Source organism: Hordeum vulgare, chromosome 7H (genome assembly GCF_904849725.1).
Source record: "Hordeum vulgare subsp. vulgare chromosome 7H, MorexV3_pseudomolecules_assembly, whole genome shotgun sequence".
In the NCBI taxonomy this organism is placed as follows: Eukaryota; Viridiplantae; Streptophyta; class Magnoliopsida; order Poales; family Poaceae; genus Hordeum; species Hordeum vulgare.
Genome location: NC_058524.1, coordinates 348915609 through 349059787, shown reverse-complemented (window position 1 = coordinate 349059787; position 144179 = coordinate 348915609). Strand labels below are relative to the sequence as shown.

Here is a 144179-nt window from a genome sequence, read left to right as displayed (position 1 = left end):
TTGATGATTGCCTCAGCAACCTTGATCGAGTCTTGCAGAGATGTAAAGACACAAATCTTGTCTTGAATTGGGAGAAGAAGTGCCACTTTATGGTTAATGAAGGCATCATATTAGGACATAAAATTTTTGAAGGAGGTATTGAAGTCAATAAGGCTAAGGTTGATGCGATCGAGAAAATGCCATACCCCACAGATATCAAAGGTATAAGAAGTTTCCTTGGTCATGCTGGTTTCTATAGAAGGTTCATTAAAGACTTCTCTAAGATTTCTAGGCCTCTTACCACTCTCTTGCAAAAGGATATTCCTTTTGTTTTTGACGATGATTGTGAGGAAGCTTTCGAAATACTTAAGAAGGCTTTGATAACTGCACCTATTGTTCAACCATCTGATTGGAACTTACCTTTTGAAATCATGTGTGATGCTAGTGATTATGCTGTTGGTGCTGTCCTAGGGCAAAGAGTTGATAATAAGTTGAATGTTATTTACTATGCTAGTAAAACTCTAGACAGTTCCCAAAAAAACTATGCTACTACGGAAAAGGAATTTTTAGGAGTCGTGTTTGCATGTGAAAAGTTCATGTCTTATATAGTTGATTCCAAAGTCACTATTCACACTGATCACGCTGCTATTAAGTACCTCATGGAGAAGAAAGACGCTAAACCTAGACTTATCAGATGGGTTCTCTTGCTACAAGAATTTGATTTGCACGTTATTGACAGGAAGGGTGCTGATAACCCCGTAGGAGATAACTTGTCTAGGTTGGAGAACGTTCTTGATGACCCACAACCTATTGACGATAGCTTTCCTGATGAGCAATTGAATGTCATCAATACTTCATGTAGTGCACCATGGTATGCTGATTATGCAAACTATATCGTTGCCAAATATATACCACCTAGTTTCACATACCAGCAAAAGAAGAAATTCTTCTTTGATTTGAGACATTACTTCTGGGATGATCCTCAACTTTATAAGGAAGGAGTAGATGGTGTTATTAAATGTTGTGTACCTGAACATGAACAGGGACAGTGTCACTCTGAGGCCTACGAAGGACACCATGCGGGAGATAGAACTGCACACAAGGTATTGCAATCAGATTTCTATTGGGCCACTCTCTTCAAGGATGCCCATACGTTTGTCTTATCTTGTGACGAATGTCAAAGAGTAGGTAATATCGGTAAACGTCAGGAAATGCCTATGAACTATTCACTTGTCATTGAACCATTTGATGTTTGGGGCTTTGATTATATGGGACCTTTTCCAAAATCCAAGAGGTATACTCATATCCAAGTTGTTGTTGATTACGTCACTAAGTGGGTAGAAGCTATCCCCACTAGTAGTGCTGATCACAACACTTCTACCAGGATGCTTAAAGAAGTTATTTTCCCTAGATTTGGAGTCCCTCGATATCTGATGACCGACGGTGGTTCACATTTCATTCATGGTGCTTTTCGTAAAACGCTTGCTAAGTACGATGTCAACCATAGAATTGCGTCCCCCTATCACCCTCAGTCCAGTGGTCAAGTAGAGCTAAGCAATAGAGAGATTAAACTAATTCTGCAAAAGACTGTCAACAGGCCTAGAAAGAATTGGTCTAAGAAGCTCGATGATTCACTGTGGGCTTATAGAACTGCCTATAAGAATCCCATGGGCATGTCTCCGTACAAAATGGTGTACGACAAAGCATGTCATTTACCTCTTGAGCTAGAGCATAAAGCTTATTGTGCAATCAAAGAGCTCAACTTTGATTCCAAACTTGCTGGTGAGAAGAGGTTATTTGACATTAGCTCGCTTGATGAATGGAGAACTCACGCATATGAGAATGCCAAGTTGTTTAAAGAAAAGGTTAAGAGGTGGCATGATAAGAGGATACAAAAGCGTGAGTTCAATGTAGGTGATTATGTCTTGCTATATAATTCTCGTATAAGATTTTTTGCAGGCAAGCTGTAATGACTAAGATGCGGTCCTTTCCGATTTGGGGATCGAGGCCCCGAATTGGAAAGAAACGCATCTAAGTGTTTCGCAAACATGGTAACATAGCACATACATAATATCAACAGAATGACAATAAGGGATTCAATTGCCATCTCATAAATATATCAGAGTTACATCACATATCCAAACAACGTAGTTCTGCTACGAACTACAAAACAAGGGAAATGACTATGCTACCCTCCATGCTTGCCCATGATCACGACCACGCCTCAGTCTTCTGGATAGTTCACGTACAGGCGGTCGTTCTCCTCATCGTACTGCCACACCAGCTGCGTACCGTCAGGATCACCTGTCTCGGGGGTACCTGAACCTGTTGGTGTTGTGAAGGAATCTGTGAGCCATGGGGACTCAGCAATCTGTGACCTCTGTGCCAGAACTAGTCAAGTTATTAGGTTGGAAAGGTGGAGTATTTAGGTTGGAGCATCCTAAGCTTTATATGGTGGCTAACTTACGTAGAACATGAATTGAAGGTGGTCTATTCTAGCGGTCGATGATATATGACCACTAAGTGATCCTGATCACCTACCTACATCAATCATAACCCCACCGTGTTCCCGATCGAAGAGAGATCTTCGAAGGGGACAGTCACGGTTACGCACACAGTTGGCAATTTTATTAGCTTATGTTTAAGTTATCTATTACCGGATGTTAACAAATATTCAAGTTGCCACATAACCGCGGGCACGGCTTTCCGAAAGATTAAACCCTGCAGGGGTGCTCCAACTAGTCCATCACAAACATACACGGGCCGCAAAGTAATCCTCTATCATGAATCTCGTGATCTCGTCGGATTCCTTAGAGGAGAACCTCAACTCTAGGGAGAACCAAAGCTTCACCGGGATTCCTATACGCAAGATATATCGCTAAGGTAAGACAAGACTAGCAGGACCACCCGACATGTCGACGACCGTGATAAGAGTCGCGTATCTCAACCTCAGGACACGCCGGATGAGCGATGGTTACCACGCCAAAACACCGAGTTGCCCCGGGGAGCGTAATAGCTGCTCTCGGTTGGACCAACACTCATGAGGAGCACTGTCCCGGGTTGTAGATTAAATTCCTCGGGGTAGCTATTCCCTCTGCAGTTTATTATTAAGTGATTAGCAAATTAACACCAATGTTGGGTCCTGCCGGACAAGTCTTAACACTACGCGATTTATCAAGGGCCTCCCCATAACAACCCCGAACGTGTTAGGAGCGATCAATATGGAATCAAACACCGGTAGCCGGTAACTATGTCGGCAATAACGGAACAAAACACTCGGCAAAAGGCTAGGCCTTCCGTTATTTACCAAGTATATATGTGCATTAATTGAATAACAGATTAAGATAGTGATATCAAGCTCATGTTATCACATGAGACAAAGAACCTGCAACTAGCATCGCTAACATTAGAAGCTTAGCAAAGCCTACTTAGCCATTCAAGATTTGCTAGGAAAGGATAAGTGTTTGGGTTTCATGGCAATTCAGGAGGCAATTATTTCGGTGGTAGGCAGCGAGCATATGATGGAAGAAATGTAATCTAGCATAACAAGTCTAGAGATGGAATCAAGGTCATACCATCTTACCTGTGATATCCTCAGCTTGGAACTGTTCTTGATTGACCTGCACGTACTCTCCCGAAACCACGTACTCGTTCTCCGATCCCGGTGCTACCCAATATAAGAATAACATCCAATGAACAACAACACCTCAAGATGCAACAAACACATGATGCATGAGATGAATATGAGCATGCATCCCTATTCTACTCACTAGCACAAGCATGAGAAGGAAATACATGTTCCTGGTCAGAAATGCACTCTAATCTATCTTGACAAGCATGAGAATGTCATGATTAGATGCGTCACGTGAAAACGATGCAAACCATATAAAGAACATTACAAACGGAGCTACGGATCAACGGGAAACAACGAAACAAGATATGAAGCCCTACGTGTCAAATTCATCACCACACACTCCAATGGCTCAAGTCTGGTATTTCCAGGTAGCCAAGACATAAAACAAACCAACATGGATGGGGTGGTGCAAATAATATCACCACACCATCAACTATGCACTCACAAATATCAAAATACCAAAACTACACAATCAGCCATAAACAACATCATAGCACTTTGCGAGCTACATGCAAAGCTCCTACAGCCACCTAACATGCCAAATAAGATATGTGGCAGTAGCTATCCAAGAGTACTACAAGCACAAGCAAAAATATCACACAAAGGGGTTAAACACAGAAAGTTACACAGCTGCAAACTTGCCCAAAAATAACAGATTTCAGGGACTTGGTGAAAATTTCAGTTTCTCACTATCTATTTATGCCCTGAAGCATTTTGACAGCAGCCAAAACAATATCTACATGACTCCAAATATAGTGAAAATTTACAGGGATCTAGACAAACACATAATCTTAAACTTTCCAGTTGAAAGCTAAGGCTGAATCACAACACATTGACCAGCACAAGCTCATCAACAGGAGAAGAAAATATAAACAGATTCTCAGACTTCGTGAAAATCTCAGATTTTCACTAATCTGGAATTTCAGCCACATGCCTACTTTGATTGGGCACAACTTGCACATATGCATTCCTAAACATGAAACAAAAGCAACAAGTGGTAGAGGGGGTCATACTTAACTACCACAACCAAGAATCAAACCCTTGTGCTCACCACATCACATGGAACCAAGCACTAAACATAGAACAAATCTGAAATATGTCATTTCCCGAAAGTGTTCCAATGGAAAAACTGATTTCATCAATGGATTCTTGGGATGATTCTGCCCCAAAAGCATATAAAATACCTATGCACTTGCTCGGAACAAATGGGCACAAGCTAGGAAGGAAAAACTACATAGAACCACATAGAGATGAATAGGCATCATCACATGTGATTCCACTAGCTCATCACCTACACCATGAATATACACACACTCACAAGGAAGTATACACACTCACACATATGGACATGTGTCTGTGCACCTTGCATTAGTAGGTGGGGTGAACCCACATACAGCCACACAACTACACACTCACACACACACTCACATGCATCACAACTAACATGCTCATAATCACCTACACTTGCTAGAATCCCCACCACTAGATAGACACACATCATGACAAGAGCTCCAACATATCACAAGGTAGGTGAGGGAGAAAACCCACACACACACTCACATCACATATTGCACAAGAGGTGCACAAGCATAACATCCTTGGTGCTTGCACCACACTCATGCACATGAACTCTTGTTCATGTGTGTGAGATGCATACACACACACTCACAATGCACCACTTGTATGTCTGCCATCACACACACACACCATCTACACATGCACACTTATCCACTAGAACACATATACACAAGTTAAACTCCTATACATAGGCAACTACTCACTTACACACACTACACAAATCTACACCATCACATACATCACAACTAGCTACAACACTAGGCAACACAAGCTGTACTTGAGAGGAGAAAAAATAAATACCACATGCTGTTGAAATACCATAGCACCACATCTAGCAAACACAAGAAGAAAACAGCAAGAAAGCAACAAAAATAAAAAAGCGTGTTGAGGGGGAATCAAACCCTGGATCCCACGGTACTACCTACACACCCAAACCACTCTGCTAGAGGCCTAGTGCTTGACAGTACAGGGGAAATAATTCAGATGAAACTGTTCTGCTGTGCTACTACTGCCCGAAAATGAAATGCAAAGGGGGGAGGGTGTGCAACCCCTGGGACTCTAACCCTGAACCTCACGAGAACACACACACAGATACATACCAATGCGCTACCCTACGGTGTCTGACAGAGGGGAGGTAACCCTCTAGGTAACCTACTGCAAGCCCCTGCTCTGCCTACAGAGAAACGCCGACGACAGGGAGGCTGCCGGGCATGCTCTGCTGCTGCTGCTGCGCCGCGCCACGGAGACGAGCACCTATTGTTACTACTACACTACCCTACGTGCACCAACACCAGCACTCCAACTAAATAGAGCACACTCATGCACAAGACACGCACACAGCCTGCTTCTGCTCGGGACAGGAACACACACACAACGTCACGTCGGATCCATCGAGGGAGAAGGGAGGAGGAGGTGAACGTGCTCACCTAGGGAAGAAGGAGAAACCCGATCTGCTTGGAGGAGACGCTGGAGGGGAAGAAGACGCGCCGAAGGGGTTCTGCTGCAGGCCGATGTAGAACCGAGGAAGAAGAAGGAGAGTAGCGGGGCCGAGGCGTTGACGACGAGCTGGCCGTCGGTGAGGTCACTCCCCGGCCTCGCCGAGGACGGGAATGGGGCGCGGGCACCTCTCCCGTGCCCCTGGACATGGTGGCTGCGCCGGACGACGGCGGATGCAGGGGTTGACGCCGGCGGTGCTTCTCTCCGCTCTCTGATTCGAGCTGCAGAGACACACCTTTGGGGGAGAAGGGAGATGGGGAATGGAGTGGAGGCGGTAGATGGAAGAGGAGGAACCCTAGGAAGGGGGAGGCACGGATGCCCATGTTATATGGGGGGTCCTCAACGTCTGTGCCTCACGGCGGCAACACGCTCTCTCTGCTGGCCTGACGGAAAGGAGGCAGGGGTGGAAACATCGTCTGAAGGAGAAGGAGGTCGTGGGAGCTGGGCTCTAGCGCGAAGGAGGGAAGAGATGGGTCGGCCTATGGGAGTAAGCCCACTGGGTGGCGCAACATAGAAGGAAATAAACCCTGGGGGTTTATTCTATTAACAGGAAAAACCAGAGAAGGAAATAAAGCACAACTAAATCTATTGGGGTTAAAAACAAAGCAAAAATACCCCTGGTCATGATAAATCATGGCCTATTTGAATAAAATGGAAAAGAAATATTAGGGGCAAATAAATATTTACAAAACAGCATTTGTTGATCTGTTTTGTAGTTATTTGCACCTTTAAAACATGTTTTCCAAAATAGCAATTCACATCTCCAATTCACCACAAAACAAAGCTAGCACTTGGGCATTTTTAAATCAGGGTAGGCTCAAGTGAATCTTGAGCTTGGAATAAAAGGGAGAGGGAAGGGTTTTTAAAACCTAAGCAAATCACAAGGTTGCTCCTACTAACACATGCAATCTCCACTCAAGCTACACATCTCACACCACCACATAAAATCACAAGCATCACATGACCTCATAATAACACAATGCAACAACACAAGGACATGGACAAGATATAATATGGCATGCATGCATGCAAGGAAGAATAACAAGATGACATACATGAAATCATAACACAGATAGCTCTCATGTCCATGAAAAGTTGGACCCACATGAAGAAGGTTCCAAAAAGGGAAGGTTATACACTTGGGGCATTACACAAGCTTCTCTCTAAATGGGAAGGTCCCTATATTGTTGAGGAAGTATATCGTTCCGGTGCTATCAAGATCAACAACACGGAAGGTTATTGTCCGAGAGTCTTAAATGGGCACAGAATCAAGCATTATATCCGAGGTACTCCCATAAATGTTGAAAGCAATATCATCAATACCATAACTCCAGAAGAATACCTAAGGGATATTTATCAGCCCGTTTCACACTCCGAAAACGAAGAGGTATAAAACAGATTCCAAAACTTTTCCAGTAGGAATTTTTCTCCGTTTTGGAATTTTTGAAAAAATAGAAAAATTGGAAGTAGTCCGGAAAGCGCGCGAGGAGGCGACAAGCCTGCCAGGCGTGGGCCCACCCCTTGGCTGCGCCTGTGGGGCTTGTGGCCACCTCGTGTGCCTCCCGGACTTTGTTTCCGTGCGGAGTACTCCTTCTGGTCTGGAAAAAATCATTATATATTCTCCCATAAGGTCTGACCCGCGTATCACACGAAATTCCTTTGTTTTCGTTTCGAGCCTGTTTCTGCTGCAGATCTAGATTGCTATGACGTCCCCAAAAGCTCCGAAGGACAAGATCTTCGAGAAGGTCATCAATCCCTACCTCACGGGAGTGCTTCAACACCCTCAATCTATCAAGATGCGTGAGGGGATGTTGCACATCCGTGATGTTGAGGGGCCCAAGAAGATCAGAAGCGTGGAGGCGAGGCTCGAAGCAATGGAGCAACAAGTCTTCAAGTGCCAAGGGATGGTGGTGCATGGACTCAACTAAGACACTCTTTGATTATGGGAAGTGATGGCTTCACATATAAAAAGAATGTTGATTGAAACTTGTTGAGGGTAGACAAACGAAGACCTTTGTCATTGTTGCAATTAATAGGAAGTGATAAAGAAGGAGAGGTTCACATATAAATACATCATCTTTGACACCATCTACGATTGTGAACACTCACTAAACTATTGCATGCTTAGAAGTAGACGTTGGACAAGGAAGACAACATAATGAATTGTGTTTGCTTGGTTCCGAACAATGTTATATGATTAGAGATCCCTTAGCATGTGACGATTGCTTCCACCTCATATTAGCCAAAACTCCTGCACCAAGTAGAGATACTACTTGTGCATCCATAAACCTTCAACCTAGTTTTGCCATGAGAGTCCATCATACCTACCTATGGATTTAATAAGATCCCTCAAGTAAGTTGTCATCGGTGCAAGCAATAAAAATTGCTCCCTGATATGTATGGTCTATTAGTGTGTGGAAAATAAGCTTTGTATGAACCTGTGATGAGGAAGACATAAAAGCTACAGACTGCATAATAAAGTTCTTTATCACATGAGGCAATATAAAGTGACGTTCCTCCGCACTAAGAGGACACACATCCAAACCTCAAAAGCGCATGACAACCTCTGCTTCCCTCTGCGAAGGGCCTATCTTGTACCTTTACTTGTTGCCCTTGAAAGAGTCATGGTGATCTTCACCAATTCCTTGTTTCACCTTTATGTTGGCTCACGTCATATGCTAGGGAAAGATCTATATTCATATGTCAACTTGGAGGTAAGCATTCATGAATTATTATTGTTGACATTACCCTTGAGGTAAGCAGTTGGGAGGCAAAACTAGAAGCCCCTATCTTTTTGTGTGTTCAGCTGAAACTTTGATCTCATGAGTACCACGTGAGTTGTAGCAATTGTAGAGAACGAAAAGATGATTGAATATGTGGATTTGCTTTACAAGCTCTTATTTGACACTTTCTGATGTTGTGATAAATTGCAATTGCTTCAATGACTAAAGGCTATCGGTTGCTAATTCTCGGCAAGGTTCTTGATCCATACTTTACTTTGTGAACGAATTTTCACTTTAGCATGAGAGATTATATGTTGGTATTGTTGTTCTAATCATGATCATGATGCATGTATGTTCGTGTCTTGTTTTGTCGACACCTCTCTCCCTAAACATGCGGGCATATTTTTTGAGCTCGGCTTTCGCTTCAGGACAAGCGAGGTCTAAGCTGGGGGGAGTTGATACGTCCATTTTGCATCATGCTTTCATGTTGATATTTATTGATTTTTGGGCTGTTATTTCACTTCATTGTACAATACTTATGCCTTTTCTCTCTTATTTTGCAAGGTTTACATGAAGAGGGAGAATGTCGGCAACTGGAATTCTGGCCTGAAAAAGGAGCAAGTTTGAGATGCCTATTGTGCGCAACTCCAAAAGCCGTGAAAATCAACGTGGATTTTTTTGGGAATATATAAAAAATACTGGGCCGAAGAAGTGCGAGAGGGGCGCCAACAGGTGGCCACAAGCCTGCTAGGCGCAGCCACCCCCCTGGTCGCGCCTAGGGGGCTTGTGGGCTCCCTGCTGGCCCACTGGCTCCCCTGTTCTGCTATATGAAGGGTTTCGTTCCGAAAAAATTCAGGAGGAGGCTTTTCGGAGGATTCGCTGCTGCCACGAGGCAGAACTTGAGCATAACCAATCTAGAGCTCCGGCAGGACGATCCTGCTGGGGAAACTTCCCTCCCAGAGGGGGAAATCATCGCCATCGTCATCACCAACACTCCTCTCATCATAGGGGACTCATCACCATCAACATCTTCATCAACACCATCTCATCTCCAAACCCTAGTTCATCACTTGTAACCAAGCTCCGTCTCGCGACTCTGATTGGTACTTGTAAGGTTGCTAGTAGTGTTAATTACTCTTTGTAGTTGATGCTAGTTGGATTATTTGGTGGAAGAGTTTATGCTCAGATCCTTGATGCTACTCATTACCTCTCTCGTCATGAATATTATTATGCTTTGTGATTAGATACTTTTGTTCCTCGGGACATGGGATAAGTCATGCTAATAGTAGTCATGTGAATTTGGTATTCGTTCGATATTTTGATGTGTTGTATGTTGTTTTTCCTCTAGTGGTGTTATGTGAACGTCGACTACATAACACTTCACCATTATTTGGGCCTAGAGGAAGGTATTGGGAAGTAGTAAGTAGATGATGGGTTGCTAGAGTGACAGAAGCTTAAACCCTAGTTTATGCGTTGCTTAGTAAGGGGCTGATTTGGATCCACTAGTTTAATGATATGGTTAGACTTTGTCTTAATTCTTCTTTCGTAGTTGTGGATGCTTGCGAGAGGGGTTAATCATAAGTGGGATGCTTGTCCAAGTAAGGGCAATACCCAAGCACCGGTCCACCCACATATCAAATTATCAAAGTAACGAACGTGAATCATATGAACATGATGAAAACTAGCATGACAGAAATTCCCGTGTGCCCTCGGGAGCGTTTTTCCTCCTATAAGACTTTGTCCAGGCTTGTCCCTTGCTACAAAAGGGATTGGGTCACTTTGCTGCACCGTTGTTACTTTTGTTACTTGTTGCTTGCTACGAATCATCTCACCACACAACTACTTGTTACCGATAATTTCAGTGCTTGCAGATATTACCTTGCTGAAAACCACTTGTCAGATCCTTCTGCTGCTTGTTGGGTTCGACACTCTTACTTATCGAAAGGACTACGATAGATCCCCTATACTTGTGGGTGATCACTCGACCATGTATCCCAGCATGGGTCTGGACAAGCCCGAAACCTACCTTTGTAACTGCCCAGTCATGCAGTAGCGTTTGGTCGGCCCAAGGCAAGACTGTCACCATCGTGAGTAAATGCGCTAGCTCAGGTCTTAGGACATAGAACGTATGTTTTTCTAGAGACTCATTGATGACCTATCACTGTGTCTCATAGTTGGGTCTGTCCAACTCATAACTTATCTAGACTCAGATCCGACTACGTCGAATCTGACCAGATCTTTTTTGAGTCCATATTATCTGGCTAGCATCCAATGCTACATGGTTAGTGAGACTGAACCATCTATGGTGTCATATGCTAATCTGAATGGTTGCACATACACACAAGACTTTCGATTAAGTACCATTTAGGACAGTCATCATACAATGCATAGTCTCACAAACAAGTCACGTACTTGTTGATACACATCATTGACAATGTACAAGGACAATCTTTATTCATAAACACATAGGAAATATCATCATACATAGCGGCAGTTGGAAGGGGGCAGGAACCAGGCTAATCCTGACTAAAGGTGGTCTTCGCGTGAGAAAGAAGTCTCTTTGACGCGGTCGTCGGCTCGGCGATGACCTTTGCCCTGGCACACCTATCCATCCTAATCTTCTATCACCAAAATGATTAGCTTTACTGGCTTGCTTTTGGGGGGAAGGGGGGAAGCTAGCGTTGCACCTTAATAACCAAAGAGGAAATCCTCTCTGTTTGTGCCGGCTGGCACAACATCCGTCCTCTCCATACACACTGGCGCATCACCCATGTGATAGGCAAGAGGCCCCATGGCTGGCAACGCGTGCCAAGTATCATGAGGCGGCCCTATGGGAAGGGCCTCGCATGGCGGCCTGGCACACAACAGCTCCGGCAAAATTTGGACCAATAGCTAGGGGCCTCATGAGACATACCCCTCACGAGGCAGCTTCCTCCTAAGCGGCCAAGATAGGGTCGTCTTCCCTGGGTTGGCCAGCGCGTCATCCTCCCGGCCATCGGCACATAGGCCGTGTACCCTAGTTCCCACTGGGCAACAACCATGTCGGTTTGTGGGGGCAAAGTTGTGCTAAATTCCAGTCCAATTCCTTTTGATTCGTGCAACTCCTCCCAAAACTTTGATGTGAATTGTTTTCCTCTATATAATAGAATATATCATGGAACTTCGTGTTGTCTTACTATCTCTGTCATACAAATCTTGGCCAATTTGGGACTGGAGTTTGAAGTCTGCCACTTTGGTGTACTAGTCCACCAGTATGTGTGAGGGCCGGTTTTCTGGGACAGAATATCCCAGAAAATAATCCTTGTTTCATCACCAGCCCCAAGATCTTTATTCGCTCATGGAAACATCCTTGATATAGCTTAGTGCAAACTTGATTTCTAACAACGGATGGCGGAAGCGACTCGAGGATCTATGATGACTCACAAGTGTATGGATCTATCATAGTCCTTTTGATAAGTAACAATGTTGAACCCAACAAGCAGCAGAAGGAAATGACAAACTGTTTTCAGTAAGGTATTCTCTACAAGCACTGAAATTATCGGTGACATTTAGTTTTGTGATAAGGTAATTTCTAACGGGTAACAAGTAACAATTGTAACTAAGGTGCAACAAGCTGGCCCAATCCTTTTTGTAGCAAAGGACAAGCCTGGACAAACTCTTATATAAAGAAAAGCGCTCCTGAGGACACATGGGAATTTATGTCAAGCTAGTTTTCATCATGCTCATATGATTCACGTTTGTTACTTTGATAATTGATATGTGAGTGGACCGACACGTGGATGCTGCCCTTACTTGGTCAAACCTCCCACTTATGATTAACATCTCTCGTAAGCATGTGCAACTACGAAATAGGAATTAAGATAGACCTAACCATAGCATTAAACATAGGTATCCAAATCAGCCCCTTACGAAGCAACGCATAAACTAGGGTTTAAGATTCTGTCACTCTAACAACGCATCATCTAATTATTACTTCCCAATACCTTCCTCTAGGCACAAATAATGCTGAAATTTCATGTAGTCAACATTCACATGACACCACTAGAGGAGAGACAACATATAACTTATCAAAATGTCGAACGAATACCAAATTCACATGATTACTTATAACAAGACTTATCCCATGTCCTCGGGAACAAACGTAACTACTCATAAAGCATATTCATATTCATGATCAGAGGAGTGTTAATAATCATTAAGGATCTGAACATATGATCATCCACCAAATAAACGAACTAGCATTAACTACAAGGAGTAATTAACACTACTAGCAATGGAGATGGTGATGATGAACATGTTGATGGAGATTGATCCCCTCTCGATGAGAGGATCGTTGGTGATGATGTTGGCTTCGGTTTCCCCCTCCGGGAGGGAAGTTTCCCCGGCGGAATAGCTCCGCCGGAGCTCTAGAATGGTTCTGTCGAAGTTCCGCCTCAAGATGGTGGCGTCGCGTCCCGAAAGGTCTGATATGATTTTTTCCAGGTCAAAACCCTTCACATAGGAGAAGATGGGCACTGGAGGCCTACTAGGGGGCCCACAAGCCTGCAGGGCACGGCCAGGGGGGTAGGCCGCGTCCGCTCGCTTGTGGCCACCAGGTGGGACCCCTCCGGTATTTCTTTCACCCATTTTTTTATACATTCCAAAACAATTCTCCGTAACTTTTCAGGACTTTTGGAGCTGTGTAGAATAGGTCTCTCAGATTTGCTCCTTTTCTAGTCCAGAATTCTAGCTACCGGCATTCTCCCTCTTCATGTAAATCTTGTAAAATAAGAGAGAAAAGGCATAAGTGTTGTACCATAATGTGTAATAACATCCCATAATGCAATAAATATTGATATAAAAGCATGATGCAAAATGGACATATCAACTCCCCCAAGCCTATACCTCGCTTGTCCTCCAGCGAAAGCCGAGATCATTAAATATGCCGACATGTTTAGAGATAGAGGTGTCGATAAAATAAAATATGGACATGAAGGCATCATGATTATCTTTAGAACAATAATACATATTGAGAGAAATATCTTATACTGAAGTAACAATTCATTCATGACGTAAAGTATGAATCAAGAACTCTATTGAGAACTAACAAACTATGATTTCAGTCACTGAAGCAATTCCAATTTATCGCAAAGTAGGAAAGAATCAATATAAGATCTTGTAAAGAAAATCCACATACTCAATCATCTTATAGTATTTCATAATTGCTAACACTCACGCGGTACCTATGAGGTCAAAGCTTCAATCGGACACATAGAAAGATAGGGGCTTTTGGTTTTGCCTCCCAACCATTTACCTCAAGGGTAATATCAAAATATAGGGGCTTTTAGTTTTTCCTCCCAACTATTTACCTCAAGGGTAATATGAACAATAATAACTCATGATCACCCACATCCGAGTGGATATATTTATCTAGATCATTCCCCAACACATGACACTTGCCAAAAGATAAAGGCGAAATAAAGGAAATGGTGAAAATCACCACGACTCTTGCATTAAGGTAAGTACTAAAAAGTAAAAGTAATAGATAATCCCTTCGCAGAGGGAAGCAGAGGTTGCCATGTGCTTTTTTAGTTGGATGCACAATCTCTTAATGCAAAAAATGTCACTTTATATTGCCCCTTGTGTTAAAGAACTTTATTATGTAGTGCGTTGCTTTTATTTCTTCTATATCACAAGTTCGTATAAAGATTATTTTGCTCGCACTAATAAACCACACATATTTAAAGAGCAATTTTTATTGCTTGCACCGATGAAAACTTACTTGAAGGATCTTACTCAATCCATAGGTAGGTATGGTGGACTCTCAAGGCAAAACTGGGTTAAAGGGTTTTGGATGCACAAGTAGTATCTCTACTTGGTGCATGAGTTTCTTTTGGCCAATATGAGTTGGAAGCACGCGATTCATTTTGAAGGATCTACAACAATATAACTTCTATTTGGAAATAAGCAAGCATAACTAATTATGTTTTCTTCCTTGTCGAACATCAACCTTTTAGCATATAATATTTTAATGAGTGCTCACAATCATAAAAGATGTCTAAGATAATATATTATGTGAACCTCTATTTATTTATTACTTCCTTTTAATCGCAACAATGACCAATAGCTATGTTTTTCAGCTCACAAGAAATTTCAATCAACATACTTTTTATATGTGAAGTCATCACTCCCCATAAGAGCATTATGTATGCTCTATTGCTTTTATTCTATACTTCTTTCTATTTATTTTTTCTTTAGATCATACCAAGCAAGCAAAGCCCTCAATTGAAAACTACTCTTTTTTATATAACTCTTGGACTTGCTTACATAGGGGGAACAAACATAAAAACTTAAAACTAGGTCACACTAAAACTTTATTCTACTAGATCAAGATATAACCGAAAAATCGAACGAAGAAATAAAAACAAAAAAAGGTAAAAAGGTGTGATGGTGATACGATACAGGGGCACCTCCCCCAAGCTTGGCACAAGCCAAGGGGAGTGCCCATACCCATGTGTTCAGTTGTCTTCCATAGGAGGTGGTGATGCTGGAGTTGTTGGTGAGGTAGAAGGTTTGTCCTCCATCTTCCAAGGCATGGGTGCACCATCATAAAAAGATGAACTACTCTCCGGGATCCTCAAGCCTGCAGCCAAACTCATTTTCTTAAATCTATATTCGTACTCACAGTTTTGGTTTTGCAGGTCATAGATCTGGGCTTGGAGGTGCTTGATTTTCTCGTAAATCTTGAAGATGTGATCCCAGAGGTCCTTGGTGTCTAGATTGTGCTTATGGGTAAACTCCGTGATCATCAGGTGATTAGCATTAAGTCCTCGTTCCACCATCCCTTGGCACTTGAAGACTTTTTGCTCCAGTGCTTCGAGCCTTGTCTCCATGCTTCCGGTCTTCTTTGGCCCCTTAACATCACGGATGTGCAGCACCCCCTCCTCCATCTCACTGGTTGGAGGGTGTTGGAGCATCTCCGGAAGGTAGGGATTGATGACCCTCTCAAAGAACTTGTCCATCAAAGAACTTGAAGACGTCATGTTGGTCTAAATCTGTTACAAAAACAGCTCGAAATGAAAACATGAGATATTGCCGAGATACAGAGGTCAAAACCTTTGGCAGATTATATAATGAATTTTGGCTAACCCAGAGGAGTCTTCCACAAGAAAATGGAGTCCGGAGGGTGCACCGGGTGGCCACAAGCCTACAGGGCGCGTCTAGGGGGTAGGTCGCGCCCCCCGGGCGTGTCGCCTCCTCGTGAATGCTTCAGACTGCTTCAAATTTTCCTGGTTTTTTAAATATTCTAAAAATGGTAAAAATTGCCATTGAAAATGTTTTGGAGTCGGTTTGCTTACCGTAGCACGTACCTATTCCTTTTCGGAGTCCGAGACGTTCTCATAGGTCTCCCTAATGTACTCTTCCAGAGTTATGGTATTGATAATATTAGTTTCAACATTTATGGGAGTACCTGAGATATAATGTTTGATTCTTTGCCCATTTGCCACCTTCGAATTTGTTCCTTCGTTGTTGTTGATCTTGATGGCACCGGAACGATGTACTTCCTTAATAATGTAAGGACCTCCCCCTTTAGAGAGAAGTTTTCCTTCAAAAAAGCTTAAACGAGAGTTGCATAGCACGACATGATCACCTACATTGAGTTCACGCTTTTGTATCCTTCTATCATGCATCTCTTAACCTTTTCTTTATACAACTTGGCATTTTCGTAGGGTTGGGTTCTCCATTCATCAAGTGAGATAATGTCAAATAACCTATTCTCACTAGCAAGTTTGAAATCATAGTTAAGCTCTTTAATTGCCCAATAAGCTTTATGTTCTAGCTCTAAAGGTAAGTGGCATGCTTTAACATAAACCATTTTATATGGAGACATACCGATAGGGTTTTTGTAAGTGGTTCTATAAGCCCATAATGCATCATCAAGTTTCTTAGACCAATTCTTTCTAGATATACTAACTGTCTTTTGCAAGATCAATTTTATTTCTCTATTGCTCAATTCTACTTGCCCACTAGACTGAGGATGATAAGGAGATGCAACTCTATGATTAACATCATACCTAGCAAGCAATTTACTAAAAGCACCATGAATAAAGGGTGAACCACCATGAGTCATTAAATATCTAGGGACTCCAAATCTAGGGAAAATAACTTCTTTCAACATTTTAATAGAAGTGTTATGACCAGCTCTACTAGTTGGAATAGCTTCTACCCACTTAGTAAAAAAATCAAGAGCAACTAGAATCAAAACATCAAATGGTTCTATAACAAGAGAGTAATTCATAGGCATTTCCTGACGTCTACTAATATTACCTATTCTTTGACATTCATCACAAGAGAAGACAAACTTACGGGCATCCTTGAAGAGAGTAGGCTAATAAAAACCATATTGTAATACCTTGTGTGCAGTTCTACCTCTAGCGTGGTGTCCTCCGTAGGCCTCGGAGTGACACTTGTGTTGGATCTATCCCTGTTCATGCTCAGGTACACAATGTCTAATAATACCATCTACTCCTTTATAAAGGTGTGGATCATCCCAAAAGTAATGTCTTAAATCATAGAACTTTTTCTTTTGTTGGTATTTGAAACTAGGCCGTATAAATTTAGCAACAATATAATTAGCATAATCAGCATACCAAGGAGCATTGTGTGAAGCATTTATAACAGCTAGTTGTTCATCAGGAAAGCTATCATCAATTGGTAGTGGGTCATAAAGAACAGTTTCTAATCTAGACAAGTTATCTGTTGTGGGGTTATCAACGCCCTTTCTATCAGTAATATACAGATAAAATTCTTGTAGGAGAAGGACCCGTCTAATAAGTCTAGGCTTAGCATCTTTATTTTCCATAAGGTACTTAATAGCAGCGGATCAGTGTGAACAGTTACTTCGGAATCAACAATATAAGGTCTAAACTTATCGCAAGCAGACACAACTGCTAAAAATTCCTTTTCAGTGGTAGCGTAGTTTCTTCAAGCACTGTCTAGAGTGTTACTAGCATAAGGGATAACATTTAATTTCTTATCAACTCTTTGTCCTAGAATAGCACCAACAACATAATCACTGGCATAATACATAATTTCAAAGGGTAGGTTGCAATTAGGTGGTTGAACAATGGGTGCAGTTATCAAGGCATTCTTAAGAACTTCAAATGCTTCTACACAATCATCATCGAAAACGAATGGAATATCCTTTTGCAAAAGATTAGTGAGAGGCTTAGAAATCTTAGAGAAGTCTTTAATAAATCTCGTATATAAACCAACATGACCAAGGAAACTTCTTATACCTTTCATATCTGTTGGACAAGGCATTTTTTCAATAACATCAAATTTAGCTTTATCAACTTCAATATCTCTTTCGGGGATTTTGTGTCCCAAGACGATGCCTTCATTAACCATAAAGTGGAACTTCTCCCAATTCAAGACAACATTAGATTCTTCACATCTCTGCAAAACTCGATCAAGGTAGCTCAAGCAATCATCAAAAGATGTTCCATAAATGTAAAAATCATCCATGAAAACCACAACAATCTTTTCACAAAATTCAGAGAATATAGCCATCATACATCTTTGAAAGGTAGCAAGTGCATTTCATAAACCAAAAGACATACGTCTATATCAAAGGTACCGAAAGGGCAAGTAAAAGTGGTCTTCTCTTTATCCTCTTTTGATAAAGGTATTTAAGAGAAGCCAGAATAACCATCTAGAAATAAAAAAATGTGTATGTTTGGATAGACTTTCTAACATTTGATCAATAGAAGGTAGCGGATAATGATCTTTCCTAGTAGCTTTATTTAATTTCCAGAAATCATTTACCATTCTATATCCTATAACAATTCTTTGTGGGATCAATTCATCTTTATCATTAGGAACTACGGTAATACGTCCCTTTTTATGGAAACAATGAACGGGACTAATCCATCTACTATCAACAATAGGATAAATTATCCTGCATCCAGAAGCTTTAGTGTTTTATTTCTTACCACTTCCTTCATTTTAGGATTTAATCGTCGTTGGTGATCAACAAATGGTTTAGCATCTGCTTCCATATTCATATTGTGCTGACATAGAGTGGGACTAATGCCTTTAAGATCATCAAGAGTATATCCAATAGCAGCACGGTGCTTCCTCAGAGTTTTCAATAATCTATTTTCTTCATGCTCTCAAAGGTTAACACTAATAATAAGAGGATATATCTCTTATTCGTCAAGATAAGCATACTTCAGAGTATCATGTAATTGTTTAAGCTCAAACACGGGATCACCCTTGGGTGGAGGAGGATCCCCAAGTATTTCAACATGTAGGTTGTGTTTCAAAATAGGCTGCTAATCAAAGAAAATCCTATCTATTTCATTCCTTTCATTAATATGCATATAATTTTCATGGTCTAGCAAATATTGTTCTAATGGATCGATAGGAGACATAACGATGGAACCGAGACCAATAACTTCATCTTTACTAGGCAATTCTGTGTGGGGTTGTCTATGAAAATTAGAGAAATTGAACTCATGAGATGCATCCCCAAAACTTACAGTAATTGTTTCTTTTTCAAAATCAATATTAGCATTAATAGTATTAAAGAAGGGTCTACCGAATATAATGGGACAAAACTCATCTTGTGGGGAACCAAGAACAAGAAAATCAGTAGGATATTTTATTTTCCCACACAAGACTTCAACATCTCTAACAATCCCAATTGCTGAATTAGTATCTCTATTAGCAAGTTTGATGGTAACATCAATTTCCTCTAATTTGGCTCGTGCAATATCATTCATAATTTCTTGGTATAAGCTAAAGGGAATTTCACTCACACTATCACCCACATCACATAAGCCATGATAACAATTATCTCCTATCTTAACAGAAACAACAGGCACGCCAACAATAGGTCTATGTTTACCCTTAGTATGAGGTCTAGCAATTCTAGCGGCTTCATCACAAAAGTGAATGACATGCCCATCAATATTATCAACCAAGAGATATTTAACCATAGCAATATTAGGTTCTACTTTAATTTTCTCAGAAGGTATAGGTGTTCTAGCGCAACTCTTACAAACCACAGTTGAAGCTAACAGGGAAGGGTGGTTTCTCAATACAAGTAGTAGGAATAAGAGGATCAACATTATAAATAATAGTTTCTTCAACTTTAATAGGTTCTACCACTTTAACTTCAATGGGAGTATGATATTTAAACCACTTCTCCTTGGGGATATCAACATGAGTAGAAAATATTCACAAAATGAAGCTACTACCTCAAAGTCAAGTCCATATTTAGTGCTAAAATCACGAAAAGCATCGGTGTCTAAAAATGATTTAACACAATCAAACTGAAGGCTTATACCTGACTCATTACCTTCTTCAAATTCCCAATCTTCAGAGTAGCATTTAATTCTTTCCAATAAGTCCCATTTGAATTCAATACCTTTCTTCATAAAGGAACCAGCACAAGAAGTGTCGAGCATGGACTGATCATTACAAGAGGGCCGAGCATAAAAAATCTGAATAATAATTTTCCTCAGGAGCTCAAGATTGGGGCATGAATATAACATTGAATTAAGCCTCCCCCAAGCTTGAGAGATTCTTTCTCCTTCACGAGGCCAAAAATTATAGACATAATTCCGATCACGATGAATGAGTTGCATAGGATAAAACTTCTGATGAAATTCCAATTTCAATCGGTTGTAGTTCCATGATCCAATATCATCACATTACCTATACCATGGCAACGCCTTTTCCTTCAAAGATAAAGGAAAGACCTTCTTCATGACATCATCCTCGGGCAGACCTGCAAGCTTAAATAATCCACAAACTTCATCCACATAGATTAGGTGCAAATCGGGATGTAGTGTTCCATCTCCTGCATAAGGATTAGCTAGCAGTTTTTCTATCATACCCGAAGGATATTCATAGTAAATATTTTCAGTAGGTGCAGAAGGTTGATGAGCAGCTCTTTGTGCTTCCGGTCAGGGTGAAGATACCCCGAACAAGCTCCTCAAAGGATTATTTTCCATAGTGACAAGTGACAGCAACATAGTATATAAATTTTTCCTTACCAAGTTCCACTTACCAAAGGCTCTTCACTCCCCGGCAACGGTGCCAGAAAAGAGTCTTGATGACCCACAAGTGTAGGGGATCTATCATAGTCCTTTCGATAAGTAAGAGTGTCAAACCCAACGAGGAGCAGAAGGAAATGACAAGCGGTTTTCGGTAAGGTATTCTCTGCAAGCACTGAAATTATCGGTGACAAATAGTTTTGTGATAAGGTAATTTGTAACGGGTAACAAGTAACAATTGTAACTGAGGTGCAGAAAGGTGGCCCAATCCTTTTTGCAGCAAAGGACAAGCCTGGACAAACTCTTATATCAAGAAAAGCGCTCACGTGGACACATGGGAATTTATGAAAAGCTAGTTTTCATCATGCTCATATGATTCACGTTCGTTACTTTGATAATTTCATATGTGGGTGGACCTGCGCTTGGGTGCTTCCCTTAATTGGAAAAACCTCCCACTTATGACTAACCTGTGTCACAAGCATCCTCAACTACGAAATATGAATTAAGATAAACCTAACCATAGCATTAAACATAGGGATCCAAATCAGCCCCTTACGAAGCAACGCATAAACTAGGGTTTAAGCTTCTGTCACTCTAGCAACCCATAATCTACTTATTACTTCCCAATGCCTTCCTCTAGGCCCAAATAATGGTGAAGTGTTATGTAGTCGACGTTCACATGACACCAGTAGAGGAGAGACAACGTATAACTTATCAAAATATCGAACGAATACCAAATTCACATGATTACTTATAACAAGACTTATCACATGTCCTCAGGACCAAATGTAAGTACTCACCAAGCATATTCATATTCATGATCAAAGGAGTGTTAATAATCATTAAGGATCTGAACATATGCTCTTCCACCATATAAACGAACTAGCATCAACTTCATGGAGTAATTAATACTACTAGCAACCCACAGGTCCGAATCTGAGGTTTCGAGACAAAGACCGGATACAAGAGATGAAGTAGGGTTTGGAGAGGAGATGGTGCTGATGAAAATGTTGATGTAGATTGACCCCCTCTCGATGAGAGGATCGTTGGTGATGACGATGGCCTTGATTTCCCCCCTCCAGGAGGGAGGTTTCCCCCGCTGTCGTGGTTTTGTCACGGCAGATGTCCTCGCGAAAGGACTTAGTACTGGAGCCATCGCGCCTTGGTGGCGACTCAAAGGGGTTAAGCGGGAAAGACACGGCCATTTACCCAGGTTCGGCCCCTCGTGAGGAGGTAAAAGCCTACGTCCTGCTTTAGTTTGTATTGATGTGGTGTCGATTACAAGGAGGGCGTAACTCGCCAATCCTAGTACTCGATGATTTCTAACCTGCCCTCTCCTCCCCTGGGACTCGCCTTTATATACAGGTCGAACCCCTAGGGTTTACAAGGGTACTTTCCTTCCTACAAATCGTGACCCGTGTGGTCTGTAAGTCGCCGTCTTCCAAAGCTTGGAGACCTTCCAGAAATCATAAACCGTCATACGACCTTGATCCGGCCAGGACAAGGCCCAAATAATTGTTTGGGTGAATCGCCTGATTGGTAACCCGGCCCAACTAGGGCGGGTCATTAACAGGTAATATTCCCAACATTAGGCCCCAGATTGACTTGAACTTCTTTTTCACGCCAATACTTCCGCTTAGTTGAAGGCGATTCATTCCTCATTTTTCTTCATACGTCACAAATTGTAACCCGCCATCTGGCACCGAAAAATCTTTAAGTCGCCAAACCATTTCTTGTTGGCCTCTTCTTATCCCTCGATTTTTGGGAAGATTGACATAATCCCAACGGATCTTAGTGCATCGTTATCCCAAAATCTTTGGATCGCCTTTATAGCGAATATTTTTATTCCCCGGCGGTTCCCGCTCACGGCGCATCGATTCCAGCGCCCGCCCTGATAAATAGACGGGGGGGGGGACAGGACTGGTGCTTCCCACCTACCAGTCTCGTCAATCTCCTCCCCATTATCACAACGAGGACATCTCATTGCCTTCCGAGGGCTCCGCCGTCGACCGTACTTTCCGTCTTCGCTCGAGAAGCTTCGGCGCCGCCCATAGGCCTTCGCCGTCGTCAAGCTTCGCAGTGCGGCCAATCCGTCCGCCGCCATTGACCACCGCATCGTCGTCGACCATCTCGCCGTTCGCCACGAACTCCACCGCCGTCGAAGATCTCTTCGCTCGACGGGACCTCCGTGCTTCTCCAACAACCTCCGTCACCGTCGGCCTCTTTCGACCGAAAGCATCAGGTTAGGCCTCCGCCCATTTAGGAACAGATCCAATCTCCGCTCGAAGCTCCAGTCACTATCATGTTCTTGATGTTCTTCGCGAGCATGTGTTGCTTACCCTAAACTGATTAGCATAAATGTCGACGAGATAGCCAATGCTTTGAATACCTTCATTTTTCCGCTCTTACTTGTGAACTGAGAATAATGTTTCATCAAACGAAGGGCGTCACCTTGCCCTGGTAATAAATTGCTGCATCCAGCCATTTTTCTCACGTTTTTTCATCTGCCTAGTAGATCCATCATTTACCTACTGTTTGCAGAAAGTTGTTTGTAGTCTTCACACTTTGATGTTTTGAACGAACATTTCCATCATCTTTAGAACGCAGCTCTCGTGAATAGCCAAACTTCGTAAGTCGCCATAGCAACCCAACTCGGCTCTTTGATATGGCGGGTCAAGCCTTTCCCTCAGTCCATGGACAAATTACTTGGCGAGTTAAATGAACTTATTTCACCCCTTACAGTAGATGTTCGAGGCATGTAAATTCATACTTTACTTCTTTGTAGCATGGGCACCGTCTTCAAAAGTGACTGGCTTCCTACCAAAGTCAATGACACCATACTAGCAGACTATGCAAAAACGGGCAACTTGGACCCTCGGAATGTTATCGGCTGGCGTATCGGGTTCGGAGAAGATCTTCCCAACCCCAAAGAAGGAGAGATAGTTGTTTTCGTTGAGCACCTGGAGCGAGGTTTTAAGCCGCCCGGATCGAAGTTTCTTAGAGAAGCCATGGCTTTCATGAACGTCCGCCTCCAGGATCTGGGACCTAACTCCATAAGTAACTTATGCCAATTCCAAGTGTTCTGTGAGGCGTATCTACGGATTGAACCCTCTGTCCCCTTATTCTGGCACTTTTTCCATCTCAATCGCCAAACGGAATTTCACAATGGCCCTAGCCTGGAACTCGGCGGTGTCAATGTCCAGCGCCGGAGGGATAGCCCGTTTCCCTCACTCGCCATGCCCAGCCATCCCAAAGGTTGGGGCGAGTCTTGGTTCTACTGTCAATAGACCTCTCCTGCAGGCGAAAACAAGCTTCTGGGCTATAGGAAAGATCGCCTTCCAACAAACTTTAAGCTTCCAGACAAGCTCGCCGAGGAGGAGGAATCAGAATTCATCCCAGTATTGTCCGAGTTAAGATCCTTGACAAACAACGGCCTTACTGGGGTTGACCTAATCCGTTGCTGGGTCGAATGGCGCATCCTCCCTCTGAGTCGCCGGGACGGGCTAATGTGCGAATTTGACGGCACCCTAGAACATCCTCAATGTTATTTCCATACGGCTTTAACAGAAAAGGATATTGTCACCATCATCAAGAAACTGACTGGTGAGCCTGCAGGAAAATGCGGCCAAATCGGCCTCAAACCTTTCTGCAAAATTAATCCAGCGCCCAAGGTGAGAAAATCTAACCCGCCCTTGGTCTTTACTTCTTATGTTTCACTTGTATTGTGGTTTTTGTAACATATGCTATTTCAGAAAGGCGAAATTTTTTGGTCCAGGAAACCCAAAAGGCCAGCCATGAAAAATGTTAAGCCGCCCTCAAAGAAAACCAAGGGCAAGGGCAAAGCTGTTGCGGCTGAGCCATCCGAAGTCGATGAATCTCAAGTCGGCGATGCACTTTTGGAGGTAAAAATCCATCTGTCTTTTCACTCGCCATCTACTACTGTTAATCTTTGTATTTATATCTCTACCTCTTCTTGAAATAGAATGAAGACAACGAAAGCCAGGAGGACTCTGTTGAGGTAATTTCTGTTTCCTCCAATTCATCTCCCTCTCCACCTAAGCCGGCCAGGCGAATTTGTGGGAAAGTTACCTTCTCACACCCAAATGCTTGTTTGGACCCAAATTTCCTACTCAAGAAAGCACAACATACTTCAAATCGGAAGACCCGAAGTCATTTCGGTGATCTGGTGTCCGGCTTACCAGCAACGAACAAGAGGAAACCAAATGAGGTATTTATGAATAAAAATTCTTCATGTTTCTTTGGATCACGTCTGTAACCCGCCTATACTGTTGACGTATAATTCTTGCAGAACTCTCCTCCTACATCCGGCGACTCAGTGATGTCGACACTTCCACCAATGATTCGAGTTCCAGGGTAAGTCTTTTGATAATCTTACTTTGATTCCTCAGGGTAATAAACTTCTAGTTCCTTAATGCGCTTCTCCCTTCTTTTAGGGCACAGGCCAAGAAAAGGAAAACCAGCGGATCAACTCCTGTCACAACTTCAGAATCCATCAAAGAATTAGTGCCGACCCAGGACAACCCGGACCAAGGCGAGCCTGAAAATCAAATGGATCTTCCTGACTCGCCCAAGGAAACAATGGATGCCCCTAAGCCGCCAAGTCCATTGACGACAGCAGAAGACCCGGATGCTGTAGTTATTACTGGTACCGGCTTCTCTAAGCCGGCGGCAACGGTTTTGTCAAGGCATGTGGCATCCTCCTCTCAAGCCATTCTTGAATCTGGACTCTCCAAGGCTAAGCTTTCTGAGTATGAAAATCTGGAGTTCAAGGAACTCTGCTCTGGTTTTGCAAGTCGCCTGGAGGCGAGCTATGAGATGGAGAAAAGCCTGCTGCGGATGTTAAAAAACAAACATGAGGTAAGTTTTGTTATATTGTATTACTCCCATTAACCCCCAAGGGCCGGGTCATCAGTAAAAAGATGAGCCGGGTCTTGATAAATTTAGAAAAAACTTTGCGACCAGTAACCCCCAAGGGCTGGGTCATCAGTAAAAAGATGAGCCGGGTCTTGATAAATTTACAAAAAACTTTGCGACGAGTAACCCCCAAGGGCCGGGTCATCAGTAAAAACATGAGCCGGGTCTTGATATTGTATAATTTCATCTGAAAAGAAAAAATTATACAGTAGCCCCCAAGTGTCAGGGATATTGCTTGCAATAGTTCTGAGACTTGCCCCTTTTTTGTACTTTCAACGGGAAACTCTTGCTCGGACTGAATCGGCGCTTGGCGATTTAAAGAAAAACTTATCTGGTCAGCAAGATGCCCGAGCTAAGTCGGAGGAGAAATATCAATTGGCTTTGGCTGAGCTGGAAAAACTCAAAGTCGATTTGAAAAGAGCTCAAGCTGACCAAGATGCTGCCATAAAAAGAGCAGAGAAGGCTGAAGCCAGGCTGGCCACTGTGCAACAAGAATTGTCCGGCTTAAAGCGTCATATCTCAAACATGACGCAAGCCGTCTTTGGTAAACTTACTCAAACTTTTGGTCTTTTCTCCCCCCTTTTTTCTTTTTGAATAACTCTTATCGTAAGTCGCTGATTATCATGACCCCTTATTCAGGTCCGAGAGCCGCCAACCTTCAGGAAGATTGTGTGCTGATGCTAAAGGCGATTTACACGCTGATAGAGCAACTGTACACCGGCAGTGTATTAACTGTTAAAGCTGTGATGGGTGCCAAAGAGCCCATAACTTCCATAAAGAAGGTGCTTGGCTGCCTATCCACACTTCCCCCTCAGATTGGCGAGCTAACTTGGTCAGTCGCCTGAAAGGGTGTTCTGACTGCCTTGAGTCGCTGTTTGGCGTATGCTCCACATATCAACCCGGAAGAGGTAGCGGCAGGCTTCCCTCAACTCAAAGACGACGGGTCAGAATTCGTTGAAGAGGACTATCAACGTGTTGTCAAGGACTCCCGACTGGCAGCAACCCAACTCGCAGCAAGTCTTGATTTATCAAAGTATCAGGCGGCTTATGACAGCAAAAACAAGAAGGTCAATCCGCCAACCTTCGTGACGACCAGCTTAACTCCTCGGCGACCTAAGAACCCTTTTGACTTGGAAGCAGACCTGGCATCAATCCTGACTGATGAAGATGACTTCGCAGCTCTGGCTAAGTGCAACTGGGTACTGGGCGATTTGCAAATTGAGGTCGGCCAAAGCTCGCAGCAAAATGATCCTAAGGCGCCAACAGAATAAACCTCATCGATTTGGCCTGAGAGCCATGTAATAGGTCTTTTTCATAAGTCGATACTATTTTTGTGATACTCTTCTAAAGAATCTTTATATCGCCCTTAAGGCGATTTGAAATATTTGACCTGCCATTTGAGAATCCTTTATGACGCTTAATCCGCCATGGACGAAGTAATTCTGATCATCATCCTGACTTAAGCTTTGAAAACATCATATGTGAAACCAAATAAATGATAACAAATATTTTCAAGAGGAATCAGAAAGAAAGGTTTAAAACTCTCAAGGCTATGCCACAAATAAAAACAGCAATTTCGTCGGCTCATAAGGTCGCGACAGGATGGGGCGAGTCAGAAAGCTCGAGCACACACCCAAAATGATGGTTTCGTCGGCTCATAAGGTCGCGACAGGATGGGGCGAGTCAGAAAGCTCGAGCACACACCCTAAATGATGGTTTCGTCGGCATATAAGGTCGCGACGGGATGGGGCGAGTCAGAAAGCTCGAGCACACACCCTAAAATGCAGGTTTCGTTGGCTCATAAGGTCGCGACAGGATGGGGCAAGTCAGAAAGCTCGAGCACACACCCTAAAATGCAGGTTTCGTCGGCTCATAAGGTCGCGACAGGATGGGGCGAGTCAGAAAGCTCGAGCACACACCCTAAAATGCAGGTTTCGTCGGCTCATAAGGTCGCGACAGGATGAGGCGAGTCAGAAAGCTCGAGCACACACCCCAGAATGCAGGTTTCGTCGGCTCATAAGGTCGCGACGGGATGAGGCGAGACAGAAAGCTCGAGCACACACCCCAAAATGCAGGTTTCGTCGGCTCATAAGGTCGCGACAGGATGAGGCGAGTCAGAAAGCTCGAGCACACACCCCAGATTGCAGGTTTCGTCGGCTCATAAGGTCGCGACAGGATGAGGCGAGTCAGAAAGCTCGAGCACACACCCCAAAATGATGATGATTTCGTCGGCTCATAAGGTCGTGACAGGATGGGGCGAGTCAGAAAGCTCAAGCGCCACCCTAAAATGCTGATGATTTCGTCGGCTCATAAGGTCGCGACAGGATGAGGCGAGTCAGAAAACTCAAGCGCCACCCTAAGATGATGACTCTGTCGGCTCATAAGGTCGCAACAGGATGACAAAAATTGTTCTTTTAATGAAGAAGCCCCCAAGTCAGAGAGTATATTCAACTTTATTGCTTTATAATGAAACTGAAAAACTTACAAAATGTAGAGCTTAAGAGCTCAAGTGTAATAAGGCCGCAGGTGGGCAGTATTCCAGGGGCGAATTGACTCAGCCTCCGTGGTTGGCCGGTTAGGCTGGAGATCCACCAAATAATAAGAGCCATTGCGGAGATTTTTACTGACGACGAACGGTCCTTCCCAAGGTGGTGACAACTTATGCATGCCTGCACGATCTTGTATCAACCAAAGAACCAAGTCGCCTTCCTGAAAGGTCCGACTTTTAACCAGGCGGTTGTGATAACGCCGTAGATCCTGTTGACAGATAGCTGGACGGGCCGCAGCCAGGTCACGTGCCTCCTCTAAGGCGTCCAAAGAGTCTTGACGCACCAGCTCATTGTCTTGTTCCACATATGCGGCGACTCTAGGTGAATCATGCCTTATATCAGTAGGAAGAACAACCTCTACTCCGTAGACCAGAAAGAAAGGGGTGAAACCCGTGGACCGGTTCGGGGTGGTCCGGATACTCCACAATACTGAAGGCAATTCTTCAACCCAACACCCTGGGTTTTTTCCAGGGGAACCATGAGTCGGGGCTTAATCCCTCGCAAAACCTCCTGATTCGTCCGTTCTGCCTGCCCGTTATATTGCGGGTGAGCGACTGCAGAAACATCAAGCCGGATATGTTCTCGATGACAAAACTCCTGCATCGCCCCTTGGGACAAGTTATTACCATTATCAGTAATGATACTGTGCGGGTATCCAAACCGGAAAATCAACTTTTTCAAGAATTTGACCGTTGTTTCCACATCGCAAGCTCCAATAGGTTCCGCCTCAACCCACTTGGTGAACTTATCAACCGCCACCAGCAGATGGGTCTTCTTGTTAGAGGACATTTTAAAGGGGCCGACCATGTCCAGCCCCCAGACTGCAAAAGGCCAAGTGATGGGGTTCATTCTTAATTCTTGAGCCGGCACATGAGCCTGCCGCCCATAACGTTGGCATCCTTCGCACCGACGAATTATATCTTCCGCATCTGCATGAGCCGTCAGCCAAAAGAAACCATGACGGAAAGCCTTTGATACCAAAGAGCGTGACCCGACATGATGCCCACAATCTCCACAATGAATGTCATTTAAGATTATGCATCCCTCTTCGGAGGAAACGCATCACTGAAAAACTCCAGAGGCGCTCCGCTTATATAACTCGCCATTGATGATGACCATGGATTTGCTGCGCCGAACGATTTGGCGAGCCAAAACTTCGTCTGCTGGTAACTCGCCCCGAGCGAGATAAGCCAGATAAGGAAGAACCCAATCCGGAGTGACATGGAGAGCCGCCATGAGCTGAGACTCAGGATCTGGTATTGCCAATTCCTCCTCTGATGGTAGAATCACGGATGGTTTATGCAAGATATCCAGAAAAACATTAGGAGGAACCGGCTTTCTTTGGGAGCCAAGTCGTGAGAGGGCGTCAGCTGCCTCGTTGAGGCGCCGATCAATATGGTCCACCTGATAACCATGAAAATGACCCGCCACATCAGACACATCTCGTCTGTAAGCCGCCATCATGGGGTCCCGAGAATCCCAGGTACCTAAAACTTGTTGTGACACCAAATCAGAGTCGCCAAAGCATCTGACTCGTGTTAGATTCATCTCCTTGGCGAGTCGCAAGCCGTGAAGCAAAGCTTCGTATTCCGCCGCATTGTTAGTGCACGGAAACATGAGTCGGAGAACGTAATAGAATTTATCTCCTTGAGGGGATACCAACACCACACCAGCCCCCGAGCCTTCCAGCTGCCTAGATCCATCAAAATAAATAGTCCAGTAAGTGAGATCAGGCCGGTCTTCCGGAGCCTGTAACTCCGTCCAGTCGTTGACGAAATCAACTAAGGCCTGGGACTTGATGGCTGTGCGGGGGGTATACTGTATGTGATGGGGCCCAAGTTCTATCGCCCACTTGGCGATCCGCCCTGTTGCCTCCCGATTCTGGATGATGTCACCAAGGGGGGCAGAGCTAACCACTGTGATAGGGTGTTCTTGGAAATAATGCTTAAGTTTTCGACTCTCCATAAACACCCCATATACCAACTTCTGCCAGTGTGGGTACCGCTGCTTGGAAAGAGTTAGCACCTCGCTGATAAAATATACCGGGCGTTGCACTAGGTATTCCTTCCCTTCCTCCTTTCTCTCAACGACCACTACCACACTTACTGCTTTGGAATTTGCCGCGATATACAGAAGCATGGGCTCTTTTTCAGTCGGGGCGGCCAGGATAGGCGGGTTAACCAATTGGCGTTTCAGGGCTTCGAGCGCCTCGTCGGCCTCATTCGTCCGAACAAACCGATCGTATTTTCTCAATAACTGATAAAGAGGGATCGCCTTCTCCCCCAGGAGAATCACAAAACGACTTAGAGCCGCAATGCGACCCGCCAGTCGTTGAACTTGATTAACGTTCGCCGACTTTCCAAGGGATGTAACTGCTTCGATCTTGTCCGGGTTTGCTTCAATGCCGTGCTCCGATACCAGAAAACCCAGCAATTTCCCTGCTGGCACACCAAAAACACACTTGGTGGGATTTAGCTTCATCTGATATACCCGTAGATTATCGAACGTTTCTTTGAGATCCTCTAGTAGAGTCTCCCCCTGGCGGGTTTTGATCACAATATCGTCGACATAGGCATGGACGTTGCGACCGATTTGGTTGCGGAGGCAATTCTGGATGCAGCTTTGATAAGTCGCCCCCGCACTCTTGAGTCCAAAGGGCATGGACACATAACAAAAAGCCCCGAAGGGAGTTATAAAGGATGTTTTCTCTTGATCCTCCACGGCCATCTTGATTTGGTGATATCCTGAGTAGGCGTCCAAAAAACACAATCGTTCGCATCCCGCCACCGAGTCAATGATCTGGTCGATGCGGGGAAGAGCGAAGGGATCTTTTGGACAAGCTCCGTTGAGGTCTGTGTAGTCAATGCACATACGAAAAGTACCATTCTTCTTGAGTACCAAAACCGGGTTAGCCAGCCATTTGGGGTGAAAAACTTCCACGATGAACCCGGCGGCTAAAAGACGGACAACCTCTTCCCCAATCGCTTTGCATCGCTCCTCGTTAAATCTGCGAAGGTACTGCTGGATGGGTTTGCACTTTGGGTCAACATTAAGATGGTGCTCGGCGAATTCTCTCGGCACACCAGGCATGTCAGAAGGTTTCCATGCGAAGATGTCCCGATTCTCACGGATGAATTCGATGAGCGCGCTTTCCTATTTGGGGTCCAGACCCGTCCCGATGGTGAACTGCTTGGATGAATCGCCAGGCACGAAATCAATTGTCTTAGTGTCGTCCGTTGGCTTGAACTTGAGGGGCGACTCAGAATCTGTAGTCGGCTTCTTTAGGGGTGACATGTCCGCCGGGTCAACATTGGCCCGATGGTGTTTGAGCTCTTCCGCAGCACAGGCGACTTCCGCATAAGCCGCGTCCCCTTCTTCACATTCCTTTGCAATCCTTCTATCTCCATCAACCGTGATGGGTCCTTTGGGACCAGGCATTTTGAGCTTGAGGTAGACATAGCACGGGCGAGCCATGAAGCGGGCGTAAGCCGGCCGCCCAAACAGCGCATGGTAGGGGCTTTTCAATTTGACCACCTCGAAGATCAGTGACTCTGACCTATAATTCTGTGCAGTTCCAAATGCCACTGTGAGTCTGACCCGGCCTATGGGATAAGCCGACTTGCCTGGGACGATTCCGTGGAAAACCGTGGTTGAAGGCATCAGGTCTTTTTCCAATAGGTTCATCCTTTGGAAAGTGTCAAAGTATAGGATATTGATGCTGCTGCCACCATCCATTAGCACTTTTGATAGGGTGTAACCCCCAACTTGGGGAGCCACGACCAACGCCAGATCGCCCGGGTTATCAACTCTCGGCGGGTGATCCTCCCTGCTCCACGTTATGGTTTGCTCAGACCAATGGAGGTATCTGGGAAGCGCCGGTTCAGATACACTATACGCCCGGTGACTCACATTCTTATCACGCCTGCAAGCATTAGTGGTGAAAACATGATACTGCCCATTACGTAACTGTTTGGGGTTGCTGCAGAAGCCCCCATTATCGTCCTGGCCCTGCGGAGCCCCCTGTGGGGGTGGCTGCTGGAAGGCTCCTGGCGGGTTATACCGCCGCTGGTGGTGCACCGGGTATTGGCCGCCGCCTGGCTGTGGGCCTCCCTGAGCCCCCTGTTCGGGAAAACCGCCGAAAGGGTTCTGTCTTTGGTTGGGTGCGGCGAATTGCTCCTGGCGCTGGTCCGGGTCATCGTTTTGACTCTTCTTGATCGCCTCCGCCCGAAACTCTCGCATCACGAAGCAGTTTTTCCAAGAGTGAGTCGCCGGACCGTCTGCCGTGGCGTGGTGCGGGCAAGGGCCTTTGAGTAGCTCTTCATAGTTACGCGGCCTCTTCCCTCTAAACCCCCTGTTTTTCTTCTTGTCGTTGTTGGCGTTGGTATTGGCGACTAAGTCCGAGGGGTCTTCTTGCGGTCTTCGCTTGCCGTTAGTCCCTTGATTGTGGCAGTTACGTCCCTGGAACCGGGTATGATTCTTGGATGACTCGCCCTTCTTGGGCGAATTAGCCTTACCATCTTCACCAAGATCTTTGGTGTCATCAGCCTCAGCGTACCTAGTGAGGGTGTCCATCAGCTCTCCCATGTCTTGGACCTTTCGCTTGAGTCGCCCCAATTTTTGCACCAAGGGTTTGTAATGGCAATTTTGCTCGAGAATTAGCACAGCCTGAGCCGCCGTAATACCATCTGACGAATGGATAATTTCTGCAACCCGTCGTGACCAATGGTGAGCCGACTCATCCGGGCGCTGAACACACTGTTGTAGATCGACGATCATCATTGGACGTTTGCAAGTTCCTCGGAAGTTTTTGATGAAACGCTCTTTTAACTCGGCCCAGGTCTGGATGGAGTTGGGAGGTATGTTTTTCAACCAAGTACGTGGTGACCCCTCGAGCATCATCGTGAAGTATCTGGCGCAAACCGTCTCGTTCACATCGAGCATGTCCATGGCGATTTCATAACTCTCGATCCATGATGCCGGCTCAAGGTCCGGGGTGTAATTAGGCACATTTCTTGGCCCCTTAAAGTCTTTGGGCATCCTTTTGTTACGAAGGGCGAGGGCCAAGCATGGTACTCCTACTCGCCCTCCGCCTCTGACGAGGGGGGCTGGGGCGTTTTGGACGTTTGGGAGATCCCAGCCCGGCGGGTTCGGTTCAGGCGGGTTTTTCTCTGGGACGTGTCGCGGCCCGCTGTTTACGGCGGGCTGGTCCTCTGGCCGACTCCTGGTGTAACTTGCTTGGGGGGTGGAATGCAACCTCTCGAGGCTATGTGAGAACTGGGCGTTTTGAACCACCGCTGTCTTCAACATCTCGATGGCGTTCCTTGCTTCTATCTCGGCAGGGGTGTTGCCGTGAATCGGAAGAGACTCCAGATGGCGAGTTGCGGCAAGCATGTTATCCACCGGGTTGGAAAAGTGGCCTTGAGGCATCCGGAATCGGGGAATGTGATCCTCAACTGGCTGAGCCGGCGGGTTAGGCGGGCGGCCCGGTCCTCCCCCCGGGGCGGCTCCCGCCCCAGGGGTTCGTGGAGTGTCGAACAGGCGGGTCGGGTTGAGATCATGGGGCAGGCGACCCTAGTGTCTCCGCTGATGGACGGCGTCGGATGTGCGCTGCTGTCTCTCGAGCCGCCAGTTGTCAGTGTTTAAACGCATCCTTTCGGCCGTAATTTGAGCTTGCCGAGTTTCGATCCTGGCGGACTCTATCTCGGCATCTCGATGAGCCTTTGCCACTGCCTCTCTGAGTTTCGCCAGTTCCGTGTTTATCTCCTCCTGGTTTTCTGGTGTGAGGGGAGTCGCCATTAGCCTTGTGATCTCCGCCGCTAAATCCACCAGGACTGCGGCCGGGCTCCTGGACGTCTCGCCGGTTCCATCGCCTCCAGTAGGGTTTTGTGTGGGTTAAGTCGCCCCTGCCGTGTAGATGGCGATCTGGCGGCGGGTTCGGTCAAGGACTTCAGGATCCATGGCCAGCGACAAGCCCCCAAGACAATCCCCATGCAGAGACCGGATTGAATCTGAGTCGCCCATGGATGATTCGTCATCAGAGTTGACCGGTGTAGTTTCCTGAGTCACCGAGCGCTCTGGCTCCTCGGATCCCTGCGTGAACCCCACAAAGACCGGGCGAGTCAGATTTGGCATTATTACTGGGCGGACGTACCTTGCCGGCTCGACGATGTCGGTGGAGATGTCCGGCTCAGGCGCGGATGATCCAATCATGCCGATGAAGACGTTGATCTTGCCGAAGGGGATCCTGTAACCAGATTCAATCGAATCCGCTTCAGGTCCCCATCGCTGGTTGTCGATGTAGATTATCCCGCGGCGGCTCCGAGTCATGAGCCCCATCGCGTAACTCCCAAACCCTGGTAGGGCTCCCTTTGAGAACTCTACTCCACCGTGCGTAGGCCCCACGGTGGGCGCCAACTGTCGTGGTTTTGTCACAGCAGATGTCCTCGGAAAGGACTTAGTACTAGAGCCATCGCACCTTGGTGGCGACTCAAAGGGGTTAAGCGGGAAAGACACGGCGATTTACCCAGGTTCGGCCCCTCGTGAGGAGGTAAAAGCCTACGTCCTGCTTTGGTTTGTATTGATGTGGTGTCGATTACAAGGAGGGCGTAACTCGCCAAGCCTAGTACTCAATGATTTCTAACCTGCCCTCTCCTTCCCTGGGACTCGCCTTTATATACAGGTCGAACCCCTAGGGTTTACAATGGTACTTTCCTTCCTACAAATCGTGACCCCTGTGGTCTCTAAGTCGCCGTCTTCCAAAGCTTGGAGACCTTCCAAAAATCATAAACCGTCATACGACCTTGATCCGGCCAGGACAAGGCCCAAATAATTGTTTGGGTGAATCGCCTGATTGGTAACCCGGCCCAACTAGGGCGGGTCATTAACAGGTAATATCCCCAACACCCGCGGAATATCCCCACCAGAGCTCTAGATTAGTTTTGTCGAAGTTCCGCCTCGAGATGACGGCGTCGCGTCCCGAAAGGTCTGATATGATTTTTTTCAGCTCAAAACCCTTCATATAGGAGAAGATGGGCACCGGAGGCCTGCCAGGGGCCCCACAAGCCTCCATGGCACGACTGGGGGGGTAGGCCGCGCCCCCTGGCTTGTGGCCACCTGGTGGGTCCCCTATGATACTTCTTTTCCCATTATTTTTTATATATTCCAAAAAATTCTCCGTAACTTTTCAGGACTTTTGGAGCTGTGCAGAATAGGGTTCTCAGATTTGCTCCTTTTCCAGTCCAGAATTCCAGCTGCCGGCATTCTCCCTCTTCATGTAAATCTTGTAAAATAAGAGAGAAAAGACATAAGTATTGCACCATAATGTGTAATAACAGCCTATAATGCAATAAATATTGATATAAAAGCATGATGCAAAATGGACATATCGATCTCCAACGACGATGGGGATCCATTCCCACATGAATTCCTACCCGGATAATTCCTAACTCACGTGTCTATTATCTCCAATTCCGATGATGTAGGGACGTCTTTGTAGTAGTCTCCTCCGAATTATGATCTCACCAGGATAAAACCAGGGACAAGCTGGTGAATACGTTGAATGTACTCGCAACATCATGAATAGAAAGTATAATAAAGCATGTATGATGCTTGCAATTAAACTTTGAAAATATTCGACAAAATTATGATGTGACAAGAACTAAATTCGAGGAATGTGATCCTCCAAAATACTATATTAACATCGGATTTAAATATTAGCCAGCCCATATTTATGAGATATGATTACATCATATTATAAAGTAAAAAATTAAAGTCGGGTTTTGTAGGAGGTAGAACCATCCCGTGAATCCCATAAGAAAATATGTGACACAATTGGGGTGTCTAAAGTGATGCCTCATAAAGCTATTTTACGAAAGGAATGTAGAACATACAGGGGTTACTCCATAACAACATTTGTGATGATAATCCTCCATCATAACTCAATATCTGATTTAGTTATTTCCTGTGAAGGTCGACACTCAGAACGACACTTGACCCTTCCTAGACTGTAGCCCTTACCTACGAACATGGCTATTCTAATAGGTTTCATACTCTACGGAGGTTATACTCTTTACCCACAAGTAAATGATTTATTTAGTTAACCCCAAGACGTTGACTAACTCTGATCACGGTCTTTGGGTTGAAAACTCACTTGACCAACACACACCCGTTTTAAGTTTCCATATACTCAGAATGACCCAAAGCACTATTCAATAAAAGCTCTGAGATGGAGAGGCTACAACTTGAATAGCATGGGATCATAATATTTATAAAACATGCAAAAATAAGGGGTGATCCCCTCTCGGCCTCACTCGGATACACCCATGCCCCTGACACAATGACTGACATTACTCCAGGGCTCTAGAACCGTCATCACGGCCTATGTGTATGGTGTGTGTAGGAAAGGGGTTAACAATTCAGTGAACCATACCCTACCCATGGTAGGGACAAGTGAAAGCATGAAGCAAGTTTGGGGGTTACTGGTGACAAGACTCGCTCTACGGTCGACTCAGGAGGTTTATGTTTCCTGCACTGGTTAACATGATACATTTCGTTAGTGATACCTAACAGGGTCACCACCTGGCATGTCCCAGCATGCCATCAATGATCACTCTCGTCACAATGAGATTTCTGTCTCATGGTCACCTTTACTAGTGACAAGTTAGTCATAACATGCAGAGACATGTGTGCCATGAGATAATAACCACGTCCTCATATGTTTCATGTTTAAGTGGATACGAAATATTGGCTAGAGACCATACATACATAATCATCAATATGCAAATTTATTTGATGTAAAATAATCATATTTCAAAACTCTAGCATGCATTCAACCAAACATTCATCATATCAAGTATTCAAGATGCTTGCCTTGGGTATGTAGAGGTGTTGAGTAAAACCCTAAAGCTTTGAAAAAATCATTTCCCTCCATTTTCATAATTTCAAAAATATAAAAATTATATAATTTCAAAACATTACAATTTTTTTTGTAAATATTTGAAATAAATATGAAAATAAACTAGATGAAAAATGTGGAAAGACGAAAAGAATCAATTCATTTTGAGTTATATGGTTTAAAAATTAGAGGTAGTCAAAGTTGTGGCCAAATCTGGTTCTTAATTTAAAATCTAAAAAGTAAACGATTCAGATGGAATATGCTTTATGCATAAGAAAACATACTTATTTGGAATACGCCTTCTCTTAAAACCGTGTAGTGTGATGTGAGGGTCACTGGCGGTGGGTCCCACCAGGCCCACCAGTCAAGTTTGACCAGTCCATTCGGCGCCCTTCTCTTCGGCACAAAAGTGTGAGGCCACCTGAGCTGCTCATCAGCAAACGACGGTGAATCTTGGAGGTACGAGCACGTGATCGAGATGAGGATGTCCTAGCGGTGCTTCAAGTGCTTAGTACAATCGAACAGGTGGACTGAGCTACCAGCGACATGGTCCCCCTTGGCGCTCCGGCGAGTCCAATTGGGACCGTCACCTACGGGCACCCCTTGATAGAATTGATGACCGAGGTAAGCTTGCGATGGTCAGGATAGGCTAATGGGAAGGTGTTACTAGGGATGGGGCCATGGGAGGGGGTAATTAATTGGGTAGAGAAGTGGTAGCGGCCATTGCTATTCCAAATGAAGAAGACGGCCATCTTTGGTTCAGTTGGCTACCACTGGTGATCCATGGAGGACGGCGGAGTGGGCCTGAGGACAGAGGGGAGCTTGGGTCACCTATTTATAACATGGTGGAGTCAGTTCAGTGGCTTCCCGAAGGCGGTACACGCCGGCAACCACTGATGGTGGTGGCTGAGGCCGATAAGGGGGCGGTGGAGTTCGTTGAGGACGACGATGACACGCGGTTAAGGGAAGGCATGCTGGGTGAATTGAAATCGAGCTACGCATTTGAGCTGTGGCGTTCCCGAGATGGTGGCATGCTGGACGGTGGCAGTCGGTGCCTAGTTGATGCTAGGAGAGGGGATGGTCTCGATGAGCTGTAGAGGGTCGGTCTAGTGGCTCGGGCGTGCTAGGAAAAGACGATAAATAGAGAGAGTGGAATTTCAACACGTGGGGGCACCCTCTATGAACACTAACATCAAAATAAATTGAAAAAAAATCAAAAAAATTGAAACTTTGCAGGATCAAAGACCATCAAACTTTCTATGTGCTTACAAGTTTTCATGCCAAAAAACATTTGAGAAGCTCTACAAAGGAAAAACATTTTAGTACTTCAAATTTTAAACACTATTAGCGCTGAAATCTGAAACTTGTTTGTACATATTTATCTACATGATATTTTGGCATGAAAACTTGTAAGAACCTATAAAGATGGACCATATTATATGTTGCAAAGTTTCAGATTTTTTTAAACATTTTTCTATTTTTATTTATTTTACTATTCATAGCGGGTCCCTAGGCATCCGGGTGCTTTTACACCTTTCTAATTCTACGTGCACCACCAGATTCCAGAGTAATGGGCGAGGAAATTCATCCTTATAAGGGGGTGTCGACCATAATATAGAGGTGCACTTGGTCAGCCAACCTATCTTCACTAACTGCTCCATGTCATGTTTGGTGACCGGAGACATTCTCTAGTCGCTAGCCCACTCTGGCGGGTTGGCGATGGACGACAAAGGTGGGCTTGCTACTTCTCAAACAACAGTGCCAGAATTTGACACGTTGACGGAGACTTGCTTGCGTTGGTTTTTCCCTTGAAGGGGAAAGGGTGATGCAGCACAGGAGCAGTAAGTATTTCCCTCAGTTGAGAACCAAGGTATCAATCCAGTAGGAGAATCTCGTCAAGTCCAGAGTACCTGCACAAACACAAAAGAGCTTGCACCCAACGCTATAAAGGGGTTGTCAATCCCTTCAAGATTGATTGCAAAGTGAGATCTGAAGGCGGGAAGTGCAACGAAGAAAAAGAGTAAGGCTGAAAATATAGTGTGGAGTAGACCCGGGGGCCATAGTGTTCACTAGAGGCTTCTCTCAAAATAGCAAATATTACGGTGGGTGAACAAATTAATGTCGAGCAATTGATAGAACCGCGCAAATTCATGACGATGTCTAAGGCAATGATCGTACATATAGGCATAACGTCCGAGACAAGTAGACTGATACTTTCTGCATCTACTACTATTACTCCACACATCCACCGCTATCCAGCATGCATCTAGTGTATTGAGTTCATGACGAACAGAGTAACGCCTTAAGCAAGATGACATGATGTAGAGGGATAATCTCAAACAAATGATGAAAACACCATCTTTTTACACTTGATGGCAACAACACGATACGTGCCTCGCTACCCCTTCTGTCACTGGGTGAGGTCACTGCACGGTATGAACCCAAAACCAAGCACTTCTCCCATTGCAAGAATCATAGATCAAGCTGGAAAAACAAAACCCACAACTAAAAGAGAATTACAAGGATATGAAATCATGCATAAGAGAGATCAGAAGAAACTCAAATAAGATTCATAGATAATCTGATCATAAATCCACAATTCATCGGATCTCGACAAACACACCGCAAAAGAAGATTACATCGGATAGATCTCCATGAAGATCATGGAGAACTTTGTATTGAAGATCCAAGAGAGAGAAGAAGCCATCTAGCTACTAGCTATGGACCCGTAGGTCTACGGTAAACTACTCACGCATCATCGGAGAGGTCATGGTGTTGATGAAGAAGCCCTCCGTATCCGAATCCCCCCTCCGATAGGGCACCAGACCGTTCCCCGGATGGGATCTTGCGGAGACAGAAGCTTGCAGCAGCGGAAATGTATTTTCGATGATCTCCTGATTTTTTCTGGGATTTTAGGGAATATATAGGCGGATGACCTAGGGCAGGGGGGCCACGGGGAGCTCACAAGCCTGCTAGTCCCCCCCTAGGCCGGGCCTGGTGGGCTTGTGACCTCCTCCGAGGTCTCCTGCCTTGGTTCTCAAGTCTCTCGCGTGTCTTCTGTTATGGAAAAAATCATTCCGCGGATTTTATTCCGTTTGGACTCCGTTTAAAATTCTCCTCTGAATAGGGTCCAAAACACGGAAAAAACAGGAACTGGCACTTGGCACTGAGTTAATAAGTTAGTCCCAAAAAAGATATAAAAGGCATACAAAACGTCCAAAGTTTGACAAGATAATAGCATGAAACCATCAAAAATTATAGATACGTTGGAGACGTATCAGGGCTCGTAGAGCATTCCCATGACTAGATTCTGTCCAAATACATCGAGGAAGAAACCATCAATATATCTGTTTCAATAGGCACTCTGAGTCTAATGTTGTCGCGGGGAAATTGTCTGGAGTAAGAAGAACATGTGGTTTAAGCAGCACTCCCCTTCCCGGATTTATAGCGGAGGAGCTCCCAAATCTTGTCAATAATGCCAATAGGCACATTCTAACGCCCAAGATGTGGTCCTATCCTTATTTTGGCATGAGAGCCTCGACGGGGATAGAAACACATCTCGTCATTTCGCAAGAATGGATAACGTTACAAGTACATGTACTGAAAAGATGAGTATAAGGAGTTGGCTTACACTCGCCACAAGCTACATCAGAGTCACATCAATACAACAATATATAGTCATCATGAAGAAGAGCAGGGTTCGACTACGGACGAAAACAAACGATAAAATAACGATGTCCATCCTTGCTATCCCAGGCTGCAGGCCTGGAAATCATCCTAGATCAAAGAAGAAGAAAAAGAACAAGAAGAATAAGAAACTCCAAATAGCATAGTCAGCGCGCTCAGGTCAAAGTAACACTTTACCTGTACCTGCAACTGGTGTTGTAGTAATATGTGAACCACATGGACTCAACAATCTCATTTCCAAAGGTATCAAGACTAGCAAAGCTTAATTGGTGAGGTATGGTTATGTGGTGAGGCTGGAGCAAGCGGCTAAGCATTTATTTGAGGTGGATAACTTACGAGTACAAAAATAAGAGGGGGTGATCTAGGCATAAGCGGACATGAACTAATAATGATCAAATGAATGATCCTGAACACCTACTTACGTCATACATAACCCCACCATGTCCTCGATCGGAGCAGGAGCTCACGAAAGAGACAGTCACGGTTAATCACTCAGTTGGCAAATTTTATATTAAGTTTACTTCAAGTTATCCAAAACCGGATGTTAAACAAAGTTTTCCACGTTGCCACATAACCGCGGGCACGGCTTTCCGAAAGAGTTAACCCTGTAGGGGGTGCTCCAACCAGTCCATCACAAACTACCACACGCTGCGACGGAATGACCTCGATTAGGGAAACCTGTGATCTCCTCAGGTTCCTATTGGAAAACATCAACCTCGAGATAACCCAAAGCATCCTCAGAATACCTCGCACAAGACGTTTGAGAAAGATAAAACAAGTTCAGCAAGGCCGCCCATCATGTCGACGATCCCGATAGGAGCCGCGTATCACGTTCTCAAGACACGAAGGATTGTCCAAACTTCCGGTAGGCCAATCGCAGAGTTTCCCCTGGTAGCCACCGGCGGTTGACAGGTTGGACCAACACTCATGCGGAGCACTGTCCCGGGGGGTTGATTAATTATCCACGGGGTGATCAAACCCTATGCATATTTTAGTTTGTTATTAAGAAAATAGTACCAATGTTGGGCCTTGCCAGACGAGCTTTATCCAAAAATTGAAGTCAAGGGGGTCCGCATAAGAACCCTAAGCATGTTAGGAGCGCTAATTTATGGAACATAACACCGATAGCCGAAACTAAGGCGACAAACGTGGAACAAAACACCAAGCTAGAAAGGTCGAGCCTTCCACCCTTTTACCAAGTATATAGGTGCATTAAATTAATTAGCATTTAGTATGGTGATATAACAAGGAACCCATGTTATCACATGGAAGCAACTGCACCTGCAACTAGCAACGCTATCCAATGGTTAAGCAAACGGTAACATAGCCAATCAATGGTTTGCTAGGTTTTGAACAGGTTAAGGGTTTTCATGGCAATGTGAGAGGCTGATACTTAACAGGTGGTAGGCAGCGAGACATAACGATAGAAACGAAACGACTAGCATGGCAATGATAGTAATGGTATCTAGGGAAATGATCATCTTGCCTGTGACCCTGCTTGGAAGAAGAACGACTCCGTGAAGTAGACGAACCGACGTAGTCGAACGGATCCTCACATTCCGACACACTTGCGGAACTCTATCGAGACGAAGGTAATCGGAAACAAGAATCAACACACAATATTCACCATAGCACATGCACGACATGATGCAATTCACATATGATACATTATCAGTTTCAAATATGCAAGGCATGGCATGGCAATTCACACAGTCAAACGCTACACATTAAGTGAAGCTCAATATGTAACGAGTTGCATATTGACGAAACTCCACATTCAATTATTTAGTTCACTCTCGTTTAGGTACACGGCATTATTAAATGTTTTTAAGCATGGCAAGACGTGAAGCACAAATAATCTACCTATCTAGGCATTTTAAACGAGGCCGGAAACGACATATAACATCTCCAACTGACCCCACGCGTTAACTTTGAAATCTGTCCGGATTTGTCCTAACCACATTTTATGTTTTTCAAATGGGAAAACAAAGTAGTTCAAGTGATTCTACTCGTCATTCTAGTCCACTTAAATATATGGCTCATCTCCAACGTAGCTACAGTAAATTAACTACGACCTAAACCGTTTTTATCACATCGACACGCAAACCGAAGCAAACAACATGCCTAACAGCTTGAAACATGCATGATAGCTGGAAAATATTAATCTACATCAAATTCTACACGTTTTACATATATAACTTATTTCGATCCGACGCATAGTTGAAAAGGTACGTACGTTTTAAAAAATACACCTAATGTGTAATTTTGAAACTCGAGCCTAATTAGACAAATTCGCACGCGGGAAAAAATAGAACCGGGCCAAGTTGCACCATAGTGCAGAAGCCGAGGAGTGGATTGGAACCAAGTTTCTATGTGCAGCACTGGAAATAAAACAAAGGCAGAAAATGAAATGAGACTCGAATGGGATTTGATCCCAGGACCTCTCAGGTGGAGTTGCAAGGCATGTGCCAATGCGCTGTTGCACAACTTATGGTGGAACAAGGAACGGGTTACTATTGATGAATGACCATACGACAGGGTGCAACTAAACGAAAATGAGGCAAAATATATTAGCATAGGTGGGATTTGAACCCCAGATCCCTTGGATGAGCATCTCCCTTCATTGCCAGTTGGACTACAAGGCAAGTTCTAGCCTAATTCAGCTTCGACCGAAACAAATATATGGCGTGGGGCAGAGGCTCACCTCGGGCCATATATGCCGGTTGGTGGAGCTATGAAGGCAGGCCTGTGGTCAACGACCAAGGGCACGACGGGGACAGGCCCTGTCGACGAGGTCCGGACGGGAATGGGCAGATTGGGAAGATGGCTACCGGATCTGGGGATTCCCGACACCAGAGGGCGACGATGACAGCTATTGGCGGCAGGTAGAGCTCCTAGACAGCCATGGTTGTCCCTTGCAGCTCCTCCATGAGAGGAAAAGGTCATGAGAGAGAGAGCAACAAGGAGGGAGGAGAAGGTAGGGCGAGGCACTGGCCTGGGTCGCGTTGGTCCGTTGAGGCAGGTTGGATGAGCTCCGACGATCACTAGCATGCGGAGCTGCGAGCACGGGACGAGCGGGGCTCTAGATCAGGGCTCCTCCACGATCTGGAGCTCATATGTGACGCGACAGCATACGGGCCAGAGGGGCCTCGTCCGGGTTCCGCGGGCCGTGGTGGACTGGAGGCATGTGCGTGGTAGGATCTGGATCCAATGATCCAGATCGCAGCGGCAGTGCAGCGACGCAGGTGGTGGCTGGAACGGTTGGGGGGAGGACAAGTGGCGGCCGGACAGTGGGGAAGAATGTCTATGGCTAGGGTTTTCGAAAATGAAGGGGTAGGGCGTCCATAAATATTAGGGGGGTTTGGGGCGTTTTCGGACCATTTGATCTCAATCAGACGGTTCCGGTTGCGCCCTAGGACTAGGTAGGCTAGTGGGCGGTGGAGAGGTGGTTGGGTCAAGAAGAGAGGGAGGTTTTGCGGCCCGGCAACGTGATTTTTGAACACCGAAAAACGTTTGAGGATAAACCGATGACGGTGCCGCTATGGTCGACCGTACGGGTATCAAACGGACTCCAATTGCGACCAAATTTGGCACGGGGCCTACCTACACTAAAATAAGACCGCACGCCAATTTTCAACCTAATACGAGAAAGTTTTACACACACTTTTAAAAATAATATTTTAACGTTGTCGCGGGCGCTTGCATGTGTGGTCGGGCTCAAAACGATCAACGACGAACACGGGGAGAACCAGCAACAAATAACGGATGCAAGTTTTTTGAAAACTGGTCGCAACGGAGTGTCGATGCAATGCGGATGATGCGCATGATGCGATGATAAATGCGACAGACAAATAATTAACCCGGCGACAACGGAATAAAAGGGGAATCTTCTGGAGCATCGGTCTCGGGCTGTCACACACATGGAGTAACTGCAATGGGTCGAGCGATGGCGGCATTTGGCCTCCCGAACCGGAGAACGTGGCCTAGGCGAGGCCCATAGATGTTCGCAACTAGGCAATGAAGTGGGTTTGAAAGGGGAACAAAAGCACTGCATGCCAGGTCCGAGGAGGCCAGATGGATTGAAGCGAGGAAGGCTTAAGAAACAAGAAAGGCCACGCCTACTAGTTGAAGAACCCGGTGAAGGTCCAAAATCTTAAGCACCCTCGACCTCGGCCGCGGGCTACTGTTGGGAGCATGACCTGGGGGTATCACACCAAGCCGGATCAAGCCCTGGAGAGCATCATGGCCTGGGGGTGGTGGCCTGGGCCATGAGGTATCCCACCACCATGAATAACAAGAAGTAGGATGTAGGGTATTACTCCTTGGAGGACCCAATCTAGATAACTTACATGCGGGCTCCATCCTGGTACTTCCGACCATGCCGGGAACCCTGCCGAGGTATCTGACGGTATTTTACACCATCATCTCTCACTACCCATCGAGCGCGCCTACTTAGCATTGGGCCCTTTTATTGAGACACAACTGGCTAGGGGTCTCCAATTACCTATGGCGCACCCATGCTTAAGCAACACTAATGGGTCATATACGAAGAGGCTTTAATGTCCATCGCACTCGCATAACTGACACACACACACTTCGCTACTCATTCATAGGGGGTCTCCAACTTGCAATGGGTTCTCCAACTACTAACTCGTCTCCAAGAACCTATCATGCACAATTGCCCATGCTTGCGACATCAGCAAGCTCTTCTATTTAGAGGTTGCAATGTTTGGTGGCACTCACATATATGGGGTCATCACGAACACTTCTCCAACTAGCTACTCATGCATTTATGGGTATCAACCTATGCTCGTGCACGATTGCAACGGGTTCTCCAACTACTACTCGCACATACTCAGTCTCCAACTCTTGTATGCGCATAGGGGGTCTCAATGTTTTGCGCATCTATGCCAAGTATGCAACATCAAGCTAGAATCTCATATCAATTGGTACCGATCCAGATATGTACATGCGAGAGTCTCCCACAATTGCGCATGAACAAACTGTTGGAATTATGCCCTAGAGGCAATAATAAATATAGTTATTATTATAATTCCTGTATCAAGAAAATCGTTTATTATCCATGCTATAATTGTATTGAATGAAGACTCATTTACATGTGTGGATACATAGAGAAAACACTGTCCCTAGCAAGCCTCTAGTTGGCTAGCCAGTTGATCAAAGATAGTCAGTGTCTTCTGATTATGAACAAGGTGTTGTTGCTTGATAAATGGATCACGTCATTAGGAGAATCACGTGATGGACTAGACCCAAACTAATAGACGTAGCATGTTGATCGTGTCATTTTGTTGCTACTGTTTTCTGTGTGTCAAGTATTTGTTCCTATGACCATGAGATCATATAACTCACTGACACCGGAGGAATACTTTGTGTGTATCAAACGTCGCAACGTAACTGGGTGACTATAAAGATGCTCTACAGGTATCTCCGAAGGTGTTAGTTGACTTAGTATGGATCAAGACTGGGATTTGTCACTCCGTGTGACGGAGAGGTATCTCGGGGCCCACTCGGTAATACAACATCACACACAAGCCTTGCAAGCAATGTGACTTAGTGTAAGTTGCGGGATCTTGTATTACGGAACGAGTAAAGAGACTTGCTGGTAAACGAGATTGAAATAGGTATGCGGATACTGACGATCGAATCTCGGGCAAGTAACATACCGAAGGACAAAGGGAATGACATACGGGATTATATGAATCCTTGACACTGAGGTTCAAACGATAAGTTCTTTGTACAATATGTAGGATCCAATATGGGCATCCAGGTCCCGCTACTGGATATTGACCGAGGAGTCTCTCGAGTCATGTCTACATAGTTCTCGAACCCGCAGGGTCTGCACACTTAAGGTTCGACGTTGTTTTATGCGTATTTGAGTTATATGGTTGGTTACCGAATGTTGTTCGGAGTCCCGGATGAGATCACGGACGTCACGAGGGTTTCCGGAATGGTCCGGAAATGAAGATTGATATATAGGATGACCTCATTTGATTACCGGAAGGTTTTCGGAGTTACCGGGAATGTACCGGGAATGACGAATGGGTTCCGGGAGTTCACCGGGGGGAAACCCACCCCGGGGAAGCCCATAGGCCTTGAGGGTGGCGCACCAGCCCTTAGTGGGCTGGTGGGACAGCCCAAAAGGGGCCCTATGCGCATTGGAAGAAAAATCAAAGAGAAAGAAAAAAAAGGGAGGTGGGAAGGGAAGGAAGGACTCCCACCCACCAAACCAAGTCCAACTCGGTTTGGGGGGAGTACTTCCCCCTTGGCTCGGCCGACCCCCTTGGGGCTCCTTGAGCCCCAAGGCAAGGCCCCCCTCTCCCACCTATATATACGGAGGTTTTAGGGCTGATTTGAGACGACTTTTCCACGGCAGCCCGACCACATACCTCCACGGTTTTTCCTCTAGATCGCGTTTCTGCGGAGCTCGGGCGGAGCCCTGCTGAGACGAGATCATCACCAACCTGCGGAGCGCCGTCACGCTACCGGAGAACTCTTCTACCTCTCCGTCTCTCTTGCTGTATCAAGAAGGCCGAGATCATCGTCGAGCTGTACGTGTGCTGAACGCGGAGGTGCCGTCCGTTCGGTACTAGATCGTGGGACTGATCGCGGGATTGTTCGCAGGGCGGATCGAGGGACGTGAGGACGTTCCACTACATCAACCGCGTTCACTAACGCTTCTGCTGTATGGTCTACAAGGGTACGTAGATCACTCATCCCCTCTCGTAGATGGACATCACCATAATAGGTCTTCGTGCGCGTAGGAAAATTTTTGTTTCCCATGCGACGTTACCCAACAGTGGCATCATGAGCTAGGTTCATGCGTAGATGTCTTCTCGAGTAGAACACAAAAGTTTTTGTGGGCGGTGATGTGCGTTTTGCTGCCCTCCTTAGTCTTTTCTTGATTCCGCGGTATTGTTGGATTGAAGCGGCTTGGACCGACATTACTCGTACGCTTACGAGAGACTGGTTTCATCGCTACGAGTAACCCCGTTGCTCAAAGATGACTGGCAAGTGTCGGTTTCTCCAACTTTAGTTGAATCGGATTTGACCGAGGAGGTCCTTGGATGAGGTTAAATAGCAACTCATATATCTCCGTTGTGGTGTTTGCGTAAGTAAGATGCGATCCTACTAGATACCCGTGATCACCACGTAAAACATGCAACAACAAAATTAGAGGACGTCTAACTTGTTTTTGCAGGGTATGCTTGTGATGTGATATGGCCAACGATGTGATGTGATATATTGGATGTATGAGATGATCATGTTGTAATAGATAATATCGACTTGCACGTCGATGGTACGGGTGTGATAGACTCAACGTTCACATACAACGGGTGCAAAACAGTTGCGCACGCGGAACACTCGGGTTAAGCTTGACGAGCCTAGCATGTGCAGACATGGCCTCGGAACACATGAGACCGAAAGGTCGATCATGAATCATATAAATGATATGATTAGCATAGGGATGCTTACCACTGAAACTATACTCAACTCACGTGATGATCGGACTTGAGCTAGTATAAGTGGATCATGAACCACTCAAATGACTAGAGAGATGTTCTTTTTGAGTGGGAGTTTAGCGAGTAATTTGATTAAGTTAAACTCTAATTATCTTGAACATAGTCTAAGTCCACTTTGAATATATTTGTGTTGTAGATCATGGCTCACGCGACAGTCACCCTGAATTTTAATACGTTCCTAGAGAAAGCTAAGTTGAAAGATGATGGAAGCAACTTTGTAGACTGGGCTCGTAATCTTAAGCTAATCTTACAAGCTGGGAAGAAGGATTATGTCCTTAATGCTGCGCTAGGAGATGAACCACCCGCTACGGCTGATCAGGATGTTAAGAACGCTTGGTTAGCACGTAAGGAGGACTACTCAGTAGTTCAATGTGCAGTCTTGTATGGCTTAGAACCGGGACTTCAACGTCGCTTTGAGCGTCATGGAGCATTTGAGATGTTCCAGGAGTTGAAGTTTATCTTTCAGAAGAACGCCCGGATCGAGAGGTATGAGACCTCCGATAAATTCTATGCTTGCAAGATGGAGGAGAACTCGTCTGTCAGTGAACATGTGCTCAAAATGTCTGGGTACTCAAACCGTCTAGCTGAGCTGGGGATTGAACTCCCGCAAGAAGCTATCACTGACAGAATCCTTCAATCACTGCCGCCAAGCTATAAAGGCTTTGTGTTGAACTACAACATGCAAGGGATGAACAAGTCTCCCGGCGAGTTGTTTGCGATGCTGAAAGTCGCAGAGTCTAAACTTCGTAAAGAGCATCAAGTGTTGATGGTGAATAAGACCACTAGTTTCAAGAGAAACGGCAAAGGCAAGAAGGGTAATTCAAAGAAGAGCGGCAAGCCTGTTTCCAATCCGACGAAGAAACCCAAAGCTGGACCTAAGCCTGAAACAGAGTGTTACTATTGCAAGGGTATGGGTCACTGGAAGCGCAATTGCCCCAAGTATCTGGCTGATAAGAAGGCGGCCAAAGAAAAATTAGGTATATTTGATATACATGTTATTGATGTGTACTTAACCGGCTCTCGTAGTAGTGCGTGGGTATTCGATACCGGTTCTGTTGCTCATATTTGCAACTCGAAACAGGAACTGAGGAATAGACAAAGGCTGGCGAAAGATGAAGTGACGATGCGCATAGGAAATGGTTCCAAGGTTGATGCAATCGCCGTCGGCACAGTTTCACTTCAGTTACCATCAGGATTAGTTATGAACTTAAATCATTGTTATTTAGTGCCTGCGTTGAGCATGAACATTATATCTGGATCTTGTTTATTGCGAGACGGTTACTCTTTTAAGTTAGAGAATAATGGTTGTTCTATTTCTATGAGTAACATCTTTTATGGTCATGCACCTAATGTGAGAGGATTGTTCATATTGAATCTTGATAGTGATACACACATACATAACACTGAGACCAAAAGAGTTAGAGTTAACAATGATAGCGCCATATTTTTGTGGCACTGCCGCTTAGGTCATATTGGTGTAAAGCGCATGAAGAAACTCCATACCGATGGACTTTTGGAGTCACGTGACTTTCATTCACTTGACACGTGCGAACCATGCCTCATGGGCAAGATGACTAAAACTCCGTTCTCCGGAACAATGGAGCATGCAAGTGACTTGTTGGAAATCATACATACCGATGTGTGTGGTCCGATGAGCGTGGAGGCACGCGGCGGATATCGTTATTTTCTCACCTTCACCGACGATTTGAGTAGATATGGTTATGTCTACTTAATGAAGCACAAGTCTGAAACATTTGAAAAGTTCAAACAATTTCAGAGTGAAGTTAAAAATCATCGTAACAAGAAGATCAAGTTCCTACGGTCTGATCGTGGGGGTGAATATCTGAGTTTCGAGTTTGGTGCTCACTTAAGACATTGTGGAATTGTTTCACAGTTGACACCGCCTGGAACACCACAGCGTAATGGTGTGTCCGAACGTCGTAATCGTACTTTATTAGAGATGGTGCGATCTATGATGTCTCTTACCGATTTGCCATTATCATTTTGGGGTTATGCATTAGAAACAGCTGCATTCACTTTAAATAGGGCACCATCAAAATCCGTTGAGACGACACCATACGAACTGTGGTATGGCAAAAGGCCAAAGTTGTCGTTTCTTAAAGTTTGGGGATGTGATGCTTATGTCAAAAAGCTTCAGCCTGAAAAGCTGGAACCCAAAGCGGAAAAGTGTGTCTTCATAGGTTACCCAAAAGAGACAGTTGGGTACACCTTCTATCTCAAATCCGAGGGCAAAGTGTTTGTTGCTAAAAACGGAGCTTTTCTCGAGAAGGAGTTTCTCTCAAGAGAATTGAGTGGGAGGAAGATAGAACTTGACGAGTTTGTCGAACCTCTCATCCCTCTGGATGGTGGCGCAGGGCAAGGGGAAACCTCTATCGTTGCGACGCCGGTTGAGGAGGAAGTTAATGATGATGATCATGAAACTCCGGTTCAAGTTTCTGTCGAACCACGCAGGTCGACGAGACCACGTGCTGCTCCAGAGTGGTACGGTAATCCCGTCTTGTCAATCATGTTGTTGGACAACAATGAACCTGCAAATCATGAAGCAATGGTGGGCCCGGATTCCAACAAATGGCTGGAAGCCATGAAGTCCGAGATAGGATCCATGTATGAGAACAAAGTGTGGACTTTGGAGGTACTGCCTGAGGGCCGCAAGGCTATTCAGAACAAATGGATCTTTAAGAGGAAGACGGACACTGACGGCAATGTGACCGTTTATAAAGCTCGACTTGTGGCAAAGGGTTTTTCGCAAGTTCAAGGAGTTGACTACGATGAGACATTCTCACCCGTAGCGATGCTTAAGTGCGTCAGAATCATGTTAGCAATAGCTGCATTTTTCGATTATGAAATCTGGCAGATGGATGTCAAAACGGCGTTCCTTAATGGTTTCCTTAAGGAAGAATTGTATATGATGCAACCCGAAGGTTTTGTCGATCCTAAGAATGCTAACAAAGTGTGCAAGCTCCAGCGATCCATTTATGGACTGGTGCAAGCATCTCGGAGTTGGAACAAACGCTTTTATGAGGTGATCAAAGCATTTGGGTTTATACAAGTGGTTGGAGAATCTTGTATTTACAAGAAAGTGAGTGGGAGCTCTGTGGCATTTCTAATATTATATGTGGATGACATATTGCTGATTGGAAACAACGTAGAGTTTTTGGAGAGCATAAAGGATTACTTGAATAAAAGTTTCTCTATGAAGGACCTAGGAGAAGCTGCTTACATTCTAGGCATTAAGATCTATAGGGATAGATCAAAACGCCTGATAGGACTTTCACAAAGCACATACCTTGATAAAGCTTTGAAGAGGTTCAAAATGGAACAGTCCAAGAAAGGGTTCTTGCCAGTTTACAAGGTACGAGATTGAGTAAGACTCAGTGCCCAGCAACTGATGAAGATAGAGAGCATATGCGCTCCGTCCCCTATGCTTCAGCCATAGGTTCTATCATGTATGCAATGCTATGCACTAGACCGGATGTTAGCCTGGCCATAAGTATGGCAGGTACGTTCCAGAGTAATCCAGGAGTGGATCACTGGACAGCGGTCAAGAATATCCTGAAGCACCTGAAAAGGACTAAGGAGATGTTTCTCGTGTATGGAGGTGACAAAGAGCTCGCCGTAAAAGGTTACGTTGATGCAAGCTTTGACACAGATCCGGACGACTCTAAGTCGCAAACCAGATATGTATTTATTCTTAATGGGGGTGCGGTAAGCTGGTGCGGTTCCAAGCAAAGCGTCGTAGCAGATTCTACATGTGAAGCGGAGTACATGGCTGCCTCGGAAGCGGCTAAGGAGGGTGTCTGGATGAAGCAGTTCATGACGGATCTTGGAGTGGTGCCAAGCGCACTGAATCCAATAACCTTGTTCTGTGACAACACGGGTGCCATTGCCTTAGCAAAGGAACCACGGTTTCACAAGAAGTCCAGACACATCAAACTACGCTTCAACCTCATCCGCGACTACGTCGAAGGAGAGGACGTAAATATATGCAAAGTGCACACGGATCTGAATGTAGCAGACCCGCTGACTAAACCTCTTCCACGGCCAAAGCATGATCAACACCAGAACTGTATGGGTGTTAGATTTATTACAATGTAATTCGCATGATGATGTGAGGGCTAGATTATTGACTCTAGTGCAAGTGGGAGACTGTTGGAATTATGCCCTAGAGGCAATAATAAATATAGTTATTATTATAATTCTTGTATCAAGATAATCGTTTATTATCCGTGCTATAATTGTATTGAATGAAGACTCATTTACATGTGTGGATACATAGACAAAACACTGTCCCTAGCAAGCCTCTAGTTGGCTAGCCAGTTGATCAAAGATAGTCAGTGTCTTCTGATTATGAACAAGGTGTTGTTGCTTGATAACTGGATCACGTCATTAGGAGAATCACGTGATGGACTAGACCCAAACTAATAGACGTAGCATGTTGATCGTGTCATTTTGTTGCTACTGTTTTCTGTGTGTCAAGTATTTGTTCCTATGACCATGAGATCATATAACTCACTGACACCGGAGGAATACTTTGTGTGTATCAAACGTCGCAACATAACTGGGTGACTATAAAGATGCTCTACAGGTATCTCCGAAGGTGTTAGTTGAGTTAGTATGGATCAAGACTGAGATTTGTCACTCCGTGTGACGGAGAGGTATCTCGGGGCCCACTCGGTAATACAACATCACACACAAGCCTTGCAAGCAATGTGACTTAGTGTAAGTTGCGGGATCTTGTATTACGGAACGAGTAAAGAGACTTGCTGGTAAACGAGATTGAAATAGGTATGCGGATACTGACGATCGAATCTCGGGCAAGTAACATACCGAAGGACAAAGGGAATGACATACGGGATTATATGAATCCTTGACACTGAGGTTCAAACGGTAAGTTATTTGTAGAATATATAGGATCCAATATGGTCATCCAGGTCCCTCTATTGGATATTGACCGAGGAGTCTCTCGGGTCATGTCTACATAGTTCTCGAACCCGCAGGGTCTGCACACTTAAGGTTCGACGTTGTTTTATGCGTATTTGAGTTATATGGTTGGTTACCGAATGTTGTTCGGAGTCCCGGACGAGATCACAGACGTCACGAGGGTTTCTGGAATGGTCCGGAAACAAAGATTGATATATAGGATGACCTCATTTGATTACCGGAAGGTTTTCGGAGTTACCGGGAATGTACCGGGAATGACGAATGGGTTTCGGGAGTTCACCGGGGGGGCAACCCACCCCAGGGAAGCCCATAGGCCTTGAGGGTGGCGCACCAGCCCTTAGTGGGCTGGCGGGACATTCCAAAAGGGGCCCTATGCGCATTGGAAGAAAAATCATAGAGAAAGAAGAAAAAGGGAGGTGGGAAGGGAAGGAAGGACTCCCACCCACCAAACCAAGTCCAACTCGGTTTGGGGGGGGAGACCTTTCCCCTTGGCTCGGCCGACCCCCTTGGGGCTCCTTGATCCCCAAGGCAAGGCCCCCCCCTCTCCCACCTATATATACGGAGGTTTTAGGGCTGATTTGAGATGACTTTTCCACGGCAGCCTGACCACATACCTCCACGGTTTTTCCTCTAGATCGCGTTTCTGCGGAGCTCGGGCGGAGCCCTGTTGAGACGAGATCATCACCAACCTCCGGAGCGCCGTCACACTGCCGGAGAACTCTTCTACCTCTCCGTCTCTCTTGCTGGATCAAGAAGGCCGAGATCATCGTCGAGCTGTACGTGTGCTGAACGCGGAGGTGTCGTCCGTTCGGTACTAGATCGTGGGACTGATCGCGGGATCGTTCGCGGGGCGGATCGAGGGACGTGAGGACGTTCCACTACATCAACCGCGTTCACTAACGCTTCTGCTGTACGGTCTACAAGGGTACGTAGATCACTCATCCCCTCTCGTAGATGGACATCACCATGATAGGTCTTCGTGCGCGTAGGAAATTTTTTGTTTCCCATGCGACGTTCCCCAAGACAAACATCATCACACAACTACCCATCATCCGACTTTGCTATGAGAGGCCGAATTTATATTCTCCCCGATTTTGTCATGGATTCAAAGACATATCCCTAACAATACGTATTTCCCCCATTTTTTGTCATGGAAATGTACGTACCATGAAAGAAGTTCATTCTGTTTTAGCCAAAATGTCATGGATATGTTTTTTTCTTGTAGTGTGTGCAACACTTACCAATATGACAACTATGCACCTATGAGGTTTCCCATGCCATAGTGACCAAGGTACGACTTTTCCCATAGTAACATTCACAACCATAATAGTGATGTAGTTTAATGGTAGGCTGTAGTAAAATCTAGATTTTTAATGGACTACCTACTCACAATCCACATGATATTATGGATAACATATGAACAACGTGAGTAACTCTTATAGTATCAAATGGTACCGACCTCAAAATATTGAAATATTTTCTCATCTCATATAACTAATGTGTAAACTTGTTTTAACTACAAAAAAGTGAATAAAATGTACCAACATGGGATCTAGTTTCAAAAATATCATCACGACGGGTTAGTGATAAAAGAGAACTATGAATCGCACAATGATCTACAAACGTTTTGAAGTTGTAAAATAATAAGTGCATGAGTATGGCCTAAGATATGACCTCCATCGTAGTAAAATTGGTTATACTCCCTTCATTCCTAAATTTATGTTTTTAAGGATTCCAGTAGAACTACATACGAGGCATAATGAGTGAATATACCGTTCAAAGTAAATCTATATACATCAATATGTAGTTTCTAGTGGAATTTCCAAAAAGACTTATATTTAGGATTAGAGCTAGTATATCACATCACCTAATAGTTTGCATCAAGTTTCCTGCATTCACTTGGGGGGGGAAATTAGTTTTGTCTGAAGCCTCAGTTTTACAACACAATTGTCACTATCACCCTCGAATTACTAAACAATTTACAATAGCAACCTCATTTAGTACGGACCATATTAAGTTCAGAATTCAGATCAAAGAAGTGGCATGTCTACATTCTATCGTTTTTGTACAAATTCTATGTCCACAGCTTCATATATTTTTATGACTTTGCACAAGGATGATCATGATTGAGCTTGTAATTAATAGAGCTTCTAGGATAGAAGCTGAAAACTGCTCTTCGCAGGTCAAGCTAGGCAAGCGCACAAAATCGTTGGTTCTCATTAGCGATCTACACCGCTAATGATCACTGATGGGTAAGGCACTCTCTTGATATCAACGAATGTAGAATATTCACTACTTAGTGGTTGCTTCCATGGCTCCCCATCCATTTGCATGTATGCATCCCTCCATTGGCCACCTTTGATCTCTAACCGGATTGCTGCTGCCTGAAACATTTGGAACAGTTTATAACTTGATGTGGACACTACAATGTTGACATTGACCATGTATGTTTCTTGCTTCAGTTTTATATAACGTTTATTTAATCCTTAATTTCCTTTTTTTTTATTTTCCTCATTTTCTTACAGGGGTAGCACACCAGTGCGATCTCATATTTTTCACTTAATGGACTTGGAATTGAATTGTACTTCAAAGTTAACCATTTTATATTATCTTCTGCTTTGAGGTGAGTCCCAAGGCAGTTCGATGTTTATATTTGTCAAACTTGTTAAAGTTTGACCAAGTCTTCAAATATATACATTGACAAAGTTCATAAGAAAATATTTCAACAACATATTTTTCTTGAGTTAGTCAAACTTCTTTGACTCATGAAAAACCTCAAACTTAAATTAATTTGGACTTGAGAGAATATGAGAAGTCGGTGCTCAAGTTTTATAGTCATGTTCCATGCATTAACCTGTCACCAATACACCTAAAGGTTGTTTTTCCTCAAATGTCCCACTAAGTAATATGCATGCCATAAAACTATATTCTTCTATGGCGATTACAGAAAAGGCAGTAGATAGCCACTACAACAGATGTTTTTCATTTCATATGACTACCCAACCTAATTATTGTGTACAGAATTACCTGTGCTATGTGTTTGGCAGATATAAGTTCAACCATCACAAGGGATGCATGCCACCCTTGCTTCAACCCAAATATTTCAAGAAGTCCATCATCTGACTGGGCTTCGACAAATCCTTTCTAGACATAAAGAAATATATATATATATATATAATCATTATATTATTCTCAATAAATAGATAGTGCTCCATCTTCCTTGGGGGGGTTGTAAACATGACAAACAATAAATAATCACATCAATGTATTCATAGAACCTTTTCCAAGTATTCAGGCTTCAAATTTCCCCATGGGTTCCTTCCACTCGCATAGTTGTGAAGGTTTAACGCAACAATAGCCCTTACGCTGCATCACAACATTTTTTGTTTAGTAATTACATGATGTATATTTGTGTGATATCTAGCTACCCTTGCACTGCATTATTTTGTATGTGTCTATAGTAGTCTCAAATACCCCCACATCAATTAATGACACAATCATGTTTGAAAATAAAAGGATAAGAAGGATTTATGTTATCTTTTGATGTGATGGACCCAATGCTTCCAATAACTACATGCTATGTCAATTTCAAATCTGCAAAGCAGAACTATTCCACCAATACTAGGAAATTGCCAACTTGCCTTGATGGTACAGGGATATGCTCCCACTCAGAACTATCCATCTTCTTTATTGATAAACGGATAATGTTTTTTAGTCCCCTGTTATAACAAAGAACAGACAGAATAAGAGGCTTCCTGCATCAGGTATTTCTCTAGACTATAAATAATTATCTGGACCCCTATTTACTTCCATACTCGAGCTTAGAAAATTTCATAGTTAAGAATGAGTGACATAGACATATCAAGCTCAATAACAATACACAAAATCAAAGAAATGGGAACTGATAAACCTATGATTCTAGGCATCTAAACTCTTCAACTCAATCGATCAGTTATTGCTAGTTTTAGCACGATATCAACGCCTCGACCTTCGGGCTTGCCCTATTCCAAGCCTCCACCTTTAGAAAACTTTGCCTAGTGCTGGTTTTGTTCTAACCGTTGGCTTAGCTATTGTGATGTGGCTGAGATCCATCTACATCCTTGTCAGGTCCCTAAGCATCGATGCGCGGTCTGCACTATGGCCCAGGGGCTTGAGAATGGAACCTGGATTGACAAATTCCTCACTGGCTTTTCAAATTGCGTCCTTTGCCAAGACATGTTCAAATCCGCTCATATCCGGGCGAAAACCTTCTGGAGTAAAAGACTGTACGGTTGTTGCTCTACAATAAATAGTAAATAAGATATGTGACAACTTGATTAAAGAGCCTCTTGTTTACACCCGCTTTTTGCATGATAAATCTGAAAAGATGCAACTTGGAAGACAGTTGTTGACCCCAAAATTCTTCAAGATCAAGTGTTTGCAAGGTCAAGGATGTTAAGTTTGATGCACTAGTCAATGCAACCAAAAGTCTGAACTAATGGAAAGGGCTAGGAATCCACATATAAATTTTAACATCACATAAATTGTGAAAGCCAGGACTTGAACTCAAGACCCTAGGATTTTGTACCATGTTAAGCTTCATGCACTATGCAACGCAACCATAACTCCGAACTGATGGAAAGGGTTAGTCAATCCATGTATACACTTCAACAAATCATATCTTTTATACTCCATTTGAACTGATCTAAAATGTCTTATATTTGTTTAAACAGGTGTCGATGAACTAAAGACCAGGGTGCCTAGTGCCCCAAACTTGTGCACGGGCGCGAAGAGCCCCTGCCGGCAGAGCCCAGTCAAGATGCAACCCCCAAGATTATCAAGGCCTCGGCAAGCCTGCCTTGCTGGGAAGATGTCCAAGGCCGCGCCAAGTTGTTGGGCGTGATGAACTCACCAAGAACAAGACCCCAGCAAGCTCCCTTGCCGGGATGACGACGGAGCTTGCCGGGTCGAAGATTCAAGGCTCCGGCAAGCTCTTTGCCGGGATGAAGGGCCTGGCCACTGGTGGGCAGTCGCCCTTGCCACAGTGCCACTGCCCCCAAGTGCCAGCACATTCCGCATGCGCCAGCGCAGTGTCCAGGTGTCGAAACACCTGGATACATGTCTTCACCAGCACATCGCTGAGAAGGACAAGACGTGCATTAAATGCACCTAACAACGGTAGATAGATAATCACCGCCCTAGGTTTACCATAACTCCTCATGAACCTACCACCAAACACTGTAGGTGACCCCTTTGCCTATAAAAGGAGGCCCTTAGCTCACTTCGAAGAGGTTAGACTCTTTGGACATTGACCCATAAGACGGTCATGAACGGTCACTGTAACAATCGACAACAAAACGCTTAATACAACCACACAAGCAGGACCTAGGATTTTATGCGTAAGCGGCCCGAACCTGGGTAAAAAGGCTTGTCGGGTGCTAATTGTTAGCTCTGCTCTTTACGTCACCTCTCCCCGCCCTACGATCACAAGGGTTTCTCGTTGATTCCCATAGATGTCGACCTCGCACCGCCGACATCTTTGGCGCGCCAGGTAGGGGGTGTGCAGTTTTGCGTGAATCTGAGCAAACTCAGCACCAGATTCTTGGAAGTTTGGGCGCTGCACCGCGGTTCCCCCGGAAACGGGGTACCGCGGCGGACGCTCTATTTTGATACGGCTTCCCAAGGGCTGCATGAGCGCGAGGCAGGGAGGCGGAGGCTCCAAAGGCGGCGCCGTCAGGCCGATCCGTCGCTCGGGGCCATCACGCAGTTGTCGATTGCGTACCTAGGAGCTTCACAGAGGCCTCGATGCATACTACAATGGACGCACCTGTGCGGAGTGATGGATAGTCGTTGAGGATGCGCCAAAGGGTCCCGAAGCACCGGGGTGCACTCTAGCGTAAGTGTTGTGCCCCTGAGAGCGTGGTATCGTCGCCCAAGATGCGCTCGGGGGCTCCGCAAGCATAGCCTAGCAAGATAAAAGTAAAGGGGTTACACCTTGGCCAACCTTTTCTCCAAACGAAGGTCACGGACTGTCGGCAAGAAGTCTTTGCCAGAGAAAAAGTTGTCGGGAGCAGTAATCTCCTTCTTGCCGGGGGGCCCGACGCCCCGGCAAAATATTCAAGCGCCATGCAACCACGGCGTGAGCAGATAAGTTCTAAGTTTAAGATTCAGATTTGAAGTAGATAGATTCTATGTTTTCCCTTTAAAAGTTTCCAATCTTTGTGTGTGGAGTCTGCGCATATTGGGACCTTTCCAATGATCATTGCACCTTGTCTTTGTTTCGAACTCGTTCAAACGACCTGAACGGCCACAAAGCGCCTTCAAACTGTTTTGAACATGATCAATAGAGCAAGCGGCTACGTAGCTCGTGATTTCTTCTCAAGCTGCGCTTGGCGATTTCTATGGTTGCACTAAACGCAGTAAGGGGCCTTGCTGGTAGTTACCGGCAAGCTCCCAGGAAATGCAAAGACGAATCATACAAAGAATGGAATCGGAGAAAGGGAATATAGTCTTTTCATTCATTTGTTTCGGATACTCTCAAATATATTACATGGATGATATGATCTACTCTAACCTAGAACTTTTGTGTTTGGCTAGGAACTACACTTGTTGAAGTGAAGTTCATGAAGACAAGGCGCGGCAAGGCCCGCGGTACATCCATGTTGGCTCCCCCGGGACCAGCGCTATACCGACGGAAGCGGGTTCGGCCTCGTCAAGCCGAGGAAAGGGAGGCATGGGGAAGCTCTAGCCAAGGGAGGCGACGGCTGCGGCGTTTGGGATTGGAGAAGGACTGGGAGCAGTGGGCTAGGACAGCTCGTGTTTCCCCCTCTTATGGAGACGCGGGCCGACCCTTTGCCTACTCAACCAACAATTCTCCACGCTCGCGGCCACCTAGGCCACTGCACGCACGACTCCCCACTCCGCACATTCAAGGCGCGACGTGGAGAAAAGCAACTGCCAGCAGATCCAGCCACGAAAGCCCATGCACCTCTTTGGGCCTGGCCCAAGAACGCTTCGCATGCGTGTGTGGCCCAGGCCCGGGGGCTCATGACGGTGCACTAAAGACCAGGGTCCCTAGTGCCCCAGACATGTGCACGAGCATGAAGAGCCCCTGCCGACAGAGCATGGCAAGACCCAGTCAATGTGCTACCCCCAAGATTATCAAGGCATCGGCAAGCCTGCCTTGTCGAGAAGATGTCCAAGGCCGCGCCCAGTTGGTGGACGTGATGAACTCACCAAGTACAAGACACCCGGCAAGCTCCCTTGATGACGACTGAAGCCCCCGGCAAGCTCCCTTGCCAGGACGAAGACTCAAGGCACCGGCAAGCTCCTTGACGGGATGACGGGCCTGTCCACTGGTGGGCAACCGCCCTTGACACAGGGCCACCATCCCCAAATGCCAGCGCATTCCGCATGCGCCAGCGCAGCGTCCAGGTGTCGAAACACCTGGATACGTGTCTTCACCAGCACACCGCTGACAAGGACAAGATGTGCATTAAATGCACCTGACAGCGGTAGATGGATAAGCACCGCCCTAGGTTCATTGTAACTCCTCATGAACCTACCACCGAACACTATAGGTGACCCCTTTGCCTATAAAAGGAGGCCCTTAGCTCATTTCGAAGAGGTTAAACTCTTTGGACATTGACCCATAAGACGGTCATCAATGGTCACTGTAACAATCGACAACAAAACGCTTAATACAAAAAGACAAGTAGGACGTAGTGTTTTATGCGTAAGCGGCCCGAACCTGGGTAAAAAGGCTTGCTTGGTGCTGATTGTTAGTTGTGCTCTTTACGTCACCTCTCCCCGCCCTACGATCACAAGGGTTTCACGTTGATTCCCATAGGTGTCGACCTCGCACCGCCGACAACAGGGAGTAGCTTTTAGTGATCCAATATCACATTGACTCCATAGGCATGTTGATACTATCGATAGCCAGGACTTGAACTCAAGGCCTTGAACTTTGGTACCATGTTAAGATTCATGCACTAGCCAACACAACCAGAAGTGTGAACTAATGGAAAGAGTTAGGCAATCCATGTATTCACTTCAATAAAGGACATCTATTATACTCCATGTGTACTGATCTAAAACGTCTTATATTTTTTTACACAGGAGTAGCTTTTAGTGATCCAAGATGACATTGACTCCATAGGTATGTTGATACTACCGAAAGGGGATCACGTTTGTGTGGTGATACTTTTTCTTGGTAAGTTCTTGGAGATCAAACTCCAGAACCAGTGAAACACCTCAACTACTTACCTAATATATCTCACAATTTCACATTGTTCGGAGCCACAAAGTCATATCCAATCGAAGCCTCCAACTCCTTCCACAAAGATAACCATTGTAACCAAGTGCCCTCTAGAGCCTCCAACACATTGTTGTTTTCAACCTTTAACTGCTGGGAGGACCTATGGACCCCGCTTGGTCGGATATTCCTAACGATATCTAGAAGTGAGTGCGCCAGTACGAGTGTTGATTGGAGCCTCCTGGTGAATTCAGGTCAAACCTTCTGAGCTATTCAAAAGAAACCAATTCGTAGTTCACTCGGTTCGTCTAAGTTGATCATTCACTGGGTCAGCCCCTATATACCACCACCAACCTTGCCATACCAATCCACCTCATTGGTCTTGTACTGAGTTCAAAGGGCATTCCTCAAACATTCATGACATACCTTTGATATCTTCTCCCCTCAGGTGATTTCTAGTCTATCATTCAAACACTTGACCTCTCCAAATCTGAAGATCCGTCCTACGAGAGTTTAAGTGTGGAGGATATTATCTTTTTCAATCACAAACAAATGTATTCATCACCAAGACACCTTATCTTGTTACTTTGGAGGGTGTATTTGCAAGGACAGAACCAAGAATTTAATATGGGGGGCAAGCTCCACACATAAGCTCTTGCTGCAGTTTAGGACTAGTCGAGCCAAAATAAAATAAAATCATAGCATGCTAAGAAGGCCAGATTCGAACTTGTGTTTTCGCATGTATAATTAAAGACTAGCAAATTTTTGTGTTTGACGTGACAAATTTGGTTCCAAACTAGTTTTATTATGTAACAAAGGATTAATACATCAATGTATTGCAAACTGACTCCAATCCAACTTACATGTCGACCAAATAATTCAATTAGACAAAAAATTTAGAGATTTGATTAACTCGATGTTAATTACAGGAATGGGCGTACCATAGACAGAACTTCGTGCATAGTCAGCTCCTTGGTCGCTCATGGCGGTGGTGATATTTCCCCTTACTCTTTTTATGATGGTTGGTGGCAGGAATCAATTTGTGATTCAAGACAAACCATGCACTGATGCAGGCATAATGGATATTAATTAGTCTACTCCTGATCTTGACGTAGAGCCTAAAGAAAATTTCCTCAAGCGGCAGTAGACGGAGGCTCGCACGATGTAGGGAGAACGCATGATGCGTTTAGCAGCAATAAAATCGCGTTGAACGCAATAGCCGGGAAGGGAGCATCTACATGTGTGGCAGCATGGTTGTGCGGACTAATTCTATTTGGACCCTTTCTGGGGGGTGGGTTGCTTCTTTTCTTCTCTTTTGGTTCATTATCTGTTGTAGATTGGTTGGGCCCTGCGCCCTGGGAGTGCCTCACACACGGGGTGGCCTCACTTGATAGAGAGGGGGACAAAACACGTCGACTTAAACGACTAACCACACATATACCTAATACCTACCAGGGACAATGGAATCGTCATAGGGGTCTCGCCCTCTCTCGCCCCCCCCCCTACATTCGTCCCTATGTGTATGCCTCCTAGATCATCTAGGTGTGCTTGTAATCCTTCAAGGTGCCGACGATCCAACAAGTTTGTGAGGCCTTGGAGATCACTTGCCTCGTGAAGATCTATCCCAACTGAGGCTTGACCTTCTGGCTTGGTAAAACCACCTAAGGAATGAATGGATTCAAGTAAGAGAAGAGAGTTGTCACCGTAGAGGTCCTTATTCTCATGGCTAAAATTTCGATAGTTGGAAGAATAATAGGCGGACGCATTTTTTTGGTCATAATGTCGTCGTTTTGGCTGATATTTTTGTTGGCATACAAGGTGGATTCTTTCAAGATGCTCAAAAGAAACTAGAAAGAGCTCAAACATGTCGAAGAATTGAAGTTGATCCCATGCAATTCTAAACCATGTGATATATTATTGAACTCCTTGTGTCCGGAAGAATTCAACAAGATTAGCTCCTTGGGGAACCCACGGAAATATGGGATACCCTTGTGGAAATTCACGAAGGCACGACATCGTGAAAGAGTCAAAAGTTGATGTCCATGGTTAGCTTTGGTAGAGTTATATTTATTATGGCATTTGGCCTTTTGCATTGTGGCCTTTGGCCTCCCTCCGTACATGTATATATGATGTCTTTAGCCTCCTCATAATACAAGTTGCATATTTCCCTAACAACCTTGACTAGTTTCGCACGAAATAGGGATAAGGTGTGACCTAGATGTTCTCATGACTCTACTTATTGCCAATGAAATTGCTAGACTTGGAAGTGAATAGATGAATGATAGATTCAATATCAAGAAGTTGTTAAGATCTTTACATGGAAAGCATGACACCGGTTACACTAGCTTGCAAATGAGGCCTAACTAGAAAGATCTTGACCCAATCGAGGTCATTGGAAGGATTATGTCTCATGAGAGGAGTATTAAGGGTAAGAAAGATCTTCATTCCTAATATTCAACTCACAAGAGTAGTGGAGCTTGTAAAGCCACTAATGATGCTCCCAAGAACCCAAGTGGGGGCAAAACCATAGAGGTCTCCAATGTAGAACTTGGTCTCATGGTTCGTAACTTCAACAAAATGTATTCTAAGAACAAGTTCAAGAGCAAGTATTGCAAATAGTCAAGATCAAGATACTAAGGCCCCATTCGGAACTCCTATGGCTTCCCCAAATCCTCGATTCCATCTTCTCATAGGCAGTGCTAGCTTCTCTCACGGCGCTAGGTGTGTTCCTCCACAAAAAATGCTTCTTTGAATCGTGGAAGTGAAGATGACCCACATGTGGTAGGCTTAAGGCCAAAATCTTCAAAAAAGGTAGAAGCCCATGGCGTGGTTTGGCTGGGAGAACATGGGGCGAGGTATCATTTGACCTGTCTTTCTAATTGAGCAAACTGATATTAACTTGGCAGTGGCAATCCTAAGGTAATTTTGTCAAACTCCTACTTCGTTGTTTCTCAGAGCTGCCCTTTTGTTGCTCCGTGATTTTACACTCGAGATGGCTTGTCTCCGTGGAGCTGGATTCCTTAAGCTGCAGTGTTCTGGCTGGCTCCTCGCGTGTAGACCGAGAAGCACGGAGACGAAGAGGATCCAAATGTGGCCTAAGATTTAATATCAAGCCAAGGAGAAAAATATTTATAGAGTTCTAGTCAATCCAGTCACTTCATTGCCAATTGTTCCCAACCCAATAAATAGAAGAATCTCAAAGAAGGGATAAAATAGAAAAGGGCAACAAGGATGATCGGATAGAAACAAGATAACACAGAGACAAGTATGCTGATAGCAAAGGAAAGTGCCCCCAGAGATACTCGAAGAGTGGATCACATAGCAATGCTACAGCAAATCTGAGGCCAACTCAACACAAGCTACTACAACTACTCTTGAAGTGACGATGAAGGTGTCACCAGAACTATACTCGTATCCACCAAGCCTAAGTCTTTATTTGGCTCACCAAATGAAGGAAGTTGATCATATACTTCGAGGCCAATGGCCTTAAGGTTACTCAACCCGATTCCGATTATTTCAATAGCAACGAAGATAACTTGATTTTTTATGATGAGGAGGATAGACCGAGTTATGGCGCACATGCTAACATGTGAGAGGAGAAAGAAAAGTTGCTTATCAATTCGATGAGAAAAAATTGAAAGCTTGACTAATGAGCTTGGAAAACCAAAGTTAAAGCATCGAACTCACATCGATAATCATAGAGAGATTTTGAATGAATGTGAGATGCTTAGCTCAAGATGCTTAATTTAAAGCAAAATCATGAATGCATGAAGGCCCACAATGCAGAGGCATGCCGAGGATTTGAACAGTGTGTATTCAAAGATTAAATGATAATATTATTCTTACAACCTCAAGTTTTAGAGTACTAATTTTTGTAAGTAATGTTCAGTGGTACAAATTCATAATTCACAAATATTCTTGCATTGCAAATTAGAATCGCAAAATGCAAATAATATTAATGTATTAGACTACTTAATAACTTCAAAAATATATCGAATTCTCTCGTTTAAACAATACATGAATCATTGCAAAGCGCAGACAAAGCTGAAATTTCAATATGCTGAAATTGGAAGCCAACTGAGATAACATAACTTACTTACTATTGTTATTGTGTGTACGTGTGTGGGATGTGAACACTGCCTAGCAAGCGGAATGTGGTCCACCGTTGACGAAAATTGACGGTTGCCTCTATCTTAGGTAAGCAATTCATGATGCATGCCCCCATACCGGATGTGAGACGTTGTCACCATCTACAGGCCCATGGGCATTACCGTAGCAGATCATACCATTGTGCGCACGTGCCCTAGCTGGCTGCAACGTTGCACGATGTCTTGTGGGAGGACTTGGGGAGGCAACGCGCCCGCTCGTTTAATTCATCGAGTTCAGTATGGTGCAATCAGGCACACTATAACTATTTTTAAATGGACTGGGAACGTAATAGCAGTTATTACCTTATTGGGTTATTGGGCTATGTCGGGTGGGAGGGGAGGGAATCAGGACACCAGAACATGGGCCGAAGGCTTGGTAGCCTCTCATATTCTCTCAGTTTCCTTTTTTCTACACATGTACGTCTTGCTATATATAGAGGAATCAGTTTTCAAACTAATTAATGAAGTATAAAATGAAAAGCAAAATATTTGAAAGGTGGCAATTATTTGTAAGCACAAAATGCATTAGCGGGCAAGGTGCCGAGGCAACTAGGTGTCCCATTATGTATGTGTGTTTGTGTGTGTGTGTGTGTATCTGTGTGTGTGTGTGTGTGTGTTTGTGTTTATGCACGTGTGTAACTCAATACACTCCTTGTGGTTCAAACTATGCATCTCCATCATTATCCATTGTGGTTGTGATTGCACCTATTGCTACACCATCTCATGTCACATCCTCAAATGTGCATGTTTCCATTGATTGTCCTAACTCTCCTCTTAGCCAACTTACAATTGAGCAAGAATATGCTTTACTAAAGTGAATCTTGGAAAATATTTTTTTAAAAGCATCCCAGAAGGAAGATGTTCAATGGGATATGGAGTAAGAAAGGGAAAAATTGCCAAAATGAAGGTGTTAGATTTGTATGACGATACAATTCCAATGAAACCCATTAGGAACTAGAGCAATACCCAGAGACATATTTCATTTCTCAAAAGGTAGTTGGTTACGAGCTATGTATATTTTAACAACAGGGGTGACTTGGTTATGGTGTTTATTTTAGGAATTTGGTGTTTCGGTTACAACACTCCCATTTTCTCATACTATGCATGTGCTATTTATTAAAGTGTATATGTGGATTGCTTGGACCTTTCCACCGGTTTGGACTTTTGTTTGCATTGGCTAGTTCATGAAGCTTAACATGGTATCAGAGCCTAAGGTCTTGAGTTCACGTTCTGGATTTCGCAATTTATCTAAAAATTGTTGTTGTCCCCCTATGTGTCCATGTACAGGCATCTTGAGCCAGACCTATGAGTCTATTTACGTGTTTACATCCTGCATCACACATCAGAGGGTGTGTTGTGTATATCTGGATTGCCTAGCCCTTCCATCAGTTCAGATTTTTGCGTGTGTTGGCTAGTGCATGAAGCTTAGCACTATTAGTATTGTGTGTGACCCTATGAAGCATTAGATCACCAATCATATTAGTGTTGATGCTTCTTTCGTGTGCTTAGGTGGAGTGTCAAGTTGTTGCTCTTCAGTATGTGCCTTCTGAGTTACGGTTGGCAGATTTCTTGATGAACGCCCACACTAGAGCGCAACATGCATTTTATCTCTCCAAACTCAGTGTTGTGGATCCATGCTGAGTTTGAGAGGGGTGTTAAAGTTATTTTATGTTTCTATGTAGCCTGTATAGTTTCCTTGTAGTATAAGGGACTTTCTCCATATTTACAACATGTGCAATACATACATACTAGTCCTTCACACCTAGAAAATACAAGTTGCATATTTCTTAGCAGTCGTCAACAAGCTTGTAACAGGCTCGGGATGAGCCTCTCTCGGCTCGTATCCACCCCTAAGTTGTAACCAAGTGTCATCGGAGCCTCTAGCACATTTAGAGTGGAAGCCACCAAACCTTTTGTGCAAGACTCTGACTATAGGTCAAAACCTTTGAACTCCCCTTGGTCAGATATTTTGAACGGTATCCGAAAGTGAGTCTCATAGTGAAAATGTTGATCGAAGCCTCCACATGAATTCGAGTCAAACTATTTGAGCTATTCAAAAGCGGCCACTTTGCAGTTTAGCAGGTGCCACTCAAATGATCATTTGATGCTCCCGAGGTGTACGCATAAGTGCGCAACACTCACATTTAGGGTCCAACCTATATATGCCTCCACCCATCCCACCATTCTACTCAAACATACATAGTTTTGTGATGAGTTCAAAGGTGATTGTTCACCAACATTCATGCCATATCTATGATTCAACCTTTCCTCCATTGATTTCAAGCCGATCATTCAAACACCTAATCTCCCCCAATACAAAGATCAGCCCTATCACAGTTTGACTGTAGAGGAGGTTATCTAATCTTGTTACTTTCTGAGGGTGTGTGTCTCCTGTCATTCATGATATGAAGGATCCAAGATGTTTGTGAGAGCTTGAATATCTAACCTAAGTGAGGCTTGTCCTTTCCCGTCGATAAGCCATCGTGCACTGGTTGGTATGCATTATGTGGGCAATTTGTGGGTGATCTTGTTGTCAAATTTGTGGCCTCAAATCTTTCTAGTTCAAACCTCCACCAATGAGTAGGATACAATTGTTTTTTATATGTGGATTGACTAGCCCTTTCCACCAGTTCGGAATTTTTGTTGCGTTGGCTAGTGCATGAAGTTTAACATGCTACGAGAGTCTGAGTCTTCAGTTCAAGTCGTGGCTTTTGCAATTGATCAAAAAATTGTTGTTGTTCCCTCTTTATCCACGTATAGGCTTACTGAACGAATACATCTAAGTTTATTCATGTGTTGACTTCCTAGGTCACAAGTCAAAGGGGGTGTTGAAGTGTATATGTGGATTGCTAGTTGTTTCCATCAGTTTAACCTTTTTGTTGCGTTGGCTAGTGCACGAAGCTTAACATGGTACCGAAGCTAAGGTCTTGACTCTTAAGTTCAAGCCCTGACTTTGGTAATTTCTCCAAAAAATGTTGTTGCCCCTTTGTGTCCACGTATAGGCCTCATGAGCCAGAGCTCTGAGTCTGTCCACCTATTGACTTCCCTTTCTTAGGATGTATTCATATTGGTCTAGGAGTCCTTATTAGTCTATGATTACTATCCTTGCACCTCGAGTCTTGTGTAATATATATATATATATGCCCCATGGGCCTTCAATAGAGAGAAGTTGCTTTCCTAACATGATATTAGAGCATGAGTAACTTTTTTTGCACGTGCAAATCGTGTTGATCCCATCTTGCGTGGTCGTTGATTTCTCCTTGGCACGACATTGTCCCTCTTGCACGGCCGACCTTATCCTATGGTCGGCTTGCTACTGCCCTCCCACACCACCAACATTTCCCATCATGTATGTCGCATGATATGGTGTCAATCCAAGTGATCTGCTTGTCGATTCGACCGCGAGTCGAGTCCTCCTGCCAGCGAGGCGCCCTCCCGATCGAAGTGTTCTCGATGGAGTCCGCTCGTTTGTGCCACCCCTTCTACTCGAATCGCGCAGCTGTGTGCCCTCTCCTCATATCGCCCACTCGCAACGCCCAACTAGATCAAGCGCTTTTACTCAACGCTTGCCTTGATGGCTACTCGTACGTACCCATGACGTGTGGACCTGCCCACATGCCCAGCTAATCTCTTGTGCACTCGTGACACTTGTGTGTGGCGCTGCCGAACTCTCTTGTGCATCTGTGATGAAATTGTGCCACCTACACTATCAACCCTCTCGTGATGCCTTATACCAGTCTCTGCCCCCCCCCCTTCAATATTTGAGATACGGGCCTGTCTTCGTCGGTACTATTAGCCCTCTAGTGATGCCTTATACCAGTTTATGCTCCGCCAGGAGCATGCTCTTCAACAGGATGACTCCACTATTCATGATTTCAATACACATCGTTGTGCTATCTCGCATTAGCTTGATTCTCTCCGCACTACTGGTTGTCTTACCTGCCAGTGTTGCCACGCTCTGCGGGCTGATTTGGACTTGCATCGTGTCTACGAGTTTTTGTCTCCGCTCCATAATGTGTTCGAGCCCCGGTGCACTCAGTTGTTATCTCATGGTCTTATTTCTCTCATGGAGGCGCTTTCCAAGATTCGTGCTCACGAGACTCGCTTACGTGGTGCCGGTTTACTTGAGGTTCCCTCTGTACTCGTTGCTTGAGCTTCTGCTACACCGCCACTTTCATGCTCCACTACTCTGTCGTTCCTACCCACTACTCCTCGTGGTGAGGGCCGCTCTCACTCTCATTGCGGCTACTGCAACAAGGATGGTCATCTTGAGTTCGACTGCTTTGTGAAGAAGCAGCACATGCACCAGGGGCGCACATCTTGTTCATGGACCTGTGCTTCTATCCCGATCCCTTTAGTGGCATCTCTGACTGAGCAGGATATGGTGCGACTTAAGCATCTACTTGTAGCATCGGGTTCTTCTTCACTAGGTTATGTCGATCTTGTTGTTGACTCTTCTAGCTCAGAGCGACCACTCTCTTCATGACGAGGACCACAACACTAGAGCTTTACTTGGTCTTGGCCATCGGTGCCATGATTTTTCTTCCGCTGCCATCGTACCTAGTTCATGTGTACTTTTTAGCTTCCTAGTTTTCTATAATTTTCGTTGCGTCTACCGAATCCATTGATAATTTTTGTTTTCTCTTATCATGTGATTCCACCAAACTTATGTACGTCGGCCTTTTTCTTGTCATTGTCGTCTCAATAGGATTTATGTGGCCCCTCTTTGCATTGTTGATCTAATCCCATTCTCTTTTGGTCGACCTTCTTTCGCCATCGCTTTTCATGGGCCATGATTCTTTAAGCAATGCTTCATTCCCTTGATGTGCCATCTTCCTTTCACACCCCATCTTTACTTGATACTTATATTGTATCTTCTATTGATGTGGTGTCTTCCTCTTATGTGCTATCTCCTTGTTATTCCCTTCGGCGACTCGACACATTTTTTGGACTCTTCATGATACAGCGACACTCTCAAGACGTGGATTTGGTTTATCATTTTTCTAGTATTACATTTCTTCAAATGCAGTGGTATTGCATAAGCTTTGCATTTGAGGGGGTGTTAGGAAGTACTAGTATTGGTCTAGGAGTCCTTATTAGTCTACGTTTACTTTCTTTGCACCTCAAGTCTTGTGTAATATATATATATGCCCCTTGGGTCTTCAGTAGAGATAAGTTCCTTTCCTAACACCCGCATCACACGTCAAAGGGGGTGTTGAAGTGATATGTGGATTTCCTAGCCCTTTCCATCAGTTCGGACTTTTGGTCGCGGTGGCTAGTGCATAAAGCTTAACAAGAACTACTCAAACCTCGGGAAAAATCAGCATTTGTGGTCCCTCTGCCAAACTCTTTACTTTAATTTTTCTTTCTTCCAAGCTTTACACTTTTGTGGACTTGCACATGTACTCTAGCTAAGCAGCCAGCTCTTTACTAGCAAGCATGGTGCCTAGCTCGCAGAGAGCTGCCACATAATCCCTCCTGCATGTTTAGTGGCCAAACCTCGGAGAACATGCAACACCTTGTTCATTGCCCATTTACCACAGAGATTGGGCATGACGTGCTTTTTTGGATACTTGCACTTCATGTAAACTATCACAATATTTTCGAAGCCATGATCCCAAATCACATATGTAACTATTTTAACATGTTGCTCATTGTGCAAACAACTCATTATCTAACTTTCCAAAAGAACGGAAGTATGAAAATAATCACTTAATCAACGGTTACGCTAGATTTGTAGATTTTGTTTTTCCTAACGACCTCCTGAACGGATCCCATTATCAATCAAATAACGAAATAACAAAGTACCAAATGTTTGCAGAAATGTGAAAATAACTATGGTGCGAGTTCGGCCGCAAAATGGTAGCCTTAGAGCTAAACGAATTATACAACCATTCCAATAGGATCAAAAGGATCTACAAACGGTATTTAGGACGAAACAAGTGTAAATACCCCCACCCCTTAAACTTTCATGTTTCAACTACATCACCCCCTCAATTCTAAAAATAGATGCAACACCCCCTCAACCTTTCAAAATGAGGCAAAACAACACCTACACTGATTTGGAAGGTTGTTTGAGCCATGTGGCATGTTGGCCATGTTGAGTGCTTGACTTATACCGGCAGCTCTTCCTGGGACCCATATGTCGGTATAAACAACTATTTACTCTCACAACCATCTCTCCCTCACTTTTGTCGACCTCGTATGAGTAGCAACACTCAGTCGTCGTTCGACTGTAGGAATGTCTTGCTTGTAGACGAGATATTGGGCATGCGTGTAGGTCATCCACGGCGAGTGTCGTCGTTCCGCAGATCAGCAGCCGGAAGAATTACTCCTCATGGCACACCATCACAACTTGCGACATCACCTATATTAGAGCATATTTCTCGAGATGTGGTTTTGGTAATTGACGAGAATCCCTATGGACTAATGGTTGCGTTAAGTTATATTCGAAGGATTTGTCCATAGGCACTTCTTGAAGTCCATCTGTTGGTTTCAAGGAGTTTATATGATGACCGAGGTGGTATTCAAGGTATTATCCAAAGAATGGTCATAAAAAAACAAGGTTGATCAAGACTAAGTCAAAGAGTAAATCAAGTTGATCAACACATAAAGCGTACAAGATGTACCGTGAGCGGTCAAGTGATCCCATGGTATGGTAAGCATTGTCCATCACGCTTTTGTGTACTAACCCATGGTCTTCATGGGAGGTCTATGCGGGGTTAGGTTTGTTTACATGGGCTTGCGTCAAGAGGAAGATCTCGTTCAACCCATGGGATGACATCAAGTGGTGATCATCATCAAGATTGCGGTGTGCAAGTTGAAGTGGAGCATCACAAAGATATCATGCTTGAAGCTTGCCGTCCGTTGTGGTGGCAATGGACTTGTGAGGATGTGTTGAATAGTGGATCAACCATAGTGAGTATAGCGGAGAAATCAACTAGTCTTCATCAAGACTACGCAATCAAGAAAGGTGGTCCATCTTGAGGAAGTCAAGATCGTCATCATCTAGCTCAAGTGGACTATGTGCAAGGTATAGGTTTGCCCTTTATAGGTTTTTATATTTTAGGATAGATTGTCGTACTGTCAAGGGGGCTCTCAAGTGAGTAGCTTGATCACATCGCTCGTTGAGATCTCAAATCATTTGCATCCTTGCATCATATTTCTTGGTTCTTGTTTGGTGTTTCTCTTGGTGGGTTTTAGAGCTTATGGTCATCTTTATGACATGCTCGAGTTCATCGAAAATGGAGTTCATGTGCATCTTATATGATGTTTTCGATGTTGGAGTTTTTGTTGGTTCTTCATTCATAGAGGTTTCACATATTTGTATCATTGGCATTTTCATAATTGTATCTCTGTTTGGATAGTACTTGTCATTTGCTATTCAACAAGCTTGAGTTTGCTTAATTCAAAGCTCGTATGCCAAAATTATGGTAGTTCTCGGCAGGTTTTCTCTCTCAAGCGGAAGTATCGCTCGGGTAGAGCGGTAGTACCGCTCTGGCGGTATTGCCGTCCTCCCCTGTCGGCCTCTCTTCCGCTTATCTTTTCTCTCTGGCATCGTGGGGGCGTTTTCTATTTTTGGGCGGAAGTACCGCCTAGGGGACGCGGTAGTACCGCTCGAGCTGTACTATCGCCCACCTCTGCTGCTCCCACTACCGCTTAGTAAATTCTTCTCGTATCTTGCCTCCCCTTGACTAGGCTAAGCGGAAGTACCGCTCTCTACACGACGGTAGTACCGCTCAAGCTGTAGTACCGCCCAGGTGCACGGTACTACCGCTTAGCTGAGTCTTTGGGCATAATAACGGCCATATTTACTCCCACTATTTAAGGTTGTCTTCTTCCCGAATGGTCTTTTATCCATTGAGCTCATATTTTCCCCCACATTGTTGACCTTCTTTGAGCTTACTAACTCTCAATCCCTCCAATGATTCTTGCTAGTTCTTGACGGAAACGAGGAGATGTAGATCCAGGTTTCGACCAATCACTTTCTCCTCTATGTGAAGGGAACCCCTTGTGTAAGGGCATTCTCCAGCTTAAGTGTTTTGGTGATGATGACAACTCACTATGTTATCTAACCGGGTATCAAGTATGTAGGTATCATATGTAAAGCACAAGACGGTTAGGTATTCCCTCCAAATGGAAAAGATCGAAGATGTGTTCCCTACGTGTTTATTCTCTTTGGTCGTAGGGACCCCGTACTAATAAGACGAAATCCACATTGGAAGTCTATGGGTGAATCAATTCTTCTCACAGAGTTTTGCACCCATCTTGTTCCATCACATCATTGAGAGAGAGGTCCCTGTTTTCTAACTGGCCGGTTGTACCGCTGCCATGGGCGGTTGTACTGCTCAACACATGGGCGGTTGTACCGGCCCGGCACCGGTCCACAACCGGTCATGGATCTATTTCACTACGGTTGTGTGCCGTGGTGGACCGATTGTGCCGCTATATAAGGAGGGGTTTCTTCCTCCTCCCTCTTATCTCTTACCTCTCTCTCTCCACCATTGATGCACTCAAGCTTTCTTGCCCGATCTCTCTCCCTAGCCACCCAAACTTCTTGTCTTGCTAGGGATTGAAGGAGAAGACCTAGATCTACATTTCCACCAGAGGAAAATTGATCCCCCAAGTTCTTGTGTGGATTTTGTTACTCTTGGGTGTTTAAGCACCCTAGACGGAAGAGGTCATCTCGGAGGCACATTCCATTGTGGTGAAGCTCTGTGGTTTTGTTGGGAGCCTCCAATTGAGTTGTGCAGAGAGCCCCGACTTGGTTGTAAAAGTATGGTTGCCACCTTTGAGGGCACCACTTAGTGGAATCACGACACTTCGCATTGTTTGAGGATGTGAGGATAATATTGTGGCTTTAGTGGCATCCTTGGGAGCATTGTGCCTCCACACCGCTCCAATGGAGACGTACTTCCCCTCAAAGGGAAGGAACTTCGAGAACACATCCTCGTCTTCATTGGTTCCACTTCAGGTTATTTCTTACCTTTACTTATTTCTTATTATTATTGTTGTTAGCATCATATAGGTTGCTCGTGTAGTTTCATATCTAGACAACATATTTGTTGCTAAACCTAATTTGTTTAAAGAAAAGTTTAAAATTTGTTAGTTGCCTATTCACCCGCCCTCTAGTCAACCATATCGATCCTTTCAATTGATATCATAGCCTCGTCTCTTTATTAAGGGTTTCACCACCCAAAAAGTATGATTAACAATGGGCGAGGAACCTTCTGCAAACACGGTCACCCGAGAGGAACTAAATGAGGTCATGTCCACATTTAAATCCTTAGTGGCTATCAAAGTCAAAAACATGCTTAAGGATTTCCTTGATACTTACAAACCGCCTACCCACCCATTGTTGGTGGCTAACCCCACAACTTTGGATTCGGGGGGCAATTATGAGAAGGAAAATGCTAGTAGTGAAAAGGATAAAACGCCTCAAGGAACAAGTGGGGCAAATGCCTTTGTCTATGTTCCTCCTCCCTTGGTCTATGGAGGACCGGTCCACCCACCGCATATTATTAATCTAGGTCCTCCACCAAAGCTTGTTAAGAATGATTTTGCTAACTAGGTTTTTTGCATCAAGTCTCATTTGAACCACAACTCAAGATAACTCTGGAGAATCATTGAGCAGGGGTACAACCCACATGATCCAAGAAACCTCACACCAAGGGAAGAGGCCGACAATCAGCTCAATCACTCTGCCTTGTTCATTCTTCAAGCAGCACTACTTGTTGAAGACCTTCCTCACTTGCGTCCCTCCACTCGTGCCAAATATTGATGGGAGCACATCATCTCCATGTACAAGGGAAGCTCTAGCATTCAACAGTCCAACTATGAAGTGGTTCTTGACGAGGCTAATGAATTTTCCAGGATCGAGGATGAGGACCCTCGTGAACTATATCGAAGAGTTACAGCTCTTGTTGTTGCTCTTCATGATCATGGAAGCAAAGATGTGGATCACACTTGGATTAGGCTTAAGTTTCTCATGGACATCATGCCTTTCAACAAGTGCATGTCCTCTGTCATCCGTCAAAGGCCTGACTTTCATTCCTTGTCCTCAAGGGATGTGTTGGATGAGTTTATTGCCATAAACATTTTGAACGGGACCGTTGACAATGCTCTTGAACGAGTTCAATGGTCAAGAAAAGACTCCCCCAACCTTGGTTTGAAGGCCAAGGCTGCTTTGGAGGAAGATGAGGAAGATGAACAAGAAACTTGTCCTGAAGACACCAACTATGCTTACCACGAGGACATGGCTCTTGCATCAACGCAGTTTTGGGGCAACAAGAAAAACTCAAGGCCCAACTTCTCCAAGAACAACTCAAATGGGTCCAAGGGAAAGCAACGCGTGAGAACTTCCTACAACTGTGGCAATGTGAGTCACTTTGTGGCAGATTTTCCCTATGAGCAGAGGGAAGACAACGGTGGCAAGCTCATTCGCAAAGACAAGACGAAGTCTTTCCCAAACAAGAACAACTTCCCCAAGAAGATGCCCCCTAAGGTGTTGGTGTCTCAAGAAGAGTACCTCTCCAATGAGGATGATGACGATGAGACAAGTGGTGAAGCAATGGGAATGGCCACGGTGTCCATTGCATCCTCTTCTCCAAGCAAGGTGTCTCTCTTCAAGGCCCCCAACGAGAGTCGCATCGCCAAGTGCCTGATGGCCAAGGCATCCAACAAGGTAACATATAATGTTCAAAATACCAACATCAAAGCTACCATTTCCGCTACCATGTATAGCGGGGATGAAAAGGAAGATGTAGAGGAGGAGGAAAACTCCTTTGGTAAATTCATGAGAAAACTCAATGGTAAATCCAAGAAGCATTTTGTTGCTCTCTTGGAACAACTCGGTGAGGCTAATGACGTCATTGAATCTCATGAACAAACTATCTCAACATTACAAGGTCATAGTCATGACTATGCACACGAGATTGCAGATCTTTCTATTGCTCTTGAAAAATAGCAAGGACTTTGTTTGATTCTTGAGGAGTCACCTAACGATGACCTTGTTAAATTAAAGAAAGATCTTTCTTAGGCTCTTGTTCTTACCTGTGTGCTTCAATCTGAAAAGAGTGCACTTGGGATTGATCACGTTAGACTCAAGAAAGAGCTTGCAACACTTGACAAGGCTCACAAGGCCTTTAATAGTGCTCATGACTCTTTAAAAGGTCTCATGCTCAACTCCAAGTAAAACTCACTAAGTAAATAGCCACTTGCTCTCCATTAATTTTAATTGATAATTTCCATGCTACTAACCCCTGTTCTGAGCATGCAGATCTTGTGGAGGAGAACTCCAAATTAAAAGAGCAGCTTGAGAAAGGCCTTGTGCCATACATCCAAGGTGAAAAGAATCTTAATGACCTTTTTAGTAGTCAAAAGGAAGTGGTTGCAAAGGAAGGAGTTGGGTTTGCACCCAAGTCCAAGAAGAACAAGAAGAAGATGACCAAGCAACCTCCCCAACTTATGGAAACCTTTGTTAAATCTGGGAAGGGTACTCATGAGAATAAAAAGGACCGAGCTAACGGTGAAATGCCATGGAGGGCAATACCCCTCTACCCAATACAGTCGGTGACTTTAACACCTCTTATGTTTTGTGTCGACCTAGTGATGGGAATGTTTTTCTAAGTTTGTTGGTTCTTACGATGAGTACAGTGAATGGTATATTTGGGTTCCTAAGACCCTTGTTACTCACACGAGAGGAGCCATTAAAGAATGGGTACCTAAATCCAAGCATTGATCTTATGCAGGAGTTTGCTTTCGGTGGGGTGTCATGGTTGCTTGATAGTGTAGCAACAAATCATATGATCGGAAGCAAGGACTTGGTGGTGGACGTTCATCCCAACCCATCAATTTCCACCCAAGTCTCCTTTGGTGATGATGCGAGTTCAAAGGTATTGGGTCTCGGCAAGGTGGTAATTTCTCCAGAACTTACCATTGAAAAGGTTATGCTTCTTGAGACCCTCGCATACAATTTACTTCCCGTTAATCAACTTGCACTTATGGGCTTTAGTACTTTATTTGGCATTGACTATGTGGCCCTTTTGTGGATCAAGACTCTTAAAGTAGCCTTTGTTGGGCATGTCGAGAATGGTCTCTATGTGGTTAACTTCTTAGAGCGACCCATTAAGACTGCGACTTGCCTAATGGCTAAAGTTGATGTGGGATGGCTTTGGCATCGCCGGCTAGCCCAAGTCAACATGAGATCTTTGCAAAGTCTCCTCAAAGGCGATCACGTTTTTCAAGTAACAAATGTGAGTTTCGCCAGAGATCATGCTTGCAGTGCGTGTATTAAAGGAAATATTCATGAGATAGCTCACCGCCCCACGACTATCATTTACACAAAAAGGACCTTGGAGCTCCTCCACATGGTTCTCTTTGGTCCTCCATCCTGTGATAGTCTTCGGGGAAAAAGTATAGCTTGGTGATAGTGGATGATTACTCAACATATACCTTGATATACTTTTTCAAGCGAAAGAGTGAGACTCAACAAACCGTCATCGACTTTGCCAATGAAGCTCAACGCCAACATAATACAAAGATATTGATGATGAGAAGTGATAATGGCGCCGAGTTCAAGAACTACACCCTAAATGAATTTCTGAGTGATAAAGGAATCAAGCATCAATAATGTGCCCCTTACAATCCTCAACAAAATGGTGTGGCGTAAAGGAAAAACGGAACATTGATGGATGCGGCAAGAACCATGATGGCGGAGTTTTAATTTCCGTATAAACTTGGGGCCGAAGACATCAACACCGCATGTCATGCATCCAATCAGCTCGACCTTCGCAAAGCCTTGAACAAGACTCCATATGAAATTCTTACCAGCAACAAGCCCAACCTCAAGTACTTCCGGGTGTTTGGTTGTAAGTGTTTCATTCTTAAGAAAGGTGCTCGTTTGTCTAAATTTGAACCTAGAGCTCAAGAGGACATATTTGTTGGTTATGCTACAAAATCTCACGCTTAGCGTGTCCTCAACAAGTCCTCGGGACTCATTGAGGAGACGTGTAACATGGAGTTTGATGAGAATAATGGATCCCAGGGGGAGCAAAGTGACCTTTGTGATGTAGGTGATGAAATTTCTCCCCAAGCCATAATAAGAATGGGCCTGGGATTCTTCCTGCCCATTGAGGAACTCCTTGTGGGTTAAGGAGAAGGACAATGTTCCACCCATGTGGAACCATCACCGATGCAAGACCCACACGCTTCCGAAGAACACTCTGAAGGCTCTCATCCCCGTGATTCTGATCAAGTAGAAGATCAACCTCAAGATGGTCCTACACCAAATTATGTCCTTGATCCTACTCACCCCTCTGAGGATGCTCAAGATCGAGAGCAAGCTAAATATCAAGACCAAGTTCAAGATCTAGAGCAAGAGAAAGAACAAAATCAAGCTCAAGATCAAGGGCAAACTCGAAAAGGCAGAAAAGGTCTCATCCTCAGCTTACCCGTGAGGAGATTCAAGAAAGACGTGCTGCCAAGACTGCCAAAACGCTCAAACAATTTCTCATGTGCTCGAGAATGTCTACAACAGCTTAGAGAGAGGGGTAACCACAAGTCGTCAATTATCAAACTTTAGTGCCCATCATGAGTTTGTTTCTTGCATTGAACCAATAGAGGTACAACACGCTCTCGAAGACATAGATTGGGTTGATGCCATGCATGAAGAACTCAACAACTTCGAGCGCGACAAAGTGTGGCGACTGGTGCCAAGACGAATGAAGAACCACAATGTCATTGGGACAAAGTGGATCTTTAAGAACAAGCAAGATGGGAACGGTGTCTTCACTCGGCAGAAGGCAAGATTGGTAGCACAAGGCTACTCCCAAGTCGATGGCATCGACTACGGTGAAACCTTTGCTCCTGTCGCTCGCCTTGAGTCTATTCGCATTTTTCTTGCATTTTCTTCTCATACTAACTTCAGAATATACCAAATGGATGTGAAGAGTGTATTTCTCAATGTTCCTCTTAAGGACTTGGTTTATGTCAAGCAACCCCTAGGGTTCGAGGATCCCAAGTTTCCTAATCGTGTGTATGTTCTTGATAAGGCACACTATGTCCTTAAACAAGCCCCAAGTGCGTGGTATGAGCACCTTACCGAGATGTTACATGACCGCGGATTTGAAATTGGGAAAATTAACCCCATTATTTTTACGAACAAGGTCAAGGGGGGCTTGTTCATATGTCAGTTATATGTTGACGATATTATTTTTGGTTCTCCTAAAAATGTTTTAATGAAGAATTTGCGGCATTGATGACTAAAGAGTTTGAGATGTCTATGATGGGAGAGTTGAAGTTTTTCCTTGGATTCAAAGTAAAGCAACAAAGTCAAGGAACATTCATCAATCAAGAAAAATATACCCAAGACATGCTCAAAAGATTAAAGATGGATGATCTAAAACCTACCAAGGCTAACACTCCCATGCCTGTGAACTGCCACCTTGACCTCGATCTCAATGGTAAAGATGTAGATCAAAAGGTATATTGCTCTATGATCAGTTCTCTACTTTGCCTTTGTGCATCTAGACCGGATATTATGTTGAGTGTGGGAATTTGTGCATGATTTCAATCCACACAAATCCACTATGTGCCAGCCAAGCAAATCTTTTGATATTTGGTTCATACCCCAAACTTTGGCTTATGGTATCCCAAATGTGCTTCATTTGATCTCATAGGATATTCGGACTCGGATTGGGCAGGAGACTGTGTGGATAGGAAGTCAACTTCTGGAGGTTGCCAATTCCTTGGTAGCTCTCTGGTAAGTTGGTCTTCAAAGAAACAAAATTGTGTTTCTCTCTCGTCCACCAAGGCCGAATATTTAGCTGCTGCCAGTGGTTGTGCTCAGTTGCTATAAAGGATTACAGTGTCACTTGTGACAAAGTGCCTCTTTATTGTGATAATATTAGTGCTATCTCAATATCCAACAACCCTGCTCAGCATTGCAAGATGAAGCATATCAGTATTCGCCACCATTTCATCCGGGAGCATATCAAGCATGGGGAAATTGAACTCATTTATCTGAACACTAATGATCAACTTACAGATATATTCATGAAGCCTTTGAATGAAGAAAGAAATTGCGAGTTAAGGCATGAGCTAAATATCATTGATTTGAGCAATGTACATTGAAATTAGGCACATCCCACCACTCTCATCATTATATTCTATTTCGATGTAGGCATGAATTTAGGGGGAGTGTAGTTCTCTCAATGAACTATCCCTCCTCCTATTATGCATAAAACAATCAAATCTTTCACATTCGCCATTTTTGATGGTATTATGTCCCAAGACGAGTTTTGGTCATGGGCCCAAGGTCAAAATCGTCGTGGTCCCATACGAGTCCTCTAAAACATAGGTGGCCTCGGCCACCGCCCCCTCCTAGTGAGGTATTTGCCTTTGGTGTTTCTTAACGTTGCATCTTTTTGGTACTTATTTCCACTTCTTGTTTTCTTAAGTCTTAGGTGTGGTATCCTTCAAGGTTTGTATTCTTTTTTGTAGTTCTTCTCGATCTCCTTGGAGCTTACCCCATAATACTCCAATGTCTGATCTCTGTCCCAAGCTCTCCTCACCCCGAAACCCTCTCATATCCAATTGTATGCATTGTATCCTGGTGGTGGTGACTGTGGCAGGACGGTACAACCGGTGGTAACAGCAGTACAACCGCTAACCAATAGTTTTCTAGCCCCAGCGGTACAACCGGTCCGAGTTTGCGGTTCTATCACTCATTCCCACATTGTTTCGGGCTGGTAAAACCGCTCTTTGAAGCGGTACAACCGGCTACGGCAACTTGTGCCTAAAATTCGGGCCAGGACGAAGGGTACTCAGTTCCCCTTCGTGCCCAACTCCTCCTCTTGGTGCCCTAGTCGCCAGCCACCGTCACTACCACGTCAGAGTGCCTATGGCGCTCCGGATCTGGTACCTCCCATCGGATTTGCTCCGTGGAGGCCCTTCCTCCCCTGACCTCCTCCAATGGACACTCGTAATGCCCTCTTCCTTCTTGTTCTTGGATCCTCTTCTTTGGATCCGCTTTTCATGGGGAATTCCTAGGATCCCGAATTTTTGGACAAACTATTGGTGTAGTCACTAGAATCATTGGCGTAGGTCTCATGTCTCGATGCTCCGGCCCCCAAAGCAGCGGTACAACCGCTCCTATGGTACAACCGCTCTGGTGACCGGTACAACTAGCCTGGGTGGTTCCTGCGCCACTGCTTCTTAGTTCTTCTCTACATACCTGATTTATTCCTCGTTTGCATACAACCCTCTCATCTTTTCAGGATTTCTTTTTGTGTGCTTCTCTGGTGTTTCTGCAGGTGGCTCTGGTTCTCGTTCTGCTCCTTGGAAGAACACCAACAAATGTGCTCGCACATGTAGGCTCATGGATGACTCTGAGCATGAGGAAGTTGTGATCCCTACTAATCCCTCTCGTCATGCAAAAGCCTTGGTTGTCAAGCAGAAATTTGCCAAGCCACCTGATTGGGAGCGGGTTCGTTTTCAGAATCCTTATGAGGTACCCGTTGCTCCCACCTTGACCACCCCTCAGTTCTGGAATGCGCTTCACATGCGAATTGTGCAGGAGCTCTATGACCATCACAAGAACAAGTTTTCCAAGCAATGGACTATAGACATTAAGCACTAGAAAAAACAACATGGACTACTTTGGAGAAGCATATACTCTCTGTGACGAATATGACTTGCTCAAGCTCATGACTCTCAACTATCCCTTTGATGTGCAGCTCAATCACCAGTTCTATGACACTGTTCACTTTGGCAATGATGATGCTCGCACCATTACCTTTATGTGTCGTGATGAGCTTTTTGCGGTCCCTGGTGTGCCTTCTCCAATGCTCTTGGGTATGATAATACCGATCTCATTGGGAAGGGCGGCATTCGTCCTCATGATCAGGCTCATTCTATGGATAAGGTGAAGCTTGCCCCCTTGTACATTCCCGGGCATGGGATTCCTGGCTCTTCTAAGGACCTGCTGCCGGTATATGATATTTTGCACCGTGTTTTCTAGTATGTTCTCCTGCCCAAGGTTGGCAATCAAGATTGGATTCATGGATATGATCTTCTTGTTGCCATGTGGGATGAGGCTTGCACTGGAGCTACATTTGATGCTTCCAAATGGTTATGGGAGGAGCTCTACTCCACGGTCTTCTACAAGTTGGTCCCCAAGTATGCTCCATTCATTATGTGTTTCCTCAACTCTATGTGGTCAGTTCGTAGGCCTGGAGAGCCTCTCTCTTCTCCTGAGAATCTCAGTGAGCATGAGGTCAAGAAACTCCGAAAGAAGAAGCATTCTTCTCCACGCTTCCCGAGGACGCACCTGAGGATGTTTTTGCTACTTCAAGTGAGAGTGACTTTGAGCTTCCTGCGGCCGCCAAGCCATCTTGGATCTCCAAGTTCTCAGATAAGTTAAAGAAGAACTTCTGCCTCCAAGCTCATGTTCAGAAGAAGCTCTATGAAGCCCATGTCAACGAGAAGCTTGCTAGGCCGAGACAGATTCAGATTATGTGGGCTCTCAAGCCTGAGCCACCAGTGGTTCAGAGAAGTCCATCACCCCTGAGGAGAAGTGGATCTATGGTCATAGCACTTCGACTGATGATGAGGTCTTGGGTCTGCCTGCTACCTCCTCTGCTACTGCTACTCAGGATGTGTATGATAGTGACGATGGTGATGGTGATGACGAGTCTGCTCGCAGCGATTCCGAGGAGTGTGACGGATCTGACAAGCTCTACTGAGGACCGGGGCAATAGCATGGCTCTTTCCCTTTTTAGTGTCCTGATGCCAAAGGGGGAGAGAGCTATATCATGACAGGATTTGCATGGGGGGCTTTGGTTGTTGTTTCATCATATCATTCGTTTTGCTTTCGAGTTGAACTCTTATTTGCTTGCTAGTCGGTCTTGAACCTCTCTTTCGGAGACTATTTGAGTTTTAGTGGAGACTATGTTCATTATTACCCGTGTCATTTAAGCTCTACTTTTATCTCATACATATGCTCCTTAATGTTAATTCCTCTATGTACCCTATGGATGGTCTCTAAAACCAAGGCGAGCTCCAATTCCTGTTCCTGTCTCATGTGGGGCACATATCGAGGGGGAGCTCCTCTTTTACTTTAGAGAACATCCATGCAAATAGTGTTGTTGTCATCATCCACCAAAAAGTGGGAGATTGTAAGGGCATTCTCCAGCTTAAGTGTTTTGGTGATGATGACAACTCACTATGTTATCTAACCGGGTTCAAGCATGCAGGTATCATATGTAAAACACAGGACGGTTAGGTATTCCCTCCAAATGGAAAAGATCGAAGATGTGTTCCCTACGTGTTTATTCTCTTTGGTTATAGAGATCCCGTACTATTAAGAGGGAATCCACATTGGAAGTCTATGGGTGAATCAATTCTTCTCACACACTTTTGCACCCATCTCGTTCCATCGCATCATTGAGAGAGAGGCCCCAATTTTCTAACTGACCGGTTGTACCGCTGCCATGGACGGTTGTACCGCTCAACACTAGGGCGGTTGTACTGGCCCGACACCGGTCCACGACCGTTCACGGCTCTGTTTGACAATGGTGGCCCGGTTGTACCGCTATATTAAATATAGCTGGTACTACCGGTGTTCCACGAGGTTGTACCGCTTGCGACTTAGCCACGCCCAGCGGCCGTGGCTGGTGGAATCTCAGGGCCAATCTCTCTTTTGGCCCGGTTGTTGGACGGTGGCTGGCCAGTTGTTCTGCTAATTTAGGAAGACCGATTGTATCGCCCTGGCAACCGGTTGTACCGCCCAGTGTAAAAAGTGGTTGTGACGGTTAGAAATTGGGGGGGGGCTATATAAGGGGGGTTTCTTCCTCCTCCCTCTTATCTCTTACCTCTCTCTCTCCACCATTGACGCACTCAAGCTTTCGTGCCCGATCTCTATCCCTACCCACCGAAACTTCTTGTCTTGCTAGGGATTGAAGGAGGAAAGCTAGACCTACAATTCCACCAAAGGAAGCCCCAAGTTCTTGTGTGGATTTTGTTACTCTTGGGTGTTTGAGCACCCTAGACGGAAGAGGTCACCTTGGAGCCACATTCCATTGTGGTGAAGCTCTGTGGTTTTGTTGGGAGCCTCCAATTGAGTTGTGGAGAGAGCCCTAACCTTGTTGTAAAGGTCCGGTTGCCACCTTCAAGGGCACCACTTAGTGGAATCATGACACTTCACATTGTGTGAGGGCGTGAGGAGAATAGGGTGGCCTTAGTTGCATCTTGGGGAGCATTGTGCCTTCACACCACTCCAACGGAGACATACTTCCACTCAATGGGAAGGAACTTCGGGAACATATCCTCGTCTTCATCGGTTCCACTTGTGGTTATTTCTTACCTTTACTTATTGCTTATTATTGTTGTTGTTAGCATCATATAGGTTGGTCACCTAGTTGCATATCTAGATAACATATTTGCTGCTAAACCTAATTTGTTTAAATAAAAGTTTAAAATTTGTTAGTTGCCTATTCACCCCCCTCTAGTCAACAATATCGATCCTTTCGCCTTGGATCTTGACCTTGGAGTTCTTCGTGAGCTCCTTGTTCTTCCTCTCATATTCCTCCATAGCTTTTGTTGTTGTGGAGGGATTTGAGTATGAGGGACTTAACTACTTCGTCTGTTCTTGCCATTGCATTAGTTGCATCGGTTTGAGTTCCCCATGGTGATATGTGGAAGTGAAGTTTGAGAAGCTTATTACCCTTGGGTGCTTGGTACCCGAAAGATTGTTCTTCGTGGATGCTTTGGTGTCCTAGAAGCTTGCTGGTGCCTTGGAGCTAAATCATTGTGGTGTAAAGCTTCGGGAAAGCGTCGGGGTCTCCAATTAGGTTGTGGAGATTGCCCCGATCATTTGAGGTTACTTCGAAGCCAAATTCCATTATGGTGAAGCTTCTTGGTGTTGTTGGGAGCCTCCAATTAAGTTGTGGGGATTGCCTCAACCTTGTTTGTACGGGTTCGGTGGCCGCCCTCAAGGGTCCCTTAGTGGAATCACGACATCTTGCATTGTGCGAGGGCGTGAGATGATTACGATGGCCTTAATGGCATCTTGGGGAGCATTGTGACTCCACACCGCTCCAAACGAAGATTAGCATCCGCAAGGGTATGAACTTTGGGATACATCGTCGTCTCCACGTGCCTTGGTTATCTGATTATCTCTTACCCGAGCCCTTTACTTATGCACTTTACTTTGTGATAGCCATATTGTTTCTTGTTATATATCTTGCTATCACTTAGTTGTTTATCTTGCTTAGCATAAGTTGTTGGTGCACATAGGTGAGCCTAGTTGTTTTAAGTTTTGTCCTTAACAAATTAAACATTAGTTTTATTCCGCATTTGTTCAAGCCTAAACCGTAATTATTTTAAAGCGCCTATTCACCCCCCCCCCTCTCTAGGCGACATCCACGTCCTTTCAGCCTACACACTCGGGTAGGTCTCGCCCAACAGGTCGTTGGCTATGGTGGAGGACCCGCGATGTCCTCTGCAAGATGAGTGCCACGCATGGCGTCTACCATGCCTTGCTAGTTGGTCGGCGTCTCGCGCACGCTGGCACTCAACGTCATCTCTACCATCCTTAGTGATATGGACCTCACCAACGGGCTTCGGCTCTATAAAAGGATTAGAGGGGTGAGAATTGGCGTAATGCAGTGTATGTTGTATTGAGCCTCTCAAGCGGTTTATATAAAGTATAAGGCTTGTTGGGCAAGAAGCTCTCAGATAAGGTAGGAGATGGACTACAAATCCTATTCTACCAAATACAGAGATATGCATATATATACTCCAATAGGCTCAGCGCGCTCCAAGCATTCCACTACGTGTTGCGGTTCGTAAACTTGTTGAGGCATGCCCTTGTAGAAGAAAGGCAATGTAAGCATTTCGGCCAGTGTCGTGTGGCGCGATCCTAGCCAGAGTTGGGCATGCCAACATCCGTACCAAGATGCGAAGCACCTTCGCGGAGCAATGATGGCTTTTGCTCCCGTGGCTCCATCTCGTGGATCCAGCGATTGAGGGTACACATTCCAGTGGCCTAGCTCATGACCATCATGTGGTTGATTGGTATGTACGAGGGTCTTGGCCTCCTCATGGGAAAGCGCGGCGCACTCGAAATGTTTGATAGAACGGCAAAGCTGGTGATGGGTGGGTATGTCAACTTCTCAAGGAGGGTGATGTGGTGGGGCTTCAACACCTGGCCTCTCTACCACGTTGGCAAAGCCATTGTCTAAAACCACTTACCAGAGTGTCAGAGACGTTTTGTCTGGTTTTGGAAACCTGAGGGAATTATGTAGCCGGTTTTAGAGTTACACGCGTGATGTTGCCCAAACGTGAAAGACTAGGGGGTTATAAACACTTCTTTCTATTCAGGACTAACATCACAGGATCTAACATAATCCTACAACAAGGCCTTCATTAAACAAGTTCAGTCCTCCAAGGAAAAGCAATCACTATTCTATTGTAAAAGTAGCCACATTTATCTTTAAAAAAGAAATATCATACCGTAGTTCAGGATCACTAATACACTGTGTAAAGAACCACCCTTGCTTGCAGGTGTATCCTGCGTAAATTAACTGTCATAAAATCAGCCAATCAGTAATTTAATTATGAGAGGTCGCTCCAAAAGCTTATTATAGGAACTATAGGTAAGAATATTTGTTGAAAGCACAAATGATATTATTAAAATTTACAAAGTTGAAACTATCTCCATCTTACACTAAAGGATATCGATACGCTAGTCCAAAAGTATCCATCAACCAATTCAATCAAAATAAATTTTAAATTATCGCGCTAGTCATTAAGACACTCATATTTCACTTTTCATATGATACTTGTTACAGTTCATTATATATATAGTCGTATATCCTTTGTGTTTCCCTGTTGTATAAAAGACTTCATGCACATGCCTGCGCATATATACTCGTTATTTTAGAATAGAAGTTGTTATTTCCTGACATGGTATTAAAGATTAAGGTTTCCGTCTTATTTCTGGAGGCCGCAACTCGTCGTTGATTTTTCTTCTCGATCTCGTCGATCTCCCCCGCCTCACCATCTCCTCGTCCCACGAGATCACTGCCGTACCAACAGGATCTAGCCCCTGGATAAATGGACAACCCCGTCTCCGCCGGCCGCCGCTGCAGCTCTCCGCAGTCTGCACGCCTGCACAACTTCGAGTCTGCAGGCTTTGCTTCCTAGCCACTCTGATCGGGCCTCCCAAGCCTCCGCTGCAGTTTCAACCTGTTTTTCTAATCGCCAAGTTAACGAGAGGTCAGGGCTCAAGTTGCCGAGATCGATCGATCCAATCTGTAGCCAGCCGAAGCATGGTTCACGGACGTACCTCTATGAGGCTATTTGCGCACGTACTGCTCCGAGAAAAATCTGCTTGCCTACTTCTTGAGCTAGCTTTGCACGTTGGTTCCAGCTGTTGTTACCTAGGCCATCTCCAATGACATCCATTAAATCAAACATGCTCAGACGTGTCCCGGGGACAGCGGTTGTGGAGCCAGCCATCCAGCCCGGTGCAATAAATGTCCACCCCTTAAAAAAACTAACCAAATATCCCCTATGCAGCCTCAGTTGGAATCATCAATGATAGTAATTCGACCATAGATTTAAATCCTAATAAATCTAATAAAAGTGTCGGATGTTCAACAAGTTTTTTAATCTCATCAATCACAAATTCAACCAAACTCTTTGAAAGTGGCCTTCATCTTAAACTTTCTCCCCTCTAGCAGTCTAGCTTGAAGTTCTTCGTAGATGCACATTGTTCATCGAGATGGGCTTCTCCTTGAGCTTCATCTCACAATGTGCCAAAGTAAAGGGTATCTCAAACTCTCTCTCCCTTCTTTTAGAAAAGGAAGCATCGCCCCGGCCTAAACTCTCTCTCTCTCTAAGCTTGAACTTCTTCATCGATGCATCCTCCTTGAGCTTCATCCAACAATGCGTCAAAGTAAAGGGTTTGCCCTCCGTCCTATGGTACATCACGACAGCACGTGTGGGCTTCTTTCCACTTGTGACATCACATCGCAATGCTTCATGATGACATTTAAAATGGTGTACCACCAATGGAGTAGCGATGTCACATTGTGATCCTGGATCACATCCAAATTATAGGCCCCACAGTGCTTGTGCTCATGAAACCAAGAATGCACATGTTCCCAAAATATCGTGCCCTTTTGCTTCATGCCTATAAGTCCCACATTTGGGGCTAACCACGCATCGTACAACAATGCATCCTCCGTCACCGTGTACCCTGCTATCGTGCTTGCTTCATGATAAATAAGGAGAAGGTCAAAATATTAATCTCAATGGCATTTGGCCTATTGGCTATGGGCAAACAATACTTGGCTTGCGGATGGACCAGGGGGTGCGACGATCGCGAAATAAAGGACGCCTGGGTGGAGTAGTGGTGGTCCGACAAGAACTAGGAAGCTGCCAAAGTAGTGAGAGGCGGCAGAGGTCTTGGTGGGTGCAGATGCAAAGCAAGAGGGTAGGGACGAAGTGGGGGGGGGATGGGCAATGTGATGGGGGTTTCAATGGGAAGGGTGTGTCGGAGTCCGGCATGGTGGGCGTTCAAACTCCCCCAAACCTCCCCAAATTTTGGTTACGGCTTGGGAGAATTCTGACATGCGTACTAATCTGCCGACTTTTGATCACGATGTTGGATGGCACAAATTGTCTGGACCACGTTGTCCAGACGTTTAGCGGCATTTTGATACACCGAGTTGGAGATTCCCTTACGAAGTGGCTCTCCTGCTGCTACTTATGTTTCCATCTAGATGTGTTTCCGCGCACAGGCTAATTCGATATGTTGTAAAAAAAGGTACAATGTCTATGTCCTTGGGTACGCGTCATCCTCGTTATGATCTATAGTTTTGCCGATGTTTCCTACAATAATGTTGTCCCGTGCATCCATCTTTGTTCGGTGCTTGGTGTTCATCCACCTATGACGTCGCCTCCTCTAGCGTTGTCTACACACTGTGGTGGTAGCTCTATAACAACACCTCTCACAATCTCCACAGACAATGATGGTTGCTCTACATCCTCAGATCATGGTGGCCACTCTACAATGACTCCTCTCGTGACCTCCGAAAACGGCGTCGGTCGCTCTACACCAACTCCTCTCGTGACTTTCACTGATAATTCATCGACTATGTTTGTGTGTGTGACCTCGTCTTTTCCATTGACTTCTGGAGACATGACTGATCGTGACATACCACCTCCTTTAGCGGTTCCCACATGTGGCGGTGGCCGCTCCTCTCATGGAGATTACAAGTCGACCACTTCAGCAGTGTCCTTCATGACTTTGAAACTTGCTTACCATGGGTTCATCATTGCCTGGTGCGTCTACATTGATCTATTTTATCGAGCCTTTAACTATGTGGGAGATTACGCGACCTTAATTTCTATTAGTTGCTTCTTTCGGTTGTACATCAACAGGTTTTGCTGCTGATTCTTCTAGTATCGGGAAATCACTTTTTACATAGTGAAGTACGTGTCCATGGATCCTTGGTACTAGAGTGTCTTCTCATATGACTTATGATTGGTCTCACTTTTCCTCCACTCGATCTCTAGATTCTCATGTTCACGTTCTTACTACCGATGGTACTGCCCTCCCCGTCGATAGTCGAGGTACTCCTATTACTTCGTCTTTTGAAGTTCCTTTTGTGAGTCATGTTCCTTGACTTATAATGCAGCTCATTTATGGTTTTAGGGTCACTCTCTACTTTGACTCTTGTTCTATACATGACGAGGTATACTTGGTGCTGGCCCCTAGCATTGTGACCCCAAGAGCCTCTAGGAGTTTGACTGAGTTCAACTTCCCTCCGCGACCAATCTCCTCGCCTTTGTTGCGTCGTTTACCGGCTCCTTTCGGCAGTTGCATTGTCATCTTTGTCACTTGTATGGATCTTGTCTCTCATCCGTAGTTTGACGTTCTATTCTTGGATTCGTCTTTGGCGGTGTGTTTTTAGACTATGAGAATTGTCGACTTTGTAAAAGGCTCATTTAACTTATCCTCATGTCGAGCATGTGTCTCAACATCCTTTCAACCTTGTTCACTCCGATGTTTGGGTCTAACTCCCATCGCCTCGATAGGAGGCCATCGCTACTATATTATCTTAAGAATATTTCTCTCAACACGCCTGGATATATTTTATGTCTTTTCATAGTAAGGTCTTATCTATCTATAAGAAGTTTGTTGTCATGGTCCATACCCAATTTTTCACTTCTATTCCTATCTTTCATGCTAATTCTGCTAGTAAGTATATCTCTCACATGTTCCGTGGATTCCTTTCTCAGGAGGCACACTTGCTTAATTCTCTTGCGCGGAATCCTCATGCTCAAAATGGTGTTGTTGAGCGCAACCATCGTCACCTTATTGAGACTGCTCGTGCGTTGATGATTGCCACCTCTCCAGAAGAAAAATATTAAGAACGTTTCATATGGATACTAGTTTAAAACCCTAAACCTTAGTCTAATTTTCCATTTTATAAGATAGTGGATAATTAAACCCTTTCCCCTTTGCGTGCTTCACCACGAGACTCACTGTGAAAAAGTTTGCACCTAGGATTCATATATTATTTGGGATCTCCCCCGCTTATTACATGATTTTACCCCAAGCCTATCACCTAACAATAGTTCAAACCTCCAAATGTATTATTCCGCCTTTTATTTTCCAAACAAACATTAGACCTTGCCTAAATTGCCTGGTTATTTTCGTGTGTCCTTGATATATATACCAGAGAGACCACAAATGAATTTTCATATCACTAGAATTATTTTGAAACCCCACCAAATACTTTCCAAACAACAAGATTAATCCCAACTATTTCCTCTCTAGCACAGCCTAACTTAGCATTGCGTAGCTAGCCGTCGCCCATGTGCATAGCTACCCAACAACCGCGGCACGGCCTTTTACCTCTTCCCCTGCCGAAGCCGCAGCCCAGCCCAGCCCACAAACTTGTTGATCGTCATCCCTCAAGTTCGAGTGATCCCGGTCCTTGCTTACACCGGCCGCAAGCCGGCCACCCCGCTCCTCCTCCTAGCCCCATAAAGCCACTCTACGCTCCCAAACCGTAACCCTTTTTCCTCCCTTTAGCCCCGGCCAAGTAACTCTCCTCCCTCCAAGCTCTCCCCCATGCCATGATGAGCAGCTTAAGAGCTTGCACTCATGGTGACCGTGTGGCTAGTGTCTTCCGCAAGCTAAGCAAGCATGCCAAGGGGCCCCGCGATCACACCTACGTCCTCCACATCGACACATACAAGCTCATGAGCCCTGTTGACGATGAAATCCCCCGTTGACTTCGACTCCAACAAAGCATGCCTCCAAGAAATTTGTCGTCTTTGTTCATCCTCGGGCTCGTCAAACTACTCTAGCCCCCTCCTCGTGAGCTTCTCGACCAAAGCCCTCTCCTAGCATTGTCGGTTTTATCCTCTAGCCTATTTTCCCAATGCGCTCGTATCTCGTTGGTGTAGTGCCAGGAAACCTATGTTGCCACTCAACACCTCTGTGTGCTCGGGGAAATCCCGAGAAGCTTTTGCACGCCTCGGTTCAATTGATCACAAGATGTATGTAACACTTTGGCCAAACCTGCCAGTTCACCCATCGGTTCTTGGCCGTTGCGCTTGGGATCTAAACTGGCCCCATAGACCAAGACTAGTCTTTCGTGTGCACTTTGTTATCACTCATGTGCACACGGGATCAAGTTCCTAGTGGGACACCCATAATCAAATTGCTCCAAGCCAAGCACGCTTAACTTTCAGATTCCTTCCGGATGGGCTCTCGAAAAAGAAGGTGCTCCTTGTTGATATGAGTAGTCTATGATTCCTATTAAGCCGGGATGTTACACTGCAACAACGTCAACCACACACATTTGAGCGGCTCTTCCACAAACGATCGACGTTGGAGCTTCTCTGGTCACATCATGGTGCTTCGTGTGCACCAGATCGTTCTTTGCACTAGACATAGTCTTTCTTACACCCACCATGCGCAAGGCGCATCCTTTAGTTCTTCATACTTTGCACGTTCTTTGTGTTAAGCTTCATGCACTAGCCAACGCAACCAAAAGTCTGAACTGATGGAAAGGGCTAGGCTATCCACATATACACTTCAACACCCCCTCGCACGTGTGATGCACGAAGTCAACACGCGATAGGCTCATAGGTATGGCTCAAGAGGCCTATATGTGTCCAAAGGGGGGCACCAATAACTTTTTGATAAATTGTGAAAACCAAGACTTGAACTCAAGACCTTAGCTCTGATACCATGTTAAGCTTCATGCATTAGTCAATGCAACCAAAAGTATGAACTGATGGAAAGGGCTGGAAATTCACATATACACTTACGTGTGATGAGTAAAGTCAACACATGGACATACACATAGGTGTGGCTCAAGAGGCCTATACGTGGACGAAGGGGGGCAACAGGAATTTTTTGGATAAACTGCGAAAGCCAGGACTTGAACTCAAGACCTTGGGCTCTGATACCATGTTAAGCTTCATGCACTAGACAACGCAAACAAAAGTCCGAATTGATGGAAAGGGCTAAGCAATCCACATATACACTTCAACACTTTGAACCGGAAAACAAACACAGATCATCTAATCAGTGCAACGCGCTGCAAACAGGAGGCCCATGAATTGATTCTCCGTCGAGGAAAAATCCTCCCCATATTGGATGCAATCCATGACATGACAACCGGGCCACCGGTCACGCATCATGTCTTGCACACAACGCATGAGAAAAACAGGCATCACCCACGACTACATCACCAGCACAGTCACACCCAAGGCCCCACCCGTCAATCACTGTGGCTAGCTCTACCCGAGTGCAAAAATTCCATAGGATTTTCTATTTGATATATTTTAAGTAGGAAATTCTATAAAATTCTTAAGCTTCTAAAAATCAAATTTTAACTAAAACACAATAATAAAATTATATGTCTATTCTGATCCAAAAAATGTGTAGTTCCCAAATATGTCATTTGCATTCATGTTTGAATATTTTAAAAGTGTGCATTCATTGAATTAACATTAACAAAATATTTAAATTGCATAATTTATAATTAAATAACCCTAACTTAGAGAACTATGATCAGATGTACCACTTTGACCAGAAAAATGCATGGTTGTTGGATATGTCACTTTCATGCATGTGTTCCATCAATTAAAATTGAATTTAGGATTAAACCACAAATAATATTTTTTGATATGGAGATTTTGGAAATGTCTTATATAATCTTCCCTTCTCCATTTAACTTGCTTAGTTTAGTCTTAGGTTATATCCATCATCACATTATGCCATGATCATCCATGTTAACAACATTTAAATTTGTTTAAGTTGCTCCATAAGATTGAAGCATATACTTTAATATGGAATCTTGGGATTGCATCTTAGTTGCAATTCAAACTTCATTTAACTTGTTTGCTAATTGCGTTGGATTATTTCAATATCATTTTAGCCATGTCATGCATTGCATATCACAAGCATGTCCGATCTTTTGCCATAGTAGTAAAATGCATCCTTTGCACTTTTTTAGTGTTTCATCTTCTTCTAGGTTTGTAACCAAAGATATCGTGAGCAATGAACAAGGTATGAGAATGTACCCCGTGGATTCCAAGCAAGCAAAACCTCCATGTCCATTCCAAGTTTCTGACACGTCTTATGATTCTCCTTCCTGCTTGCAAAACAGTAATGTTGTTGTAGTGGTCGTCTCGTACCTACCCTCTACATGACATGTTTATTGTCTCCATGATATTGCCTTTACCTACCACATTCCTATCATGCTCAATTATTATTTTTATTGCCATGTTTAGTGATGCTTGTCGTAGTATGCATGCTTAGGATTTATGCTTGAGTCGTGGCATATATACTTTACGCTGCATATGGGAAGTTGAACCAGGATGTGATACATTTATGGTGTGCTTTGTATAATTATGTTAATTTGTAACAACAGAAAAGCCGGGAGGAAATTCTTGAGTGCATGGTGTTTTGTTGCACTTGAGTCAAAACAAGGATAGGAGTTCTTGTTATCTTGATCCATGATCGAGCGTACTCAACCTCTCGTTGGAGGTTAAATGAGCCCCTCTCATGACCTAGTACCTAATCCTGAGAGCTATCTGAGGAGCCACATAGTTCGGGATTTCTACTTGGGACACACATAGTTGCATGAATTATCTTCGTCTACTGTAAGTATGAAATGTTGTTCGTTTCCTCATTGGATGAGGTTAGCACGTGTTGTGTGCATACATATAGGAATGTGGCTGGGCCAAGTGGTTATCTTGGTCAAGTCTCTAGCCACCTTTGATCCCACACACGATGGTTTAGAAGCTATGGTGAGACTCACGATTGTGGTACAACTCAGTTGGGTGGAACGCTCTGTATCACAAATGCCTTAAGAAGGCTAAAGAAAAGTCAATGTCGTCATTCCTACTTGTATGTTTCCACGTGTATGTTGTGTTTGTTGGACGTCTTGGGGTCGATACTATGAGGATGCTAGCGGATGTGCTAGATCTATATAGGGACGCTCCCGGGTTTTCACACACCACACCTTATTCACATGTGGCTTCCCCACCTTGTTGGTCACCTGAAGCTAGCTCATCTCACACGTCTCATAAGGCTTCCATAGTGATTCCTCATCCTCTACTTTAGTACACTCATCGCCCGCGTCTTTTGGATCGTCTAATGTGTCATGTTCTTCTAATGAGACATCTTCCTCGACTACTATTTCTCTTTCTGTTGGCGACGCACCGCCTCCAGCTCAACCTACTTACTATTTCAACGCTCTCCCTTTTCCATATATTGATTACTGTGGTTTTACTGGATCAACTCTTCTTGAGCATATCTTGGTGTTGTTCATCCTGGATAGTAGCATGTGCTAGCAGAGGAGATTGTTGCTCTTGGTATCTTGCCTCCATCCTCTCTCTGTCCCATCACATGTAAGTGGCTCTATAGAGTTAAGACTCACTCTGATGGTTTTCTTTACTTACAAAGTTTGCGTTGTGGTATGTGACTTACGTTTTCCTGTTGTGGTAAGAAAAAACATGGTCATGAATACGATGAGATATTTGCTTAAGTGGCCCACTTAACCATGGTTCACACTTCCTGTTGTGTCTTACGTTTGCGAGTGATTTGTCTCTTTGCTCGATATCAAGAATGCATTTCCTAATTTTGAGTTACGTGAGGAGGTCTACATGCAGCCACCACTTGAGTATATTGTTCACGATGGCATGGCATGTCGTCTTCGTTGCTCTCTATATGGCCTTAAGAAAGACCCTCATGCCTGGTTTAAGCATTTCGCCTCACTCGTGACCGTGGCTAGTTTTTCGACGTGTTCTCATGATTCCGCGATTTTTGTCCACTTTTTAGTTCATGCCCGTACTCTTTTTCTATATATTGATGACATGATCATCACTAGCGACGACTCTGAGTATATTGCCTTCACAAAGGCATGTCTGAGTGAGCATTTTCTTTTGTCTAATCTTGGCCCTCTTTACTAATTTCTTGGGATTGAGATTTCTTCTAGCTCTGATGGCTTCTTTATTTCCAAAGATAATTATATTCATGATCTTCTTGCTCGTGATGCTCTTACTAACGAGCACACTATTGAAACTCTGATGGAGCACAACGTCCATGTCTATGCTTCTCACGGCCAGCCTTTTTATGATCTGACACGCTATCGTCATCTTGTTGGGAGTCTTGTCTATCTAGTTGTCACTCATCCGAACAATTTCTATCTCATTTACATTCTGAGTCAGTTCGTTTATGTACCCACTTCGATGCCCTATAGTCACGTCCTTCGTCTTCCACGATATCATCGTGGGACTTGTTCAAATGTATATGTGTATTGCCTAGCCTTTCTATCATCTCGGACTTTTGGTTGGATTGGATATGCATGAAGCTTAACATGGTATCATGACCTAAGGTCTTGAGTTCAAGTTATGGATTTCGCAGTTTATCCAAAAATTGTTGCTGCCTCCCACTGTGTCCACGAATAGGCCTCATGATCCACACCTCTTAGTCTATTCATATGTTGACTTCCGGCATCACACGAGAGAGGGGGTGTTGCCAAGTCCTTTCCATCAGTTCAGACTTTTTGGTTGTGTTGGCTAGTGCATGAATCTTAACATGGTATCGGGGGTGTTTAAGTGTATATGTGAATTGCCTATACCTTTCCAGGAGTTCAAACTTTGTGGTTGTGCTGGCTAGTGCATGAAGCTTAACATGGTACTGATACCATGTTAAGCTTCAATTTGTTCCAGATTCACGCCTATTTGCATGCTACTTGGGCTAGCAATCATCGGGTCGCTGGTCCCTTTCTAACTGTGTTTTTCTTGGTGGTTCTCTCATTGCTTGGAAGATGAAGAAACATACCGCAATATCTTGTTCAAGTGCAAAGGCTGAGTTATGGGCCATGCTGCTTCTAACAGCAGAGATGACTTGGTTATGATGGCTGCTCGAGGATTTTGGTGTTTCTGCGGCTACACATACTCTCTTGTCAGATAGTACAGGTGCTATCATCTCACCAATTATATTGGGGTTGATGTTTCCTTCGTGCACTCTAGTGTGCATGATCAGATTATTGCTTTTGAGTATGTGCCTTCCGAGTTATAGTTGTTATTTTTCTTCATGAAGTCCCATACTAGACTCTTTGGGTGGTACTAGAAAACTACACTACCAATACTATATATCACATGAAATAAACATTACCATGGGTGCAACTATTCTTATTCAGTTTGTGCGCCCCCTGTTTTCATAAAGATGGTTGCATCACTATTGGTCAAAACTTCAACTACGACATCTATTCAGACCGTGTCTTGTAGTCTGTCGAAAGTAATAATGACCCTACTCCAAGTCAACATTACATGTATAGAACATAAGAACACATAAAACTTGAACATGCAATATTATATGAGAAATTTTAGGCCGAGGAGGTGTAGAATTTCCATTAGTGAAGCCAAGGACTTCACAAAGTCGCATACCTTATTAGATAAAGGACCACTTGCAAGGAATGGCTTTTCATCACGTAGTTGATGAAATCCATAAGCCACTTGAGCATCCATCCCTACGTTTTCAAATCAAGTGCACAGTGAATGCATGTTTTCATTCTGAAAGATTCCTACGCAATAGACAAATTAGATACAACAAATAGCGTATAGTAACAACAAAACAAGCTTCACATATGTACATTTTGTTGTGTACATCGTTTTGTCTGATATTGACAATAAATGTAAGTGCAACAGAAATAAGATAAGAAGATTATTCATCTCATTATTTCGAGGATAGTACTAGAAATTATGTTATTACTTCAACTTATTATTAAACAGCATAAACATGTACTAATGTATCACCCAAGAACAATATAAATATTATATGCTCGACTATTTTAGAAGACAATGAGCCAAGAAGATTTCTCAAGCCCATAATGATTTGCAACAGATTTGTTAATGCATATGAATAAATATGTGAAGGTGGATATCAAACATGTTTCATTTGGCAAATGAGATTATTTCACCTTGAAGAAGACACTAAAAGATATACAACCCGCGCGTGGATTGCCATCCTCCTGGCCTCAAATAGTATGAGGGTGATTCTCAAGGCGAGTCGTGTTCAGCGGCTTGGCACAATAGGGGTCTAAGACGGGGTGACCCGCTTTCCCTCATGTTGTTTGTGTTGATGTTTGAGACTCTCAACAGGTTGCTCGCCAAGGATAAGAAATTTGAGTAGCTCCATTGCCTAGCACTTCATGCTCTCACAGTGAGCATCTCACCTTACACGGATGATGTTGTCATCTTCTACCACCTGGATAGGGAGGAGTTGTTTCTCATCACAGCTTACCCGCACTCTTCGTGCATGCATCGGTCTTGCTCACCAACTTTTCGAAGTGACACAGTGTCCCCCGTTGGTCGATCAGACAAGGGCGCCCTAGAGGCAGCATCGGTTATGGAGTACCACCTTGATCAAGTACCTTGGTATCTCCCTCGTGTTGAGGAGTTTGTCGAGCAAGGCGCTCCAACACTTGGTTGACAGGATTGCCAACTGCGTTCCCACATGAATGGCCTCCATGGTGGCCAAGGGGGGTCGTCTTACCTTGCTTAAGTCAGTGGGGCTGGGTGGCGCTTGTGGGTGGTGGGCGACGGCGGTGGTGCGAACCTATCCTAGCATGGATCTCCGTCCTGCTTGGAGATGGACTCGCGTAGGTGGAGGTCGTCGTTTGGCGTCATGATGGCGTCGATGGTGGAGGCACCTGCCAAGGCTGGTACCTCAATCTGATCTGAAGATGGACCAGTGGAAGATGGCGGCGACGTCACATGTGAGTGCGTCGGACCGGTTTTACCCCGGATCCGGTATGTGGCTCGGTCAGGGTCTCCGGCTTTAAATGTTAGGCTTAGGTGAGAGGTCTGGGTATTTGGTCCAGCTTGCACCCCTTCATCATATGGATAGGAGTAGCGGCAGATGTTGCTAAGACGGTGGATCCAGGCATATTATTGTACTGCTTTGTAAGGTCCTCGAGAATAATCAATAAAATGGCCGCATGCATCTCCCAGATGCAGAGGCCGGGGGTCATCCTCCTTTTCTAAAAAAAAGTTATAGCTAACATGACTATGCACCGGATGGTCGTCCTCGGGTTGAACAAGAAGACCAAGAAACAGGTCAACAAAATCCTAAGAGGCTTCCTTTGGCTGGATAGGGTGGCTGCACAGTGCGGCCATTACCACACCAACTAGTTCAAGGTGTGCAGACCCCTTCGTCTTGGGACATTTGGGTGTTCTAGACGTTGGGAGAATGACGATCAGTTTAAGGGTCCGTTGGTTGTGGACATGCACCGAACCCCTCCATCCTTGGAGGGATCTCGACCTGCAAGTCTCCCGTGATGAGCGTGAGGTGTTCACTGCATCTAGGGTCAAGTTCTTCATGTGGCTCGCCTGCTAAGATCATTGTTGGAGAGCACAACACATGCCGGGGCCTGCAGCATGCGCCACATTGCATGCTCTCTGATCACTCGAAGGAGATGATGGCTACTCTCCTCACGTAGTTCCTCGCGTGCGTGGTGTGGCACGAGGTGCTCTCCTGGTTGCGCTCAGCGGCATGCCACCCCAATGGGGGGATGCCTTCATGGACTAGTTTCATCAAACGTGTCACTCCGTCTGGACAACCGCATGGAAACTCGAGGCTTTTGCATTTTCTTGAGAGAAAAAAAAGATATATAACCAAGATTATTCCAAATAAGAGCATAATCTTAAAAAAATTAGGGGATACTAGGAAATACATTCTTAAATAATGAAGACAAATACAAGCAATGCAGCTAGAAGTTGTCAAGTCAATAAAGAAAGTACCTATGCTAAAGTAATTGTAGAACACGCCGTCAAAACAACAAACTGTCTCCGCCAACTCTCCCTCAGCAGTGCCATCCTGCAGGACATATAATTGCATTCAAGTGGATCGGAGTGTGGGAAAATAAACTACACTCGATTGAAGAATTGTTGCTAGAAGATAGTCTATAAGCAGTACATCATAAAATGTACACTCTCCGAGGTGCCTAAGGGAGTGGGGAAGATCCAGTTCTTGTTGTTCTTCTCCTTCTTCTGGCATAGAAACAACGATGTGCCAACTGCACAAGTGAACTATGCTACTAAGAAACTGGAAGTGATCGATTTTGGAAGTACAAACCATACATACTAAAGAAGGAAACTTCATGTAGCAAGTTCTGTGATAAGCTTTTGTATAAAGGAAACCATTAAGGCATTAATAAGTACTCCTTCTATAACTTAATATAATACATTTTTTGATATTGTCATAGACTCTAAAAACGTCTTATAAAAAGTTACTGAGGTAGTACATGGAATCTTTCATGATAGCTATGACTATCTAGCATTTCAATCACGTCATGCTATGTTAAACAAGAGTAACACCCCCAAGGCCAATGTGTATTATCAACACCCGTAATTGCCATCATCAAATAGGACCATCGAATGCAAACTTCACAAATCACCAGGATCTTACTAACATGGAATTTTCATGAAGACTGTTGGGATTAACTAGCAAACATGCACGACATTACAACGGGAGGAAAAACACCCCTTATACACACTCGACGGCATGGCCAAATCAAACATTATAAGTGGTGTTGTGGAAAGACATAAAAGCAGGATGATTTTTTAAGTGTATTAAGGTGTGTCCAATTTATTAGTCAAAAACATTTTCTTAGGTTCCTATATCAGTTCAATCGTTTGTTGGCATTCCTCCTCAATGATGCGCAAAAAGTAGTGCATTAGGCCACAAGTAGCAAAGTACATTTTAGTATGCATTGATATCATGCGCATAAGAGCACATATTAGGCGTCTTCATCAAAAACAATCAACCCGTAATTGACATGCATAATGAATTTTCAAGGTTGCATATAACATTGCTATTCTTAAAAAATCTTTATAAGCACAATTTCAAATGATATAAAAATTGTCATTAAGCCATTGGATTAGATAAAGCTCGTATCAGTAGTTTAGTGTACATCATCGTATATGAGTTGGTTATTGTGCACTGGGTGAAATAGAGAGGATGATTATGTGTTTGTTGTAACCTTTAGCATATACATTCCATATGATGTCATAATAGATTTTATGAGAGTGGCAAACTATCCTATCTAGTGAAGCTAAATGGATAGGAAAAATATATAATAGTCATTTTAAATACATCATATAAAAAGTATTAATTAAGGATGCATCCTAAACATAATTTTATAAATAATTAACATGTGGGATAATAGCATATTTGAAATCTATGCAGTTTTGTGAGCGATTTTCATATATAGTATGTCTAGTTTGGAGTTAGGATTTGAAAGATATGCTTTTTTTAAGCATTTAAATCTGTCACAAAGAAAATATATTAATAATAGAGTAACTGGCCTAAAACTGCAACATTATGTAGCCCACTAGATAACCGACGCTTGGGCGAGGCAATTTTATATCACGCCGATGAAAATTCAGAGAAAAAACTAGAAAAGGAGGAGAAGAAGAAATGAGAGACATCATGACTTGAGAAATCGGGTCTATGGTGGGTCGGTAGGCTCAGGCCACTGCACTAGTTTCATGCATGTGACATAACAGGGGCTCTCTCTTAATAACCTATAGCAGATGGCAACTTAAGAAGGGGGAAACAAATCGTTTTTGTTACTTATCGATAGCATGGTGGGTAATTATGGACAATTACAAGGGCAGTTTGATGACGGGCAGAAGCACTATTCCCTTTATTAGTTGGTAAGATAAGATTAGATTGTGGACTACACCCTGTCTCCGGCACATCTAGTGTGAACAAAGAGCAAAAAACTCAAAAATAGGCTCCATAGGATAACCTGCAACACGTCAGGATAGGACAGAATTCAAGATAATAGCTAGGGCAGTGCATGTAGGATTTTTGTTGTCATGTTCACACAAGTACTAGTGGCAAAATCCCGTGGTGACCAGTACGTATACCTAGTCCTATAAAAGGACATGTTGTATCTTCTTCAACAGCAAGAAAATAGCATTCAAGCTTCACTTACCAAGATCTAGTGGCTCTCTTTCGTGGTAGTCCACACGCCGCTCCTTACCTAGTCCCGAGCACTCGCAGCTCAACCCTTAGCACTCGCGGTTTAGGCTAACATTCATCACTTACAATGTATCACAATTTGCGTAATCCAAGGACTCGTAGTGGGCGCCTCACATGACAGCAACTACCTCATTTCCCAAATAGATGTCATTCAAGAATGGATGCAATCACAATTTTGTAACTTCGTTTTTTCATGTGAAATTAGTAGATTTTTCATCAAAAGTACTTCAAGCATTTATATATTACTATAAATTCTGCTAATATATAAGTATGAAAATGTGATGGTCAACTTTGTGCTGGAAATCGTATTCATGTGTGGAACCCACACATTTGGAAAAAGAGGCTCTACATTTCAAGGACAATGTTAGTCGTTATTTGTTATGGGTGGTGGCTAGGAAAACCACACGCAGAGTCAACCATGAGGCAGTTGTCCTTTAAATTAGGTTAGGATTGCTTTAGCTGGAAATTAAATTAAGTAATACATTTGCATTACATTTGTACTAAATTATAAAATAGAATATGTAAAATATCTTAAAAACTTCACTATTAAATAAACAAGAGTGACCTGTCTAAACATGAAACTGTGCCCAAAATAGCCTTGTAGAGAGATCGTTTAGCAGCTGCTTTCCATGAGAAAGGAAATGAAGCACCCTGAAAATAATAATTAAATGATGAAAATTTCATGTAAGTATCATAGCAAGACTGTACGAAAGAAAGAAAGACATCTTTTACCCAGCCAAAGCTTCTGGAAAGATCATTTCCTGTTCCAAGGGGTATGACACCAACTGGAGGAACAGGTTCTCGGTTCTGTACATATAGCTCTCCTAAGCATCCTAGTACCCAACCTACTGTACCATCACCTCCTGCTACCTAGGTACGTTAAGCACACTAAGTATTCAAAAATCATTGAGGGAAATGTGAAGGGTGTTGCCCACTATTGTGTGTGGCATTGCATGAAACAGTGAAATAATATACTTCCTGTCATAATTTAGTCAGCTTATTTCTTCTTTTCAACCCAAAATACTTAAGAGTCGAATAGTATAATACTCCCTCCTTCTTAGAAGGTAAGGCCCCTTGAATTTCGAGCCTAATTTTGGCCATAAATCTGACTAAAAAATATAGAGCAATATACTTCCTGTCATACTTTAGTCAACTTATTTCATCTTTTCAACCCAAAATACTTAAGAGTCGAATAGTATAATACTCCCTCCTTCCTAGAAGGTAAGGCCCCTTGAGTTTCGAGCCTAATTTTGGCCTTGAATCTGGCTAAAAAATACAAAGTTATATGCCACACAAGTGATGTAATGGTGTTTAGTTGTTAAGTTACCATGACTCTCAGGTTATTGCGAACTGATCTTGCACTATGATCCCCAGAATTAGCAAGTTGCTCCAAACAACCCAATCCATATTCCACAAATTCAGATGGCTTCACGACCGTTATATCGAAAACCTGGAGTCATAAAAGCTGGCGTGAGTAACAAAACTGCTTAGTATTTTCGTCTTTTTGGAAAGGTATGTTTCTGCCTTTCAAGATGCAGCAATTCAAAAAATTGAATATATGCCATGTTGTTCAATATTCTCACACTCCATCTGGATATAAGTACAAAGAGTGATGATCCAAGTTCCACCAAGAGAGCAGAACATATACAGGAAGTAGAAAGGTGAGAGTTTTCTAATCTAAGTGATATCCTCCCACTATACTCAGATATCAATAGATTCTTATGGATAGAGGTTAAGCGACAGTAAATAAAATTGTCGTGTTCACAATAAAGCCAATTCCGGTTCATATAAAATGAAACAACTTTTATGCAATTCTGAAATGAAAGGCTATGGCTGTGTTCTTTATGTGCCATCAGAATCATCAATGTAGTTGCGTCAGTCGTGAGAACTAACATGTCCCATTTTCTTGGCAAAGAAAAACCTTGGACATATTTTAGTACCCTACGAGAAAACAGTGTGTGTAGTAATATTGTTCATCATCCAGGGTGTAGAATGAGTTATTCTTCACCCGAGGTAATTTTACGATTGTTTCACAATTTTTTTTATACAAATAGCTACATGCATATTGATTCATTATGTAAAATTTGACATAAGGAAAAGAAATATATGTCAAAAGATCATAAAAAGTGCATTTTATGTGTATTTTACATTATGTTTTTATGTTCGTAACTTTGCATAGTGTAAAAAAAAGTTTACAACGATTTAATATTTTCTTACGTTCTCTTTTCAGGTAATAAATAAGAAAAAAAATTACGGGGCGTAAAAATATGGTGCATTAATAGTAATATAGAGGGAGGAAGAATAACTATTCTTCACCCAGGATGACAAGTAGCGCGACCCTATATATGGGGCGTAAATATATGGTGCATTAATAATAAAATAGAGGGGGGGTGAAGAATAACTATTTCTCACTCAGGATGACATGTAGCACGACTCTATGTATTTATTTTGTGCGTGTGTGTAAGTGTGCGCACATGGGGTATATATATATGTGGTACTCTATGCACTTATTTTGTTAAGCCAGAGTAAGCGTATTACGTTTTCAATTTCTTTTATGTTTCAGCTATTTAGTTGTTTCCTCTACGGATTTATTCATCATCTTCTTGCGTGAGCAGCTTCCTTAACAATGGTTCAATATATATCGATCGTCCGTAGTTCATTTCTTGCTAGCAGTGCCATAATCGTTTAAGCAAGGTATTGTTGTAATAATGGACAAGGATTTTTTCCAGCTATGTCCGTCAACAAGGTTTATATTTGCACATTGGATCACCCTAATGCGGATTAATATTATTATATCCACAAGGTTAATATACCTCTGTCGTTTATACTCCCTCCATTTCATAATATAAAAGTATTTTTCACACTATACTAGTGTGAAAAAACGCTCTTATATTATGCGACGGAGGGAGTATTGTTTTTTATCACACACGAACATGAACATCTATTCACAACTTAATAACAACATGATTGCATTTATGGAAGATTCTACTACCGACCTAACCCTAATTACTGAAAAGTAGATAAAAATAAATGATAATATTCTTCTTTCCTTTATTGAGGGGTCGGTCCCTTAAGATAATAAAGAAACTTGGCCAAAAAGCCGATAAATCTATTCAAACTCTAATATAATCTCTAAACTGACTAGAGATTTTCCTATCAAAGATGCTTAAACAACTAGGACTATAATTAAGGGATAAGGCTCCTCTGGACTATTTCCTAACAAAGATTCTTAATCAACTAGTATAGGATTCTAATTGAGGGATAAGACTCCACGTTTGATTGGCTGGTCCACATAACATCTCTCTCTTCATTGAAAAATAGCTTGTTTGCAAGTTGTAGGTTGTAGAAGAGACGCGTGTACTCACAACCTCGAACATAAATCTCGTCGCAATTAAAGCAAAGGCCTTGGTGAAGACGTTCTGCTAACTCAGCTGCAGTAAGAGTCGAACCATGTGCTAGTAGCACTGGCGGGAAGGTATTATAGATGCGTTGAGCGCAGGAAGATCGGAGGGGCAAAAGGGCCCTGTAGGACCAGAAGGCTGGTGTGGTAACGTTGTTGGAGGGAAATGGCACTGCTCATAGGCCTTGGCAAATGGAGATCATATTAACGCTCAAGCTTAACGTCAAGGAGAAGACCAAAGGGCAGCCCTACTCCGCATGGAAATCGTTGTTGGGATGGTGTTAATGGCTCATTGTTACGGCACATGAGCACTAGAAACCTACTATTGTAATGAGCAATCGAGGAAGTGAACGGTGGTTGTGCCAACTCGCCCAAGGGATTGGTGTGGAGTGACGGCCCAAACTTAACGTGGCAAGCGTCCTTGAACTGTTCCCATGTCGACATGTCAAAATCGCGCTCGAGCTGTAAGTACGAGAAGTGAGTGTCATTGGTAAGGTGGTAGGCTGCAGGGTAGACTTTGCTAGCCTCGGCCATGCGTTGTTCATGAAAAAATTGCCCGTACCTATTGAGCCAACCATGAGGATCGACCGAACCATCATGCGTTTGGAAGTCGAGCTTGTAAAAGCAAGTGATGCCTGAGCCAGAACCTAATCCTCGGTGATTGTTAGGTAGGGAAGGAACGTGGTGAGTGGGGTGGATCCATAGATGGGTTGGGGGGGGGGGGGGGAGGGGGGGGGGGTGCGGCCGTATCGATATATGAAATCATTTGACACGTGGTGGGGTGTGTTAGAGTTATATTAATGATGACCTTTGGTTTTTGTATTTTTGCCTTTTGGCATCCTCATTACATGTACTCCTAGTTTTCATGACATGGTATTAGATCCTAGGTTTAGGACTCCGCTGCGTGCTGCAACTCCACGCTGATCCTGATCTGCCTTCCCTGTTCTTCGTCTGCTTCCGCTTGAAGACCAGGATTTGCAACTCACCGCTATCTTTCTCTGATGCCGCTGCTCTTTTCTGGTTGGTCTGGCTAGCACGTTTTGGCATCAGGTCAAACGCCTGGATCCATGCAGGCTGCTTCAATCCACTACTCGAGGAGGTCATCTCAGCTCGCCTCACCTACAGTTCTTCTTCTCCATCCGTCAGTCGTGGGCTCTTCCTCCTGGTTAGCGCCGCAATCCAGCCGGCCGTCTGTACCACAACGCGTCCCATCCCAGTAGGTCATCGCCCTGGTTCGCGCGGGCCTCCCGCCGCCGGATGCTTTCCTGCTCCGCCCGGCTTCCGTCGCCGCCGGCTTCTTTCTCCACCTGGTCTCCGTCATTGCCGGCTGCCTGCTCCGCCCGGTATCCGTCTCCGCCGGCTCCCATCGTCGTGGATTGTTGTTCTCTTCAGATCGACTGCATGTGTGCGGTTGCTCTGCTTCTGATCGACTCAGATCCTGTGAATCGACTCGGCACGACTACTACGGGCTCGGGTCAGCTCGTTCGGCTGTTGGCTGCTTCTGTTGGTTCTGAGGATTGTTCGGCTTGATGTCGCGGCAGGTCTTTCACCCTCGCTGTCCGGTGATTTTCGACGAGGTTCCCTAAGCTGCTGATCCCGTCTCATGTATACGTCGTCGTTAGGTGCTTGGTGCACATCCATCTGCGATGTTGTCGACGTTGTCCTCCATAGCGTCTTCAGCAGGCTGCGTGGATCGCTATTCGTCGACTCCTCTCACGGTTTCCGCGTGCGGCAGTGGCAGCTCTACATTGACTCTGTCCGCGGCTTCCGCGAGCGACCGTGGCCGCTCTACGTCGACTCCGTATGTGGCTTCCACGCGCGAGGATGGTCGCTCTACGTCGACTCTATCTGCGCCTTCCCTGCACGACGGTGACCTCTCTACTGTTGGTTTTTGAACGTGCCTTTGCAGTTGTACAGGCGTGCCTATGCGATTCTGGCTTTCGCCGGCTACTTGACGGAACTTGCGTAACTAGCGACACGAATAAAACTGATCGATGGATTTGATAGCTAAAGGCCCGTGTCGAGCCTTTGCTTTGTATTGCTTTTCGTTTTTCTGGTGTTACAATCAACACCCCTAGGGTGTCTTTTATACACGTCCACAAGGGACTATGGAAATAGACTAGGACTAGGAATCCTAATACTACTAGGACTCGGTTTGGCTTTCTTTCCTAATCCTAAAGAAACAACATGATTAACTTCTACATTCACCTCCTTAATCTTGTTGCTTGACTTCACTTCTTGCACTCCGACTTTCCTCCTCATCTCGATGAACTTCTGTCGACCGAGGGACTTGATAAAAATATCGGCAAGTTGGTCTTTCGTGTTCACATGTTGAACCTCGATCAACCCTTCTTCAATGCACTCCCGGATATGATGGAACCGGGTATCTATGTGCTTGCTCCTTTCGTGATGAACCGGATTTTTGCACAACGAGATTGCAGCTTGGTTATCGATCTTCAGTGACACCTTCTGCACCTCCCGCTTTGCAAGAATAGCTAGGAGTCTTCTCAGCCACACTGCTTGACAAGCCGCCGTGCTTGCCGCTATGTATTCTGCCTCGCATGAAGACATTGCCACCACCTTTTGCTTCTGAGAATTCCAGCTAATCGGATTCGGGCCAAGGTAGAAAACCATGCCCGTTGTGCTCTTTCAGTCATCAACATCACCTGCCATGTCACTATCTGAATATCCACGAAGGATCAATCCTTCCTTTCCCTTTCTGTACGTGCAACCAAGATTAATGGTGCCTTTCACATAGCGCAAGATTTGATTGACCGCGCTCATGTGTTCGGTTGTCGGATTCTCCATGAAACGACTCACGATCCCGACTGAATAAGCCATGCACCAAATATCTTAGGCTGCCCACAACGCTTCGATACATTGTGGTGTCCACCGGCGGATTTGAGCTACGCTTGCTCAACTTGTGACGTTGGTCCATTGGAACTTGTGTCTCGTAGCAATCTGACATGCCACACTTTTCCAATAACTTGACCGCATAAGCCGATTGACATAGGGAAATCTCTCCGGAGCTTTGCTTCACTTCGATGCCCAAGTAATAGCTGAGCAATCCCAGATCACTCATGCTAAACTTGTTCTTCATTTGCGCCTTGAAACGTTCAATTTCTTGTACGCTATCTCCGGTGATAATCAGATCGTCGACATAAACTCCAACTAGCAGGTTTGAGCCTTTGGAGTTCTTTGTATAGACTGCATGCTCGAGGGGACATCTCTTGAACCCGAGCGAGGCCAGACTTCGGTCTAACTTTGAGTTCCAAGCTCTTGGCGCTTGCTTCAACCCGTAAAGTGTCTTCTTGAGCTTGTAAACTTTCCCTTCTTCGTCTTTCTTCTCGTAGCCGAGGGGTTGTTCTACGTACACTTCTTCTGTGAGATCGCCGTTGAGGAAAGCGGATTTAACATCCATATGATGAACCTTCCAATCCTCTTGTGCCGCCAAAGCTAGGAGCACTCTCACCGTCTCGATTCGAGCAACCGGTGCAAACACCTCATCATAGTCAACTCCTTGACGTTGAACGTAGCCCTTTGCAACGAGTCTTGCCTTGTACTTCACAATGGCACCCTCCGTGTCCTTCTTTAACTTGTAAACCCACTTCAAACCTATCGCCTTTTGGTTTAGAGGACGGGTTACCAAAGTCCACGTGCCATTGCTCTCAATTGCCTTCATCTCCTCATCCATGGCGTGCGTCCAGCTAGGACTTTTGCTCGCCTCTACGAAGTTCGCCGGCTCCTCAACTCCGAAAAGACATAGTCCAGAGTACTCGAGCGTAGCTGGCTTTGTGTACTTGTAGACTTTCTTGAGCATCTTGTAGCGACGAGGCCCTGAGGAGTCCATTGTGGCTTGCGAAGGAGGTGACACAAATTGTGTCGATGTTGATGCACTTGAGGAAGATGGCTGAGTCTCGGGCGTGTCATCGACATCCACGTCGTCGGCGTAGTCGTCGTGATCATGACCATCATCTTGATTGTCATCGTCACTATGCGCCTCGTTGTCGATGTTGTCGTCGAGATCTCCACCCGTGTCGTGCGCGGCGTTGTCGCTATCTCCTTGCGACCTATGCGCGTCGTCGTTGGTGTCGGCACCATGATGATCACTACCATTGTGGTCACCTTGGTTGGGCGTCTTGCCAACCACCTGGACATCCTCCCCTGCATCATCATCAGTTGGAAATTCAACCGTGAATATGTTACCGTTTGGAGCATTGTCGGCTGCTGCACTCCAATTCCACGCTTTGTTTTCTTCAAACACAACGTCGCGTGAAATCCGTAGACGCTTGGTTTGTGGATCATAGAAGTGGTATGCCTTGGTGCCGGAACTCCTCTCGTATCCGATGAACACCATCTTGGTGCTACGATCGGCAAGCTTTGAGAGATGCGGCTCCGCCGTCTTCACATGTGCCACACACCCGAACGTCCGTAGATGAGACACATTCGGCTTACGTCCGTAAATTGCTTCATACGGAGTCTTGCCGACCACTGCCTTCGTTGGAGCCCGGTTGAGAAGATAGACCGCCGTCGAGACAGCTTCTCCCCCAAAAGTCCCCGGCGGGTTCTTGCTCTTGAGTAAACTCCTTGCCATGTCAACGACGGTTCGATTGCGCCTTTCAACGACCCCATTCTACTGCGGCGTGTAAGGTGCCGTGAGGAACCTCTTTATGCCAATTTTCTCGCAGTAGTCGTTGAACTCATTCGACGTAAACTCTCCGCCGCGATCTGTCCGTAGAGCGCGAACCTTCAGCTTGTGTTCCATCTCTGTTGCAGCCTTCAACTTCTTGAACGCTTCATACGCCTCATCTTTAGATCGTAGGAGAATGACCCACATATATCTCGAGTAGTCGTCTACCACTAGGAAGAAATACTTCTTTCCAGCATGAGTTGCCGGGGTGATAGGGCCACGTAGATCACCATGGAGCAGCTCGAGTGCATCACTTGCACGATAGGTAGACTGAGCAGGGAATGGCCTGCGGTGCTGTTTTCCAACCAAGCACCCGTCACATACTCGATCAACATGGTCCATAACTGGCATACCGGATACCATCTCCATCTTTGACATCTTCTTCAAGGCGTAGAAGTTAACGTGTCGAAATCTAGCATGCCATAACCACGAATCATCATCACTCTTGGCAAGCCAACACTCCGGTTGAGATTGATCAAGGTTGAGGATATAGAGCCTATTCCGTGTGCGATTAACACGAGCTAGCACGTTTCGGAGGTTGTCGAAGATCGTCATCACTCCGCTCTCTATATTCACCTTGCATCCATTCTCGTCAAGCTTCCCAATAGAGATGATGTTGTTGCGCAGCCATGGGATGTAGTACACTCCGGTGAGTATGCGATGTTCGCCTGTGAGACCCTCAAAGAGGACAGATCCTTGCCCGCAAATCTCCACAGCTGAACCATCACCGAACTTGACCGAGCCTTCAACATCGTATTCCAGCTCGAGGAATTTCTCCTTGCACCCCGTCATGTGGTTACTGGCACCTGTGTCGAGATACCACGACACGTTCTGATCACCGGATAACTTTGGTGTCACTTTTTCCTCATGAAGTAGCACCTTCCGGCTTGGTTTCACAACCACCGTTTCAGCGAGATCACAAACTTCGGCCATCAGAAGACCTGGACCTTCGTCTTCCTGCTTTGTCAAATTTGCCTTGATCTCCCGCTTGTTAGGCTTTGGACAATCCTTCGCAAAGTGACCCATCTTATTGCAGTTATAGCACTTGACCTCGGACAAGTCCAAGTTCCGTGGTTTCTGCTCTTTAGATTGGCCCGCCTTACCACGACCTTGTGGTTTGCCTTTTCCTTTGCCTTTTCCGGTTTGTCCATCGCCCTTCGTGTTGCTTGAGCCTTCGCCACCGTCACGCCTTCCTTTGCTACTCGGGGCCTCCCAATCTGCGCGCGAGTACATGAGTTGGTCACTACCTCCTCCTTTGCCTTTCCGACAGCCACGAGAATTCTCTTCCCATGTCCGCAATCGTCCGATCGCCTCCGTTATGGTCATGTCATCGATGTCGTAAAGCTGCTCGAGTGTGCCGATGATGTACGTGAATTTATCAGTGACTGAACTGAAAAACTTCTCCACGATCTCGGTCTCATCGAGCTTTGCACCAAGCGCGCGGATCTCTCCCACCAAAGTAGTAAGACGCATGGCGTAGTCATTCACCGATTCAGTTTCCTCCATTTGCAACTTGTGAAATTGGCGCTTCAGCACTTGTGCCCTTGCCTTGGTGACGCGATCTTCTCCGATCCTCATCTCCTTGAGTGTGTTCCACGCCTCTCTTGCCGTCTCGAACTCCGCCAATGTCATCAGCACGGAATCCGGCACAGACTGGGCTATTGCGGCCATGGCACCTTCGTCGCGCTCCTCGTCGACGTCGTCGTCCGTGATGGCCTCCCACACTCGAAGGGATCGAAGAATAATCTTCATCTTCACCGCCCACACGCTGTAGTTGGCGTCGGTGACCATCGGGTACTGGATGGGGATGTTGCGATGCGCCTGGACGTTGGCGCCGCTCGTTCCTCCACCAGTGGCTGCTGACTTGACGCCCTTCTTCACCTTGTCACCGTTCTTGTTCGCCTTGGCACCGCCGCTGCCGGACTTGACCGACTCAGCGTCGCTGTCCGTCATCGTAGAACGTAGATCGTCGAGGCTCTAGATACCAATTGTTGGCTTTTGAACGTGCGTTTGCAGCTGTACAGGCGTGCCTACGCGATTCTTGCTTCGGCCGGCTACTTGACGGAACTTGCGTAACTAGCGACACGAATAAAACTGATCGATGGATTTGATGGCTAAAGGTCCGTGTCGAGCCTTTGCTTTGTATTGCTTTTCATTTTTCTGGTGTTACAATCAACACCCCTAGGGTGTCTTTTATACACGTCCACAAGGGACTATGGAAATAGACTAGGACTAGGAATCCTAATACTACTAGGACTCGGTTTGGCTTTCTTTCCTAATCCTAAAGAAACAACATGATTAACTTCTACATCTACGTGACTCTTCTAGTTGCTTCCACATGCGGCTTTACATTGATTTTCTACTCTCGGCTGACTGTACACACGATTTTTATGGCTGGTGGTGGCGATTGCTCATCATCGGCATGCGTTTCTACCTCGAGCTTTTTTACCGTGTCATTGTCTACGTGTGAGATTGTACACATGTGATGCATGCTCAATGTTTGGGATTCTTCACCGACAACTTCTGCAGTATCCATGGCTGACTCTTCTGGTAGTGAGAAATCACCATCTAGTTATTCAAGTATATCCTCATGAATTCCTGATACTGGAACGTGTTTTCATATGACCTATGGTTGTTTCATTTTGACCTCCCTACGACTTCTTGAGTTTCATGTTCGTGTACTTGCGGCTGATGGCAGTCCCCTCCTTGTAGCTAGTCCGAACACTCTTAGTACTTCCTCAATTCATGTTCCTTTTGTCGCTCATGTCCGTCGACTTACCATGCAGCTTATATTTGATGGTCAGATTGTTGACTTTAACTCTAGGGTCACTCTCGACTTCGATTTGTGTTCTGTTCAGGATCGTCGCACGGGTGCTCTCCTTGGTGCTGACCCTTGATGTTTCGATGGTCTCTCGGAGCTTGACTTGCTTCGTCTTCCTTCCACTCCCACCGCCGCTAGTCTCGCAACCCGTCTTGCTGCATCTACGAGCACTTCTCAACAGTGGCATCATCACCTTGGTTAGTTATGTGGTTCTCCTCTTTCGTCTTTAGTTTATCCCGGTGTGCTGGGGTCTGTCTCTAGTAACGCTTTGTTGGATTGTCTGAGTTGTAGGCTTGGTAAGAAGATTCATCTACCCTACCCTCATAGTGAGTTAGTGTCCAAACGTCCTTTTGATCTCATTCACTCTAAGGTGTTCGGCTCCCTTCGTTTCAAAAGAGGGGCATCGCTACTATATTATTTTTATAGATGATTATTCTTGATACACTTGGATCTATTTCAGCTTCTTGTAGTGAATTCTTATCTATATAACAAAAATTTGCTGCCATGGTTCATACCCCGTTTTCACTCCTATTCGTGTTTTTCGTGCATATTTAGTTGGTGAATATATCTCCCATGCGCTACGAGGATTTCTTGTTGAGCAGGGTACTCTTACTCAGTTCTGTTGCCTTGCTGGTCGTGCTCAGGATGGTGTGGCTGAGCGCAGGCATCATCACCATCTCGAGCAGTGCACATGATGATGATCACCGCCTCTCTTCCACCTCACTTTTGGCTGAGGGTGTTACTACTTCCACCTATCTCATCAACATTCAACCATCTTCTACTCTAAAGTGTGGTATTCCTCTCAAGCGTCTTTCTGGACATTCTCCTGATTATTCAGCGCTTCGTTTGTTTGGTTGCGTTTGCTATGTTTGGCTTTCACCTCGAGAATGCACCAAACTAACTGCATCGTCTATTGAGTGTGTCTTTCTCGGATACAGTGATGAGCACAAGGGCTATCGGTGTTGCGATCCTGTCGGACACCGCATGCGTATTTGTTGGGATGTGACTTTTGATGAATATCGTCCCTTCTACCCGCGTCCATCCTCCTCGGCCTTTTCCACAAATGATATGTCTTTTCTTACATTTGCGGATACACCTCCCTCTGTGCCTAGTATTCCTACACCTTGTCCCGCTGTTGCAGATCCGACGTCGTCCTCTCCTACGGTTTCTTCTCCACCATCATTGCATGACTCTCCACCTTCATCACCAATACCTCCACCTTCTCGACGTTCATCACAAATACCTTCTCCTTCTCCACCTCCAGTGATTTCACCTCTTCAGTCCTTTCCTTTCCATTATACTCGTCATTCACGTGTCGTGGACAAGTCTACCGATGCGCCATCTACTTCTAGTTTGTCGTCTTCCTCTTCTCACCCAACCTATGGTATTCGTTCTCGGCCTTGTCCGCCCCCTGATGGATATCCTCCTTCTCGCTATGGTATTTCGACCGTTCTTAAGCCAACTTCTTATCGAGATGCTATTGTTCATCCTAAATGGAAGTTTGCGATGGCAGAGGAGATTGCTGCCCTTGAGCACAATGGCACGTGGGACCTGGTCTCTCTTCCTCCCTGTGTTCTTCACATCACTTGTAAGTGGGTCTATAATATTAAGACTCGTTCTGATGGTTCTCTTGAGCATTATAAAGCTTGTCTTGTGGCTCGTGGCTTTCAACAGGAGCATGGTCGTGATTACAATGAGACTTTTGCTCCTATGGCCCATCTGACCACTGACCGCACACTTCTCGTCGTGGTCTCTGTTCGCCATTGGTCCGTGTCTTGGCTCGATGTTAATAATGTTGTTCTTAATGCTGAGTTCCATGAGGAAGTTTATATGCAGCCACCACGTGGGTATTCAGTTCCTGGTTGCATGGTTTGCCATTTTTGTCGCTCTCTATATGTCCTTAAGCAAGGACCCCCATGCTTGGTTTGAGCGTTTTGCCTCTATGATCACTGCAGTTGGTTGCCTCTATGGTCACTACAACTGTTTTTTCGCCCAGTGAACATGATCCAACATTTTTTGTTCACCTTTTTCCTCGTGGTCGCACTCTTCTTCTTTTGTATGTTGATGATATGATCATCACTAGCCATGATTCAGAGTATATTGCATTTTTCAAGGCCTGTCTCAGTGAGCAGTTTCTTATGTCTGATCTCGGTGATCTTCGTTACTTACTTGGAATTAAGGTTTCCTCCACCTCTCATGGCTTTTTTATTTCCCAAGAAAAGTAATTCCAAGATCTTCTTACTCGTGCGGCTCTTACTGATGAGCGCACTACTGAGACTCCTACGGAGATCAATGTTAACCTTCGTGCTTCTAGTGGTGAGCTCTTACTTGATCCGATGTGTTATCGTCATCTTGTTGGGAGCCTTGTCTATCTTGCTGTCACTCGTCCGGATATCTCCTAACTTGTCCAAATTTTGAGTCAGTTTGTTTCCACTCCCACTTCAGTTCACTATAGTGAACTTCTTCGTGTTCTACGATATCTTCGTGGCACGATCTCTCATCGTCTCTTTTTCTATCGTTTCAGCTTGTTATAGCTCCACGCCTATTCGGATGCTACGTGGTCTGATGATCCTTCAGATCACTGTTCACTTTCTGCTTATTGTGTTTTTCTTGGTGGTTCACTCATTGCCTGGGAAACGAACAAACAAACTAGAGTTTCTCGTTCGAGTGGGGAGGCCGATTTAAGAGATATGGCTCGTCTACCTACAGAGTTGACTTGGTTACACTTGCTACTGGAGGATTTTGTTGTTTCTGTTACCACACATACCACCCTCTTGTGTGATAGTATAGGTGCTATCAGCATTGCGAGGGACCCTCTGAAGGATGAGCTTACCAAACATATTGGTGTTGATGCTTATTGTGTATGTGTTGCTATGCAGGATCATGTTGTTGCTCTTCAGTATGTACCTTCCGTGTTACATCTAGCCGACTTCTTCACAAAGGTGTAGACTAGAGGGCAACACATATTTCACCTTTCCAAACTCAGTGTTGTGGAGCCACAATGAGTTTGAGGGTGGGGGGTGTTAGAGTTATATTGATGATGACCTTTGGCATTTTTATTCTAGCCTTTTGTAATCCTCGTGTATATTATATATATGGTGGCTTTGTCCTCCTAGTGATACATATTGCTTTCATGACAGGGTGAAGGAGGTAGAGGCAACAATGAAAAATATGTGGTTGTTGCTGTTGGTGGTGGTGGTAGGTCTGTTGCTGGTAGGTGGGCGACAAGATTAGGGCGGGATATGGGGTGGGATTTGGGTCATATGGTGTGGGTGCTAAGTGGCCTAGATTGATGTTAGGGGGTGACTCTGGCGAGTAAGGAAATGGGTGGAGTTGCTTAAAGGGTATTGGCAGTTGATGGTGGTTGGCAGTCTGCATAGGGTTGTGTTGTGAGGGGAAGTAGACGCTGAAGGCAGGAAAATGAGGGGGTGGTGGGGGTGGGCAATCTGCCGAGGAGGTGGACGTCCGCTAGCGATGGTGGTGGTGATTCCCCCACTAGATAAGGGAACACCAGAGGTGTTGTTGGTGAGGGGAATCACGAAGGGCGAGTCGCCTCTGGGGAGGAGGGCTTGGGACATGGAGGTGGCGTCATGGGTGGCAGTTGCAGCCCTGGAATCTGGTGGTGCGGTCAGAGTCGGTAGTTGTCCTCAAGCGTTGCACCAGACCGTCGCACAATGGAAAGACCTCTATTCTGAACTCCTTTTACCAAGGTCTGATAGGTGTTAAGCTTCATGCACTAGCCAACACAACTAAAAGTCCAAACTGATGGAAAAGGCTAGGCAATCCACATATACACTTCAACACCCCCTCTCACGTGGATAGATTGAGAGGCATGGCTCAAGAGGCCTATACGTGGACAAAGGGGGCGACAACAATTTTTTAGATAAACTGTGAAAGCCAGGACTTGAACTCAAGACCTTGGGCTCCGGTACCATGTTAAGTGTCATGCACTACCCAACGCAACCAAAAGTCCGAACTGATGAAAAGGGCTAGGCAATCCACATATACACTTCATTAATAGGAACCCCCAAAGTTCATGACTAGACCTTCTCCTTGTCAGATGTCTACCCTAACCCCCCGAGCCAGCTTCAAACACTTGATGACCCCTTCTCTGATTAGGAAATCTATGATGCTTTTCTACAAATGAATCCAAATGGCAGCCCTAGACCTAATAGTTTTGGCCCTTGCTTTTACCAAAAATATTGGCACTCCACGAAACAGACCATCATTCCTTTCTTCCGCTCTTTCCATGATCTAGACACACATGATCGTTACAATACTTCTTTCATGGTCCTCCATGTGAAAGATAATATAGCCAGATCTGCAAATGATTTACGTCCCATACCCCTTCAGAATTGCCCTCCAAAAGCCATCGTCAAGCTCCTCACAAATAGACTGAAACCCTTGATACCGCTCCTTATTCACGACAACCAAACATGATTCATAAATAGGCGCTCCATTGCGGAAAACTTTATTTATGCGGCTCACCTGCTCAATTGTTGCCATTCTCGTAACGCCACGACGATGATCTTCAAACTTGATTTCTGCAAAGCTTTCGACTCCATCGCTCTGGCACCCCTCTTACAACTCCTCATCCACATGGGCTTCCTACCTAAATGGGTTGCTTGGATTAACTCGCTACTATCCTTAGGAAAAACAGCTATCATGCTCAATGGGGTGCAAGGCAATTGGATCGGCTGCAAAAATGGGCTCCTCCAGGGAGACCCCCTCTGCCCCTATCTTTTTATTCTGGTAGCGGACACCCTCCAACGCCTAATCCTGCAAGCTCATTAGGATGGGCTACTTCACCACCCCCTCGACTCAAATATTCCCCTTGTTGTCCTGCAATACACTGTTGATACACTCATCCTAGCCCATGCCTCAACTTCTGAGGCAACTCACCTAAAATTGCTCCTGGACAATGGACAACTTCTTCTTCACTACCAGTCTCTCCCTATATTTCCACAAAACAACTTTCCTCCCTACCCACCTCCAACCTACTGTCGCTTCTCCGATTGCAAACATTTTCGGTTGCACTATCGCGACTTCCCCTCAAGCGTGTGTGACACCTACTACTACTAAGTGATCAGTGGACATCGATGGAGAAGGGTAGAGGATCCAAAGATGTGTGGGTTGAGCCTAGTGGGTTGTCTCGGCCGTGTGACGCAGACCCATGTGCGTGCTTGTATGTACAAGCTACCGAACCTAATCTGAGACGGCAGCGAGTTAAATGCTCACCACTTATCCTCATCCCCTTCTTCTACATCACCTCGTCTCATGTCTCTTCTCATCCCCAAATCCTCCCCTGTTCGATCGATCTCGCCCGATCGGTCGTCACAATTGGTAATTAGAGCCTTCGATCCATCCAGATTTTTTTTCTGCGCTGGGACACCCATATTCCCTTGGCCAGATCGGTAACATCCATCACCATAGGTGTTATTCCACTCTGGTGAGATCACAAAAGTCCTGCGCAGGGTTCAATTCGCTTTGTGCGGGAGACGGGCGCCCTTAAAGCCTTCCACTCAGATGCGGCAGGTCCTCACCGCCATGGGGGAGAAATCCGTTCGTCTCATTGAGGTCATGGAAAAGTTTCTCTCCAGATTTTATCACGAGAAAATGCTCGCGACAAGAGGGCCAAGGCGTAGGCTGTATTCAACAATCAGGTCTCCCACGAGCTCTAGAACCTCCCAAAGCACATCAGCCTCACCCAAGCAGATGTGGATGACATGTGCAAGGTGTCCCCAACCTCATCCACGGGTTCTCTAGTGGATGATCCCTCGATAGTGGTACTCCACACCCCGGTGGCGCGTAAAGGCAAACCACCATAACCATCGCCAGATTCACGAGCCGCACCGCACCCCGGTGGACGATTGCTGGCACCGGGACGTCCACACGAGTCACCAATGACTATCTACCGCTGCTGTCTTGACCCGATGACGCACTTGCGTTTCCATACCACTCCGTCAGGCCACCCAAGCACCATTTTCCCCCATTTTGATGGTGACGCTCCCCGCTTTTGGACGAATCAATGTCTGCCATACTTCAAGCTCTATCGCGTCCCCAAGCACATACTTCGAGCTCTATCGCATCCCCCAGCACAACTGGGTGCCCACGACGACTGTGTACGTCAATGGTGATGCCGCTCTCTGTCTGTGGGCATTTCGTTGGACACATGACGAGCTCACTTGGGAGTGTTCCTCCGAGCAATCGTCGAGGAATTTGGCCATGAGGAATTTGAATCTCTTATGCACAAGTTGTTACAACTTCGTGCTAGTGTGGTAGACTACAGACAACAATTCGAGGTGTATATGTACAACCAACTAGCTTTGGACACAACTTTGAGTCCCAAGTTTCTTGTCACCCAATTCTTGTTGGGGCTCAAGGATGAATGGCTATCCGTGTCCAGGCACCGCCGAGCATCACATGCACCACTATCCTTGCGCGCATTCAGGAAGAGGAGATGGAACTACAACGCCCTCGTTTTTGCGAAACAACAACATGTTGATCCCCACCCCCACTAATCAACACATCAACAACAGGTCGGCCTTGCTCGGGACCAACTCCAGTCATTGCAGCCGCGCCATCCTAGTGTCCAGTTCCACTTCGGCAAGATAACACGGTTATTTTTGGTGAGAACGTCAACTGCGGGATTACATGCGTCAGCATGGACTATGTTTTCGTTGCGGGGACAAGTACTCACGCGAGCACCATTGCAAACGCTCGCCCCAAATCCCCAATATAGGAGTGGGCGATCATGGTGAAGTACTCTCTAACAAGGCCATTCACGCACTAGAACTGTTGGATGAACGTACTGGGCGCCTGACCCGACATGTTGCGTGTTGTCTGCACATGCAGTAGATGGCACTGAAGCAACAGAAACCATTAGATTGCGGGCTAAGGTGGGCACACAGAACATGTTCCTGCTAGTCAATTCAGGTAGCACACACAGTTTCGTTAACTCAACATTCGCCGCATGGATTGGAGCTACTACCAAAAACATTCCGGCCATCGTGGTGTAGGTTGCCAATGCCCAACGCCCGAACTGCACTGCTATGGTTCAGAAACTGCAATGGCTCACTCAGGGTCATGAATTCACCACTGATATGTTGCTCTCGACCTCGGGGTCTATGATGCAGTGCTATGTGTCGATTGGCTCGCCGGGCATAGCCCAATGCAATGTGATTGGAGACAGAAGACCATTCAATTTCAGCAACAAGGCATACAAGTTCAGCTGCTCGGGGTCCTTACAGAGGAATCACCGGCACTCACTGCACTGGATGCAAGAACACTGTGGCAGATGCATGATGCAAATGAAATACGGGGTGCAGCACTATTGGAATTTCAGTTAACTCCACCACTAGATGCAGAGAGCATCGAAGTCATTCCCCTTCTGATTCAACACGTCTTGACGGAATTTAGCGACATATTTGCAGAACCAACTGAGCTGCCTCCACATCGACAATACGACCATGGCGTCACTCTCGAACCACGTGCAACACGTGTCAACTATCGGCCATACCGTTACTCGCCATTGCAAAAGGATCAAATCGAGCGCCAAGTAGCAGAAATGCTCCGCACTTGTGTGATAACCTACAATATGAGTCCCTTTGCTACTCCGGTACTCCTGGTGCAGAAAAAAGATGGCACATGGTGATTCTGTGTAGACTACCGACCCTGAACATGGTGACCATCAAGAACAAATTTCCCTTTCCGGTTATAGATTAACTCCTGGATGAACTAGCCGGAGTAGCTTTTTCCACCAAGATTGACTTGTGTATGGGGTATCATCAAATACGCATGCGTGCCGGGGACAAGGAGAAGATGACCTTCAACACTCATCATGGACACTTCGAGTTCCGCGTCATGCCGTTCGGCATCACCAATGACCCTCCAATCTTTCACTTTGTGATGACCTCCGTGTTCTCTGGACCGAACCGTATGTTTGTCATTATATTTTTGGATGACTTTCCGGTGTTCAGTCCCTCCCTGCAGGAACAGAAACAACATCTATGCGAGGTCTTCACCATTATGCGCCAACACAAACTGTATGCCAAGCACTCCAAGAAGTCGTTCGCCTAACCCCGTGTGGAGTATGTGGGCCACGTGATCTCACGGGAAGGTGTGGCGACGGATGCCAGCAAGACAAGTGTGACACATGCGTGTCATACACCAACAATTGCCACGAAATTGCGCAGCTTTCTTGGACTCACCGGCTAATACCAGAAGTGTGTTCCATGCTATGGAATTATCGCCAATCCATTAACCCAGCTGCTTACCAAGAAGGGATTCGTCTAGTCCGCACAAGCTCGGGCCGCGTTCGAGCTTCTCAAAGATGCCATGGCGAACAATCCTATGTTGGCTCTGTCCAACTTCTCGCGCCCATTCTCGATCGAGACGGACGCGTGCGACACAGGTGTTGGCGCAGTGCTCGTGCAAGATGGTCACCCCATCGCCTATCTCCGCAAGGAGTTGGGGGTGAGGAATCAGCGCCTATCCATCTACGGGAAGGAGTTCCTCGCCGTCATGATGGCAGTGGACAAATAGTGCGCGTACCTCCAACGAGCTTCGTTTGTCATCGTCACCGACCACAAGAGTCTCTGCCACTTATGTGATCAGCAACTCGAGATGGAGTTCTAACACAAGGCTATGTAAAAAATGGTGGGGCTTGAGTTATCTTTCAAGTATCGTTGCGGCCCCGACAATGACACGACTGCTGCACCATCTCGCGTCGGACACCTCCTCTCCCTCGACGCTTTGTCTATTTGTGAGCCACATTGGCTTCAGGAAGTGTCCAATTCTTTTGAGATCAACATCGATAGCCAATACTTGCGCCATCTTCGTGCTCTTTCCAAACCCGACGAGCAAGGTTATGAATTGCGTCAATGGATCATCCGCTTCCATGCGAGGATATGGATTGGGGCCAACACTTCTCTACAAACAAAGCTTATCAATGCATTCCATGCAAGTGCAGTTGGAGGTCACTTTGGCGTGACTCCTACCTACGAGCGTGTCAAAAGGTTGTTTTCTTAGAGTGGTCTCATACAAGCAGTTGAGGATTTTGTGTGCGTGTGCTGTGTCTGCCAGCAAGAAAAGCAAGAACAGTTGAAGACCCCAGGCCTCCTCCAACCCCTTTCAATACCAACTGAGCCATGGCACGACCTCACTACGCACTTCATTGAGGGCCTGCCAGCGTTGGTAGGCTACGAGGTAATATGGTGGTAGTCGATCGTTTTACCAAGTATGCCCACTTTGTTCCTCTCCATCATCCATTCACGACAACAACAGTGGCGCGTGTCTTCTGGGACAATATCATGAAACTTCATGGCATGCCACATTCGATCGTCTCCGATCGTGAAAAGATTTTCACAAGTGCAATGAGGCGTGATTTGTTGGAGGCAGCCGACACCAAGTTGAGCTACTCAACGACATATCATCCTCAAAACGGACCGCCATAGTGAACGAGTGAACCAATATCTCGAGATGTACCTCTGGTGTGCGGTGCACGATACTCCGACTACGTGGTGCAAATGGCATCCAACTGCAGAGTTTTGGTACAACACCACTCACCACTCCTCGCTCAACACCTCACCGTTTCCAGCACTTAATGGCCAAGATCCCAACCTAGGTGGTTTACCAACGTTGGCTGCGAATCTCCGAGAGGACCTTGTAGCAGGATTTGATTGGGCCATGCATAATGACACGCTGCGCTCTCAGTTGGCACGCGCACAGAATCGATGCAAGCAAAAGGTAGACAAGAACAGAACGGAACGATCATTTGATGTTGGTGATCAGGTACTGCTCAAACGCCAACCGTATGCTTAGTTCACAGTGGCCAATCATCCATGTACTAAACTGGCATTGAAGTTCTTCTTGCCCTCCAAGATCGAGCACAGAATTGGCGCCATGGCATATAAGCTGGAACTACCATATAGCAACCGCATTCACACCGTGTTCCATGTGTCCCAATTAAAGCCCTTCACACTAGACTACTCATCGATGTTCACAAAACTGCCATGCACGGCTGATCTCACAGCTGCACCATTACAAGCAGAGCTCATCCTGGATCATCGCATGGTCAAGAAGGGTAACACCTCTATGGTTCAGGTTTGTGTGCAGTGGTCTTCTTTGTCGCAGGACTCAGCGACTTGGGAAGACTACACCGTTCTACACCAGCGCTACCCGGAAGCTCCGTGATGGAAGGAAGACACGTCCGCTCAAGAGGTGCAATTTTCACACCTGCTACTACCTAATGAGCAGTGGACATCGAAGGAGAAGGGTTAGAGGATCCAAAGATGTGTGGGTTGAGCCCAATGGGTTGTCTGGGCTGTGTGGCCAAGACCCATGTGCATGCTCATCTGTATAAGCTACCAAACCTAATCTAAGACGGCAACGACTTAGACGCTCACAACTTACCCTCATCTCCTTTTCCTACCTCACCTTGTCTCGTGTCTCCTCTCATCCCCAAATCCTCCCGTATGCGATCAATCTCGCCCGATCGGTTCTCCAAGCCTGCCTCGGCCTCCGTATCTCCCGTCACAAACTCCCCTCCTCAGCCTTTCAACCCATCATTCAGTCCTCCCAAAACTACCTAACAGGTTGGGTCGCTAGACTTCTCTCGCGGGGAGACAGATTGACACTGATCTTCTTTGCCGTGGACTCGATTATTGTCTACTTCATGTCGGTCTTTCATATTTCAAAAAATATTTTGAAACAGCTAGACGCGATTTGTAGAGCCTTCTTCTGGGCCGTCGAGGAAACCCGCACCGGAGCACGGTATCTTATTGCTTGGAAAAATGTTTGTAAACCAAAAATATATGGTGGTGTAGGTATAAAAAATTGCTTACTAAGAATATCTGCTTACTAATGAAGTTTGGTTTCAAACTACGTACTATAGTGCTCTAACCCCCGAAATTCAAGGAGAGCTCGGTAGCGAAGACGAAGCCCATCAGTTGAAAAAACCCAGTTCCACTGCTCAAGACCTCCAGGGTCACCAGTTGCGCACACGCATCGAGCACCACAATAAGAACTACGTCGTCTGGGCGGACCCTTTGGCCTGCATTTGAGAGAATACCCACCGCCCCCTCCCATCACTCATTCACCAGGGCGCTCCAATGCACAAGATTCCTTGCAGGCATTCCGTCGAACAGGGACTAAGCACCGGCGACTAGCCCCGCCCTCGCGTGCGAAGTAATGAGCTTCTTGAACTTGATCCCCGATAGCCAAGGAATGCAGAAGAAGGTGCACGTCGGATAGGCGACCGAGCAGACCCGCGTGGACGCGGATTGTTCATGAGGAGGAATTCCGTGAGTCCGAGCCTGATAGCGTTGGCGTGGACGGCAAGCACGAGGCGACGCAGACCGGGGGAGAGGGGAACGACTTGAAGAGAAAGGGAAGGGTGTTCTGGGTGGGGAGACTGAGACTAGGAGGAGGGATGGGCGTGGTGCCGGATCCCGAAGCGGGTTGAGATCCTCTACAATACTATATGGTATTGTAGTGCGGATGACACATGAGTGAGTCCACACGACTATGATTGTACAACGTGATGTGCTACAACAGATGATCCTAACCCTCCCGGAGCGTGGCCTCCTAGAGGTATTGGGCACCCGGATGAGTACGTTGTGGTTGTAGAGTTCCACGCTACACCGAAGCAGACTCGACATAACCGGTTGCGTGGATTCGCGCCATCGGGCAGACTACCCGGCATCGCGACAGCAGCTCCAGGTAGCACCGGACGACCAACACCCCATCCTCATCACGTAGTCGTAGTGGTGTCCATGTTTTCCTAAAATAAAATGGCTCACTCACAGGCGCCACGCAACACGAAACAGGCGTGCTGCTACATACTAGTATGAAAGAGCGGCAGAAGTTTGACCTGGTCTTCGCCAAGGAGCTCCTGTAGGCGGGACTTCAGGACGGGGCCCAGGCGGCCGCCGCTGCGCGGGTTGACGAACGCCACCAGGGGGTTCTCGGGGGCGTCCTCGGGCGCGAGCGCGAACCAGGGGTTGGCCGCGGTGCCGATCCCTGGGGCTTCCACCAACGCGAAGGCGCCTGCCGACGGGTCCCTCGCCTTCAGCGAAGCGTGCAGAGCGTCACGGAGGCGTTGCGGCAGCGCGACCCGGAGGCGTAGGTCCTCCTTCTCAAACGCCGAGGACGCGGCGCGACCGAATCCGCAGCTCCGGAACGAGAGCGACTCAATCAGAGCCCCGACCAGCGCCGGCGGCGCAGCCGGCGGTGAGCGCGGCAAGCGCAGCGCCTCCCGCTCAACCGACGATGACGATGCCGACAGCGATATGGACATCTCTGAACACGACCGCGACCGCGATCGCATCGCGATCGGGGGTTAGGATCAAGGAAATGTGTTTTCCGGTGGTGGGAGGAGGACAAGCGATGCGGCGGTTCGAACGATGGAGGGTGGAGGAGGAGGAGTTTTGTATGGTCGTGTTTTCCCGCGGTGGGAAGGAATGACGAGGAGAAGGAGCTGGCTGCACCGCTCGTCAAGAGGCAAGGAAACTTAGGAAATAGCTAAAGAACAATGCTATATTTACCATGGAAGGCAAGGAAACTTGGGAAATAGCTAAAGAACAATGCTATATTTACCATGGAAAGCTAGAGACTGCCAGCGAGGAAACGAGAGCTAATTGCATGTTAAGTGGTTACAATATTCCGTAAACTTTCACCAAGCAACATGCATGATGCATGTATATACTGTATAATACTCCCTCCTTTTCTTAATATAGTTTTTTTAACGATTTCACTACAGACTAAATAAAAATGTATATAAACATATTTTAAAATATAAATTTATTTATTTTTTTTATGTATGTAGTCTAATAAATTTTTTAAAAGATTTATATTGAGAAACGGAGAAAGTATAAGAGAAAATGGTTATGTACTTTCAATAGTACGTGTTGTATAACGGATGGTTATTTGTTGTATATTTAATTGAGCGTGTGTATTTTCTAAAGTAAAATTCTTATTATATATTTAAAATTAATTATATATATATTAAAAATTGGGTGGGTTTATTCTGTTAACACCCTTTAAGACCTTATTCTATTAACACTAAACTAACAGTTTCACACTTTAAAAATTCATCATGCGAACCCACCGCTCAAAACCATCCGAGCTGCATGAAAAACAAAAACCAGCCCATCACCACACGATCCACCCATCCCCTCCAACCCCTCCTGATCCACTCCACCTTCTTCCTCCTGCCCCCGATCTGCCCAGAGCCCCGCCCCACCACCCACCGCCGGAGCCCCGCCCCACTCCGCGCCTGGCCACCCCACCCCGCTCCTCACCTTCTTCCTACCCCGGCCAACCACCCATAGGGACGGTGTCGCCCCCTTCCCACAGCTGCACTGTCCAACAAACCGCCGTGGCGCCACCCTGCGTCCGGCCACCTACCGACGCACTGGCGCCGCACAACATCCCCTCCCAGCCCGCTCCCTCGATGAGCCACCACACCACCTCCCTCACCGCGCCGCTGCACCTTGCCTCCCAGCGAGCGCTCCACCGTGCCCCTCCTACCATTTCCGTCCTGCTCCGCGGACCGCCAATGCTGCCCAACCTCGGATCCATGTCGCCACTTCCATGCGTGACGACGCCTCACCTCACCGCCGGCGAGATCCTTCCCGACGTCCCCACCACCCACTCTTGCAGATCCAGACTGCACATCTTCAGTGCGGATCTGGCGCGTCGCCCCACCCATCTTCCTCGCGCACGGCTACCGGTGGGCGTCCAGCCGCGCCACCGGAATCCCAACCAAGCGCTGCTCCTCTCACCTTCCTCCGTTGGGGTCCAACAGACGGAGCCCAGCCCAGTCGGTGGCCCCATCGACGGCAGGAGCTCACATCGACAACCTCATGCTCTCCAATATCCCCTTGCACTCCATACAGAAGACTCGAGGAGAACCCTTGTTTTCTCCGTGCAGTTCGCTCCACCACACATCACGGACGAGCATTATCGTGCCTTTTTTTTGCAGAATTGCTTGCTGTTACTTCGTTGCCTCTGCAGTTTGTGCAGTGCAGCACACACGTGTGTAGTCTACCAGCATGACAGGAGGGTTCACACCCCCCGTGTGCTTTTGTAGTCTAGAATTCCTTTTGTGTGTTCAATTTTTCTTTTCTGCTGTTTGGAGGCAAAGATGTTGAAGTGCAGTTCACGGGATGAGTAGGCAAAATTTTGTATTCTCTTTTGGCCTCATTGTTTTTGATAACAAATGATGTAGGATCGAAACTATGTCTAGAGAAGGGAGGGGGGGGGGGGGGTTAGAATACTTGACAAGATAAAAACTTATCTTTTTTCAATTTTAGTGTGGGCCAGTTTTAGCAACTATGACTAGTCAAGTACACCCTATTGCAGCGAAAAGTAAAACAGTCAAGTGTAAATAGAGGGTAAGATAGGAAGATCAAATGCAAAGGTTGACACATCGATTTTTGACATGTTTCCGATAGATGGCGCTATCGTACGTTCATGTTAGTGGAGACTTCAACCCACATAAGGTAACTTCTGCGAGAGTCCAAGGAGGGTTCCACCCACAAGAGGTCCATGAACAAGCGGCCTTGTCTATTCCAGCACGACTTTCTCTACATAGGGCTAGCCTCACCACTACATTCTTAACAGACATGTTGGTCGGGATAACAGCTTCCACCAACAGACAGTCTGTTGGGAAAAACCAGACGGGAATGCCCATTGCTGACCGACAAAGTTTTGCCGTCCGACAGACCGGCGATAGTAGGAAGAATTGCCGACCGACAATCCTATTGGCATGGACCTTTCCCGATCGACGGTTCGATGGTGTTGTTTTGCCGACCGACGTCCTATTGGCCCTTGAAGTAACCTTTCCGGACCCATGTGCCGATGGTATTTTTGTTTCGTCGACCGTCTGTTTGTTGTCCATGTATGAACCTTCCCCAACTGATGGCCTGATGGTGGCTTCTTTGCCGACCGACTTGCCGTCACCCCTATCATAAACATTTCCCAAACAACAGTCTGATTATGTTTTGTTTTGCCAACCAACAATTCAGCAGAGGCTGATGTTATATATTATTTGGCCTTACTTAAACAATATCAACCACGTTAGATATCTAACTCACTATACAGTATGCATGTACTCCAAAATATTAAAGCAGCTACAAACGTATCAGTTTTTTTGCTCCGTTACACTTGCAAACATATATGTTTGTTTGCTACAAAATACCCACCTAATTAACGAGAGCTAAAATGTGCATTGTTTCTACTCCATTGTTCCCAGTATGGCTAAATGATCCACCATTAGAAAACGATTGCTAAGAGATCCACCATGTAGATTTACAAAACGATAGCTAGATCAACCATACTAGCTCAAATTACCAGTTTCATGGTGCCTTCCTTGTCCTCTTGTCTTTCCTACAATGTTAACAACGGAGATGACATAGTAAGGGTCGTAGCGGATTTATAAAAATGCTCAGTATTTTATAATTTTTATGTACTTTTTTACAATTAGTAAGTAAAATGGCATGTAAATTGTGGAATATTGTTCCTATAGGCTCTCTGTCACTAAGTGACATGCACACAAGATGTCTTAATGATCAAAAGTTGGTTGCTACAGTACAGTCTATAAATTGAAAATGCATCCAACCATACACACTTACACTAATATTTTGAATTAAATAACCCACCTGGCCATGAGCACCATGTCAATTTAATCAAATTGGAGAGAAGCGAACTAGTGTAGCTACATTTTTGTTTTATTCGTCGGAGGTTGTCCACTTTCAAGTGTGTAGAGGATTAGCAGCAGTTTGGTTGATTAACATGCATCATAATAAATCAGAGGCCATGAACTAAAGCTGGGACAGTACCGAGTAATGACACATACATGTCCTGGCGACTAAAGTTTGGACGAAACACATGCTGGTTGGCGTTGGCTGTGATAGCGTGTCTTACTAGGGATGATAGACTACTCATATCAGTAAGAAATTCCTTCTTTTTTGGGAGCCCATTCAAACATAACTCTCAGGTTAAGCGTGCTTGGCTTGGAGTAGTTTTAGGATGGGTGACCGATCGGGAAGTTGATCCCGGGTGCGCATGAGTGAGGACAAAGTGCGCAGAAAAGACTAGTATTGATATGTGGGGCCAGACTAGATCCCGCCAGGAGTAACAACCGCCGGCGGGTGTGTCCGGGGCGTTAGAAGTTTGGTATCAGTGCCGACCCTCGCGGTTACACGGATGTTTGCGGACAGGTGTGCGTTTGTGACCCGTCGTGGCACACGGCATGGTACATGTACTGGACTGGATGCACAGACGTTTGTACCAAGAGGGAACGCTCATGTGGCCCGACGAGGACGTCGGTTCCTCTGAGTGGTGGTGTATGTTATCGCCTGGCTTATTAGGAACGATAGACTACTCATATTAGTAAGGAATTCCTTCTTTTCCGGGAGCCCATTCAAACAGAACTCCTAGGTTAAGCGTGCTTGGCTTGGAGTAGTTCTAGGATGGGTGACCGACCGGGAAGTTGATCCCGGGTGCGCATGAGTGAGGACAAAGTGCTCAAAAAAGACTAGTATTGATATGTGTGGCCAGTCTAGATCCCGCCAGGAGTAACGACCGCCGGCGGGTGTGTCCGGGGCGTTACACTGGCGCCTAGTGATATGTCAACATATATTTTATGGAGCCAGAGCATTATGCCCGCAACCCGAACACGCTATATCGCCCACAATATCGGTCACACACCGTAATAGCGGACGAATCATGACAAAGTTGCCATATCAGAACGCAAGCAAAAAAGATAGCGCTAGGGGTGGGTCAAGGACAGTACCTGAGCGGCGGGTCGAGGAAGATGCCCCTGGCTTGTAGGGCTTCATCTGGCAAACTAATCATGAGTCAATATCACACGCCAAACAATTCGAGGCAAGTGGACAGAACATATATTGTTGGTGATTACCTTGCTAGATGGCCATGCAATGGACTTTGTGACAGCATCAACGATACATTGTAAACCATCACATTCAAAAGGCACCGTAGCATCCCTTCTGATCGCAACATTGACAACAACCTCATAAGTCCCTGGTCCAAGGGGCTCTTCGCCCACAATAGTATCTGGATCAATTAAAATAATTGTTGCCTTAGCAACAAGAGTTTCAGGACCAGTCCATGCATATAGAAGCACATCCATACCAATCTGAATCAATGATAATTTTAGAAACATGAAAATAATATAGAATTTAAACATATAGGTAATATGTGGGGCCAGTCTAGATCCCGCCAGGAGTAATGACCGCCGGCGGGTGTGTCCGGGGCGTTACACTGGCGCCTAGTGATATGTCAACATATATTTTATGGAGCCAGAGCATTATGCCCGCAATCCAAACACGCTATATCGCCCGCAATATCGGTCACACACCGTAATAGCGGACGAATCATGACAAAGTTGCCATATCAGAACGCAAGCAAAAAAGATAGCGCTAGGGGTGGGTCAAGGACAATACCTTAGCGGCGGGTCGAGGAAGATGCCCCTGGCTTGTAGGGCTTCATCTGGCAAACTAATCATGAGTCAATATCACACGCCAAACAATTCGAGGCAAGTGGACAGAACATATATTGTTGGTGATTACCTTGCTAGATGGCCATGCAATGGACTTTGTGACAGCATCAACGATACATTGTAAACCATCACATTCAAAAGGCACCGTAGCATTCCTTCTGATCGCAACATTGACAACAACCTCATAAGTCCCTGGTCCAAGGGGCTCTTCGCCCACAATAGTATCTGGATCAACTAAGATAATTGTTGCCTTAGCAACAAGAGTTTCAGGACGAGTCCATGCATATAGAAGCACATCCATACCAATCTGAATCAATGATAATTTTAGAAACATGAAAATAATATAGAATTTAAACATATAGGTAAGCGTGAGAATATTACCAGGCTTTCATCTTCATGGGCTGATGAGCTTCTTGCAGGGGGCTTTGCAACAACTCTTCTATGAACAAAGGGCTCTTCATCATCCCCTTGATCATGTTCTTCGCCATCATTATCTTCCTCAACTTCAAGTCTTGAGTTCTATTCAGACAACAATATGGAAAACAGAGTTATTGCATGCAAGAAGGATTATTGATGCAATGAAAAGTTGTGGAAATAGTTCTTTGCTTGTCGAGAATTGGAACCGTTATGCGAGCTAGGAGTTTCCATATTATTCCCTCCTTGTGAAGCCAACATCAATTCCATTCGGTCCATTCGTTCATGCATTTCAAGCACATGCTCCTCCAGCATGCTAACACGATTTTCAAGTACTCGACGCCCTTCCATTGCAACTAGAACTCTTGTGCTCATTTTACCCCGTGTACCCGGTGTGCCCAAATCTTGAGGCATTCGCCCTATACCTAACACACGAACACGACCCCTTGGCTCCTTAATTCCACATACACGTGCAAACAGATCACCTTCTTTAATGTTTTTTCCTTCCATTCAGGGTGTGTTTCAGCTTTCTCTATGAGGTCTTTCTGCAAAATGATATTCACTTGCTATGTTAATTATATTTGTACAATTTGTAAGTAATTCTACTTGTACAATTTCTGAGCATGGCAAAAGAGACTTACAATTGTTGTTGTTGCCTCAGGCACATAACTACCTTTCCTATCCCCTTTCTTGCATGTATGTGTTTCGATATAAACTTGATCTCTTCGAGGCTCATGCCCAAGTTTGACAGCCTGCAATCATTTATTTATGCATTAGCAATAGAGACTCTTGCTGTCATTTTTAACGGGGGTAACTATTTTTATCATTTCATCGGCAACACGGGAATGACTCTTGCTGCCAGATGTATGAGGCACTGCATTGGCACGATTCCTCTTTGCGATAGCACTGCGAGACTACAAGAAGAAAGGAAAGCAGATTTATGATGAGTAGCCATGTTGACAGAGTGCTGCATGTATACTATGATTTTGATTCAACGGGATGGCTTACTTCAAATACCGAAGATCTCCAGTAAGTAATAAGGGTCTTCCAATTAGCTTCACTAATTCTGCTATCACGTATTTTCATAAGTTGTCCATCAGTGAGTGCAACATCAAACTTGTGCCTCTTCAAATCTGACTTCCAATCGTTCCATTGTATGTGTGAAGTGTTGATAACAAAGCTCAACGCGGATGAATACAGATCATAAAGTGTATTAAAAAGAGAGAAACTAGGAAACTCAGTTAGACAATAATTGAAAGAGTGTACGTTAATCAAACTATGCCCATTTATACCTTCAAGGTCTCCCACACCAACAACTTATTTTCTACATCAACATCTCGCCAATCTAACTCTGCAGGTGGTATATGCTTCCTCACCAAAGTACCAATGAAATTGGTAAATTCAGTTGCATCTGGCCCAACAGGCTGGCCATTCCCATTAAGTCGAATATGGATTTTGGGTTGATTGAGCCTAGCATATATGTTAGCCTTTTGAGTAATTTTTCGTCCACCTTTCTTTTGACTACCTTCATCATCAAGCTCACGAGTAATCTCTTCATGCAAGAAAATTAACATAGTCATACAACAATTCTAGCAAGTGATATTAGGATACAATATGAGCAACTATACTACAATACCTTTGGAAGGCTGATGCTCAGGATCTACATGATCTTGATCTTTTGATACCCTAGACCTCAAAACACTCCCTTCCTTCGCGCTTACAGGTGCGCTGGAGGATGCGTGCATAGATATATAGTTAGTGTTGAAAGCTACATTTGCTTTCTTCAGGTAGAAAATGAATCTGATGGAAATTCACCTTTCTTTTCTTTTTGGAGGATTGGTTTGCCTCCATATTTTCCTGCATTGAAGCTTTTGTTGCTGGTACCGCTGCTAGCCGTTTATCATTTTCTTCAATGGTCTTACTTCTGTGTAGCTCATACTCTACCGCTTTAAGTTGATCCACCGTGACCCCACCATCTTTAGCTTTTCCGTTTGTGCTTGCCATTTTTCCTCATGCAAAAGACACATTATATGAGTACATGTACGTCACTGGAAATACTTGCAGGATCGTAAACAACACTTACTTTTTTTCAATATCACTAGCTTTAAGAACTAGTCCATCTATATTTGTCATAGCTGAACCAATGGCTCCATCCGCAACACTCACATGTATGGCAGTACATGGATCAGGCAACGTCACACGTAAAACATTACCATTGTCATCTTCAGGTTCTTCTATGTCATACAATGATGGAACAACAACACTAGACCACTCAGCATCAATGAGATCTTCAACATAGTAAACTTGAGTTGCTTGGGTGGCTAATATGAAGGGCTCATCTGATATTTTCTCACCGGTATTAAATACATGCTTGAAATTCACATAAGTGATCCCAAACTGAGCGGTTTTTACTCATTAATCTTCTAGACGATTACCAACCCATTCACATTTGAACAACACTGCTTTCCCTTCATGTTGATAGTTTAACTCAAGAATTTCCTTTATAATGCCATAGTATGTCTTGTTTCTTACACTAATATTGCCACCTTATCCTTTTGCAGAAGACGTGGTTTGTGCAACAAGAGCTACTCCACTACTCTGAAACGGCCATCCCTCGTCGTATGCTTGTGTATGAAAGTCTACCCAATTTATAGTGTAGCTACTATACTTCACACGAATCAATACCGCACTCACTCTTTCTGGTAATGTTCTTCTCACAGCAAGTGGTAGCAAGTGTTGCAAAAGGACATGGTTGTCATGGCTCTTTAACCCAATTATCTTTTTTTCTCCTTAGCATGCACATTACAGCGTATGTCAGATGCATAACCATTAGGAAACATGGCATTTTTAAATGCTTTGCAAAATGTCCTGTGCTGATCAGATTCCATTACGTAAGGCGCCGGAGGGAAAAAAACTTCATCATCATCAAGATCAGTAGGTTGAAGATCCTTTCTAATATTGAGTGCTTCAAGGTCATATCGAGAATTAATGTTATCCTTGGTTTTTTCCATTCACAGCCAACAAATAAGTGTTAACTATGTTATCATACACGTTTTTATCAAGTTATGATGCATCTTCAAATCCTTCCAATAAGGCAGTTTAAACCATATAGACTTTCTTTTCCAAATGATCAATGGATCTCCTTTCTTGCGTTTCTTAGTTCTAAGCTGCTTCGATTTAGGGTCCTTCCCAAACTTAGTTTGAATATTTTCTGTTAGCTGTAAGATTTGCCTACCGGTAAGTAGAACGGGTGCTGTCCCAAGTTCTATGTCACCGAATGTGCGTGTATCATACCTCAAGGGGTGATCTGCATGTAAGAACCTACGATGCCCCATGTAGCAAGTCTTGCTACCATTTTTCATCCCAAGAGAACATACATGGGAGTGGCATTCAGGGAAAGCTCCTTCTCCACAGGTAGCACAGCCAATCAAAGACCCAAGACCCGGTTTATCTATAACTGTACATATTATGGGAGCACACAACTGAAAATACTCTACGGTTGAAGCATCATAGGTCCTAACACCATCAACAAACATATCTACCATATCATCAACTAGTGGCTCAAGATAGACATCCATGTCACTACCAAGAGCATTTCGGCCAGGAATCAACAATGATAGAATGAAATTTGATTGCTTCATAATCATCAAGGGTGGAAAGTTATAAGGAACCAATAATACTGGCCAAATGCTATAGCTAAGATTCATGGATCTAAATGGATTAGAACCATCTGCACATACTACAAGCTTAAGATTTCTATTGTTTTTTGTAAAATCTTTATTCTTTTCATCAAAGTCTTTCCATAGGAGAGAATCTGCAGGATGCCTAATCCAGCCATCTTGTGTGCGCTCTTGTGCATTCCATCTTGTGAGAGCCGCAGTTCGGGAACAGAAAAACAACCTTTGAAGCCTCTTCTTTATTGGGAAGTAACAAAGAACCTTCTTAAAAACCTTGTGGACACGTTTCCCATCTGCACTCTTCCTTTCGGATTTCCATCGTTAAGCCTTACATTCTGGGCATGAATTAGCATTAACATTGTTCTTCCAAAATAGAATGCAGTCATTTTCACATGCATGGATATTAACATACCGAAGTCCTAAGCACTTGACAAGTTTTTTGGCTTCGTTCGAGTTTTTGGGTATCGCGGACTTAGGGTAAGCATCTTTAAGTAGACCTAACAACAGATCAAAACTTCTATCGGACCATCCTCCAAGTAGTTTGGTGTGAATAAGTCACACTAGGAAACGAAGCTTTGACAATTTCTTATAGCCTGGATATAGCTCCTATTTAATTAGAACCAGCTGAATAGATTCTAGAAAATAATCATCCCGATTTAAACCACAATCATCTTCAAGATCTCCCTCTTTATCTAAACCAGCAGCAAGGTCTCTTAGCAAATCAGATATATCATCGTCCTCATCCCTATCGCCACCCTCATCTAGATTTGGAGGAATGGCAGAAGAAGAGACGCGTTCACCACGAAATATCCACTGCTTGTAGCCATCTACAAATCCCTCGCATAATAGGTGCTCACGGACTTCAGATTCTTCTCTCTAGTACGAGTTCACACAGTTTTTGCAAGGACATAAGATTTTATTCTCGACTGATGATTTACTAAATGTGGAGCCTAGGAATTTGGTGAGCCCATGTAAGTACTTCTCTGTATGCCTACATCCAAGCATAAATGTGCAGTGTGTTATATATGATTTCAGCATCTAAGAAATTTAAAATATATGTGGCATTATACCTAGGCGCATCCATCCAACTTCTATCCATGGTAGGTTAGCTTCACACTTGGTTAGTACCAAAGCAACACTAAATCCCGAATGGATAATATCAGAACCAGTGAATGCAAGGAATTACTTAAGTACAGTAAGTAATGTGGTTTAAAAAGAAATGAAGAATCATGGAACAAATTGAATGGTACTACACATAGTAAAAATAGATACCACCATAACTAAAACAGATCAAAGATGTGGTTGACTCACCAAGTAGTGAAGGATGCAGTGACAAGCGCGGAAGGGGCTCGCTGTGCAGCTGCTGGTAGCTGAGTCATTGGGAGCAAGAATCCTAATAAACAACCAAATTAGACAATATAAAAATCAGTGCCAAACTTCAATTCTTGCTCACACCCAATATTGGCTGGGAGATGCTAGGAATACACTAAGATAACATCAAGAAATCATATACTAAAAGCAAACAAAATTGGACACTCCACACACTATATGCACTAAGGTGGCATAGCAAAAAATATGATTCAATTTCTCTTCTTCAGCTCAATGTTACAAACAACTGTCATATGTGCTACCTGCATAAAAACAAGAGAGATGAACAAATCTTTTACTTGGCTACTTGGCTGCTACACAATCTTTTGACCTGTTACAAGATCTTGATGCTACACTCAGGAAAATTCAGGCAAAAATAGATTTCCATCTAACATAACTCGGTATTCTAAAGAAAATTAAACAAGGCAAATAACACAGCCTTCCACCCATAAACTAGGATGGAATTTAGCCAAGTAAGATCACTGAACATGCATCCCTAGGTATGGTATGCAAACTACTCAATCAAATATCAGATTCTGAACATGCTAATATAGTTTCAGACACAAACAATAGCTTTGCACTGGAGTAGCGGGAGGGAGGCAAGAGTTCACTTGAGCTCACTAGTTGGAGAGAGAGCAAACGATGGTGTAGAGGGTGTGGAGACGATGGTGAAGAGACAGACAACGTGTGGCATCGGCCGGAGGAGCAGGATGGTGCTACTGCAACAAAAGACCTTCCAACGGTGCCAGAAACAAGCGTGCTCACGGGAGACTAGTCTTGTCTTGATAGTCCTCAGCAACGGCACCAGGAATCCTTCTGCCATGGCTACGCCTTTAGGGACTTCCTAGGCAAATATGAAAAGGATTTCCCTCGTGGCCTTGGAGCTTTGCGTTGGTGTTCCCTCGAAGCGGAAAGGGTGATGTAGCACAGCGGCGGTAAGTATTTCCCTCAGTTTTGAGAACCAAGGTATCGATCCAGTGAAGGAATAAGTACCTGCACAAACACAAAGAGCTTGCTCCCAACGCTACGAAGGGGTTGTTAATCCCTTATAGATTGTTTGCCAAGTGAGAACTGAAAGCAACAAAGAAACAAAGCAAAGTAAAAGCGAAAGTGGAAACGATAGGTGTGAATAGACCCGGGGGCCGTAGTGTTCACTAGTGGATTCTCTCATGAAAGCAAGTAGACGGTGGGTGAACGAATTACTATCGAGCAATTGATAGAACCGCGCAAAGTCGTGACGTTATCTATGGCAATGATTATATCTATAGGCATCACGTCCAAAACAAGTAGACCGATACTTTCTGCATCTACTACTATTACTCCACACGTCGACCGCTATCCAACATGCATCTAGTGTATTTAAGTTGATGAGAACAGAGTAACGCCTTAAGAAAGATGACATGATGTAGATGGACAATCTCATATCTACGATAAAATCCCATCTTGTTACCCTTGATGGCAACAACATGATGCGTGCCTTGCTGCCCCTTCCGTCACTGGGAAAGGTCACCACACGGTATGAACCCAAAACCAAGCACTTCTTCCATTGCAAGAATCATAGATCTAGTTGGCCAAACAAAACCCAAGACTCGGAGAAACTTACAAGGATATCAAATCATGCATATAAGAAATCAGCAAAGACTCAAATATATATCATAGATAATCTGATCACAAATCCACAATTCATCGGATCTCGACAAACACACCGCCAAAGAGGATTACATCGGATAGATCTCCATGAAGATCATGGAGAACTTTGTATTGAAGATCCAAGAGAGAGAAGAAGCCATCTAGCTACTAACTACGGACCCGTAGGTCTGAAGTGAACTACTCACAAGTCATTGGAGGGGCGATGGTGTTGATGAAGAAGCCCTCCAACTCCAAGGTCCCCTCCGGCAGGGCACCGGGAAGGGTCTCCAGATGAGATCTTGCGAAAACGGAAGCTTGCGGCGGCGGAAAAGTGTTTTCGTGGATGCCCTAATTTTTTCTGGATTTTTAGGGAATTTATAGGCCAAAGACCTAAGGCAGGGGAGCGCTAGGGGGGGCACAAGCTTGGTTGTCGTGGCCTCCCCCTGGCCGCGACAACAAGGCTTGTGGGCCCACTTGCTTGGCCCTCAAGCCTCCCGATCTTCTTCCGTTCTGGAAAAAATCATTTTGGGGATTTTATTCCGTTTGGACTCCGTTCCAAAATTAGATATGAAAAGAGTCAAAAACACAGAAAAAACAGGAGCTGGCACTTGGCACTGAGTTAATAAGTTACTCCCAAAAAAGATATAAAAGGTAATAAAAACATCCAAAGTTGACAAGATAACAGCGTGAAACCATCAAAAATTATAGATACATTTGAGACGTATCAAGCATCCCCAAGCTTAACTCCTGCTCGTCCTCGAGTAGGGAAGTGATAAAGAATGAATTTTTGATGCTTTCATGCTACCTAGCATAGATGTACTTTGTAACTCCTCTTATGTGACGTGAATGTTCAGATCCATTAGTTCAAAACAATAGTTTGCTATTGACGTGGAAACAATAATACTTCAAGCAAACTAGCAAAGTAATCATGAACTTTCAAAATAACAAGGCCAAAAGAAAGTTATCCCTACAAAATCATATAGTCTGGCTATGCTCTATCATCATTGCACAACGAATTTAAATCATGCACAACCCCGGTATTGGCCAAGTAATTGTTTTCACACCTTTACTTTCTCAAAAAATTTCAACTCTCACGCAATACATGAGCGTGAGCCATGGTTTTAGCACTATAAGTGGTGTGGAGTGTGGTGGAGGTTGCAAGACAAACAAGGAGAAGATGGTCACATTAACTAGGTATATCAATGAGCTCTGGAGATGCTCATCAATAGATATCAATGTGAATGAGTAGGGATTGCCATACAAATGATGCACTAGAGCTAAGAGTATGTGAAAGCTCTTAAAGAAAACTAGTGGGTGTGCATCCAACTTGCTTGCTCACGAAGACCTAAGGCAAATTTGAGGAAGCCTATCATTGGAATATACAAGCCAAGTTATATAATGAAAATTTCCCACTAGCTATATGGTGGTGACAAAACGAGAGACTCTCAATCATGAAGATCATGGTGCTTAATATGCACAAGTGTGGAAAGGTGGTAGCATTGTCCCTTCTCTCTTATTCTCTCATTTTTTTGAATGGGCTCTTTGGCCTCTTTTTTATTATTTTTTTGGTGGGCATCTTTGGCCTCTTTTATTTCCTCACATGGGACAATGCTCCATCAATGATGATCATCACACTTACAACAAAAAACTTAGAGCAACGATGACTCTATATGGAATGCCTTCGGTAGTGTACCGTGACAATGATCTAGCATGGCATAGACATAAATGGAAACATCATGCTAGCTATCTTACGATCATGCAATGGCAATGTAGACGTGGTGGCACATGTCATGGTGGTAGTTGCATGGCAATATATCTCGGAATGAATTTGAAAAAGCCATAGTAGGTAGGTATGGTGGCTGTTTTGAGGGAGGCTAATGGTGGGTTTTGTGCACCGGCGAAAGTTGCTTGGCACTAAAGAAGATAGTGATGGTGGAAGGTGAAAGTGAATCTAAACCATGGAATCAACATTAGTCATGAAGAACTGATATACTTGTTGCGAAAGTTTTAGTAGTAATCGAAACAAAGCATTCAACGCATACTCCTAGGGGAAGGGTTGGTAGGTATAAACCATCGCGCGATCCCGGCCGCCACACAAAAGATGACAATCAATAGACTAATCATGCTCAGACTTCATCACATAGCAGTTCACCATACGTGCATGCTACGGGAATCACTAACTTCAACACAAGTATTTCTAGATCCACAACACCTTACTAATATAACTTCAATATTACCATAACCACAACTCAAAACTAGTTGAGATGAATCAAACTTCTCTAACTATTCAATGCACATGAAGGTGGAAGTTTTCGTATCCCTTTGGATAACTACCCCTTTTGAGACTACTTTCATAGCATAGAACAACTACCAAGCTACGCACCACCGTGCTCTAAAAGATATAAGTGAAGCACACAGAGCAAAATCAACTAGCTCAAAAGATATAAGTGAAGCACATGTGAGCTGAATTGTCTACCAAAGGATATAAGTGAAGCTCGACAAAATCACGGTGAGTGCATGTCTCTCTCTCTAGGTGTGCAGCAAAGATGATTGTGGCACAACAAAAATAAAAGACTTCTACGATACAAGACGCTCCAAGAAAAACACATAACATGTGGTGAATAAAAATGTAGCCCCAAGTAACGTTACCGATGGATTGAAGACGAAAGAGGGGATGCCTTCTCGGGGCATCCCCAAGCTTAGGCTTTTATGGCATACTTTAATCATCTTGGGGTGCCTTGGGCATCCCCAAGCTTGAGCTCTTGCCACTCTTTATCCTTTTGTCCATAAGAATTTCACTCAAAACTTGAAAACTTCACAACACGAAACTTAAACAGAAACTCGTGATAACATTAGTATAAGAAAGCAAACCACCACTTCCTTAGGTACTGTAGAAAAAATTAAATTCTACTTATGTTGATGTTGGGTTACTGTATTTTCAATCTTCCATGGCTAATACCCCCCGATACTATCCATAGTTTCATCAAAATAAGCAACCAACACAACAAAAACAGAATCTGTTAACAACAGACCAGTCTGTAGCAATCTATATACTTCGTATACTTACGTACTTCAAAACTTCTGAACAATTGCGGAAGTATGAAGAATTTGCGTAGCAATCAGCAGCAAAAAGAATCAACTCAAAAGCTCTTACAGAACAAAAACTAAAATTCTTTTCGTGAGCAGAAAGTTTCTGTCTTTTCCAGCATGACCAAACGATCATCCCCAAGACTAATCATAACGGTTTTGCTTGGCACAAACGCAAAAAGAAACACAAAAAACACAATCATAACATAACTATGAAAGTGTGGAAAACACAAAACAGAAAGAAAAAGGATAGATTCGTTGGGTTGCCTCCCAACAAGCGCTATTGTTTAGCGCCCTTAGCTAGGCATAAGGTGATGGAATCACGTATAGTCATCCTTGGTGCTCAAACCATAAGTAGCCCTCATCATAGATTCATAAGGCAATCTTATTTTCTTTCTAGGAAAGTGCTCCATGCCCTTCTTTAGGGGAAATTGAAGTCTAATATTCCCTTCCTTCATATCGATGATAGCACCAATAGTCCTTATGAAAGGTCTACCAAGAATAATGGGACATGAAGGATTGCAATCTATGTAAAGTACAATGAAATCCACGGGTACATAGTTCTTATTTGCAACAATAAGAACATCATCGATCCTTCCCATGGGTTTCTTGACAGTAGAATCCGCAAGATGCAAATTAAGAGAACACTCTTCAATCTCATGAAAACCAAGAATATCTCATAAAGACTTTGGAATTGCGGAAACACTAGCACCCAAATCACACAAAGCATTGCACTCATAGTTTTTGATCTTGATTTTGATAGTAGGTTCCCACTCATCTTGAAGTTTTCTAGGTATAGAGACTTCTAATTCGAACTTCTCTTCAAGAGATTTCATCATAGCATCTACGATATGCGCGGTAAAGGCTTTGCTTTGGCTATAAGCATATGGAGAGTTTGCAATAGATTGCATCAAAGAAATGCATTCAAACAAGGAACAACTATCATAATTTAATTCCTTGAAATCCAAAGTGGGAGTTTCATTACTACCCAAAATTTTGATTTCTTCTACTCCACTCTCCACACCTTTATCATCAAGATAGGTGGGCTCCGAATCATTGGGGCGTTCTTCAACCAAAGTGGATTCATATCCAGCCCCTTCATCAATAGGTTTGACACGCGAAAACAAAGCTTCAAGAGGAGTCACACCAAGCATTTTAAGATCTTTGTGATTTGCATCACTAGAACGCACCCTTTTAAACCATTCATGCCTAGCGCGAATTTGGGCGGTTCTTTCTTTGCTCTCATTCATGGAGATACGCATAGCTTTCAAAGTTTCATCCAAGTTGACCTTGGGAGGAGCACATCTAACTTTCAAAGCATTAATATCACAAGACATCCTATCAACACTCTTAGCCAAATTGTCAATTTTGAGTAGTTTCTATGGACGCATTGAAAATATTTTGAGAGTTGATGAACTCTTTGATATTACTCTCTAAATCAGAGGGTAATTTGTTGTGATTTCCATAAGTGTTGTTGTAGGAATTGCCATAATTGTTAGAGGAGTTACTAGGAAAAGGCATAGGAACATAGTTTCCTCTAAAAGCATTGTTGTTGCCAAAATTGTTCCTACCAACAAAATTAACGTCCAAACTACCGTTGCTACTCTCAATCAAGGAAGATAGTGGCATGTCATTAGGATCTAAAGGAGCATTTCTACTAGCAACCAAATTCATCAACTTGTCCATCTTAGCACTAAGCGAGTTAATTTCTTCTATAGCTTGTACCTTTTTGCTAGCAGGTGACCTTTCAGTGTGCCACTGAGAGTAGTTGGTCATGATATTGTCTAGGAGTTTTCTAGCGTCTCCTAACATGATTTCCATGAACGTTCCACCTGAGGTGGATTCCAATATATTGCGAGAAGCAAAATTCAAACCAGCGTAAAAGATTTGTTTAATCATCCACAAACTCAAGCCATGAGCGGGACAATTTCTAATCATAAGCTTCATCCTCTCCCAAGATTGTGCAACGTGTTCATGATCAAGTTGCTTGAAATTCATGATATCGTAACGTAAGGAGATAATCTTAGCCGGCGGAAAATACTTGGATATGTAAGCATCTTTGCACTTATCCCAAGAATCGATACTATTTTTAGGCAAAGAAGAAAACCAAGTTTTTGCGCGATCTCGCAACGAGAATGGAAAGATGTTCAACTTAATCACTTCATTATCCACATCTCTTTTCTTTTGCATATGACAAAGCTCAATGAAGGTATTGAGATGGGATGCGACATCTTCACTAGGAAGGCCAGAGAATTGCTCTTTCATAACAAGATTCAGCAAAGCTGCGCTGATTACATACGTTTCCGCACTAGTGGCGGGAGCAATCGGAGTACTAATAAAATCATTATTATTGGTACTCGAGAAGTCGCAAATTTTGGTGTTTTCAGCCATGATGACTTCAACAAACAAACAAGCACACAAGCAAGCAAGAAAACCGGCAAAGGAAAAGGCAAAGGGCAAAAGAAAGTGGGAAAGGAAAACGGCAAAAAGGCAAAAGAAAACGGCAAAGGAGAAAGGCAAATGAAAACGGAAAATGTGAAGTGGGGGAGAGGAAAACGAGAGGCAACTGGCAAAAAAAGTAAATGCAAGAGATGAGTTTGTGAGACCTACTTGGATAGATCTCTCCTTCCCCGGCAACGGCGCCAGAAATACTTCTGCTACTGCAACAAAAGACCTTCCAACGGTGCCAGAAACAAGCGTGCTGACGGGAGACTAGTCTTGTCTTGATACTCCTCAGCAACGGCACGAGGAATCCTTCTGCTATGGCTACACCTTTAGGGACTTCCTAGGCAAATATGCAAAGGATTTCCCTCGTGGCCTTGGAGCCTTGCGTTGGTGTTCCCTCGAAGCGGAAAGGGTGATGTAGCACAGCGGCGGTAAGTATTTCCCTCAGTTTTGAGAACCAAGGTATCGATCAAGTGAAGGAATATCACAAGTACCTGCACAAACACAAAGAGCTTGCTCCCAACGCTATGAAGGGGTTGTTAATCCCTTATAGATTGTTTGCCAAGTGAGAACTGAAAGCAATAAAGAAACAAAGCAAAGTAAAAGCAAAAGTGGAAACGATAGGTG

The 144179-nt window shown here is 44.7% G+C and overlaps 1 protein-coding gene across 2 annotated transcripts; it reads right to left on the bottom strand.

Annotated features, from left to right (window-relative positions):
• Positions 1 to 55444: 55444 nt before the first annotated feature.
• Positions 55445 to 125920, bottom strand: LOC123413526 (diacylglycerol kinase 4-like). 2 transcript variants are annotated; one of them, XM_045106463.1, is made up of 12 exons: positions 125281 to 125914; positions 103825 to 103947; positions 103230 to 103367; positions 103063 to 103148; positions 100425 to 100524; positions 100250 to 100325; positions 97895 to 97977; positions 87416 to 87486; positions 57163 to 57240; positions 56800 to 56887; positions 56549 to 56665; positions 55634 to 55905 (listed from the first exon to the last, which is right to left on the bottom strand). In XM_045106463.1, exons 1-12 carry the CDS (start codon positions 125734 to 125736, stop codon positions 55741 to 55743), a joined length of 1581 nt encoding a protein of 526 aa, XP_044962398.1. In that variant the 5' UTR covers positions 125737 to 125914; the 3' UTR covers positions 55634 to 55740. The 2 variants fall into 2 exon arrangements, with proteins under 2 accessions (XP_044962399.1, XP_044962398.1); XM_045106464.1 differs by lacking the exon at positions 103230 to 103367 and having other exon boundaries at positions 55445 to 55905; positions 125281 to 125920.
• Positions 125921 to 144179: the final 18259 nt, after the last annotated feature.

Bases quoted from the DNA above. Each gene is read 5' to 3' on its own strand.
- LOC123413526 (XM_045106463.1), bottom strand. From the start codon at position 125,736: ATGCGATCGCGGTCGCGGTCGTGTTCAGAGATGTCCATATCGCTGTCG. The intron at 87,487-97,894 runs GTATGCGACTTT...ATTTTATGACAG, and splicing joins GTGGTCCTTTATCTAATAAG to TTAATTTACGCAGGATACAC. The intron at 57,241-87,415 runs GTATGATATTTC...TTGTTATAACAG, and splicing joins ATTAGTGATCCTGAACTACG to GGGACTAAAAAACATTATCC.